At 46.4% G+C, this 141,581-nt stretch overlaps 11 protein-coding genes, 1 long non-coding RNA gene and 1 pseudogene across 18 annotated transcripts in view; 10 read left to right on the forward strand and 3 right to left on the reverse strand.

Annotated features, from left to right (window-relative positions):
• Window positions 1-2,742, forward strand: part of LOC111258181 — a 12,530-nt gene extending 9,788 nt beyond the window's left edge. The window contains exons 3-5 of the mRNA XM_022829028.1: window positions 1-742; window positions 843-1,448; window positions 1,614-2,742. The exon at window positions 1-742 is cut by the window's left edge and continues 176 nt beyond it. Of these exons, the coding sequence (XP_022684763.1) occupies window positions 1-742; window positions 843-1,448; window positions 1,614-2,441 (2,176 nt within the window). The 3' untranslated portion in view covers window positions 2,442-2,742. The remainder of the gene's footprint in view (window positions 743-842; window positions 1,449-1,613) is intronic.
• Window positions 2,743-22,787: 20,045 nt separating this feature from the next.
• On the forward strand, window positions 22,788-23,958 carry LOC111258238 (annotated as a pseudogene).
• Window positions 23,959-43,903: 19,945 nt separating this feature from the next.
• On the reverse strand, window positions 43,904-46,171 carry LOC111258138. The gene is made up of 2 exons (XR_002678708.1): window positions 45,687-46,171; window positions 43,904-44,252 (listed from the first exon to the last, which is right to left on the reverse strand). It is a non-coding gene; the product is annotated as an uncharacterized LOC111258138 (long non-coding RNA).
• Window positions 46,172-47,784: 1,613 nt separating this feature from the next.
• LOC101764564 lies at window positions 47,785-58,756 on the forward strand. The gene is made up of 9 exons (XM_004980130.2): window positions 47,785-47,913; window positions 50,453-50,552; window positions 50,859-51,020; window positions 53,402-54,856; window positions 54,948-55,556; window positions 55,691-55,765; window positions 55,859-56,779; window positions 56,858-57,454; window positions 57,561-58,756. The coding sequence occupies exons 2-9, from the start codon at window positions 50,463-50,465 to the stop codon at window positions 58,398-58,400; spliced, it is 4,749 nt and encodes a 1,582-aa protein (XP_004980187.2). The 5' UTR covers window positions 47,785-47,913; window positions 50,453-50,462; the 3' UTR covers window positions 58,401-58,756.
• A 9,116-nt stretch (window positions 58,757-67,872) lies between these two features.
• Window positions 67,873-69,085, forward strand: LOC101765372 (vegetative cell wall protein gp1-like). Its single transcript, XM_004980132.3, has one exon. The coding sequence runs from the start codon at window positions 67,882-67,884 to the stop codon at window positions 68,851-68,853; it is 972 nt and encodes a 323-aa protein (XP_004980189.1). The 5' UTR covers window positions 67,873-67,881; the 3' UTR covers window positions 68,854-69,085.
• Window positions 69,086-71,524: 2,439 nt separating this feature from the next.
• On the forward strand, window positions 71,525-75,371 carry LOC101777244 (transcription factor VIP1). Its single transcript, XM_004978695.4, has 4 exons — window positions 71,525-72,230; window positions 72,429-72,561; window positions 74,576-74,660; window positions 74,836-75,371. Exons 1-4 carry the CDS (start codon window positions 71,686-71,688, stop codon window positions 75,081-75,083), a joined length of 1,011 nt encoding a protein of 336 aa, XP_004978752.1. The 5' UTR covers window positions 71,525-71,685; the 3' UTR covers window positions 75,084-75,371.
• A 1,013-nt stretch (window positions 75,372-76,384) lies between these two features.
• On the reverse strand, window positions 76,385-80,072 carry LOC101777664. The gene is made up of 4 exons (XM_004978696.2): window positions 79,942-80,072; window positions 78,361-78,822; window positions 76,976-78,226; window positions 76,385-76,870 (listed from the first exon to the last, which is right to left on the reverse strand). The coding sequence occupies exons 2-4, from the start codon at window positions 78,814-78,816 to the stop codon at window positions 76,790-76,792; spliced, it is 1,788 nt and encodes a 595-aa protein (XP_004978753.1). The 5' UTR covers window positions 78,817-78,822; window positions 79,942-80,072; the 3' UTR covers window positions 76,385-76,789.
• Window positions 80,073-87,680: 7,608 nt separating this feature from the next.
• On the forward strand, window positions 87,681-92,935 carry LOC101766196. Its single transcript, XM_022829197.1, has 2 exons — window positions 87,681-89,072; window positions 91,034-92,935. The coding sequence occupies exons 1-2, from the start codon at window positions 87,684-87,686 to the stop codon at window positions 92,579-92,581; spliced, it is 2,937 nt and encodes a 978-aa protein (XP_022684932.1). The 5' UTR covers window positions 87,681-87,683; the 3' UTR covers window positions 92,582-92,935.
• A 3,182-nt stretch (window positions 92,936-96,117) lies between these two features.
• On the forward strand, window positions 96,118-102,704 carry LOC101778086 (serine/threonine-protein kinase STY46). 2 transcript variants are annotated; one of them, XM_004978697.3, is made up of 15 exons: window positions 96,118-96,567; window positions 97,373-97,487; window positions 97,794-97,876; window positions 98,674-98,743; window positions 99,088-99,198; window positions 99,630-99,680; window positions 99,821-99,954; window positions 100,045-100,152; window positions 100,341-100,414; window positions 100,708-100,883; window positions 101,077-101,172; window positions 101,436-101,516; window positions 101,622-101,672; window positions 101,846-101,986; window positions 102,105-102,704. In XM_004978697.3, the coding sequence occupies exons 1-15, from the start codon at window positions 96,278-96,280 to the stop codon at window positions 102,156-102,158; spliced, it is 1,635 nt and encodes a 544-aa protein (XP_004978754.1). In that variant the 5' UTR covers window positions 96,118-96,277; the 3' UTR covers window positions 102,159-102,704. The 2 variants fall into 2 exon arrangements, with proteins under 2 accessions (XP_004978754.1, XP_022685045.1); XM_022829310.1 differs by lacking the exons at window positions 97,794-97,876; window positions 98,674-98,743.
• Window positions 102,705-103,503: 799 nt separating this feature from the next.
• Window positions 103,504-104,284, forward strand: LOC101767018 (vacuolar iron transporter homolog 4). Its single transcript, XM_004980135.2, has one exon. It carries the CDS (start codon window positions 103,504-103,506, stop codon window positions 104,215-104,217), a length of 714 nt encoding a protein of 237 aa, XP_004980192.1. The 3' UTR covers window positions 104,218-104,284.
• Window positions 104,285-104,511: 227 nt separating this feature from the next.
• LOC101778749 (autophagy-related protein 13b) lies at window positions 104,512-109,875 on the reverse strand. 2 transcript variants are annotated; one of them, XM_022829135.1, is made up of 4 exons: window positions 109,852-109,875; window positions 108,033-109,390; window positions 107,742-107,893; window positions 104,512-105,199 (listed from the first exon to the last, which is right to left on the reverse strand). In XM_022829135.1, exons 2-4 carry the CDS (start codon window positions 109,254-109,256, stop codon window positions 104,815-104,817), a joined length of 1,761 nt encoding a protein of 586 aa, XP_022684870.1. In that variant the 5' UTR covers window positions 109,257-109,390; window positions 109,852-109,875; the 3' UTR covers window positions 104,512-104,814. The 2 variants fall into 2 exon arrangements, with proteins under 2 accessions (XP_022684870.1, XP_004978757.1); XM_004978700.4 differs by lacking the exon at window positions 109,852-109,875 and adding an exon at window positions 109,607-109,817.
• Window positions 109,876-116,801: 6,926 nt separating this feature from the next.
• On the forward strand, window positions 116,802-119,370 carry LOC101779822 (actin-7). Its single transcript, XM_004978702.4, has 5 exons — window positions 116,802-116,951; window positions 117,626-117,697; window positions 117,782-118,175; window positions 118,254-118,867; window positions 118,977-119,370. Exons 2-5 carry the CDS (start codon window positions 117,638-117,640, stop codon window positions 119,040-119,042), a joined length of 1,134 nt encoding a protein of 377 aa, XP_004978759.1. The 5' UTR covers window positions 116,802-116,951; window positions 117,626-117,637; the 3' UTR covers window positions 119,043-119,370.
• A 1,965-nt stretch (window positions 119,371-121,335) lies between these two features.
• LOC101780231 lies at window positions 121,336-127,806 on the forward strand. Of its 5 annotated transcripts, XM_022828901.1 has the most exons (5): window positions 121,336-121,364; window positions 121,475-121,544; window positions 123,640-123,767; window positions 125,740-127,155; window positions 127,442-127,806. In XM_022828901.1, the coding sequence occupies exon 4, from the start codon at window positions 125,820-125,822 to the stop codon at window positions 127,122-127,124; it is 1,305 nt and encodes a 434-aa protein (XP_022684636.1). In that variant the 5' UTR covers window positions 121,336-121,364; window positions 121,475-121,544; window positions 123,640-123,767; window positions 125,740-125,819; the 3' UTR covers window positions 127,125-127,155; window positions 127,442-127,806. The 5 variants fall into 5 exon arrangements, with proteins under 5 accessions (XP_022684636.1, XP_022684637.1, XP_004978761.1 ...); XM_022828902.1 differs by lacking the exon at window positions 121,336-121,364 and having other exon boundaries at window positions 121,453-121,544; XM_004978704.2 differs by lacking the exons at window positions 121,336-121,364; window positions 121,475-121,544 and adding an exon at window positions 121,996-122,172 and having other exon boundaries at window positions 127,433-127,806.
• The last annotated feature ends 13,775 nt before the right edge of the window (window positions 127,807-141,581 follow it).

Genomic DNA, 141,581 nt, shown 5'->3' on the forward strand with positions numbered 1-141,581 from the left:
ACCGTGGTCGTGGCTTCACGTCAAGTTGCAAGTGAAAACGAGGTGGACTACAACCCTAATCATGCGGGTTGACAGCTTATACGTATGTGGCTTCATGGACCAAAATGGAAAATTGTACAGGCTTATCGACAGCAAAACTGCAAGCGAAGCCATTATCCCGCGACGACACCATAATGATATCGAAGACCTAGATTGGACCGTCAGTTACAAATCCATGCTGGGAGCCACCGACGATGAAATTGTGCACAAACTGACCAACGCGGGTCTGGGTCGTGACTTCGCTATGAAGGCCGTGCGCAGGCTGTCAGGCCCCAGGCACCCAAATGATGAGGTGACTGGTATGACAAACGGCAAGCTGGCACTGGGGGGCCTGATCGTCCTGGTCTGCGAGTCCGCAAGGTTGAATCCTCTCCACGACTCCTTTGCACGTGGGTGGAGCACCGGCGACGGATTCAGTGAGGAACTGATGCGTAAATACGTGTGGGGCTATTATGGGAAGACGTCAGGCAAGCTACGGAAGTGGAAGAGTGAAAACTATGCCAACTTGAATCCCATTCCGCAGCTACAAGCCATGCACCTCGTGCTCAACGCACCTCCATTCCAGTCATGCACCGGCCATGGCCGACCCCTGGTGGAGCTGTTGGCCGTGCATGCCAATCTTAGTGTCGTTGACACGAAAATCATCGTCTTCGACGGGAAACGTGGCCAGATCATCTACAAGCACGCGAAGCAAGGAGAAGAGGTATATATATCATGCCTAATGTCTGGTATCCATCCATATAAATCTTTTCACATCCAAGCATGCATATATATTATATTAATCGATCAGTGCTTGCATGCAGGGACGAATGGTGGATTTGGTGCTGACTGGACCCTACAGAGGCATCTCAGCGTACGCGAGCTTCACCATCAAAGTTGACATCCCAAAAGCCAATCCCGCCAGATTCGAATGGGATTGCTATGACCAAAGTAACGCCGACAAAGTGGATGCCGTGAACCCCTCCTACGGCGAGATCAAAGATAAGGACGGCAAGCTACTAGCAGAGGTCACCTACGCGGTGATGTCCGACGCCCTGGAGGCCACTGTGCAGCAGGTCATGCTGAGGCTCAAGGATGGGCACACTCTCAATGACGTCCATGGTGAAATCAAAGCGCGCATCGATGGTTTCAAAGTCGGTAGCATCCTATTCAAACCGACACAAGGGGCAGGTCAGTGTTTCTCCCCCGCCGGCGACTCGTGGTTCCTTCTTCAGCTGGCGAGGAATGTGGTTGCGGTGCCATGTGGTAAGGTGCTCCACATAGAGGTGGACCTGAAGACGGAAGCTTCCAACGACCAGGGGCCCATGCCTTTGGAAGTTAATCTCAAATTTGACAATGGAACTTTGAGTCAAAGTAGCCTAGACGACAACGGCAACGAAGTTAAAGTTGACATCGCCTGGTACCCGGAGGTAAACATTGAATAGACTAGCGAGCAGAGCACTAGCTGCTGCACCGGACATGCATGGAAGACCATTTCCACTTTCTCCTTTTTTTAAACGAATAGTCATATCCTCCATTTGATCTATTATTATATTATACTACAGATCCATTTTAACTAAATTCACATACTGCAGGTCAAAGAGATGTCTAGGAATGTAGCGACATTCCCCATCGAAGATGTAGCGACATTCGAGAGATCCATAACGACACTACGTCGCACTCTAGCCAACAACCCAGACAGCGGGGATATCTTGGATAGCCTCCCCTCCACGCTGCAAGAACACCCACTGCTCGCCAGGAATTGTCGTGCGAGGTGGCTTCGCATCAAGCTTCAAGTGGCGGGTGAGGAAGGAATGTCGTCGGCAACCCTATTTGTTCAGGACAACAATTTGTACTGCCTGGGCTTCATGAACCAGAACGAAGTTTGTTACGAGCTTAGCAACCCAAGAGACTGGAAGCTCCCATCACAATACAACGCAGTACCTCTAGACTGGGGCCTCACGTACGAGAGCATACTGAACGTCAGAGATGAGGAAGTCGAGGGAAGACTGGATTCAATGAGGCTGGGCAAGACTTTCGCGGCCGACGCCGTGCGCGTGCTGTCGCGCTTCTCTCCAGATGAGGCGGATGGTGACGACGCCAGTGCCAGGCGGGCACTGGCAGGCCTGATCGTCATGGTATGCGAGTCCGCAAGGATGAATCCTCTCCACAAGACGATTGCAGATGGCTGGAACACCGGCGCGCGATTCACCAAGCAACTGATGGCCTACATAGAGCATTGGGAGCTCATATCAATAGCTCTGCTGGACTGGAAGGATGAAAGGTACGGCAGATGGACCATGGACCCGAAACTAGCGGACATCACCGGAGTCAAGGGCCCAACGGATGCACTAGACGTCATCCACCTCGTGCGCAACTTTACGGTCGAGGAGAGGGAACTACAGCTTAGCTACGGGAGCTAACCTGCAGGTTGGAACCGTGCAAAATGTCGCCGCGCCACATCAGTATGTTTTTTTTCCCCTTTTCTTTGTAACAGATCATGTCAACGTGCATTGGGTTGATCATTTTCGTGCCCGGCGAACTCTTGTGTGCCGTGTCGCCGTGCCTCCTTGATTTTCGTTCTTTCTCAGCTTTCCTTGTTCCGTTTGTCATTTATATAACTCCAGTGTTATAGCTTGTTAGGGTGTAGAGGGCTCCCTTGTACCATGTTCTCCCTCATGTTTGTAACGTCAACTATGTTATGTTGGTTCCGTTCACTGGTGATGTCCCTTGTTCCATGGTGATGAGCTCTTCTGGTTCCTTCCTCACGTGGAACGTGCGCAGTCTTGGCCAGGATAAGAAGTGCAGCGAGGTCCATACCGAGCTCACACTATGCCAAAAACGATTTGTGATGACACATGGATTTTTGGTTGCTAGCAAGCCTAAGTACCACCCGCCACCACAAAGGAACCTAGGATGCATTTGTGCTGGCGGGTGACATAAGCGCCCATCAGCACGTACAAATGGAGGCAATTTGTGCTAACGGGTGCTTATGTTACCCGCCACCACAAATGCTTTTTTTGATTTACATCAATGAGAAGGGTTAAAACTACTTAACTAGTTAAAAACTTTATCCTACATACCATAAGATATTTGTAATATGCATTACACTAGGTATGTGTACTTGTGTAGGAGTTTCAAAAAATTTAGAAGTAATTTACTATTTTTAAGGTTTAAATTATCTTAAGCAAGTTTATTGAAATTAATTGATATTCAAACTAAATTTTCACAAGTAAGATTAAAAAGTTCAAATTAATTGGTGTTAAAGGCACATGTTCTATTTTAGTTCAAATCATGAAAGTACATGAAAGATTCATAACATTAATTGGCATATTTACCACTTCTATTAAAGCCTTTTGTGAAAAACAATTCTAAATTATCTAAATATGGTCCGAAAGTTCTATAAATTGGTAGGGAGTCATTTTGTGGTCCACAACCCTAGCATCAAAGTTTCAATATGTTAGGAAGAAATTGGACTAAACATTATTCACAAATGTGTACTTCATTTATAACATTTCATATAACTCAAGTCGAACTTTGAGCTTGTCAACTAACTCATAAAAAAATTATCATATATATTTCAATATAATTTTTACATGCACGAGACTATATATATTCTTTCGTAGAAGTTCCAATAATTTTTGAACTTATATACTTACATTAGTAAAATCAAAAGAAAAAAAATATAGATATAGATAGATTTATGCTGGCAGGTCATAATGTCACCCGCCAGTACACCTGCATCCACCCGCCAGTGAAAATATCGAAAAATTTTGGAGACACATGCGTGTAACCGAAAAAATTGGTGCACTCCACCCGATGCCTTTGCTCCATCCCTACCTTATCTCTTTGCATTGCTCAACATTATCACTTTCACTGCACACTTCTCTCCCATCCTCACATCTCTCTCCCTTGTCTCTATCTCCACAGTGAAGCTGTGGACGGCTCGAGCGATGGAGCGGTGGCCGGCACATGCTGCGTCGGCAAGCTACAGATGGTGGAGCCGTCTGCTGGTGGCCCCACGCTGGTGTCCGGTGCGGGCAAGCCCGCGTTGGCCTGAGCTACAGGCAGCTGCGACAAACACGAGCAGAGGCGTTGCGGCTGGCGGACCCATGGGCAGCTCAGGTGCGCAACGGCGAGCTTCTGCCGCTGCTCATGCAGCTCGTCTGAGGTACGTGCCCAATCTCGCAAGAATAGGTGCAGCGGAACTAATTATAGTAGATGAAAAAACATGATCACTGCAACACTTTTGTTTCATTCGGATTCGTTGCTCAGTTTGGCAAGGATGTGGAGGGTGATTGCCGACACGCATCGGGGATGAAGCGAACTGCTGACGAGGTGACCGCACTGCTCATGTCCTTGGCCGTTGTTGCAGCCGGCTATGGCTCCTGTTGGGGAAGGAGGCATCAGAGGTCACCTCTGCCGAGCTCGACGCGGACCTTCGTGCCCCACGGCGACTCCAGTTGGGGAAGAAGGCATCAGAGGCTCGATGCCGCCTCCGAGCTCGATGTGCTCGCACAGAGCTCCGCGGCTGGCGCATGGCGTCGAGGTGTAGGCTGAGTCACCACGCGTACGTGGCAGCGCTCTAGAGTGGGCGCACGGGGTGGAGTCCAGAGCCAAGGAGGCCTGAGGCGGCTCACGACGACATGAGCTGCAGCACGAGGCGGCGGTGTGGCCATGGTGCTGATGGACAAGCGCCTACGGCGGTTTTTTTCCTAAAATTATCTTTGCTGGCGGGCTTCTTAAACATCCGCTAGCGCAGATCGCGTTTGCGTTTGTGGTGACGGGCAAGCACCTGCCAGCACAGATCGCATTTGTGCTGACAGAAAATGTGCAGGCACAAATATGTTTTAGCCACAGGACATATGTTTTTGTGACGTAGTGTCATCTCAGCCCGCCCTAACCAGTTGGTCGCTCTCCAGGAGACCCAACCCTCCTCCATGAATGTCTTTCTCTAAACTAAGGTTATTATTCTTTCCTTCCTTCCCTCCCGGTGTGCGATGTCGCGTGCATTGATGCGGACGGCTTTCGTCACATACGTGTATGTGGCTTCTAATGCTTCTGGAAAACGCACCTTCCTTGACAGCATGCTGCCATCGGCCGCCTGGGTGATTTCGTTCTGACCGAAACGATTTGTACTGGCATAGATACTGCTGGCGGGTGTAATTGGTACCGGTCAGCACAAATATTTCTTGTGCCCATGGGGCAGCACCCGCCATCAGAAAGGCCACTGTGCTGGTGGGCCACATACACGCCCGCCAGCACAGTGCTTTCAAGAAAATTCAAAATTGTTTAAATACTTGGCAAATGATTTCGACACTATTTCAAACTTTTACACATGCACATAAATATTATTTAGTGAATTTAAAAAATATTAATTCATAGATAACATAAATTATAATGAGTAGTTAGTTCTCATTATGGGTTGAAACATCCTATAACTTATGAGTTATTTCAACCTACAGTGACAAGAAGTCACTAACTATTCATTCTTATTTGTGTTATCTATGAAGTAATATTTTTTAAATTAACTAGATAACATTTATGTCCATGTGTAAAAGTTTGAAAAAATTTCAAAATCATTTGGCAAGTATTTAAATCCTTTTCAAACTAATGATATTTTTTATTTCCATCACTAAATTTTTATTTCACTTATTGGATGTCTACCCATTTATTAAAAAACCTAAAGAAATTTGACTTAATTGTTTCCTTCAACTCAAATACTCATTTAATGTTAAGGATTGAAGGATTAAGTTTAAAAGATGTATTTTTCAAAGTTGTAGGTTTAGATTAGATCTAAAATTTTGTAGTTGACAACCTTTTCATTTAAAGTTGTTTAATAGCTCAAAATATCATTGTAAGCTCTCTATTTTGAAATCTTGAATTTTAAAATTTTCAAATGACCTCGGACGCAAACAAGCTCTATATCAAAGTTGTAGTGCTTAACCGGATATAAATTTTATAGTTGACAAATGTTTCATTTAAATGGTTTAGCTACCCAAAACTTCGTTATAAGGTTATGAAAGAAATACGTTCCGCCACGTCAGCGATCCGTGTCTCCAAAATCGAGCTCTCCCATTGGCTCGAACCTCCTCTCCCTGGATCCCTTCCCTCTTATCCCTTCCCTCTCCCTCTCTCCTTCCATTCCTCTCACCATCTTCCAAGGGCCACTAGCGACAGGAGGGCGCAACGGCAGAAGGGCGGTGGGCGGGGCGGCACTCCGGCGATCAGCTCCTCCTCCCTCTCCCCCGGCCGAGGTGGCTATGGCGCGGCCAGGGCAGCGGGGCGGCGCAGGCGGCCGGGGCAGCGGGGCACCTGGATCCGACTCCGGCAGCCGGCTCCTCCTCCCTCTCCCCCTGTCGAGGCAGCTCGAGCGCGACTTGCAGGGTCGGGGTGGCGCGGGCGGCCGGGACCGGGAAGGCGGCTCTGGCGCGGCCAGGGGGGGCGGCCGTGTGGCGGGCGCAATGGGGGACGGGGGCAGCACGAGGCGGATCCAGTGACGGGCGGAACCAGCATTAGGTGTCGCGGCGTGACGTCGGGCGGCGGGCGGCGTCGGGCTTTTTTTTCACAAAAATATTTGTGCTAGCGGGTGATATAACCACCTACCAGCACAGAGAACTATTTGTGTTGGCTCAAAATTGCTGGGGGTGCTCCACCCACCAGCACAGATGCCCGTTACCCGCCATTAGAAATGATGGATTGTGGCGTAGTGCGAATTCCTCAAGACAAAAACAATGATCTTTTTCGCAACTCCTGAAGTCAACTGTTCAATAATGACACGATTTGCACCCTAGGGCTCATCGAGATCCCCCATGACGTTTCAACGCCTACTTCCTTGACCACTTAGGTTCAGTTTGAATCCGGGAAATTAATAAGTTACTATGTCATTTGCTACTCAATTACTGCTGAGCAACTGATGAGAGAAAGATAGTGAGATACACTTTTTTAAGGCTCCTGATCCCACGGTCTTCTTGTACTCCCTCTGTTCCAAATTATAGTTTATTTTAGCATTTCTAAATTTATAACTTTTGCTACGCACCTCTATATATAGGTTAATGTGGACAGCTTGCACATTTTCGTTGCATACGTGTACGTGCATTCTAATGCTTATGGAAAACGCACCTTTCTCGACCAGCATGCTGCCATCGGCCGCATGGGTGATTACAACCTCACCCGAACTCCTCAAGACAAGAACAATGATCTTTTCACAACTCTAGGGCTCATCTACATCCCCAACAGCGAGTCGATGCCTAACTATATGATGGATTGAAGGAAGTTTGCTCGAGGACTCGCCATTTGAAGTTATGTATGTCCATGCAGGTTCAGTTGGAATCCGGGAAATTATTAGGTACTTTGTGCCATTTGCTACTGAATGACTGCTGATGATCAACTGATGAGAGAAAGATCGTGAGACACACCGTCTTGAAGGCCCCCGATCTCCTTGTACTGTTAATTTTTTTTTCAGAAGACGAATTCGCAATGCAGCATATAATCAGGAACAGGGGTTGGGAGCTCTCCGCTCATGGATCAACAGCATCCATCCCAACCCAACACGACGAGACGAGAAAGCACCAGCAGCAAACACGAGGGGCGGCACGGACGGTGGAAAACGTACCCCGATGTAGCGGTCGCCGGCCGGTGGGGTCGAGACCTCGTCGACGCCGGGGTCGTCTTCCTCCTCGTCGGGCGGCTCCGCTTGCCCTTCGCCTGCGGCCTCCGGATCGGGAGCCATCGCGCCAGTCGCTCTCCTTCTCGATCTCTTCCTCCGCAACCGCCGCCGCCTCCTCTCCGCCTGTGAGATCAGGATTCGAGTAGGCAGTGGATGGACATACCCTAGCTGAATCGAGCAGCGCGAGCGAGGAGTCTCGAAACGCTTTCCAAGTTCCGCGGGTGTTTTGGGGCGGGGTCACGTGAGGCTGCTAACCACGGACGAACTAGGCACCCAATTTTTTCCCTTTCAGATAAGGATTGTCATTAAAAAACATATACAGAAAGATAATCAGTAAGGATTTCCTTAAAATATGCAGAAGGAAACCAAATTTCATATAAGAATTCCTCAAATATTCTGATTCGGTGATCACTTTACAGATTTATAGTTAACCCGGGCTGTGTAGATCATAGAACGACGGACATTTGGAACACAAAACTCCCCTTGAAGATACAAATATTTTTTGTGGATGCTATGGCATGACAGACTGCAGACAGCTGTCCAGTTGAAAAGGAGGAATTGGGATGGTCCCAAAGAGTGCAAACAGAGCCTTAGTACCATGATCCTAAAGTTACCATAATACCCATGACCCATAATCTAGATTATATAATCTATCTTCATGAATTATAATATGAAACAAACAGAGCCTTAGTACCATGATAGGAGCAGGAAACGTTAAACCACATCGGTCTTCATTCTTCAAGGCCTCCGGCGAGTCCAACACTCCAACGTCTGCGTTAAGCAACTCACGTCCGCGATGCTAGAGCAGGTGCGCTACGGGAGACCGAACTTTTGCCGAGTGCCTGAGGCACTCGGCAAAGGCACGAAAACGAGTCTTATTGAGATTCACTCCCCAACATTGGCGCTCACCGTGTTCTAAAATATTGTGTCGGCAAAGCCTAGTTTGCCGAGTGTCAAAACTCGGACACTCGGCAAACATGTTGCCGACGGCCGAAAAACACTCGGCGAATAGATGGACTCGGCGAACCGCGGACTGACGGCGTCGGGTAACGGCGAGTTTGCCGAGTGCCTAACGGGGGGGAGTGGGCAAGGGCCAGGTCTTTGCCGAGTGTCAACACTCGGCAAAGACCAGGTCTTTGCCGAGTGCCACGCGCCTGGCACTCGGCAAACATGGTCCCTTTGCCGAGTGTCGGCTCCCGGGCACTCGGCAAAGCCGCCCCCTTTGCCGAGTGCCTTGACCATAGCACTCGGCAAAGGACCTTTCCTACACCTGGGAAATGCCCCTTTGCCGAGTGCTATGGTCACGACACTTGGCAAAGGCCCCTCTTTGCCGAGTGTAACACTCGGCAAAGTGACCAGAACCGCCCCATTTTTGATATTTTGCCACGTATAACGGACCCCTCTCAATTCACAATACACATATCACAGGCATTTGTAATAAACAACCACATGAATAATTCACAACCACAGGCATAATTCATAAACACCACAGGCATAGTTCAACATAAGCACGAAATAATCCATAAATCCAAGTGTCGGCTCCCGGGCACTCGGCAAAGCCGCCCCCTTTGCCGAGTGCCTTGACCATAGCACTCGGCAAAGGACCTTTCCTACACCTGGGAAATGCCCCTTTGCCGAGTGCTATGGTCACGACACTCGGCAAAGGCCCCTCTTTGCCGAGTGTAACACTCGGCAAAGTGACCAGAACCGCCCCATTTTCGATATTTTGCCACGTATAACGGACCCCTCTCAATTCACAATACACATATCACAGGCATTTGTAATAAACAACCACATGAATAATTCACAACCACAGGCATAATTCATAAACACCACAGGCATAGTTCAACATAAGCACGAAATAATCCATAAATCCAAGTTCTTCTCACAATTTAGCTTCCACATTGTTCACAATCAAGTCTACTTCCGTGGAGGCCAAGGAGACCACTGCGACAAATCTTGATCTTCATTATTCGAAGCCGCCGATTGATTCTGCACATAGGATAGGACATTCTGAGGTAACATCTAAAGTTGTCAAATTTAAACTATTGAATCTTAAACACAATGTGTCAAGTGACTCACAGGAGTAGTCGTGGGTGGCTGAGGCGGAGGGAACATCATCGGCGGTGGCGGAGGCAAAGTCTGTCCCATGCTCGTAGCAAAGTTCTGCATGTACTGGAACATCTGCTCCATCCTAATCCGGTTTTCCTCCTCCATCCTCCGCCGCATTTCCTCCATCTGTGCCGCCATCTCCTCTTGTTTCTTCCTTGATTCTTCCACTTGGGCCTACAATATTTTATTGCAATGTTATAATGCAAAGCTAAAGTACAACAACAAACGAACGATGAATGGAAGAGAAAGAACCTGTAGAGCCTCCATCTGGAACTGTGCAGCGGTGGGTCGTGGGCGTACCGCCGGGCTCGAGTCCGTGCTCCTAGCTCGGATCTGGGAGAGAGTGGGAGTAGAGGCCGTGTCGAGGACGCCGTCGCCAATCCAATATCGGCCATGCTTCTTGCCTCCTCCCACCCTCATCACGATTTCTCCATCAATGTCCTCGGAGCTCGGATCAAAGTCTGGCCCGTGAACCTCCCTAGCCATCTTTGTATACTCGCTGACGCGACTGTATATGCTAGGGTGGCTGTACGCCTCGGACGGGTCGTCTGGGTTGAAATCTATATCGGCCGTCGCCTTGCCCTTTTTGGAGAGGACCCATGCCTTGAGCTGGGAGCAAGGTCGGCCATCATGTGACGCCGACTGCAGCAAAATACAAAATCATTAAAAATTACGTAGAACTAAACGTTACAATAAAGAATTGAAGTTGCGTACCCATTTTTCTCTATATTCATCAAGGCTTAGGCTGCCTTGATGGTGTGATGCAGTCGGCATCTGCAAACGCCGCTGCCGGCAAGAAAGGTGGGTCTCCAACCACCTGGGCTCCAACCACACGTCGACCATCCTCTCCCAGCACGGCATATGCGCACGACACCACCACGGAGGCACCTACATCATCAAGCGTGTGACGTATGAAAAAGAAAATGAGCCTAATTAATCATAAATAGTAAGCATCAACGTTCTTTACTTACCCTCATGAATTGATCCTTAGTCAGGTTCATTGTTCTTGCCTCCTCTTTTCTAACCTTCGTATGATTGTATTGAGCGTTGAACTCTATGATTGCCTGGATGCGCGCCTCGTAATGCATGTCCCTCACGAGCTTCTTGGCGGCTACATCACAGACGGCCTTCGCCTTGGCCTCGAACCCCTCCTGGCATCTATAGAAGTCCTGCATATACACGCGTAAACAGTTATTATTTCAAGAATGTCGAAAGTAGCTGATGTATTGAGCAATTTAGTACGAGGAGTACTTACCCACAGCTCGGCCTTGACCCGCTCCGCTATGTTGGGGAATCTTCTCTGTTGACGATCAGGGACGTCGGGGGCGGCGACGTAGTGGTCCCACGTGTAGATCCGGGGCACTTGGCAAAGGGGTTTTTTTCCCCGAATTTCGAACTGACACTGGGACGTGGACCCGGGGTAACTTCGCCAAGTGTCCTGTTTCTGACACTCGGCAAACGATCCCTTTGCCGAGTGCCCTACGTAGCACTCGGCAAACACCTACCTATATTGCATGTACAACAACACTTTTAGTAATTAAAAGTACGTAAACTTTGTGTAAACCTAGTCCAATTCACTAAACATTGCGTATTCCATTTTTTAAGTAATATTGTACCATTATTTCATGGATTTATAGCTCATATTTAATTTATATCTATTAAATTCATATACGTCCAATTAATGAATAAAAATTACCAAACGGATCTGAAAATTTCCCAAAATTTAACATGAACCTATCTATGTTCTCTATAGCCTATAAAAAATAATTTGGACTCAATGAGAATTACATTTATCGATTCATCTCTAAATCTTACCGGATCCTTTGAACTTCTCTGAAACCTCTCCGGAGATGCTTCGAATTGTGAACATCATATGTCAAAACTTGTGCGAAACCTTATCAATTTTTTACCACGGCCTCTGCATATGAAATCAAAACATCTTGCAAAATCTCATGATTTTCAAACTTCGTTTGTATTTTTGAGAATTAAACAATCATTTGGCCACACGTTCGTAGTCGTGTTTCCTTAGCAAAATGTTCGAAATTTCTTTTCATTTTATGGGTAAGACCTCAATTTAGACTCACTAACATGAATATGATTTTTTCACTCATATTATTCCATTATTCCAACCACCTGCAGTTCAAATTTGACTTAAATCAAAAAATTACTCTAAATGAAATTAATTGATTAAATATAGCAAACAGGTCAAAAAATAGTCCATCTTCTACCATGCAGTGCCAAATGCCATACATGTGGAGTGTAAAAAGTTTGGAGGGTGGAGGAGGGGAAAAAAAATTATGTTTGCCGAGTGTATGAAAAGACACTCGGCAAACCATATAGTTTGCCGAGTGTACACCCTAGCACTCGGCAAACTGTAGGGTTTGCCGAGTGTCCCATCAAGACACTCGGCAAACTAGTGCCTTTGCCGAGTGCCCTATATTGACACTCGGCAAACACTAACGGCCGTCACGGAGGGGCGCCGCCGTCGGCACGGGGAAGTCACGTGGGCGTCAGTTTGCCGAGTGTCAAAGTTTGCCGAGTGCCGCCTGGGTGTTTGCCGAGTGTTTTTTGGAGGGCACTCGGCAAACCGGTCGTTCGCCGAGTGTTTTATTTTTGCCGAGTGTTTTTGATGTTACACTCGGCAAAACGGTCCTTCGCCGAGTGCCCGAAAAAAAGCACTCGGCGAAGTAATTACACTCGGCGACTTTATGCTTTCCCGAGGTTCGTCAGCAAGCCTCGTTCACATACCAACTCTGAAATTCCCCAAGAGACTATCTCCTTGAGAGACATGCATGGTACTGAAGAAAGAGTATAGCAACATTATTTTTCAACTTGTTTCGTCCTTCGCTCTGCAGTGATGTCCTGAAGCTGAAACACTCAAACACAGATTGTTCGCAAATGCATTTAGACGCTGCAAAGTTGGATCGAGGAAGCGCGTACGCGCTTAATTAACCAAACTTATTATACCCCACAATGGTATGTACAGATGTAAGTATGTCAGAGGCTGTGTAAATTAGCACCCCTGATGTAGTAAACCAGAATAATTTACAGAGAGATCTTGTTGGTGTTGAATGTATCTTATCATTGTTTATAGTTCTTTGTTTTACTCAAGATTTAAGCTGTCATTTTGCTCTCATAGGCTGAGCGTTGTAATGTTCCGGAGAATCAAGTGTATAGGTGTACCGTATATGTTGCCCTGCGCATTGTTTCTCTGAGGAAATCAGATCATTCAATAAGTGAACGGATATTCCCTGGGCAAGGCAAGGTTCCATGATGTCCTGATCCTGCTCTTTCTCAAGTCTCTCAACAGCTACGTTCAAAAAAAAATCTCTCAACTGCTGTCGTTACTGATTGACTGACTCTTGTTGGGGATCGTCCAAAAAGATAATCACCCTCAAGACTAGTCTCGCAAACAAGATAGCCTCGCGAAGTGAACAAACGATGGACAAATTCATTTAACCTCGCAACCTCTCTTCGCCCCTGCGCTCGAAGCTAGGAATAATTACTGACGGTTAAAATGTAACAAAGCTTACCCTCGAGTGCTCGAAGCTAATGTCGAATGACGAGTTTTCTCTATGTTTTACTTAGGGTCGTCGAAATGAGCGCGGATCAAGATACGAGGTTGAGCACCTCTCTTGACGCATGGCTAAGAAGACTACAACAACGAAGCCAAAAGGTTTGCAAGAATGAGGTTGGGAGCAACGGCATGGAAAGCATGACTGCATGGAGGCGTGGAAAACGAGAAGTCCCGGAGGCGTGATCAAGTGACTACCAGCAAGCGTGAGAAGCGTGACCCGACAGAGGAGATCAAGTCACACAAGTTACCCCAAAAGACCTTTGTGTATAGCATATTTTGGGGATGTATTTGTTAAAAAAGGGTATTAATGGAATGTAAAGTGCCCTCCGGGCCACTATAAAAGGGGGAGCCTTACTGCACACCCGATTTTAAGGACAAAATCGAGTGCATTAAATACATGTGCGCCAGGATCAAGTTACACACATGCACGACAATAGTGAATAACAAAGATAGTGCTAAAGCGAATAAAGAAAGTATTAAACATTATTACATGACCGAAAGTCTCAATAAAACATAAGTCTAATTTATTACGCAGCGGAACTCCAAAGACGACGACGACACCACAGGCAGCTGACTTAAGAAACGTACGCCTAGAACTCCTCAAAGTCGTGTAGATACTCCTCCCAATTAGCTTGGTTTGAACAGCGGTTTTGCAAGGGCGACGAACTCGATTGAGCGGTCCACGGCGACCGATGCTCACCGGAGGCGGCGCTTGACGGCGGTGCTGGAGCTCGTGGCGGCTAGGGTTTCGGCGTAGGCGCGGGGTGCTTGAGGCCGGGGAGGGGGCGGCGACTTATATAGGGGCAGCGCGCTTGGAGATACAGGCGACCTCGGATTTGAATCGCGCGAAGAAATCGGAGCGGGGCCGACGAGGTTGCGGAGACGGCGGCGCGGTGGTTGCGGGAGGAGTCCTGGCCGGAGGTGGGAGATGACGGGGGTCCCACCTTTCGGCGGCTGCGGGCGGTAGGCGGGCTGGCGCGACCTCGTGGGCCGGCGCGCGTTCGCGGGTCGCGAGGAAGAGGCGAATCGGTGGGCCGCGCGGGAGGAAGGAGGACGGCCGACGAGCGGGGGAAGCGGAGGCTTCGCGGGCCAGCGGAAAGGTGGAGCGGGCCGAAGGAGCTGCTGCGCAGCTGGGCTGCAAGAGAAAGAGGCGCGGGTGATGCTGGGCCGCAAGAAGAAAAGAAAGGGGAGGAAAGGAAGGATGCGGCCCAGGAGAGTAAAAGGGAAAAGAAAAGAGAGGGAAAAAGGAAAAAGGTTTTGGGAAATTGAATTTAAATTTAGAATTCAAATTTTTGATTCAAACTCAAACAATCAAAATAAATGCACCAGCATGAATGCACAAATAACCCTATGATGAATTAATTAATTAAATTAAAGAAAATGAATTTAAATGCCTAGAATTTAAATGACACCCTAATTTGAGCAAATTTTAATGAATTTGAATTCTTCAAAAATTTGGGTGTTACACTTACCCCATTGTAATGCACGAACATTTTTTGTGAAATTGAACAGCGAGTGCTTCCCTAACTTTGTTGTGTTCGAGTCTTATTGAGATTCACTCCCCAACATTGGCGCTCACCGTGTTCTAAGCCACCATTTAACCCACGATGCCACCCTAAGCCACCAAGTAACCCACGATGCCACCCTAGAAGAAGAAGAGGACCATCGAGGATGAGGTAGCGCAGGAAAGGCAACTTGTCACGATGGAGCAAGAAAACACCGACAAGGTAGAAAAACTGAAAAGAATCGAGGCTAACCTAAGATCAAGAAATGAGAAAAGGAAAGAGGCAGAGACCTCGAGCCAAGCACAACAGCAAGTAAACACAGAAAATGACCCCCTCAGTGAAACAGAAGAAGAGCTAGCCTCAGCGCTTAAGCAACTAGAGGCGCTGAAGAAAGAAAAAGAGAAAATTGACAAAGAGCTCAAGGCACATAGAATAGAAGCCAGCAAAATGGCAAGGCTAAATGAGGCTAAAAGACAGCTAGTGGAGTTGCAGCAAGAATTGAGTGAGTTGCAATATTTGCGCAATACGCCACTACAGCCACCACTTACAACCTTCAACACCAATAAAACACCTATCGCATACCCAAATCCTAGCCTCGTTGGACACAACACTCCAGTGACAATGAGCACATACACTATGGTTGACAAAAGCTCTCCATTATCCTTGGGTTTGCAAACCGCCCCTTGGCCCACAACATACAAAGCGATTGCACTGCCAAAGTTCAATGGGCAAACAGACCCTCACCAATTCCTTATGAGCTACGAAACAGCCATAGACTCGGCAGGAGGGGATGACGTCGTACTTGCGAAGTCATTCATCATAGCTTGCGAGGGTGTAGCATTAAACTGGTACTCTCTACTCCCATCGCAGTCTATATACAGCTGGATAGATCTCAAAACTAAGCTGGTACAAAACTTCCAAGGCTTCCATAGAGCCGTGACTGATGAAGGAGATCTGTTCAGCCACGTGCAAAAAGATAAAGAGCCTCTAGCATGCTATGTGAAAAGATTTGTTCAGCTCAAATTGCAAACTCAGGATGTAAAGGACAGCGTGGCCATAGCAGCCTGCATTAAAGGGCTCAATCTAGGCCCATGTGACACCCGGTCCAATTTGGTTAGCCCAGAGTGGCCCATGAGCGCAGGTGCGTATGTTTAGTACCATATTGCTAGTTGAGCAAGGGTGAAACTAACTTATAAACCTTTGTCCCCCAGCCATAACACCTTTGGGTTAACCCTTTTACACAAAGCGAGGATGAAAGTGTAAGCAGGGTGCTATGTGTACACGTGCCCGCCCCTCGAAAGGGCTGGGCGGTGCGGCTTTGGAGGATGGGGTGTTACAAATGGTATCAGAGCCAACCCTCACGGTTGCATGTACGGGCCAGTGTGCAGGCATATGGCGCATGGCGCGTGTGGGCTCTGGATGGGACACACGGCATGGCATATGGCGTCAGTACTAGACGTACGGTGGTGCGCTAAGAGGGAATGTTCCTAGATATTTGCCCATGTGTGAGTGAGTTTGACCGACGAGGACGTCGGGTTCTTTGAGGTGGGGTGAATGTGACACCCGGCCCAATTTGGTTGGCCCATAGTGGCCCATGAGCGCAGGTGCGCATGTTTAGTACCACATTGCTAGTTGAGCAAGGGTGAAGCTAACTTATAAGCCTTTGTTCACTAGCCATAGCACCTTCGGGTTAACCCTTTTACACGAAGCGAGGATAAAAGTGTAAGCAGGGTGCTATGTGTACGCGTGTCTGCCGCTCAGAAGGGCTGGGCGGTGCGGCTTTGGAAAACGGGGTGTTACAGCTCAACAGCCTCGAAGCTATCAAGGAAAAAGCCGAAAACAATGAAAGCCATGTTCACAGAACTAGACAAATATTATAGGTTAGATGAAGACCACAGAAGAAGAGTGGTGGAGAGAAACCTCCAGAGGCAAAACCCAGAAAGATCAAAACTGGCAAGCCTTGCATTACAACCACCAGCAACAACACTACTCGCACCCAACTCAACAAGTGATGGCGATCGAGGGTTGCCAACCCTCGCATCAAAACCAAAACCAAGGCCCAAACAAGAACCAAACTACCAACACCAGCAAAACTTTAGCAATAGCTAGAGGGGCGGCCATTGCGGAAGAGGAAGTGGTTGAGGCAGATCCTTAAGACCGAATAACCAAAACAACCAACAAAGACCCTTTTACTGCACGTTTCATGGCAAATAGTTTGACCATGCAACTAATTTCTACCCTGAAGCCAAGAAAACCCTCGAACGAATGGCCGAAGAAAAAAAAGCAGCAACGGCACCCAAAAGCATTCACCATACAACCTTTCTCTCACAACAACCATATTACCCAAACCCTAACCTCCCAAACTATGCAAGCCCCAACCTCGGAGTCTTCCAGCCTACCATGATGTGGCAACATTCACCACAGTTCCACCCTCAAACTCAGCAAGTCTCGCAGGCTGCGAACTTCATGCCTTCTCAGCCTCTCCACGAGATACCCCTACCTCTACCAAATCTGCCTAACCAAACTCCAAAAGCCGAGCCTAACAACCCACAGAACAATAATCCTAAAGCATTACCCACCTACGGCATGATAATGCCAATCTCAGGGGGATCCTCCCATTACGAGCATCGTGAGGATAGTTCAAATGCCTTACCAACTTTTGGCACGATAATGCCAATTGCCAGAGGGTCTTCCCTCGAGCTCGAAAATAAAAGGAAAAAGAGAGATTACTTCATACAAGTAAACACAATCATGCTTGATGGACCCCCAGCCAAGCCAGAGTGGGTGCATATGCCCATCTCTTTTACAGAGGAATATTTCAAATTGAAAACAGCCTCGCATAACAACGTGATGGTGATTGAAGCAATCATTGTTGGATGGTGATAGGTCCATAGACCCAGGGTCCCCAATAGGACCGCCTTCCCACAACACTTGGCCCCAAGGGAGGCACGGCGGCGACGCGCACCTGGGCCAGCCCAGCTACACAACGCCAGACCAAGACCGAAATTCGGCCAACGACCGGCTCCTCCGACCAGGAAGCCTGGTCGTCACCCCGACTAGGAGCCCCCTAGTCAGGGCTGGGACCACAGTCCGACTCCGACCAAGTCTCCCCAACCAGGGACACGCTGTACCAACGCATACCGCTCCCCCGACCGGCACAGTCGGGGACCGGGACAACCGACCGGGGACGCCCGCTCAGTGTATGCTCGGGGAGTAGGTGAAACGGATAAGAGGAAGCGTCCGAGTCAACTACCGTACGAGGAACCATACCACACCACGCCCTGCGCACACCCCGCGCACTGCCGCCGCAACCTACCCACTACACAGAGTGGCCTGACAAGATGAACAGGGACCGAGGATGGCAGCCATACCATACCCGACGATGTGGGCCTCGATAAGACTAGGCAGCGCCCGTACACTCTCTCCCTCCCTCTCTCTCTGACTTGTAAGGCCGTCCCCTTTTACTATAAAAGGGGACGGGGCATCCACATTTGATACGTGCTGATACATCTCTTACATTCCCACACGCGTACACACTCTCAAACACATTGTGCACGTTTGAGCCCCCTGTCACTCTCTTCCACTTGGACTAGAGCATGACCGGGACTCGGACACCCTGTCTCATCCCTCACTCGTTTTTACCCCCACTACAAACTTTGAGCACCTGGGCTCAGGAATATAGTGAACCGACTGACCCTGAACTGGACGTAAGGCACGTTGCCTGAACCAGTATAAATCTTGTGTCATTGTGTGCTAGGCCATAACCGATCTAATGCACGGAAAAACTACAATATTTTCTAGTCCGCTAGATTCCGCACCGACAGTTGGTGCCATCCGTGTTGAAGACGCCATTGCGTTTGTGTTTTGCAGGTCATTGGATGGCCCACCTTCCCACCACTTTTGGCATGGCGGGCTCAAGCGATACGATTCGCTTCGGGTTGCTGGAGTTTCCCACACCCACGCTCAATGGGATGTGGGTTCCACCCATCTTCGCGCCATCCTAGACCTTCCGCTTCGGAAGAATGGACTTCGTCGCCGACCAGCTTGGTGTACTCCACCTCCCCGAGGAGGAGATCATCCCGGCGTCCCCGGGAGGAGGAGCTCCCTCCATCAGCCGCAAGCCACTCGACATCAAGGTGCTCGCACTCCATATCGAGTCCATGCTAGGCCCGAACCCCATGGTGAGTGACGTGGACACTATCATGTACTCATTGGTCAACACTTTTCGCCAGCTCTCCGGAGGAACTCCATTGTCTCCGCCGCCCTCGTCGCACAGTTGGTTCCCCTACGGTCTCGCGTCCCCTGTGGACGTGTACACATGGGGGCTCTGGAGGGCCGTGACATCGCCTCCTCACCCATGCGAGTTCGTGGGAATGGCGGACTATGCTCCCGCCTCCTTCCACGACCTTTGCAACGAAGAGATCGAGAGCGACGCCTCCAACATCGGCACCTAGCCATCCTTTGTCCCGGGAGTGCGCCATGGTGGACGCCCCGAGACAGCCACCAGAGGTGGTGGAGTCTCAGCAGACTCACACCCCACCGGACCACTATGCGGAGGCCCTGGCGCAGGCACAGGCGCATGACAATGTGCTGCGATAGTGGTAGTAGGACAGGCAGCCGCCAGCACCGGCATGCCCAGCGCATCACTCCGAGCTGCATGCGCGCAACCCGGCGAGTGGCACTCAAGGCCGCGCCCGCTAGGTCCAGTGCAACATTCTGGCTAGAGGGGATGACCCCCTGCAGTTCGCTCAGGCTGGCAGAACATCGCTACCGCAGCGATGCTTCTGCGCAGTCTTCCCAAGCCAGCTGACCCCCAGGAGCAGGCAATCCACCGAAACCTCCGAGCTCTAGTGCAAACCGCCGCCATCCAATACGCGGAAAGCTCCACATCATGACAGTGACACGCAGCCTCTTGCCCGACCGGGACATTATGGCCGCACCAGCCGAGTTGCTCCGTCCGATCGCCCCTGCAACTGCGTCGTGCAGGGCAGAGCGCCACAGCGGCACTGCAGCCTGACCCAGCATCAGCGCCATGTGTGCGCGAGCTGCTTGGACCGAACCATGACACACGTAGCATCATCCATGTGCGACACCTGGCTCGGCACGACGCCGACATTGACCAAAGGGCGGCAAGCGCGGGCGGCACGGGCCACGATCGGTCCGTCGAAGAGCACAAGGAAGTGCACCCTAGGCGTGGTGACTGACCGAGTGATCGGAACGGCGATCGAAACCTAGCCCAGATGGATCGGGACCACGAGCCTTTGGTCGCCGCATCCAAAAAGCATCGTTCCCACAACGCTTCCTACCGCCCACCAATATCGCCAAGTACACTGGGGATACGAACCCCGATGTATGGCTCGAAGACTTCCAGCTCGCTTGTCGAGCCGGTGGAGCAGATGATGATTACTTCATCATCCAGTACCTCCCCATCTACGCAGGGGAGTTCGTTCAGGCGTGGCTCGAATTCCTCCCATCCAACAGCATTCGCGATTGGATGGAACTCTAGAAGGTCTTCATAGGGAACTTCCAGGGGACATACGTCCGTCCCGGGAACTCCTGGGATCTCAAGAGTTGCAAGTAGGAGCCCAACGAGTCCCTATGGGATTACATCCATAGGTTCTCGAGGCAATGCAACTTCCTCCCTGATGTTATCAACGTGGACGTTGTTAGCGCATTCCTCTCTGGGACAGCTTGCAAGTCCTTGGTCCACAAGCACGGCTGCGTGAAGCTCCGGACCACCCGCGACCTGCTCGACATCGCCATGAACCACGCCTCTGGCGAGGAGGCGGTTGGGGCGGTCTTCAGCGGCAGTTAGGACAAAGGCAAAGCTAAGCACGAGGACCGGGACGAGGGCCCCTCCACACAATGGGGCAAGAAGAATAAGAAGGATCGGCGCCACTCGACCAACCCGATCTTGGTTGCCGCAACTGACTGCCTGGGCATGCAGCCCCAGCAGGGCTAGCACGACCACTTCGACAAGCTCATGGAGAGCCCATGCATCAACCACGCCTACCCCATCAAGCACCTCTACAAGGAATGCGAACTCCTCAAGCGCTTCCTACGGCAAGCCGGTAAGCCTAAGGAGGGGAAAGGCAAGGAGGACGCAGCCAAGAAGGGAGGCGCTCAAGGCAAGGAAGGAGAAGGCTTCCCTGACCCCGAGGGATGCCTCATGATCTTGGGAAGACCTGACACCGACCATTGCAAACTCCAGCACAAGGTGCTCTATCGGGAGGTATGTACCGTCGATTCCGCTGTCCCCACTTTCCTTCGCTGGTCGAACTACCCGATCGCGTTTGATTAGAGGGACCATCCCCCATATGTCCCCCGACCGGGTCGCTACCTACTCGTCATCGACCCCATCGTCAACAAGAAGCACCTCACCCGGGTACTCATGGATGGGGGCAGTGGCCTCAACATCCTGTATGTTGAGACCCTAAAGAATGCCAGTGCCACCTATCAATGGTGCATGCAGCGGTGCTTCGCTGACCAGATTGACTCGCCCGATCAACCGATCAATTCGAGCAGCCGAAACCCACTATTGCCATCTACGTAGATGACATAGTGGTAAAGACGGCTCAAGCATGCGACTTGATCATGAACTTAGCCGCAACATTCGCGAACCTCCAAAGGTTCAACGTCAAATTGAATCCTGAAAAATGCATTTTCAGTGTTCCGAAGGGGAAGCTGCTCGGATACATCATGTCCGAGCAGGGCATCAAAGCCAACCTTGAAAAAATCATGGCCATCGCAAACATGGGCCCCATACGCAACATCAAAGGCGTACAAAGGCTCACTGGTTTCTTGGCCACACTATGTCGATTCATCTCCCAACTGGGAGAGCGGGGAATGCCACTCTACATGCTCCTCATGAAGGCAGATGCATTTGTCTGGATGGAGGAGGCACAATAGGCTCTGGAAAGCCTCAAAGCATTGCTGACTTCAGCCCCGATCCTCATCGCTCCTGAATGGGAAGAACCCCTCCGCCTCTACATTGCGGTGAGCAACCACGTGGTTAGCACCGCCCTCATCGTCGAGAGGGAGGAGCCAGGGCACATGCTGAAGGTCCAGCAACCGGTGTACGTCGTTAGTGAGGTGCTCACGGATGCTAAGGTGCATTACCCCTAGGTCTAGAAGCTTCTGTACACCATGCTGATGGCAACTTGGAAGCTCCTGCACTACTTCACCGACCACGAGGTCATGGTCATCTCTTCGTACCCACTAGGGGAGATCGTCTGCAACCGCGACACCGCGGGTCGGATCTCCAAGTAGGCACTCGAGCTCATGGGCCATGACATCAAGTACGCCCCCGCGCCGCAATCAAGTCTCAGGCCCTGGCTGATTTCATCGCCAAATGGACGGAGATCCAGACCCTGACCCCGAATGTCACCCACATGTACTGGACGATGTACTTTGACACGTCGGTCATGGGACCTGGCTCGGGGGCTGGAGTGGTCCTAATCTCCCCAGAAGGGAACAGGCTCCACTACGCGATCTGTCTCCATTTCTCAGCCTCGAACAATGTCGCGGAGTATGAAACCCTCATCAACGAGCTGCGAATCGCCATCGAGCTTGGCACAATGCGGCTTTATGTCCATGGTGACTCGGACCTAGTGGTCAACCAAGTCATGAAGGAGTCCTCGTGCAGGAGCCCTCTCATGGCAGCATACTGCCAAGAGGTCCGCAAGCTCGAGGACAAGTTCCGGAGGATCAAGCTGCACCACATCCCGTGAAAGCACAACGACGCCGCCGACTTCCTCGTGAAATTGTCGGCCAGATGGGGTCCACCTCCCAAAGGAGTCTTCGTGAACGACCTCTACGAACCGTCTGCCCACGTCCAAGAGGATCTGACCCGGACGCAGCCCGACCTCGACCAGGCACTCAGGGGCTCCGACCCTGACACGCCGTGATGGCGCTTGACCTGACTGACTGGAGAGCGTTGCTGCTCGCCTACATCCTCGAGGAGGTCCTCCCACCAGAGAGTATAGAAGCGTGACAAATCGCTCGATGTGCCAAGATATTTGTCACCATCGGTGATGAGCTTTGCAAGCGATGTCTGTCAGGAATACTCATGAAATGCATCCCGACTAACCAAGGGAAGCAACTTCTTCTCGAAGTCCACGCTGGGATCTATGGAGACCACGCGGCCCCAAGGTCACTGGTCAGGAAAGCCTTCCGCCAAGGTTTCAACTGACCCACCGTGCTGCAATACACGGAGGAGGTGGTCCACAAATGTGAAGGATGTCAGTTCTACGCTCGGCAAACTCACCTGCCGGCGCAGGAGCTCCAGACCATCCCCATCACCTGGTCATTCGCAGTTTGGGGCCTCGACATGGTCGGGTCCCTCAAAAAAGGCCCCAAGTGGTTTCACTCACCTGCTCATGGCGGTGGACAAGTTCACCAAATGGATCGAAGCGAAGCCCATCACCAACATGCGCTCGCAAGAGGTGATCAAGTTCTTCCTCGACATCGTCTACTGATTTGGCGTCCCTAATTGTATCATCATAGATAACAGAACAAACTTCACTAGCAAGAATTTCCTAGACTTCTATGATGGTTATGGCATTAGGGTCGACTGGGCCTCGGTTGGGCACCCGCGGACCAATGGACAAGTCGAGCGGGCCAATGGCATGGTCCTATAAGGGCTTAAGCCTCGCTTTTTCAACTGGCTCAAAAAGCATGCTGGATGATGGGTTGCAGAGCTTCCAGCTGTCCTCTACAGCTTGAGAACGACCCCAAATCGATCCACAGGGTTCACCCCTTTCTTCCTAGTATACGGACCTGAGGCGTTGTTACCATTCAATCTCGATTACGACGCTCCAAGGGTAAAGGCATTCGACCAAGACCGAGCCGCGGAGGCTCAGCAGGACGCGGTCGATCTGCTCGAGGAGGCACGAGAGACGGCCCTCATTCACTCTGCGTGTTACAAGCAAACCCTACGCAGGTACCACGAGAGAAAGATCCGAGGAAGAACCCTCGAGGTCGGCGACCTCGTACTGCAGAGGACCCAGTCAACCAAGGACAAGCACAAGCTCTCTCTGCCATGGGAAGGACCTTACACGGTGGTCGAGGTGATCTGACCAGGTGCCTATAAACTGAAGGATAAGGACGGCAACATCCTCACCAACACCTTGAACATTGAGTAGTTACATCATTTCTTTCCCTAACTCGATCTTACCGGTCATTTTCCATTCAACACTTGCTCTTACAACACTCTCGGCCTGGGTCGCTCGGGGGCTCCACGGGGGTGCGGTACCACCCCCTCCTTACTTTCGTGCAACCACGCACTTCGCCCAAACAAAAGGGCATCCCGTTTCTCTAACTACCCTAAGTAACTTACGCTCTAGCCTCTCCACCGATCAAACCCTGCCACGACTACGGTTACGAGTAGCTGAGCCTCGCGGGCCACGCCTGAGCTCTTAAGGTTGCAACCTATGATCAATGGGCAGGTTTGAAAGGAAAAGAGCGAAAAGCAGAAACTACTTAAGGGAAAAAAGAGAATAGGTGGGACAAGTTCCTTATCATGTTTGCAAAAGAACTTAAAATTTGTTCACTCGGGGGCTCCCCCGCAAAATTCATTTATATACAAAGAACTAACTACTCCTATGAAAATTCTACCGCTAACCCCCGTTCGGGTCGATTGGCGGTGCGGTTGGCAAGGTCAAAGGCTCCTCAGTCACGGTCGGGTTGATGCTCGGCTTAGTTGCAGTTGGGACGGCGTCCAGCTCCGACCCGGTCTCCACCACTTCACTAGGATTGGAGACGTCCTCCTGACCCGCGTCTACGGCTGCCAACAAGCGGCAAGCCTCCATCACCCACTGCGCGGTGACATGCTCGGCGACCGCCTGAGCGTGTGGGACCAAGCTCTCACCCAGCGCCTGGATCCCCTCCGTGCTCCATCCATCGGCGTACCCTCCGCAGATGGCCTTGAAGTCCAGGGTGGGGTGGTGAGTCGCCACCGACGTCAACACCCCCGACACCCCGTGAAACATGCCATCTTAGATGAGCGTCCAAACCATGTCTGGAATCTTGGTGAGCTAGATGGCGGGCGCGCTAGTGCTTGGACCCGACCTGAGCACCTCAGGGATCACCACTTGGGCCACGTTGTGAAGCTGGTCAAGCTCTCCCTCGATGGTGGCCTGCTCTTCCAGGGACTTGGCCAATGCTTCCGTGCTCCAACCGATCACCGCTTTTGTCATCCTCAACTCCGCCTCCAGAACTGCACAAGAAGCCAAGTCAGTAAAAGGTAAAAATAGGTACGACCCCAACTGAAACTCCCAAGATAACGAAACTTACCCTCCTTTGCGGCGATGACTACGGCGTGACCCTCCTCCGACTGCTACAGCTCTTGCCACAGAAGTGCAACCTTCTTACCCAGCTCTAAGTATGGGCGATCAAGTTAGGAGCCAGGAAAAAAAAGAGAGTCAAGAACGACGACCAAGGGCAAAACAATACTTACCAAGACGGTGAAGGCGAGGTTCGACCGCACCAACAGACCGCTCGGCTCGAGAAGGTCCTAAAGCTCCTGCTCCCTCCTATCGCGAAGCACGAACTGGGCCTTTCCTAGCTCGTTTGGATGGGGCCACACCAACTCGCGGGCCGTTCCCGATCTGCTTGAAGACCCGGCCCCCGCATCGTCGAGCGACGCCGGGATCACCGCCTGCTCCTGGGATGGCTGGACAACCGGCAGCACCACCCTGACTTTTTCCTCGACGTCGGAAAGAATCTCCACCACCGGGGTGTTACGGTCCGCAAGCAGCTGCCCTTCCTCCATCCCGGTAGCCTCCGACGTGCCATCCCTAGGCGGGCTGGGGAGGTTGACCACCCAAGTCTGGGCCAGCTCGGGGGACAGGCTAACTTCCACCGCCTCGTCGGGAGGCCCGACCATGGCTCCTTCGGTCCGCTCTAACCCCGACCAGGAAGGCAAGTCGAGCGCCCCTTTGTCGGGCAAGACAGGGAGCATAGCGTCCCTCCTCACCTCCTCTGTGACCAGTAGGGAAGGGAACGCTAGAGTTATTGCTGATGCAGGGTCCATCGTCACTGCTGGGATCACCGTCATTACGGCCATCGCCGTGCTCGCGATTGACGGAGGAGAAGCAAGCCCCATTAAGGTGGGTTGGGCCAACAACAGCCTACTACCCCCTTCGCTCATCACGACCTACTGCAGGCTGGGCCTCCACTCCGTGTGCGGGGGACGAAGAATGATCCCTGTCGGAGCTGACGGCCAGCCGCTGCAAAAGAAGGTATGGAAGCGAGTTAGTCATGCCTAAAAAAACTCAATCATATGGGCAAAGGAAGGTACGACCACATACCCGACCGGAGGAGATCGGAAGCCGAACGGATGAGGACCGCTCGGGGGCTGCAACCCACACCCCCCCATGGGACGACCAAGGGCGACGGCGACCCGGTTGGCCCCGGGTCGGCCTGCGAGCGACCGCGACCTCTAGCTCATGGCAAAACCACCAGAGCAACCAGCGGGGTGTCCCTCTGCTATGAACTGGGCGCGCGCACCTGCTCCAAAGGCATTGGCTCACGGTCGCATCCCTCTGACCAACCGCCGCGCACTGTCACACTAGGTGCCGGGGCTTGCGACGCCGATGGCACCTCCAAAGGGAGTGGTGGTGACCACGCCTGCTTCGCTTCCTGATCATGGGTGACGTCCTCACCCACGGCGTGCTTCCTTGACTCAGGGGTGATGGAGGGTGCCCCCATACCAAGCACAGCCGCAGGCTCGTGGTGCCCCATCAAAGTCGCGGCGGCGCCCCCATCCACCTCATCCTCCGAAGAGTCCGAATCATCATCCGACTCCGTGGGGTTGCTCGGCCTATCGAGCCGTGCCTTCTGGCCCCTGTGGGAGGTGCAGTTGGGACTTGTAGTGCTCAAGCCCCTGCGAGGCAAACAACTCAGAATCGGTCGGAAGATCTGGATAAAGAAGAAATGGGGCACGGGAAGAGACATACCAAGTCACCCGACATGGAAAGGTTGGGGCATGCTGAGGGTCGAATCCCTCCCCAACTACAGCACCCGGTCGATACGCGGCATGACCTTGCACCCTGACAGCTCGTTCGGCCACACGTGGTTGGGATCCAACGGGCCGGAATACTTCTACATCGGCTGCCCCTCTCCCTCAGCGCCTCCTCGATGATCTCCACCCGCTTCACCTATTTGGCGGCAGGACCCCACGTCCAGCTGTCCTTCTTCACCGTGCCATCCTCGTTTAGAATTGTTGGGGGGTGTACGGCGGGTAGGCAACCTTGGACCTCTTCTGCAAGGCGAATCTGTTGATCGGAGCTGCCCCAGTCGCCTTCCCCTCGGACAAAGCTCACCCGCTGAAGACCCGCTAGAAGAGATCATCATGCGGCTCCATCCCGAGGAATGCCTCGCAGATGGTGATGAAGCCGATGATGTGCAGCACCCCATTTGGATTGAGGTGCTGCAACTCCAGACCCCAATCATTGAGAAGCCCGCGCAGGAACCAATGGTGGGGTACCCGAGCCCACGCTTGTGGAAGGCGAGGAAGGAGACTACCTCGTCGAGCTTGGGTTGCGGAACAACGACCCCTGGCTCCAAAGCTCTCCAGCCGGCCACCTCCTTCAGCGGAAGCAGTCCCCTCACCGTGAAATCGTCCAAGAGGTCCTCCCTCATGGTGGATGGCCTCCAATTGGACATTGCGCGACGGGAGCAATGAACGGATCTATAAGGCTTCCTTCTCCCTCTCTCTCCACCCCCTCTCTCCCAGGACTTGCCTTGGCACGCAAGGAAGCTTGGCGAATAGGACAAAGAGGAAGTGGCAGCGATTGAGCAGAGGTGAAAGGACGGGCAACAACCCTTTGCCTCCCCCCTATTTAATGGGGAAGGCGGTGTGGAGTCCTAGCTGACGGGACGTAACTGACGAGACGTGGCCTGGGCAACGGAACATGGCCTGGGTGGGGCCCACCCACTACCGCAGTAAGGGCGCAAAAAACGGGGCATGACCGAACGCAAGCAACCCTCCACCTTCCGAGGCGAGGTTTGGAAGGGCCCACCATCAGAACCTCCGTCGAGGAGAAGCCAGCAGGCCCCTCGAGCCGATCAGGCGACTCGGGCACCAGACGAGAGACAGGTAAGAAATAGTGGAATGCCACATGAAAGCCATGCCGACCGCGTCACGAATGATGGATCCGGATTCCACTCGGGCATGCCTATCATGGGTCCCCCGAGCCTGTCACTCGAGCCGTCAAGGTAAGCGGCGTCAGCTTAGCCTCTCTAGTTGCAGAAACCGTGGATGGGGTGATGCCTGAAAGCCCGACCGAGGTAATTTTACCAACCCTCCGTTTTTCCTTCTCAGCACGTGAGCATTCATTCATTCATCTATCTCACGCATGCATGCATTCATACATACATACATTCATCCCATACATACCATCATTGCATTACAATTGCTTTGCGTCGCGTCACAAAGCAATAGCAACTTGTTCGAAATGAGCCACGATCGATCGAGGTTCGAAGGCCGGCCTGCGAAGGGCTCGAGGCTGCCTCACGTCAAACGGAGCTAGGGGAAAAGCAGATGAGCCCCAGTGGCCTTCGCCCGACCCGCTTAGAAGCGGAAAGGGTCATCTCAACTTCTCGTTCGATCTTGACCTCAAGGCATGCCCACAGAATCTCCATCGAGGGGACTGCCTTCCTGCAACACTTGGCCCCATGGGAGGGACGACGAGATCACGCGCACCTGGGCTAGCCCACGTCTAAGCCCCCTGTCACTCTTCCACTTGGACTAGAGCACGACCGGGACTCGGACACCCCCTATCATCCCTTAGTCGTTTGTACCCCCACTGCATACTTTGAGCACCTGGGCTCGGAATATAGTCAACCGACCGACCCCGAATTGGACGTAGGGAACGTTGCCTGAACTAGTATAAATCCTGTGTCATTGTGTGCTAGGCTATATCCAATCTAACGCATAGCAAAACTACAATATTTACTAGTCGGCCAGATTCCGCACTGACAGATGGAAAATAGGAAAGGTCCTGATTGACAATAGAAGCTCTGCGGACATTATCTTCGCAAACACCTTCAGAGAAATGAAGATTGACCCTCATTAGCTGGAGCCGGCAGAGGTTCCGCTGCTTGGCTTCAGGGGAAGGCCAGTTAAGGACCTAGGAAAAATTGCACTTCCTATCTCATTTGGAAGTCTCGACAAGGCAAGAACAGAGCGTATTACATTTGATGTTGTCGAAATGTACTACCCCTACTTTGCCATCCTCGGGAGAGGATTCATCAACAAGTTTGACGCAACAATCATGCAGCTATTTTTATGTATGAAAATTCCAGCCTTGAAAGGAGTCCTCACGGTCCATGGCGACCAGTAAACCGCTAGGAACATAGAAAAAGGCGCAACTCCTGGGCAAAAGAATGTCCACCACCTAACAACTCCCAACGAGGTTGAGGAGCAAGAAAAGAAAAAACCATATGTTGAGCCCAAGAGGGACAGAGAGAAGATAAAGATAAGTGCGGACAGCAAAAAAAAAAAGAGTTCTCTTAGATGACCACATCATAGATAGATATGTCACAATAGGGCTAACCTCGAGCCCGAGGAAGAGGAGTTAATCGATTTCCTAAATAGATATGTCACAATAGGGGCTAACCTCGAGCACGAGGAAGAGGAGTTAAACGATTTCCTAAACAAAAATAAAGATGTTTTCGCCTGGTCCGCAGGCGACCTCCAAGGGGTCGATAGAGAAATAATCGAGCACAGCCTCGACATAAAGCCTGGTGTGAAACCAAAAAAGCAAAAGCTTAGAAAAATGTCAGATGAAAAAGCACAGCGGTGAAGGCTGAGGTTGAAAGACTCCTTGAGGCTAATGTCATACGACTGATCATCTACCCAGAATGGCTGGCCAACACCGTTCTAGTCAAAAAGACGAATGGTAGGTGGAGAATGTGCATAGACTTCATTAATCTAAACAAGGCTTGCCCGAAAGATGACTACCCACTGGAAAGGGTAGACAAGGTGGTGGATGACGCTGCCAACAGCGAAATGTTGTTGTTGTTGGACTTATTCTTGGAGTACGACCAGATTAGAATAAAAAAAGAAGATGAGAGAAAAATAGGATTTGTAAGACCTTTTGGAACCTTTTGCTTCGTTAGAATGCCCGAGGGGTTAAAAAATGCAGGGCAAACCTTCTCAAGAATGATAGCAACTATCTTATCCAAACAGCTTCGCAGAAATATCCTAGCTTACGTCGACGATATAGTCATGAAGAGTGATAGGAGGAAAGATCACATTCTTGACCTCATGGAGACATTCGCCAACTTGAGAGTAACAAACCTGAAGCTCAACACAAAGAAATGTGTGTTTGGGGTTCAACGAGGCAAGGTCCTAGGATGTCTAGTTTCAACGAAGGGCATCCAAGCTAACCTGGACAAAATCCAAGCACTCGCTGATATGAGGGAGCCTGCCTCAGCAAAAGACGTGCAAAGGCTAACGGGAAGAATTGCAGCTCTCACCAGGTTCATTCCAAGAGCCGCGGAGTGAAGCTTACCATTCTTCCAGGTATTGAGAAGCTCTAAAAAGTTTGAGTGGGGGGAACAGCAGAAGGAAGCCTTTCAAAAGCTTAAAGACTACTTGACAAACATGACCAAGCTGTGCCCACCTGAACCAAAATCACCTCTCTTTCTCTATGTGTTAGCTTCAAACTCAGCTATCAGCGCTGCTCTGATTCAAGAGAAAAAATTGATGGAAAATTGAAGCAAATTCCAGCCTACTTCGCATCGGAAGCACTTTCAGGCTCAAAATTGTTCTACTTGGAGCTAGAAAAAATTGCATATGCAGTGGTTATGGCAGCGCATAAACTGCGACACCATTTCGAGGGCCACAAAATCATAGCAGTCACAAGTCAACCACTGCAAGACTTCTTTACAAACAGAGAAGCTTCAGGGCGAATTACTAAATGGGCATCAGAGTTGTCAGAATACGTTATGGACTTCAAGACAAGAAGTGCCATAAAATCACAGGTACTGGCAGACTTCATTGTAGACTGGACCTCTCCATGCACAAGCCAAGACGAGGTTGAGACCCCAGGGGTCATACACTGTGATGGTGCCTAGTGTGACAGGGGAGCTGGAATCTCGGCTATCATTACACGCCATTAGGCGTAAAAATGAGATATGCTGCAGGACTTAGCCTCGCAAGTAATGCGGGGTCTACAAGCAACACCACAGAATACGAGGCACTGCTCATGGGGCTAAGGAAAATGAAGGCCCTGGGTCAACAAGTGTTCATCATAAAAAGCACATAGAAAAGGATAGCGAGGCTAGGGAGCCAGAACTAATCAAGTATCTCACCGCAGTGAGAGAAACAAAAAATCATTTCAAGGACTTCACTGTGCAGCGCATCCCAAGAGTGGAAAATGATGAGGCAGACGCATTGGTGAAAGTGGCAGCACAGAATCAGCTTATGCCCCCTAATGTATTCTATGAAGTCATTTGCACACCATAGACAAAAGAACCAGCCTCGAAGATGGTAAAGGCAATTCAAAGCTTTGATTGGAGAGCCCAAATCATGGCTTACATGAGAGGTTACTTTGAGTCTCACGACAAGGTCGAGCTAAGTAGGCTAAAACAAAAGGCCAGGGGATACACAATAATTGATGGAGAATTATACAAGTCAGGGATATATATCAACCCCTTTGCTTCGGTGGATAAACACAGAAAGTGGAAAAGAGCTACTAGCTGAGATACACAATGGTTTTTGTGGGTCGCACATTGGATCCAAAGACTTGGTAAATAAAGCACGGAGGCAAGGATTCTATTGGCCCACCGCAATTCGTGATGCGCAAAGCCTCGTAAGAAGCTGCGAAGCCTACCAAAAGATGACAAACCAACACAGTGCACCATCACTGCCAATACAGCTCATCCTACCAACGTGGCCTTTACAAAGATGGGGCACGAACATGGTAGGACCGGCAATTGCAAGTTCACTGTAGTAGCATTCGACTACTTCACAAAATGGATCAAAGCTAAACCACTAGCAAACGTAACCTTGGGCTCAATTCGAAAATTCTTTTGGTAGAACATCATCTACAGATTCAGAGTACCCAGGGAACTAACTGTGGTCAATGGTAAACAATTTGATTGTTATGACTTCATGGAGTTTTGTGCCAGCATTAGTACAAAGGTGAAATTTGCCTCAGTATATCACCCTCAGTCAAACGAGGCTGTGGAAAGAGCAAATGGCTTGATCTTCTCAGCCATCAAGAAATGTCTCTTCGATCAAAAGATAGGAAAGTGGGTCGATGAGCTCTCGAGGGTAATCTTGTCCCACAACACCAGAGCATCTAGAGCAGCAGGTTTCACACCTTTCCAAATTATGTTTGGCTCCGAGGCAGTCACACCAAAAGAAATCAAAAACAAGTGCTTGAGAGTATTGCAGGATGAGGCTAACCCAGATAACATAAAAATTAAAAAAGATATGATAAAGCTTGAGATATTACAAGAAGAAGAAAGCATTGATAACTACCCGTAAGAAACAAGGAGGTCGAGAAACAAAAAGTTGTTCATAAGGTCATCAAAGTGGGTGACCTCATTATTAAGAGGAAGAAAAATTGGAACAACCTTGGGAAATTGCAGGAAGCCTAGGAAGGGCCTTACATTGTCACACGGAGTAATAGGACAGGATCCATCCATCTTGTGGACCAACTCGACATGGAGCTACCACACGCATGGAACATCGATAGCTTGCATAAATACTATCCTTAACATCCTATACAACATTACCCTCAGCTTGTGAAGTTACTTTATCGCATTTACCTTTTCGTATTTGGACTGCACTCTTTTCCTTGCTGGGGGGCTCCTTTCTGGAGGCAAGCAAAGTTTTTAATGAGGCAGATCCTTGTAAAATTTTTATTGTTCAAGGAAATGAAGTTCCGTCAATGATTCTCAAAGTGCAACAACAAGTTACCAAACCTTGTGTTTCTGCGTGATAAAAACTTGCGCTTCTACGCAAGAGCAAAGTGCAACAACAAGTTGCCTAACCTCGCATTTCTGCACGATAAAAACATGCATTTCTGCGCAAGAGCATTGAAGCAACAACAAGTTGCCTAACCTCACGTTTCTGCATGATGAAAACTTGTGTTTCTACGCAAGAGCATTGAAGCAACAACAAATTGCCTAACCTCGCGTTTCTGCGCGATGAAAACTTGCGTTTCTATGCAACTTGTTCCTCCGAAGTATTCTCCTCTAAAGGAACAATATATGTTTAAGCAGCAATAAGCTAAATAACCTAGCATCAAATGCGCATTATACGTGCATAAACTTATATTCTCACCCAAGGGCAACAGCAATAGGCCCAATCTAGAGATTAAAAAGGTGACTCAACAAAGACATTTTAAGGTTACTTCAACAACCAGCTTAAAACTATGCCTAGCCTAGATCTCCCCCACACAAAAGAATGAGGGGGGGGTTGACGTTTTTCAAAAGAAAATCCATTTCATCCTTTCACGCGAAGACCCCAACCTCGGCTCCTAAGGTTCAGCAATTTAATTCCAGCTTTCCAAAACAAACAATAAGCCATGACTACACCCCATAGCATAAGCTACGAAGTCAGCAAGGCCGACCCAAATCTATAACCTCGAAAAGTTTCATGGTTGAAGCAACTAAGGGTCGCGATATCATCTAAACTACCGTTCTATTTTTAAGTCAACAAAACTCGAGAACAAGTTTTTTTTCCGACTTATCTTACAAGATCCATAAGCTATGTCTAAATCTGAGAGACCAAGTTGAGAAGTGCCTTGGTCTATTTGTGATGAGTGATTGACTAGATGATTTGAGACTTTATCGGTTGAGTCCATATTCCATATATGCTTGATTATGCTAACGGCCAACCGGATGTGTTGTGTTGTGGTGTTTGTACAAAACATATCTTGTGCGTTGTGTCTCTTGGTTTGTAATGTGCAGGTGTAGGATGTGATATGGCGGTCGACGGCATGAGGTGAAGGTCAAGCGCGAAAGGTCCATGCTGATGTACTAGGGCTGTGAAGGGTGGACATGAGTAGGCTTGGATCGAGGGATCCGAGGAGTTTGGGCGGAGTCATGGGCGATCCACATGGTGTACGGAAGAGCAAGAGTACACGGACGGTGATGGAGACTGCGTCGGTCGAGTCAAGTGCGACGGAGGCAAGTTGAGTAGGCAGCCCAGGAGCTGGGAGCGAAAGACTTGGAGGCATCGAAGACTTGGCGGAGGCTGGACACGCGTCGACATCGGTGAGTCACGCCTTGCGGGGCGTGCAAGAGGGTTTGACCAGTTTGACCTCAAAACTGGGGGTGAGTCACGCCAGGAGGGTGCGCAGAGGGTTTGACCGGTTTGACCTCAAAACTGGGGGTGAGTCACGCCAGGAGGGTGTGTAAAGGGTTTGGGTGATTTGGGCCTCAAAAACTACCGCGCAGGCAGGTTTGTCGGTTTGGGCCTCAAAACCGGGGGTGAGTTCGGTGTGGCCGAACGATGTCGAGTTGGAGGATGCGTGGCACCATCGCGAAGCTTGCGTCGAGGCGAAGCTAAGTCATGAAGGCGTCGGGTCCGTCCAATGAACGAAGAAAAAGTTGGATGGTTTTACCCCTAGGGGGTATTTGGGTTGTGTGCTTAATGTAAGGGCATTTTGGATATTTGCCAAATGCCTACATATGCATAGGAGGGCTGTTTGGGGCAGCTATCCCTTGGGCTAGTTGGTGGTAGGCTACTCATTTGTTTTGTGAGAGTCTTTGGTAGACGGAGAGAGGGAGAGAAGAGTGGATCTTCGTGTTGATCTTTTTGCCATCCAAACTTTGTTTGTGCTTAGGTTTGGCTTGTAACCGGACATGGTGAAGTAATCTAAAGATCTATTTTGTATCATCTTGTTCCATCCCATTTGGATTTGCAATTTCTATTTGTGTTCTTGGCGTTCTTGTTTTCTCCCTTTTCTTCCCTCTCACATTTTTGGTCGATTCGTATTTTGGAGTTTTAAGTCAATCCGGTTGTTTGGAAATGAACTAGGACGTGAGTTGAACCTTTCCACTGAAGAGATTTGATTGAAACCTCACGAGTTATGTCGATTCAAGTTTTGGCATTGAGAAAATAGAGTTCTTCACAAGATTTGAAATTTCTTTTGATTCACAAATCTTTTAGGTATTGTTTCTTAGGAGAAGCTTCTTTACTATGTTGTGAAGTTATGGTTCAAATTTCGTGATTTTTGGAGGTCGTTTGACCCTGTTTCGGATTTTTCTACCATCTTCGCGCAGGCTGTTTTGGAATTCCGGAAATCTCCGGACCTCTGGAAATTTCCGAAGGTTTCTCCGAAAAGTTCCGCACGCCCGAAATTTTTCGAAGGTTCCTCCGGATTCTTCCGCACAGAGGTGTTGGTTTTCAAAGTTTGTCTTCCGGAGCTTGTTTGAAGTCTTTCTTGCTTCCGCTATTCTCAAATTAGGTTCCTAGCATCATTCCTAGGTTCATTAGCTTGTGCATAGCTAAGTGGACTTAATTTTGCTAGAAGAGAGGCTTGTGGGTTTTAACCGAAGTTCTTGGAGAAAATTTGAATCGGCTTCCATTCACCCCCTCTGGTCGCCTTTCCGGTCCTTCAAAATCGAATTCTTTTTCACGTCAAACGAATAAAGGGGGTGACGTTTTTTCAAAAAAGAAAGACGATATTTATTACTTTCCTCCATAGGTAATGCTGCAAATCCCAAAAGCAATCAAAAGTGGCGTTCTTTACTAAGTAAAACACTGATTCCTTTATACTATATGTTACCCGAGAAAGGTCATCAAACAAATCAACCTCGAGCCAAAAGGATTCACAAATTAAAAGAACATAAACAGCACTTGTATATTACAGACTAATGGTTAAGTTCGAATAGCCATCAACATAAGTGTACATTACAGAAAGTGTTTTTGTCGCTCAAAGCCTAAAAATCAATAGCAAATCTCCTTCAACTTCAAGCATTACTCCTCTTGCCGCCCAGAACTATCATCTTCTCCGTCGCCAGTCCTTGACTCTTCTCCCTTAACCTGCTCAGCAACCGAAGTAGAATCAAATAAAGTACAGCCCAGAAAAAACACAATAAAAAATAATAAAAATAATAATAGTAAGAGATAAGGTAAAAATCATCCACCTTTGCGAGACGTTCTTGAGCAACCAGCTTCACGTAGTCACGCCCAGACGCACCCCAAAGTTGTTTTAAGAAATTCATCTTAACAATTAATATTCTTGGACGTTTCTTGTTCAAAAAGTTCAGAAGCCGCGGGAAATTGATAGCTACGTGCTCCAAATTTCAAAAAGTCAGAACAATTTTCTTTCTCCAGTAGCTTGAGCACACCGTCGCAGCAGAAAGCAGCAGCGTAATCATTAGCTCCGGTGATAACTCCAGGCAAGTACTCAAATTCTTGGTCCATCCAATCAAATATTTCCTTGGCACCTTTGTCACAAGGGAAGGGAAGAGGCTCAGAACCAAACTCAGGTAAAGCAGCCTTATATCTTTCATAAATCTGCGTGAATCTATCCTTCAATGCCTGCTCTGCTCCATCAATAAAAAGTTTTTGATCCTCGAGGCTTTTGCCAAGCGTGTGAATCACAGTATCCTTTCCGGAACTTTCTTTCCTCAAGGAAGCAATAGTCACCGAATCTCTCTCGATGGTACTACACAATTTCTCCAGAACGACAAGATTATCTTGAGAAGTTTTCTCCAAGCTCTCCACCTTCTGAATGAGATCGTTGCATGTCTTCACAAGTAGATCCTTATTCCTTTTCAAATCAGCAATTTCATCAGAAAGCAAAGAGCGAAGATTGCTCAAAACACCATTCTCTTTCTTTAACATCGCAAGCTCAGTACGGCTGAGTGTATCTTTCTCTATTTCCTTAAGCCTTTCAATAGCCACTTTACCAGCAATTACAGCCTGAAAAATAAACAACAAGCACGGTTATCATCTTGAAACAAGCAGAAAAATTTTAGCAAGAAACCTTAGCCTCAGGTCGCAAAAAATACCTTGTATCCGAGGGTAGCCGTTATCCTGACCAGGTGGTTGGGGTCAAAACCACGCAAAGGTTTCTCATATTCTGCCAAAATAAAAGACGAATAAGAAAAATAAAATAACAAGAAGTTCAACAAAGGTATAAAGTAAAATAACACTAACCTTTGGGATCAAACGCGCTACCTCGAGCATCATCCTCAACTGAGAGACTAGTCATTGGTTTTGGGTCAATTTCATCTTTTTTAGCAGCCTCGTCTTTCTTACTAGCCTAACCTTTTTCAACAGCCTCACTTTTCTTGCTTCCCTCATCACCTAGAACCACCCTCGCAGTAGCATCCACAGGGCCAAGCCAGTCATTGGCTACGAGCAGACCCTCATCCAAGAACCCTTGATCTTCCTCATCTTCTAGAGCGCTAACAATCCTAATAGACACCTTTTTAGCAGATTTTCAACCTCATGTCCGCATGGGCACCGGCAGCTTCGAACTCTGGCTTTGAAGGTTCTGAGGTAGAGCTCTTCCCAACCTCGGGCTTATGATCAGCAGAAGAACCCTAAATAGTCAAGCTTTTCTGTGTAAGGGCTTCAAGCTCAGAAGTCTTAGGTCTCTTGCTGACCTCGGCCACAGGCTCAACCTCAATCCCCATCTCGATGAAAATACGGTTCAATCGAACACCGAGTGCTCATTCTCATGACAAGGTCCAATAAGGTCAACAGCTCGCCTTTCAACCTCGTCAACAAAGATACCAGCATTAACTCCCTCGGGCAAGCTTAATCCAAAGATAAGGTAAGGAACGGGCCTAGGATACCATTGCATAGTTATCATCTGAATTTCCCTTGGTGCCCATCTGCTAGAAAGGGGCCAGACATTTGCAGCCAAGAACTCCTCAACCAAATCTCGCCCGGTAATCGATGAAGCAGCAATCGAAAATGCACTCTCATACTCTCAAAAAGCCTTAGACCTCGTGAACAAAGGGGTAGTGGTGATGTCCAATGGAGACATCGAAGTAAAAAAAGGGTAGAATGGCTGACAATAGCCAAAAGCCTGAGACATGTCCACCGTAACATAAAACCAATAGCGAAGCCAATCATCATCCCATCTGTTCCTTTGAGCCGAAGAAAGCTCAACTCTCGTAATCTTCCGGCTCTCATTCTTCCTTCGAGTGGTGAATGGTGAATGTACAGCAACCAAATTGAGTTTTAAAAATGCCATCCTGGTCATCAAACTGGACTCTTTTCCTCTAAACATGAAGTTCAAACAGCCTCGCAAAGCCATCAACATCAATGATACCGCCGAAAGTACGCTCAACCCAATAAAACTTGGAAAGAGCAATGAAGAATTAGGAGTAATTGTATCTTTCCAAAATAGCAGGCAACGTCTTATCACAGGAAAATCGCAACCCGGCAGTAAAGAAGTCCCTGAACACCATAGAGTCGCCAACCTGAGGCTTAGGCTCAACTTCATCACCAGAAATCAATAGTATTTTCGAGACTAAGGATTTTCCAAATCGAAGAGTAGGAGGATATTCTTCTTTCCCGGCCATCAGACCCGATAGGTCAGCCTTGATGTTTGCAAGAGCTTCTCCGCTACCAATCTCAGAAGATGCAGAAACGCCACTAGCCTCGTCCGAGCCTCGTCCCTCAGCTTCATGGCGTAGCCTCGACTCTTCAGCCACCTCCTTAGCAGTCATTAACCTCACCGTTTGCATAATCCGAGTCAACTAAAGCAAACAAAAAAGAAAAGTCAAAACAAATATGATACAAAGCAAAGCTCGACAATGCAGCTAAAATACCTTCGAAGTCTCTAAAGTCAGCTGAAAAGTCAAACCCTCAACCACTTAGCAGCGCGATGTGTCAAGACAGCAGCTAAAGCCACAAGAGTAATCTAAAACAAGGCACTGTGCGTCAGTCCAGCAGCAAAAGCCACGAGGGTAGTTTGAAAGCGACCTGCACCCCCCCTTTTATAGGCGCGGTAGCGGGCGCAAAATGATGCCTCGAATCTCGAAACGAATTCAAAGAGGCAGCCAATAAAAAAAGGACACGAAGCATAAAGAATAATTGTTGGCTCATTTCTCCTCCGACGCCCGAGGATGACGTTTTTTGGCAGAATGATCCTTTGTCGTAGGTTCGACCCGTCGGAGTTGACCCTCGCCCTCAAGGGGCTACTGTTGGGGATCTCCCAAAAAGATAGTCACCCTCAAGACTAGCCTCGCAAACAAGATAGCCTCACGAAGTGAACAAACGATGGACAAATTCATTTAACCTTGCAACCTCTCTTCGCCCCTGCACTCGAAGCTAGGGATAATTACTGACGGTTAAAATGTAACAAAGCTTACCCTTGAGCGCTCGAAGCTAATGTCAAACGATGATTTTTCTCTATGTTTTACTCAGGGTCGTCGAAATGAGCGCGGATCAAGATATGAGGTTGAGCACCTCTCTTGACGCGAGGCTAAGAAGACTACAACCACGAAGCCAAGAGGTTTGCAAGAATGAGGTTGGGAGCAAAGGCATGGAAAGCATGACTGCATGGAGGCGTGGAAAACGTGAACCCCTGAAGACGTGATCAATATGATTACTAGCAAGCGTGACCCGATGGAGGAGACCAAATCACACAAGTTACCTCCAAAAGACATTTGTGTATAGCATATTCTGGGGATGTAGTGATTGAGAAAGGGTATTAATGGAATGTAAAGTGTCCTCCGGGTCACTATAATCCGGGTCACTATAAAAGGGGAGCCTTACCCCATTGTAACGCGCGAACATTTTTTTTGCGAAATTGAACCACGAGTGCTTCCCTAACTTTGTTGTGTTCGAGTCTTATTGAGATTCACTCCCCAACAACTCTTAACAGGCAAAACTTTGGCATAATCTTGGAGAATGGAGATGTGTTGCTAGACGCAGACATAAAACGTCGTAATCTTGGGTTTGTTTGCTCTTTAGTATTTCCATCATCGGTTAATTGACTTGACTTGGTATGGACGACCTGGTCACCTGGTGACCACTTGTAATGAATGTCCACTTATGCACTAGTTAACTTGTAGTGTCATTCTTGATTAGGTGGTACTATAGTTGGCTGCTTCCACAGACAAGTTGATTCTTCGGAAAAATTGGCAAGTGCTACCTGTTGCAATATATATAAGCACTGGCGGAGCTTCGTTATTATCAGAGTGGGCCATGGCCCCCCTGCCAAGCGTAATTTGCACTGAGTAAACAGTAATATTAACTGTTCATTGGGTTTTTTTGCTGATTCTCATCGTCTGGCCCCTCCTGCTCCCTTGATCAAGCTCCGCCACTGTATATAAGGAAAGGCGTGGTTTCTCGGCGTGATCTAGGCTCTGGCTTATGCATCTTATTACTCGATGAAGTATATTGGAGATGTTTTGTATGAATTTCATTTTTCACATACTTCTCCTAGCTAGTATAATCCCATACTAACGCTACGGTGCCACTTGGTAATGGAAATAGATTTATGATTCACAAACGAAAAAGTCCACTTTACCATACCTTTTTGGGCTTCGGGTACATAGTAGAACAAATTTATCCAGCAATAGTTACCTCTACAAATGTAGGGTTGATTATAATTTCCGAAAAAAGTACAGTAAAAAAATCTTGCATTGATAACTTGACAAAAGCACAAGATTCAGAGCTTAGAACATGTTAAACAAGCATTCATGGTGGTAAGAGATTTTTTTCTTGCGAAATACGGTACAGAAGCAGACGCTCGTATAAATGTAGCCACATTCAATCCTATAAAACACACATGCAACCTTACCCTTATGCGCACATCCAAGAGACTGAACCGGCAGATCTTCGAGATTAAAAAAATCACCACTAGCAACTCATTGTCAATAGGCACGTCGCCTACCACTGAACAAATAGCACCAATTAAGTCCTAGAATAAATTCATGAAAACACGAGCATCTGTGCCGAGTCGAGAACTTGAACACCGGTTGGCAGATTTCACCACAAAGGACCTTACAAACTGAGCTATGGCCAATTCACGGTGGTTATTAGAGAAATTGAAGTGAATCGATTGGCGCTTACTGTACTAGACACACGTGAAGAGCTGCATGCCTCGCGGGTTCCTCACCCCCTCAGAAGACATCATCAACAAGACAGACCATGAGATAATCGATCGTGAAGAGTATCTTCCAAATCGAAGAGGGCATGAAAGATCGAACAGAAGCAGCGCAGGAAACAATCAATTGATGAAGAAACCAAGAAGACTAAGGGTGTGTTTGGTTTGCCTGTATCATTTGGTTCCTGTATGAAATGGTTCAAAATAATAATAATTTTTTTTTGTTGGTTGGGTGAATTGTACTAACTCAATGAAGTCATCTACTTAATATATTATTCTATTAATAGCAGTGAATCATATAGTATAAGTAAATTGGTTGAACCACGCCATCCAAAATTTTCATACATGCATCGTGTAGTGCATGCAATCAAAGTATCAAACACACCCTAATTAAACAAGCAAACACTGTTAATCCTTTAGAGCTGAACAAGCAAAACAGGCTGGAACGCCATCAACGCAATCCGATCCAAGAGCACGGAACAGAAAACTTCAACTTTTCACACCTCATGCTACTCCACGTCGAGTATAGATTACTAATATCTTTTTTTTTACCTGATCGTTGTTCCGGGCTTCGCAGACGTGTGGAGCTATGAGAGGGAACCTTCGGCCCTGGTGGCGTTTTGAATTTCATCGGTTTGGTTTTCCCTTAATTTATTGTGAAGACTAAATGAGTGGAGTCGTCGGATGTCCCACTCCCATCCGACCAAATATGTCTAAACAGACGTAAGATATTGTATCTCCGGCCGCAAGCCAATTCAAACCCACCCTGCAACTTGCGTACTATATCACTATATGAAACACTCTTCACCCCAGTGGGCGCTATGAAATTGGGCAAGTTGGACACTTTCAGTTATATTGGTACTTGAGTTAAATTCATTGACATTCCTTAATTAACTTGTCACAACGTGTCATCTAGATCCATGAATATACAGATTGTATAAGAGCATCTTTAAACTTATTGCGGGGTGCCTGAACTCGCAGATCATATAAGTGCATCCCTAAACTTGCTGGAAGGTACCATCTAGGTACATAAACTTGCAAGAGGGACTTAGTGTGAGTTTGGTCTCCAGAACCGATTGCTCCAATTCAAGAGGTCGAGGTGCACGCAATATGGGAATTCGCGTATGAGCCGTTAGTTCTTAAGATCGGACTCCTACATATGTTCTTGCAAGCTTATGGACCTAGATAGCATCCCAAAACAAGTTTAGGGACATGTTTACGCAATCTGCAGGTTCATAGACCTAATGGCACCCTGCGACGAGTTTGTGGATGTGGTTCTGTAACCTCGTGACAAGTTTGAGATCCACCAGTAGATTTTACTCTTGGCGCTTTTTTAAGTCACCGTACCTGCATGTGTATACCAGTAGAAACATTATTTGTGGCCGGAAGCAACCTGCAACTTGCATAAAAAGGTAGACCACGTCCATGCAACGCTTGGCACCTACTGTCAACGGAGAATTTTGGTTAGGAACCCTAAAAAATTCGTAAATAACGTCTGTCCCCTCAAGTCCTTACCAGCGATGCATATATAGCACTTCCACGCACTATGTGGCAACAGCACCCCTTGTAGTCTAGTAGTTCAGAATTCAGAAGGCAGTCTATACCAGGAGGATCAGCCGCATCGCGGGTTCGCCCACAGGCAAATTCGTATAAGGTAAACGGGACCATGGACCATATATGCGGGTTCGGGTGCATATATGGACCATGGACCTCTACGCACCTCTCATCTGTGGCAACGGGACTACTAGTCTAGTCTCAAGTTGAGAGGCAGTCTATAGTACCACGAGGAGCAGCCGCATCGCGGATTCGCGGTCACCGCCGCTTCCACTCCAAGTGCCAATTCAATTCATACAAGGTAATTAACGTTCCTTCTTTTCGCTCCTGATCTTCTTTGCTTCCAGTATGTACTATATAGCTTTCTTGAGTAATAAAACTTAATAGCAGGATGTCCGTGTGCTGTTACGATAAAATATTAAGAATGTTATTTTTTAAAAAAACTTAAGAAGTTCTTCTAACTTATTCCAATATATTTTTCACTGCACTCAACAATAGATACTCGTGTTCGTGTTACTTGCCTTCGCACTCTAGTTTGTGGTACTAATAATCTTCAGTCTTGTCCTCCTCCACAATCACAATAATCACTCCATCAGCTACGGTGCAACAGCGCAATTGGCAAACAAACACAAACAAGCACAATGCTAAATAAAATAATCTCAAATTAAGATGGAACCAGGATGACTGGATGGCTTGTGATTTTGGATGAATTTAGGCCAAACATAGTTCACATGGGTGATATCATTGATTTGCTTAAAATGAGGAAAAAGGAGAGACAAAAAAAGCTTCGGGTTTATTTGACCGGAGGGACTTTTGGTCATGGGCCTCGATCGTACGTGATTGGCCTGAGCTTTTTGGGCTTGTGTGCTCTGTATTTTGGACTTCAATTGGGTCCGGGGAAATTCTATATAACTTTCCTAAGTTTTTTCTTTATGAAACGTCTTAATCTTTGAGATCCATGCTATAGTACATAGATGGTTAAAATATCTGGAAAAAAGATAGATGGTTAAAATAAGGTGGAGGAGCATGTCAATCATGACTATTATCTGGTCTTTGTAAAATATTTAATTAGACTATCTAAAATGTTAAGTCAGGTTCGCTAATTGTTGAATTAGTTATAAGAAAGGTTGAAGTATACGTGTGAGCAAGCATACATACATACCATCTAACCCCATGAAATGTTAAATATTCGTAAGTGTAATGGCTAAGCTAGATGGGTCTATTGGATCTTAAACCTAAAACCCCTATGGCCTCGTTTGTTTCGGTCGGATTGGATTCCGGCCAGGATTACTTCCAGACCCGATTTGAGTAATTTCACCCGTGTCACTCAATCCGGTCAGGATTTAATCCTACTGATCCACTCAAAATGAATAAGTCAATCCATCTGGCAGAGATGGAATCAATCCATCTGGCCAGCAACAAATTTGTTCTTGATCATTTGTATTCAACAGAGCCATTTCACCAAAACAATACATCAAATTTGTCCAGTGAGCTAGCAGTAGGCCGGTGTCTGACATTTGGATATGGAGCAAGCACCTTTTTATAAAATAAGAAAAAAATCGAAATTAGCTACACAATGACAACTGAGTCACCACAGATCCACGCTAACAAAATGGAAGCATAAAGGTATGCAGTCTGCTAACTTCTTTAGCTCATTCCAAATAGAACTGTGCGCACATGTCACTTCATTAGGACTGCACATGTCCTCAACAGCATAGCATCCTCAGCAGCCAAGTGAAATCTCCTGGCCAAAAAGTTGCACATCCCAGAAACTGAAATTGTAGCTCAGAAACATTGTCAGTACATTTTTTTCTGTCAAAATTGGATCCCAAAAGGTCCAACAGGATCATTGCTAACTGAAAGTATACTGTAGATCAAGTATACTAACAAAAAAGAACAAAAGCTTCTATCCAAGAACAGATACAATGTAATAGTTAAAGCAAATACTAGCATTAGCATCTTTGAATGCTAATGTAACATTAGCATCTTAATTAAGCAAACAAATAACTTGACATGGACGAATTTTGCTGTAGGACCACACATGACAGTATGATCAATTTGCATCAAGAAACCACTACAGTGAAAACTTGGAGATCCTTTTGTGAATTAGCATGAGCAGCAATAGATCTAGCATCTGTGAGTCTGTGATATGATTGGGGCAATAGAATTTGCTTAAACTAGTACGATTGGGGCAGCATCATCTTAAGTGCATCCAGCTCTCGATCAACACAAACAGCATCATCAGCTCGTGGTTCAGAACCATTTCAGAATTCAGCTCATGGGTAAAAATGGTCCTGAAATTTAGAATGACCATCCAACTTCCTGAAAAGAGTTTTCTATGCTTGGGGTCTCTTGATTTCCAAGACATACAAAGTAGTTTGTAAATTTTGCTAACAGAAACAGTAGTAGGAGTGCTTATTAACTTATTATCTTTTATACAAAAAGAGCTTATTAAATTACTAACTCATTATCTTTTATGCAAGGAGCGCTTATTAACTCAAAGCTACCCAGGCCATTACTGCAGCTCTGCTCTCTTCTATCTCTAGGCTGTAGGCTGGTGAAAGCAAAAGGAGACAGCATCACAGCAGCAGCAGCTTCCTTTCTTCTGCCCTCACTCCTCTCACCAACACTCTTTTCTACTCCACCGACGGTTTTGTTTCAGCCAACTAACGCCCTCTCCTCTCCGTTTCATTTCCATGGCTGCCTTTGTTTAATTAGGCTGTTGTCTCGCCGCTCTTATTACGACTAGTTAGTTAACGCTGCTACTCGTTGCCTTCTTTTCTTGGCCACATCAAGCAGAGAGCACGCCAGGCCATTGCTGCAGCTCTTGCAAGCTGTAGCAGCAGCACCAGGCAAATCAGAAATTAGGCAAGATGCCGCACAACAAGACGGACTCGGAGGTGACGAGCCTGGCGCCGTCCTCGTCACCGCGCGCCCCGCCGCGCACGCGCCCCATCTACTACGTGCAAAGCCCCTCCAGGAACTCGCACGACCGCGAGAAGACAGCCACCTTCGTCCACTCCATGCCGGCGCTCAGCCCCATGGCGTCGCCGCGCCACTCCCACTCCTCCGTAGGTAGGGACTGAGCCAATTCTCAGCCCACCCAAGCACGGCCATCAAGAAGTCGCTACGGATCTCAACTCGGCAACATCAAGAACAAGAATACGAGGACGGGAGAGGAGAAGGAAGATAGGGCGGCACCTTACCGGTGAGAAGATGGCGGAGAGGGTTGCCGTCCGGGCTGTGCTGCGCCGCCACGCCGCCACCTCGCGCCGCCGCCTCGTCGCCTCACGCGTCGCTAGCTCGCACTGCCGCCCGTCGTTTCGCGTGAGGATTCGTTTCAGAGGGTTGGAGGTGGGGATTGAAGGAGTAAAACCGAGCCGGCCCAGATTTGGTTCGGGACGAGATCAACCGAACAACAATTTTTATTGAGGTCTGACTCCATTCCAAGCCATTCCAATCCGTCCGAATTGGGACGCATTCCAGGTCATTCCGACCGAAACAAATGGGCCCTAAGGGCCGTTCGGTTCCTAGGGAACCGTTGCCTGGAACGATTCCTAGCCAGCTTTGATCAGCTGGAACGATTCCTGGATGGATTTCAGGCTAACCGAATGGGCCCTAAACTAGCTATAGGAAGCCATATTGGAGCCCCGGGTAGATCTGTTGGTGTTTTGGACCATTTTGCAGCAGGGGTCATACAGCAAGCGCAATCGGTTCTGTCCTCAAGTCCGCTCGCAACTCATAGCAGAAGGATGCCGGGGTTAAATAGTCTGACCGGCCTTCTTAGGATTGAATCCTAAGGTCGTCGACCGATTGATTAGACACCCATACAACAGTGCGATACATAGTATAACTTTCTTCGACGAATTGCGCTCTGGGTGCAAAATTATCTAATTAACCTGCTGTGAGAAAATCATTTTTGTTGTGCAAAATTATATACAAAATTAAAGTGCCTAAATTACACACCGAATTAAATATTAGCGCAAACTTTGGTCTCTTAGCCCAATCCAAAAACACAAGCCGCATCTGGCTCAGCCCTTGTTTAGTTCACCCCCAACTTCCAACTTTATCACTATGAAAAAGAAGATTCCCCATCACATCAAACTTGCGGTACATGCATGGAGTACTAAATGTAGACGAAATTAAAAACTAATTGCACAGTTTTGTTGTACTTTGCGAGACGAATCTTTTGAGCCTAATTAGTCAATGTTTGAATAATAATTTACAAATACAAACGAAACGCTACAGTATGCTACAGTGCTGTAACAGTAATTTGGCACCTCCAAACTTTGACAACTAAACAAGGCCTCAGTCTGATTTGCCTCCCAGCCACACACACGGGCTTCATTTGGGCCTGCATCCTCTGCCCACGGCTAACACCGAAAGATCTCAACCGTACGGTGGCTAGGGGCTCTGCCGCGCTGCGTTGGCGGGGCGATCGCATCTCAGGCACGGCGATGGACACTGGCAGCGACCAACAACAACGACGGCGAGCCACCTTTCACGGGTTGCTTCTCCTCCAGCTGTGGAAGTTCTGAAGCCAGACGCCGGCACAACGCGCGACGGTCTGTTTGATTCGAGGTGATTGTGACGAGCTGACTGCAACTTAAGTCGGTCGAGAAGATTAGAAGAATAAGGACGTCCACAAGCAGCAGCACTCACCACACACGCACAATGCATTCCCGTCAACCAGGTAAGTCCTTGGAGCATCTCCAACAGTTTGGTAAACTCGAGGATCAAAAATTTGTTTTAAGATTTTTATATAACTCTTATACACTTCTCCAACAACTTTGGTAAACTAGATATCTATAATTCTTCCATGGACTAATCCGCAAGTGGAATATTTTTTAAGAGACTAATATGCAAATGCAACCATTTCCTCCCTTCTTATCCTCCTCCTTCCCCCGTCGTCTCCACAAATCCCCCACCGTCGTTTGCTCCTCCCCCGCCGCCTTCTGTTCCTGGCCCTCCGCCGCACTCTGCTCCCGACCCTGCCGCACTCTACTCCCCACCTCACCAGTTCAGCTCGAACCGCCACCGCATCCCTCCCGCGGCACCTCGTCCTCCACCGACTAGGCTCCCCGCTGCCAGCCCCTACACCTCCGCGCGAATCGACGAGCTGCGTCGCTCTGAATCACCGTTGGCCATGCTCCTCCGCCACGTTCCACTCGAATCAGCGTCGGCCCTTGTTCTGCCTCTACAAGAGTGGCCGCTAGAGCTTGGGAAGGAGGGGAGCGAGGCAGCGGCACACCGGAGGCGGCCGCGGCTAGCGGCTCGCGGCGCTACGTGGGGCCGCGGCTGGAGGCGCTGCGCGTGGTGGCAGCGAGCGGCACTGCTAGGCCGGCGGGGCTTGCCGCACAACGGCGCTCCCCCTCGAGATCCTCCGGCGGCCAAATCGACGAGCCACTGCCTACAAATCATCGCCGATTCAAGGTCAGTAGGGCATGGGATGGGTGATGAAGGGGCTGCGGGAAGGGGCTCGTCCCCTTCCATGGTGGTGTCGGTGATCCGAGGTAGGAAGGACGGCGGCGGCGTAGGGGGGTGGCGATGGAGGCGGCGCTGAAGCTTCAACCTATAGAGCGGTTGGCTCTCCCGCTAGTGGAAGGAGGAATTAGCAAATTGGTATATTTGCATATAGGAGAGGGAAATTTAGATCATAGTCTAAAAATTTTACGGATAACAATTCATATAGCAATATTGTTGGAGCAGTTTTCTAGGCGTTTGGTAGGTTTAAGGATAGCAATATAATATAGCAAATCTATTGGAGATGCTATGTGCTACGGTTCTGATTTTGGTATTTACTCGAACGTGGGGTTTCCCTTTTTATGAATGTGAGATTATTTTGATTTCTCTCCTTCAACTTGCTGATGTGCATTTAATCTCACGATTTGCTAGCCACTTGCGCATAATTTGGGCGAATTTGGTTCTAATTGGTACACTTGAGCACTAACTAACCATAGTTAAGATCTAATCTGATCAATTAAGCAGTAACACATCCTAATTGTGAACAAAGAGTTGTAACCGATGCTAATCTTGATTGATTAACAACAATTAGTCCTTAATGGCATGTAATCAAACACAACAGAGCTCTCGGTTTTTTACCTTCGTTGACGCACGCGTGATAAAGGTTCTTGGAGTGGACTTTGTCGTCGTCCTGCGCCATCCCTGTTGGCACCGTGGGCTCTGCGAAGGACGGCAGCTTCGCTGTCGCCTAATGGATGGACCACAAGTTTGTTTGCCCTTTATTTTGAAACTGCCGGACAGGAAACGGGTGCATGATGTTGGGAATTTGGGGCGCGTCTAGATACCGCTAACCTATATTTAAATTAGTCACATCATAAAAAATAATCTAAACTAATCTATGATCTCCATCTAGCTTACCCATAAATATCATTTAAAAAGTAATTTAAAAAACTTTTCTAAATTTGTATCTATATTACTAACTTACGCGGTTATTAAAAATAACCCGTTATTAAAAATAACCTTAAGTAAATACCTAAATCTTAATCTAATTATCCTCATCTTCATATACAGAAATATCCAAAAGTAAATCAATACATGATTCTAAATTACATATTTATACCATTACTAATATGAAAATAATAAGTTAAGGTATATATGCATGATAAGTGTTACCATGTAGACCATGGAAGAAAGCGATGAAAAATACTAATTTTTATGGGAAACACAATGTATGGAGGTGCGATAAAAGGTTAAAAAAGTATGACGGCGAAAAAAAGTGTATAAGATAATTACTAACTAAAGTCAATCACAAGTGAATAAAGATAAGTGCACATGTATATGAGTATTATGTTAGAATATTAAATAAATGAGAGAGATGAGTATTATGTTAGAATATTAAATAAATGAGAGAGATGTAGGTAAATATTTTTTATTAATAGCTATGGGGTCTAATTTTTAAATAATTTCTAATATAGTGACTCTTAAAATTATTAGCATGTGCTGGAGCACAGGTTGATAGACTAGTAAACCAAACACTAGTAAAATCGGCATACGATGGTTCCGCTCCGTTCCATCCCAAAAACCAAACACTGCCTACACAGTTCCCAAGCAGTGATTTAGTTCAAGCTATTGTTTCTAGCTTTATGCCAAAATATTATAAACTCATTATTTATCCAAACCCTTATGTAACTAGTACAATGCACGTGCTAACGCTACGGCAATAGCCAAGACACTATATATTATTTTGATAATAAAGCACATAATGAGATTAAATAAAATTCTTGCCAAAAGTATATTATGTCGTTTAAGAATAACATCTTTAGGAATGTACCTCCTGAAACCATCTTTCATTCTTATTGTATTTCAACAAACTTGGTTGCCTGATCCGGCCTGGGATCGGGACAGGCTCGCTACGTGCAAAGGCACTCCCGTGGCCAGGCTCTGGAGAAACGTGGGAATCGGGCGTTTCCACTAGCCCTGGCTCGCGCAGTGCTAGAATGAGTCGCTTCGGCGAGCGTGCGGAGGAGAAAAGGTTGCGGCACGTTAGCCGGACAGCGAACCAATCAAAATCTCCGCTGAACCTGGCTGCCTGGATACGTGAAGCAAACAAAGCGGTGTTGCACCTGGCAAGCCTGGCCAGCATCGCTACTTGGTGGGGTGGACATAGGAAACAAAGATTTGGTGGAATTATTGGGGTAGAGAGGCACTGGCTACTTGAGTGAGCTTAAACTAATAATTAGCTGGGTGTGGGCAGTTAGCTGGATAGTTGTTAGCTAGCTAGCTGGGAGGGATCAGTTAGAGCTAATATTAGCTGGATGGATCTAGCTAGGTGGATCCAAGCTCGCTAGGTGGATTCAAGCTCCGGATTAAGGTACATATGATGAGCAAATTACTAAACGCACATTGGGATTTGTCAAGAGGGTGTGGTAAAGGGAAGTACGCCGTACTAAAAAAAATTCTATTCTACGCTAGCCCCATGTCACTAAGAAATTAAATTCGTGTACTGCAGTGGAACAGCCATGGGAGATGTGGAAACTACTGAGCTGAGGATTCCAGAGGCGACCGAAGATGAGGTAAACATTGAAGAGAGAGGAAATGTCAAAGATGAGGTAAACATTGAAGAGAGAGGAAATTTCTTATTTGACACTGAAAGATGACTCAATTCCTTGATCCTAAAAACTTTTTCTTTCCTAATTGTCACTAAGAAATTAAATTCGTGTACTAATTGCAACACCCCGACGATGTTCGAGGCCAAAGTGCGGGTCCGTTTCATTAAAAAGGAGAATGGGCAGCTCAGCTATGTGGACACGCATACAATCAACACGCAGATCGGTGACATACACGAGCACCACGAGGTGAATGGCGGGCTTGAGTATACGGTTGCGGTGCAACATAACGAAGTGTTTCACATGCAGGTGGGGAATACTTCCATCAATCGGCGATTTGAGCATGGAAATACTCAGAGTACAACTCACGAAGTCGACAAACAAAATGTTGTTGAAGTGACCATCGGTATGGGAAACATTGAAGGGACGACTCCTAAGGGGAAAATTGTAGACCTCCATCGCCACGTTGAGGTAAACATTGAAGAGAGAGGAAATTTCTTATTTGACACTCAAAGATGACTCAATTCTTTGATCCAGAAAAGTTTTTCTTTCCTAAATGTCACCAACTTCTAACTTTCACTTCTTATTTGACATTTCCAACAATTATGTTAGTTAAGTCAAGTGAAACAATCTTCAAATCACCTTCAAAAATCATCAAACTTTTTGTAGTGATGAAATGAATAAATATGAACCCATTTTTATTTCGGATACATTTACCTGTATGATTTCAAATAAAATTGACCAATTTAGGCTACTTTTATAAATTATCTAAAATTTTATGGCACCAAAAAACTTGTAAAAATTATAATAAAATAACTAATATTTCTCACATCATATGTAGTAACTAATTAAGTTATTTTCTAGCAAAACTTACATAGAGAATTATGAGGAACTGTGAACTTGGGAAATTTTAGAAGAACCTTGTAATTCTCTATGTAACTTATGATGGAAAATATTTTTATAAATGACTACATCTCCATAATTTTTTGAAAGTATTTTCATACAAAAAAAATCAATTATGCTTCAAAAGTTGTTAGATTTGGTGAGTTTTAATTTGAAAACAGAAAAGGTACATGTATGTTTTTAAGCAAAATGGATTAATCTTCACTTGTTCTATTGTCAAAAAAAAACTTTTCATGAGTTGTGGAGGTGATTTGATGGTTGTTTAAGGAATAAAAGATAGAACAAGGTGTAATACACGGGGTAGAAAATTTTTCAGTGTCAAGAAAAGAATTGAGTCATCGTCAAATAAGGAATTTTCTCTTGAAGAGATTAGCGACCACTAGTTGCTACCCCCAAAATAAATATATCAGCGGAATAGCCAATTTTGTCCCTGATCTTTCAGCTTAGACTCAGAATTCTTTATTAATTATTAAAATGATTGTTTCAGTCTTTCAACTTCTCCACACATATCAATTTAGTCTTTCATCATACATGTTTTGACATGTGGGTACACCTCATCACCAACTTAACATCCAATCAGTTATGGTTCGTAAAATAAAGTTATTATTTTTTCTATAAATCTATTCAAAGTTGGAGGAATTTAACTTAGGGTTTGAATTTTTAAAGGAGGGAGTGCTTGAGTAAACTGAATCAAAATTCCGTTTTTAGGACTGAGTTAATCCAATTTAAATTGAGAAACTAGTCCATCTAGCTCGATAGGAATTATAATATTGTGCGAAAAAATACTATCATTTGGAGAGCCTCAGATTTATCATACATGCGTAATAATCTCTTTTTTTGAAAAAATTTTGTAGATAGAAGCTATGCTTATGTTTTGTCATCTTTGTGTGTGTGAACCAATATATATTACTAGAAAATACGCTAAAAATAGGGACATCTATATTAGGCTGAAAAAGCATGTTGATAGAAGTGACATGGAATAATCCATTGAAGAAAAAATGCCAACGATTTTCCATAATAGGTATTTACATTTAATAAATATTGAATTTCACAAGTTTTGGCATTGTGGTTCCCTGTAGTAGCGGACAGGTCTTTTGTTGAGTTGGATAGATGGCCTCAGTAGCACTCCTCAAGTCCTAGGTCGACTTCCCGTGGAACTAACTTTCAGGCTGGGGTTAAAACAATTCCTCGTCTATCACTATAATCAAAGCACAAAGCACAGGTCAAGGCCTAGGCTTAAAAAAAATCCGGAGGCTGTCTTATCCCGTAGGTCGAGTGGTTCCCTGTAGTATAAAGTGGATGTTCTTGTGTAGCCGCTTGTACCTTGCATTCAGAGGGTAGAAAAATTATTTTACCAACCATAGCTCATGGACGAAACACTTAGGAGGAAATACTAATTAAACTGAGCCGTGTGGAGAAGTTTGAATGCTGAAACGGTCGTTTTTTAGCTGATGGATAAAACTGAGCCTTGTCGATAAGGACAAAACAGCTATTTTTCCGAACAATAAGGCTAATCCCAGTGGGAGTTTCATAGAGGTTTCATGCACATTAAATACGGTGACACATCAGCATGTGTGATGGCATGGCATGGTAGTTATGAAGTGAGAGAGGGAAAGAGTTTCATCAGGATGAAACTGTGTATACACTGTTTCCAAGACTATGAAACCTATTGAAACTTGCATTGGGGGCTATAGAGTTTCATTTCATCTAACCATATCCAATCACATTCCTCACAATTAAATGTCATGGGCATCCTATGAAATCGTGAAATGAAACTGTGTACTGGGACTCCCTGTTTTATTCATGAGAATACACCTCATGGGATGATGTGGCATCCTTGGAAACAGTGCAATGAGACCTTGCACTGGGACTAGCCTAAAAACAGCTATTCTGTCAAAGATATTTACTATCACCTTCCTTCTTGTTTTAACTGAATTCCCGTTATGCAGGTCACAACGGTGTCTGGCAATCTAACTGTAGTGTACACCATCGGAGATGGAATGTCGTTCACTGAGTTTATAATGGTTCTACGTCGCATCCTCGCTGAGCACAACAAAGACCGCGAGGACATCTTGGACAAATTCTCAACAAATCTCTCATCCAGCCGACAACACCCAGTGCTCACTAAGCAGTATGGTGAAGAACCGCCGTGGCTTCACGTCAAGCTGCAAGTGGTGGAGGAGGGCAAGGAACCGTCGTGGACAACCCTAATCATGCGGGTTGACAGCTTATACGTATGTGGCTTCATGGACCGAAATGGAAATTTGTACAGGCTTATCGACGACAAAACCAAAAGCGAAGCCATTATCCCGAAGGGTCATAACGGTGCTAACATCCAAGACCTACAGTGGAAGGTCAGTTACCCATCCTTGCTGGGAGACAAAAAAACGATCTTACATCAAAAGACAAAAAAAGACGATCTTACATCAAAAGACAAAAAAACGATCTTACATCAAAAGACAAAAAAAGACGATCTTACATCAAAAGACAAAACAACGAAAGTTAGAAATGAAGTTGTGCACGAACTGGGCCGCGCGCATCTGGGTCGTGACTTCGCTATGGAGGCCGTGCGCAGGCTGTCAGAGCACAACCCAGATACCGAGGTGGCTGGTATGATAAGCGGCAGGCTGGCACTGGGGGGCTTGATCGTCCTGGTCTGCGAGTCCGCAAGGATGAATCCTTTCTACGACTCCTTTGCACGTGGGTGGAGCACCGGCGAGGGATTCAAGGAGGAACTGATGCGTAAATACGTGTGGGACTGTTATTATAGTAACACGTCACGCGAGCTACGGCAGTGGAAGAGTGAAAACTATATCAACTTGAAGACGTGGGTAACGGATCCCATTCCGCAGCTACAAACCATGCACCTCGTGCTCAACGCACCTCTACCTAAAAATGAAGGTAATAATGACGATGGCAACCCTGATCCTTCCACATCTGGCGATGCTGGCGCTAACGCCGGCAACCAAAACAACAACGGCAACAATAACGGTAAGGCCGAAGAAGGTAATGACGATGGCAACTCTGATCCCTCCACATCTTCCAAGGAGGATGGCAACGGTGATCCTTCCCCATCTAACGATGCTGGTGAAGGATCGAAAGGGCGACCTGACGGTAACACCGGCAACCAAAACAACAATAACACCAGCAACCTACAAGAAAATTCTGGAAAGTCCAAGGAGGATGGCGATGCTGACGGGAACAACGACCCAACCAGAGGGGAAGGCGGTGGCCGCACCAACAAGCAAAACACCGGCAAGGCTGACGACACCCTGGGCCATGGCCGACCCCTGGTGGAGCTGTTGGCCGTGCATGCCCACCTTGGGGTCGTTGACACGAAAATCATCGTCTTCGACGGGAAACGTGGCCAGATCATCTACAAGCACGCGAAGCAAGGAGAAGAGGTATATATATCATGCCTAATGTCTGGTATCCATCCATATAAATCTTTTCACATCCGAGCATATATATTAATCAATCAGTGCTTGCATGCAGGTCGGACGAATGGAGGATTTGGTGCTGACTGGACCCTACAGAGGCATCTCAGCGTACGCGAGCTTCACCATCAAAGTTGACATCCCAAAAGCCAATCCCGCCAGATTCGAATGGGATTGCTATGACCAAAGTAACGCCGACAAAGTGGATGCCGTGAACCCCTCCTACGGCGAGATCAAAGATAAGGACGGCAAGCTACTAGCAGAGGTCACCTACGCGGTGATGTCCGACGCCCTGGAGGCCACTGTGCAGCAGGTCATGCTGAGGCTCAAGGATGGGCACACTCTCAATGACGTCCATGGTGAAATCAAAGCGCGCATCGATGGTTTCGAAGTCGGTAGCATCCTATTCAACCCGACACAAGGTGCAGGTAAGTGTTTCTCCCCCGCCGGCGACTCGTGGTTCCTTCTTCAGCTGGCGAGGAATGTGGTTGCGGTGCCATGTGGTAAGGTGCTCCACATAGAGGTGGACCTGAAGACGGAAACTTCCAACGACCAGGGGCCCAAGCCTTTGAAAGTTGCTCTCAAATTTGACAATAGAACTTTGAGTCAAAGTAGCCCAGACGGCAACGGCAACGAAGTTGAAGTGGACATCGACTGGTACCCGGAGGTAAACATTGAATAGACTAGCGAGCAGAGCACTAGCTGCTGCACCGGACATGCATGGAAGACCATTTCCACTTTCCCCTTTTTTAAACGAATAGTCATGTCCTCTATTTGATCTATAATTATATTATACTACAGATCTCACGACCAAGTCATCCACCGGAGCAAACCATTGGAGAGGTTCGCGAGCAGGAACCAAGTCACCTAGTGGAGGTAATGGTGACCACTATAATAGTTTCTTGCACCGAACTTTGATGAGATTTACGATCTCTTTCCTTCTCTTTTAACTAAATTTCCGTACTGCAGGCCAAAATGATATCTGTGCGTGAACCTGATTTGGGGTACACCATCGGAGATGCAGTGTCGTTCACTCGATTCATAACGCATCTACGTCACTTTGTCGCCGAACACCCAGACAAAGAGGATATCCTGTACCACCAAGTGCTCGCCAAGCAGCGTGCTGAACAACCGGCGAGATGGCTTCACATCAAGCTAGAAGTGGTGGAGGACAAGAAAACATTGTCGACAACCCTACTCATACGGGATGACGACTTGTACGTCCATGGCTTCATGAACCAGGAAGGAGTTTGCTACGAGCTTCTCGAAACCAAGGACAGTACTGTCAATATGATCCCAGAAGATGAATACAATCCCCACCCCCTATACTGGGGCCTCACATACAACACCATACTGAACGTCCAAGATGGCAGCGAAGCCACGGCTAAACTGGTAACTGAGGGGCTAGGCATGTCCTTCGCGATTGAAGCTGTGCGACGGCTGTCGAGCTCCACCCACCCAGATGTTGAGGTGGATGGTGAGAAGAGCGCTAGGGTGGCACTTGCGGGCCTGATCGTCATGGTCTGCGAGTCCGCAAGGATGAATCCTCTCCGCGACGCTATTGCAGGTGGGTGGAGCAACGGCACGGGATTCACCGAGCAACTGATGGATCGTTATGTGCGGAAATATGGGGAGATGTCACGCAACCTGCAGAAGTGGAAGAGTAGTAACTCTGATAATTGGCCGCACCCCATTTCGGAGCTACAAGCCACTTGCCTCGTGCTTAACACCCAGCTGCTACCGGATGAAACTGTTGACCGCCCTGTTGGCCGCCCCCGAGTGGAACTATTATCCATACATGCCGACCTTGGGGGCGTCGGCACGAAAATCATTGTCTTCGACGGGAAACGAGGCCAGATCATCTACAGGCACAACAAGCAAAGAGAACAGGTACTGTGTGTGTGTGTTACATCAACATTTTCACATCGTTCAAGCGACGATATTTAATCAATCAGTACATGAATGCAGGGAACAACGGAGAATTTGGTTCTGACTGGACCCTACACCGGAATCTCGGCGTACTTGTGCTTCGCCATCAAAATTGACATCCCCGACGCCGGTCCTATGGTATTTAAATGGGATTGCTATAACCCCCAGCACGCTGCCCAAGTTGACAAACCACCCATGAGCCACGATATGGGCAACATAGCGAAAGTGACCTACGCAGTGATGTCCAACGCCCTAAAGGCCACTGTGCAGGTCAAGCTGCGCCTCAACGATGAGCACAGCGCTGTTGGCATCGGAGGTGAAATCACCGCGCTCATCGATGGCTTCGAAGACGAAGAAGACAACAGGAGCATCCTCTTCAGGCCTGAAAAGAGGACGTGTCAGTCTTTCTCCTCTACCGACAACGACTCGATGATCCTTCTTCAGCTGGCTAGGAATGTCCTTGCTGTGCCATATGGTAAGGATCTTCGCATAAAGGTGGACCTGGAGATTGAAACTTCCAACAACCAAGGGATCAAGAATTTGAGAGCCGACCTCTGCATAGCCAATGGAATTCTGAGCCAATGTCACGTAGTCGATGGTGGCGAAGTTGAAGTGAATGTCACATGGTACCCACAGGTAAACATCGAGGAGATTAGACCGCACTTGTTAGTCGCTTGCATCAAACATTCAAGATCTTTATTATCACTATCCTTCTTCCCTTAACTAAGTTCCCGTACTGCAGGAAGAAATTACGTACGAGCATCAACATGAAGTAGTGTATACCATCGGAGATGCAAGGTCGTATCGTGGGTTCATAATGGCTCTCTGTCGCATTCTCACCAACCACCCAGACCATGAGGGTATCTTGGATGGTCCCGAACACCCCAAACTCTCCACCCGACAACACCCACTACTGCTCAGCGACCGAATGGACAGGTGGCTTCACATCAAGCTTCAAGTGGCGGGCGAGGGAACTTCAGTAACCCTAGCCATCGGGATGGACGACTTGCGCGTCCATGGCTTCACAAACGAGAACGAAGATCGTCTTTGGTACCGCCCTGAAGACTACAAAAAGTGGTTGTCGTTGTCATCTCAAGTAAATCTACACTGGGGCTACGGGTACGACAGTATATTGGGTGTGAATTCCCATGAGGGAATCGTGGGTAAACTGGCCTCCGAGACCCAGGGGCTGGGCAAAACCACCGCGGTTAACGCCGTGCGCGTTCTTTCACGCTTCCGCCCACATGTCCTCCTAGGAGAATTAGTGGCGGGTGGTGATAAATACTACGATGCCAGGGTGGCACTGGTGTGCCTGAGCGTCATGGTCTGCGATTCCGCGAAGTTGAATCCCGTCCTCAAACACATCGAAAGTGGCTGGGAGAACGGGACGGGACACACCAAGGAACTGGAGGGTTACATTAAGAATTGGAACCGCATATCAAGCGCCCTGCTGGACTGGAAGGAAGACAGCTACCGTACATGGATGAAAGATGAGCGACTAGAGAGGATCGGAATCAAGAGCCCAGAAGATGCACTGGACGTCGTTCACCTCTGCTCCGCTGAACGGATGCATCGGTTTTGATGGATCCAGCAGCCTATCTAACCTGGGCGGAACCGTGCGTGTCGCTCCGCCAAATCAGGTTACCTGTATCCCCCTTTTTTTTTTGACATCATCGTGCTTGGCCCCTGAATGTTTCTCAAATCAGTTACCCCTTGTGTTTACTCTTCTTTTACAATATGATATGAATCATGACCTCCAGTCCAGTCTGTGTGTGATCATTTAAGCTAGTGTTTGCTTTGATCGATACTGTAAACCGACAATATAAGAAACAGATGCAAATGTAAACGGTGTTTTGGTTCAGCATGTAACGAACGGTATTTGGTTCACAATAATACTTGTCATCTCTTTGTTCCAGCTGTTGCAATCTGCTGGGTCTATGTCCTCATATCATTCTTTTGTTCCGAGCTATCAGTTGAAGTTTGCAATCAACTTTCTCTTCCCAGCTATGCTTCGATACTTTTTTTCCACTTGTAGTAACTGGATTCCGGTTTTCATTTTCAAGTGCACAAGAAGACCACTGTAGTTCATTTCCCCTTGTAGTTAACTGTTTGGCAATTAGTAGTAAAAGTTCATCAACCCGTGCTCCCGCATGGGCTAATAATTTTAAAACGAGACTCACTAACTAATAATCAAAATTATTTATGTATGACTCTCTTATTTATTTAATATTCTAACACAATACCCCGTTGTGATTGACTTTTGATTAATAATTATTATATATACATTTGCATCCATATTCATACTTTTTTTAGCTTTACAATGTACCTCCGTACATTGTGTTTAACATAAAAATTATTATTTTTCATCGCTTCCTCCCATACATGCATAAAAGGTCTACACAGTAACACACATCATGCATAAATACCTTAACTTAGTTTTTCTATATATATCAAAAATAGCAGAATTATCATATATTTTTTACTTTTAAATATTTCTATATAATAAATATGAAGATAATTATATTAGTATTTAGATGTTTATTTTGGTTATTTTTAATAATGAAATACGTTGGTTATTTAGATAAAAATTAGAAAGACATTTTAAGTTATTTTTATAATGATAAGTATGGATAATTTAGATGAAGATTATAGGGTTACTTTAAATTATTTTTGATAACGGCAGTGGTGGGTAATTAAAGATATCATTTAGGGATTTACTTTACAATATTTTTATAATGGCAGTGATGGATATTTTTTTGAAAATATAATAGACCATTGGCTATAAATATGATTCTTAGATCTATAGGATTGATACTTGGATGTTTCTTATTTTTGTAAGAATTTCTAGTACTTATCTTTTTTCCTAGCATGTCTTGTGAAAATTAATGCGAAGTCTCCAGTTGAAAAAAATGAGGGTACATAGTTAACGATCAAAATTGTCACCTTGATATCTCTCTCTCTCTCTCATTTGTTAAATATTCTAACACAATACTTATATGGATATATAATTATTGTCTTCAACCGATTGTGATACACAGTAATTAGTAATTACTTAATAATGTTTGCATCCATATTTATAATTTTTCTTTTTTCACTGTGCATTGCATATATGTGCTTGAATTTTTTAATAAACCCTAAGTTTGAGATATAATTTAATACATAAATATATATATTCCAATCACATCCACAATATACTTATAAATGGTGATACATATCATGTCGTATATATCTTAATTATTATTTTCTATACCAATAATGTCAAAAAATAGAAAATTTAGAATCATATCTTGGTGTACCACTCGATCTATTTTTAATGATGAAGGTGATTTGGATCCAAAATTTTAATAATGGCATGTGTGGGTAATTTAGATGCAAATTTAAGGGGTTAATTTAAGCTATTTTTAAAATATTAGTGGTGGGAAATTTAGATGCAAATTTAGGGGGTTATTTTAAATTATTTTGAATAATGGCATTAGTGGGTAGTTTAGATGAAGATTAGGGGTTATTTTTGTTTATTTTATATAATGGTAGAGGTGGGTAATTTAGATATAGATTTAGGGGGTTAATTTAGACTATTTTCATAATGGCATAAGTGGCAATTTTTTATAAACATAATAGATATGATGTCTATGATGATTTAAGTCTACCGAATAGATGGCTAGATGTTTCGCTTCTTTGACAATTTTAAAAATAATTCTAGAGCGTCGACCTAAGATCCTGGTGGCTTCATGTGAAGGCATCAAAAGGAATCTCCAATTAGTAATAGTAAGATTTGTCACCGGTTGTTGTTGATTCACCATTCTCTTGGGAATCGCTTGTGTTGTACTCTAATGGCAAAATAGACATTTTCATTCTCAAGGGCCAAGTTCGTCCCTCAAAGGATGTGGCATACCGACATGGATAGCCATCTAGGACGAAGGTTGAGATTGAACCCAAAAATTGAAGTTGGAGGACTGGATTGACCTAACTGAAAGTTGAGGGATGAACTTGATCGTCGGCCAATAGTTTAGGGATCAAATCGCCTATTTTGCCTACTCTAATACGTACGGTTGGATTCTCACTCACCATGCGGATCGCGAGGACATCTTGGACAGCCACAACTTGTTAAATGTCTACTCCACCCGAGAACACCCATTGCTCCCCAAGCATCATACTCAACCAGCAAGGTGGCTTCACATCAAGCTGCAAGTGAAGCAGGGCGAGGGACGACCAACATTGTCAACAACCCTAGTCATGCAGGATGACAACGTGTACATCCATGGCTTCTTTACTAACCAAGATGTTCTGCACAAGCTTCTTGACGATGACGAGAAGAGCATATTTGTCATCTCCGAAGGGTACCATCATCGCACCGAGATCCAAAAGTAGGGCTTCAGTTACAAGTGATAATATCGTGAAAAAACTAATGGATGTGAAGCTGGACAATGGCTTCGCAATGAATGCCATGCGTTCTGTCGAGCCACTCAGATCAGGTGGCTGGCATCAATATGAGTGCCAGGGTGGCACTGGCGGGCCTACTCATCATAGTCTACAAGTCCGCAAGGAGAACCCTCTCCATAGCTCCATTGCACTCGGGTGGAGCAACAATGGCATGAAAGTAACCAAGAAAATGGTGGAAGATTACCTATAGGGATGGAGGAAGATGTCATACAAGTTGTAGAAGTGGAAGAGTGGAGGATACCTTGAGACACCCCCCATTTCTCAGTTACAAGCCATTTGCCTCATGCTCCGTAAACCCCTGCCCAAAAATTAGCATCCACCCCCACCCTCGGCCAATGACACCGACGACGGATCTGGGGAGACCGGCGGCAGCAGCACTGCAAGCAGATCCTCAAGGGTCAGTGGCAGTGGTGGTAGTGGTGGTGGTGGTGGACATGCTTCTTCTACCCGATCTAGGGAGGCCAGCGGCAGTGGTGGTGGTGGACATGCTTCTTCTAGCTAGCCGATCTGGGGAGGCCGGCGGCACCGGTAGTGGTGGTGCACATGGCACTACTAGCCAACACCGGGAGACCAGTGGCGCCGGCTGGCATACCCAACCCCCGAATGCCCCAAGCAGGTAGCAACCGAGGGAGGCTGACGATGCCCAGGGCCATGGTCGATCCCTAGTGGAGCTATTGGCCATGCGTGCCAACCTTGAGATCATCAGCACGACCATCATCATCTTCGATGGGAAACGAGACCAGATCATCTACAAGGAGGAGCGAGGAGAATAGGTATATATATCATGTCCATGTATTGTTATGGTATTATTGATCCATATGAATTATTCACATATACGAGCAATATTAATAAAACTATATATGCATGAGTGTAGGGAATGGTCAATTTGGTGCTGACTGGACCCTACACAAGCATCACGGCATATGGGTGCTTCTCCCTCAAAATTGACATCCCAGTCATCACTCCCATCATATGGGAATGGGATTGCTATGACCCGGCGTACGCCTCCAAAGTTGATGAACCATCCGTGATCCAAAAAATCGGCGACATAGCTGAGTTGACCTACACGGTGATGTCCAATGCCATGGAGGCCACTATGCAGGTCATGCTGCGTCTCAAAGATGGGTGCATCCCTATGGACATCCATGGTAAAATCATCGTGCGCATCGACAGCTTGGAAGTCCCAAGCGTCCTCTTCAACCATACACACCAGGAAAGGCGGACCTCAATATTGAAACTTCCAGAAACCAAGAGGCCAAGCATTTGGATGTTGATCTCCACTTGACCAATAGACTTCCTAGTAAAAGTTTTAAAGTTGACGGCGACAAAGTTGAAGTGAATGTCACCTGGTACCCAAAGGTAAAAATTGTTCCCTCCGTTCCAAATTGTAGGTCATTTTAACTTTTCTAAGCTATGAATCTAGAAAAAAACAAAACGACCTACAATTTGGAACAGAGGGAGTATTTAAGAGATTGGTGAGAACACTAGTAGCTTGCGCCAACACTCATGACATTCATCATCACTTTCCTTGTTCCTAATTTTTTCCCACTAAATTCTCTCATCCGGCACTGCAAGTCGAAACGTCCAATTAGTGTACACCAGAATCATAACCGATCTGTGTCGCCTTCTCGCCGACCACCCGGACCCCAAGGATATATCTTGGATGGCCTCCATGGCTCAACCCCCCTTCTTCCACCCGAGAACACCCACTGCTCGCCAAGATGCTGCACGGTGAAAGACAGCCGTCGGCGAGGTGGCTTCACGTCAAGCTGCAAGCCACCGACGACGAGACAACCCTAGCTGTCCGTGGTGACAACGTCCGCGTCCTGGGCTTCAGGAACCAGAACGGAGTCTGGTTCAAGCTCGGCGACCCACAGATCAGAAGCGACACCATGATTCTCCCACCGAAGTACAACTCGGTGCTCCTGAACATCAGGAACAAGGAGAGGGTTGTCAGTGCACTGAACTCCGGGAAGTTGGGCAAGAGCTTCACGACGTCCACCGTGCGCGTGCTCTCACGCTTCCCAGAGCATGTGGCGAATGGTGTGGACACCCGGATGGCGCCACTAGTGGGGCTCAGCATCATTGTTTGCTAGTCCGCGAGGTGGGACGCCTTCCCAGCTGGCTGGAGCAACGGCACAGGATTCACCAAGAAACTGATGGATTACATGGAGAATTGGGGGTGCATGTCAGGGGCGCTGCTGGAGTGGATGGATCGCAGCTACCAAGGGTGGATCAGAGATCGAGAACTGAAGAGGATCGGAATCAAGAAACCAAGAGATGCGTTACGTGTGGTTCACCTCGTGCCAATGAAGGTCCGATCCAGAGGAGACAGAGGACTATTCCACATTTTTGTTTAACGTTATAATGTGCTAAAATATCAATTTTTCATTATGTTTGTGGAAAATGCGTGAAGGCATTTAAACGGGTCAACCCAAGTCAAAATTTCCTCCAATTCGAAACTGGAAAAATAATTTATGCATTAAATACAAAGGGCACGTGCCATGCGTGCGATGAATTTTATTTCGAATTTTCATTGAAGTTTTCCAACTGTTTATAACATAATAAAAATAGAAAAGCTATTTTACAAGATCCTAGTAGGGCTAAAACGTAGCCGCCGCCCAGTCTGCCAACAACCACCACACAACACCAACGTGAACTAATTGGGCCTTAGCCCAACATGGCCCGGCGCCACCCCGTGTTGCTACCCTGCCTCAATCCCTCATCTCCTCCAAAGCTGACAAGCAGGGGCCACCCCAGTACCCCACCAGATCCCTCTCCCACCGCCAACGCCTAGCATCGGCTCCACTGACCGCCCATGCGCCGCGCTGTGAGGGCCACCCGCAATGGTAAACGCGGGCTCTCTCTATAATGTCTAGGTGGCACTGCCAGCTCAGTTTGCAGATAGCCCAAACGGCAATAGCTCCAACAGTTCATCTTTAAGCAAACTGCCCCAAACAAGTGTGGGTCCCGCGTGGTAAATTGTTTTACTCGTTTAACTCATCTTCTCCGTCTCATCTTGGCACAGATTGCCGCCGGTTCAGCCCGTGGCGAGGTGCTGGGAGTGGTGGCGGACCAACAACTCGTCGCACCGGCTCGTCAGCAGCTCTTTAGGAGCATCTTCTACGGGCTGTTTGCCAGGCATGCATGGCTGGTCGCAGAAGCTGCTCTCCAGGGAGCTGGCAGCAGATCGATTCTTACAAGTTGCAAGCAGATTCTTCTGTTGATTTCGATGCATAGCTCCAAATTTGCAGTCGTCGTCTTCCACGGGGTGAAGGATGTGGTGTCTACCGCAATGCCAGGGGCGCAGGCGGCCGTGCTCCACCTCGCGTCGGTGGCTGCGCCACGCCTCCACCGCGCCGCCTGCCACCCCCCGCTTTCATCCGCACCGACGGCAGTGCTGCGTCTCGCCCCCGCCGGCAGCTGCGCATCTCCTCCTTGGCTCCTCGCGCTTTGACGGACGCGCTCTCGTAGCCGCGCCCCTCCACGCACGGCGACCGAGCCCTCCCACGTCGCCCGTTCCCGGCGGCGCCGCGTTCACATCCACCACTGCAAGGCGCGGCCCTGGGGTCCGCAACGGCGGCCATGCGCGCCGCCTTCGCTCGCGCTAGTGGCCGCACGCCCGCGCCGAAGTCTGCAGCAAGCCAGCAAGATCCCGCGAGACCATGCGGGTGGGGCCCGCGGCGTGGAATCGCGTGCCTAACGAGTAACGAGTGTCGCTGGGTCTGTCCACGTTTTTCGGCCTCTTCGCTTCAGCTTATTCAGTCGGCTTATCAGCCACCAAACAGTGTTTTCCTCTCACAACAAATCAGCCGTTTCAGTTTTTCAGCCGGCTTACAAGCTGAAGCGAACAGGCCCTTTTTCTCTCTCCGACGTGGCCACGCTATCGCATGCTCCTATCGGCCCGTTGGCCATGCCCTGTGGTGGCGTTTGGTTCACTTTGCTTATTTTTAGCACGTGTCACATCGAATATTTAGATACTAATTATGAGTATTAAACGTAGACTATTTACAAAACTCATTACATAAGTGGAGGCTAAACGGCGAGATGAATCTATTAAGTCTAATTAATCCATCATTAGCAAATGTTTACTGTAGCAACACATTGTCAAATCATGGACTAATTAGGCTTAATAGATTCGTCTCGCCGTTTAGCCTCCACTTGTGTAATGGGTTTTGTAAATAGTCTACGATTAATACTCCTAATTAGTATCTAAACATTCGATGTGACGGGTGCTAAAAATAAGCAACCGAAACCAAACCAGGCCTGTGATAGTTACATATGGGCCCGGTGGCCATGCCCTGACTGTGATAGTTTAGCGTGAGGATGCTGGTGGGCCCGGAGACCAAATGGCAATTGTCTACGGATTCGATAGCCATCCACCTCGGATTGCGAACCTAATTTTCATCATAAGGATTTGTAAAAATACATTCAGGTTTATGGAATACGCATCAATCTTCGTGTAAGGATTTTCTAAAAGTTTGAAGATAAGGATTCCGTAAATGTTCAGATACAGATACTAGGAGAACCGGATGGATAAAATCGGGCAGAGGATCAGGAGGAGCGATTACCAAATTTCCTATAGTTTTCATTCACCTAGTGCATGTTAGGGTTCATTTGATGGACTAAAATTAAAATTTAGAACTTTAGCTGGCTAGAATTAGACATCTAAAGGATAAAATTTTAGTGGGAGGATATTTTAATCTTTTACCATTCTTGTCTGAAATTAGCCCCCGTTAGCTGGGTTTGGAGGACTAATGAACTAAAATTTAGTTTGGGGTTGGTAATTTTTAACCCTCCTATTTGTATCATCATGGGTTAACTCTCTTAGGGTGCTTTTGGCAGAGCTCCCAAAGCTGATTCTTTGCTGAATCCAGCAGGACCTCTGCTAAACAGTTTTTCAGAGAGAAGTGATTCTCTGCTGATTCTGTGAAGTGATTCTCTGAAATGAACTAAAAGGCTGGGAGCTTAAAAAAGTAGCTTCTCCTAATTCTGTGAAGTGATTCTCCATTTGTCGGTGTTTTATACCCGTCAACCTACTGAGGGTATCCCGAGGTAGTAGATTGGTTGGTGGGGGATCGTCGGACCTGGAACTTGACGGTAAAAGCGAGGACACGAGACACGGATTTATAGATGTTCGGGCCACCAATGTAGCATAATACCATACGTCCTGTTTGGGATGTTGTATATCGCACCCTGCGCTTGGGTGTTGTTTTGCCTTGGTTTAGGCTTGAGGATTTGGTCCTCTGTTGTGGTTCTATGAGGTCTTCGCCTACCGATCTAGGGACTCCTACCCTCCTTTATATACTCAGGGGGCATGATTATTAGTCGGTTACAAGGTAGGAGTCCTAGTAGGATTACATGGTATGAGTCATAGTAGGATTACAGAGAAGTCCTAGTAGGAGTCCATTTTTTTCCTTCCTTGCGGGTACCGGGGAACTATCCCTGACACCATCCTGATTTTAAGAGTTTATGTTAGACAATTATTTTCAGCTACAAAATTATTTCTCTCAGAGGATCAGCTCTCAGAGAGAATCAGAATCAGATGGAACACTAAATTTTAGCACCGGATCCAAACATGATCTTAATTTGGTCATCAAACAGTACTCCAAAGCAGTGACCACATATTTGCTGAAGAAACAGTGGTCGTCGGTCTCCTTCCCGCTTGACTTTGCAGTTGACACGAGTACACATGTGCTCTGAATTTGCGTTTTGTAATAAATTCATACTCTTTGGAATCTCTGATCAGTTTTTTCCTTGGTGCAATCTTCCCCAACCTTTTCTAGCTCATTTCTCCTTTCCCTTGAAATATTTATCGAAATTGCTGGCTTGTAAAATATAGCCAGCAGAATTGAATATTACTCCTCTTCGTCAATGTGTTTGAAGTTTTGGCCAATCTCTAATCTTTCTTTTAGAGAAAAGAAAACACTGTTTGTTAGGACCATAAGAAAAAATCATGGATGCTGTCCAGTAGAAATAGCGGCAAAGGTAAATATTAGAGATATGTTGTGCTCTACATACGAAGATTGAACAGCACTAGACTATGATAGTGAGCATGGACTGCCTCGCAAATAAAATCCTACGGGTTGAATATGCAGATGGACCATATGAAAAAGTTAAAATGGACTAAGATTTTTGTGAGATGGTGAATGTTTTATTGGAACCTAGCGAAGGAAAACCACACGAGAAAATCAAGGGCACTTAGTGTTTTCTATGACTATCATGGGCACAATATGTGGCCACGCTAAACAAAAGAACATTTCTTTCTTGGACACAAGATGGCAGCATTGGCAAAGTGATATCATGGAGATCCACCACTATGAGCAGTGAAAACTGAAAACAAGACTCCCTGCCTAAACTTTCAGATAATGCATGTCACCTTCATGGAATCATGGGCACCAACAACCCATTACCAATGTAAAACATTTGAATCCAGCACTGAGCAGGTAAAAAGGAAGATCACTACAAAATGTTCTAATACCAAACCCAGTTGAATCTCAAAATTCCACAAGTGAATAGTTTCATTTTCCCTACCAACACAAGAACATTGCTCACAAATTGTAGCTTATATAAGCACATGACCACACGCCATGCACGATGCAAAACCCAAGTGATCTGCCAACATGGCGCCAAGAACAGCCTCCACGCATGCGGAAGCACTCAGGGTATCATACGTGGTGGCGCTCACCATCGCGTTGCTCGCGCCGTGCTGCGTGGCATCGTCGAGGTCGCTGCTGCTCTCCTCCTCCTTTGCCGATGCGCCGGAAGGCAGCCAAGCTGCCGCCCCGGCGCCGGCGGTGCTGGAGTCGCCGCCGGTGGATGATATAATCCCACCGATGCCATCGCCGGAGTCTGCCCCTTTAATGCCCGAATCCCCGGCGCCGGCGGTGCTAGAGCCGCCGGCTGCGGATACAGCCCCGCCGCTGCAACCGCCGGAGCCGGCCCCCGTCGCCGCCGCGCCGCCGCCGTTGAAGGGCTCCCACGGCCAGCACGGGAAGAAGAGCAAGCACGGCGACCACGACAAGGCGCCGTCGCCCAAGGCGAAGAAGCACCACCCGAAGGCGCCGCCCAAGCACCACGGGCGCCACCACGCTCCTCCGCCGGAGCCGGACATCTCGCCACCCGCGCCGCCGGCGGAGTCGCCGGACGACGGGCAGCCACCGGCCGCGCCGGGGCCGGATGGACCGCACGCCCAGAGCCCGCCGTGGCCTTTCCCGTGGCCGCACCCGGGGCCAGGGGGCAAGTGGCCCCCGCTGCCTCCATTCCCGTTCCACCCGCCGCCGGCCCCCGCGTGGCCGTGGCCGCACAACCCGTGGCCGCCGCTTCCCCCGTTCCACCCGCCGCCGTTCCCCGGGCCGGGCGGCAAGTGGCCGCCGCTGCCCCCGTTCCCGTTCCACCCGCCGCCAACTCCGGCGTGGCCGCACCCGGGGACAGGGGGCAAGTGGCCGCCGTTGCCACCGTTCCCGTTCCACCCGCCGCCTCTCCCGGCGTGGCCGTGGCCGCACCCGGGCAAGCCGTGGACGCCTGCCCCGCCGTCCTTGCACGGCAATGATGGCGTCCCATCGACGACGGCGCAGCAGAAACCCGAGAACTGACGCGCATGCGCGTGCTCTCGGCCTCCAAGCTTGGATGATTGCTAGCTGCAACTACTCCAGGTAACAGTACAGGAGTGATAACAATAAATTTGTGTTTCAGTAGGACGAGAGATTTGTGAGTCATTCATGATGGTTTGGTAATTTGTAACCGCTCAAGAGCCATTCATGAATAACCGCTCAAGAGCCATTAATGAATATTGACATGAATAAAATCACGCGACAGATTCAACGTTTCCGTGGCGAATTTAAAGTTGTTTATCACTTGTGTTTTGCCATGGTTACCAATTTGAACAGAACTGCTCAGGTGATCATGAACTCAGGGCGTTCTGTACTTGTCTGTAGCAATAGCATGCGGGAGCGAGTGGTGTGGAGTGGCATGCATGGCACAAGCATTTCCACAATGGGCCGAGTTTCAGGACTTGGGCCGGACTGTACTCTAATGCGTTCTTCAATTTCTACCTGGGCTTGGAGCGTCGATTGAGAGAGAAGGCCCAGGCATGGCTGGTTCTGCACGTGCTGTTGCACTTGGGAAGAACGTGTCGGTGCACGTACTGCATTGTGCATTTGACTCGTTGGCAGACTGACAGTAATTCGTCGTAGACAAGACAGCTATACCGTGTATCGCACTGCTACGTGACCGTGTCTAATTAACTGGCTGACGACCAGGTCAATCTGAGGGTCAGAGTATTTAATTTGACCGGTCAATAACCCCAGCTGCACGTCAAGCTTACATAAACCTGGCGGTTATTTCGCCACAGATGGCACTGTCACCGCAAAAGTTACAGTGCTCTTTACGGATTATACTGTATTCAAATCAACCTTCTGACCGGTATGTGTGGATAAAGGCATCCAAATCACTGTTACCGAACGCTGTCTTCCAGTATCCACAGGATGTTGACTCTGTAGTATGCATGTATGGATGGATGGATGGAGTGCGAGCATCTTTTTGAGGCCGAGGAATCACTAGCACCTTGTCTTGTTACAAAAAAAGGTTTCACTCTTTTCTCCTCTAAGATCCAAACGAACAGACTCAAGAGTCAAGAGCTCCTGACGCGACCCGTGGAAAAAGGTTGCCATATGATTTCTCATGGAAATGCAAGACCTGATTTTTTTTTTTGCTTGATAGATGGACAGGGCGATTAGCGTCACTAGCACCTTTTGTATCGGGTGGCGTGTCAAACCTGAAGTTAAGTGCACAGCAGGCAGTGAGGCAGATAATAAAGATTCCTGTATCGACAAAATTCTACTCGCAGCTGATGATATGTTAATAATGACATGATGCTGGGATGACGAAACATGATGTTACGGCACGAAAAAGATGCTCACCTTACCTGCGGCAGAGCAAGCAAATAAGTTGCTACAAGTCATCTCATGCTATGGCAGGTATAATTTTTGATGATATGGAACAACCTCCTCATGAGCTAAATTTTAATACTATGAGTTATTGTACTGTTATAATATTTTTTTCATATACGCAAATTAAAAAATTATATAGATTTACCAGATAACTTATAAGACAATTCATTGTACAGGTTATTTGTTGAGTCGTCTCAAAATTATGTGTCAATATATGAGGCCACGTATTAGATGATACCAATATACTCCTCCTGAGAGGAGGATATACGCCAGGTTTGTTAGGATGAAACATGTGATGCAAGCATAAACTGTCGTCAAAATCTTAAGGAGTGTTTGGATCCTTGAGCTAAAGTCTAATCCGTGTCACATCGAATATTCGGAGGCTAATTAGGAGGACTAAACATGAGCTAATTATAAAACTAATTACACACATGGAGGCTAATTCACGAGACAAATCTATTAAGGCTAATTAATCCATCATAGCACATGTTGACTATAGCATCACATTATCCAATCATGGACTAATTAGGAGATTTGTCTCGTAAATTAACCTCCATCTGTACAATTAATTTTATAATTAATCTATATTTAATACTCGTAATTAATCCGGACTAAAAACAAACACCATAATCTCTCAAAGGCATAAAAGTTGGTACGATTTTAAAGGATCGAGATCATCCGTAGTCCGTATGATGTGTACTCTATCTCGTAAAATCGTAACGAACTCGATCGGGTCCTCAGTGTCACAGACGCGGTCGTCTCGGGCTCTCGAGTCCCAGCTGACACGTGCGCGTGCTGCCTGTGGCTTTCGGCGCCGTGCGACACCTGCTGCGGGCGCCCGTGGGCCCCACCGGCTCCCACAGCAACCGGCAAAAGCCAGCCGCAGCCGCAAGACGCACCCTCGTAACGCAAAGCGGATCCTCCAACAGTCACCGACTACCGGGTCCTGCTCGTCCGACCCCACCCGTCATTCGGAGAGAAGGCCCACCGCCGAGCACCGGCGACCCGGACCCGGCGCGGCCCACAGCGAGCAGCTTCTTCCACGCGCGGGAAGTTACCGTTTCACCCCTCCCCGGGGAGTGATCGCCCCATTTCCACCGCCGCGTGCTCCACCGCTCTCCCTGCACCCTCCGCATACACCCGCAACAACCACCCACCGCTGAACCTCGCCCCGTGATTCGTGCGCGCTGGTCGGGCTCGTGCGCCCGGTCCACGCGGCGGTGAGCCGCGCCGCCCCCGCCGCTTCCGAGTCTGCCCCTGCAGGCCTGCACTACACCCTCCTCCCACCGCGCGACCGCGACGGCTCGACGCGCACCTACCCAACCCATCCCTCCCGGCATCCCCCCTCCTGCTCCGAGCAACACGCCCCCGCCTGACCTCCCCACTCCCCACTCCCCACGCCGCGCGCCACCGCAACCGCCTCCCCCGCGCCGGCGTTGACCGCCGCTGACCGACAGACCGACCGGCCGACCGACCATGGACGCGCGCCTCCCCCCTCCGGCGCCGTCCTCCTCCTCCGTCTTCGGCGGCGGGGGCGGCGGCGGCCTCCCCGCGCGGGGGCACCACCGGCGGGCGCACTCGGAGACGGTCATCCGGCTCCCCGACGCGGACCTCCTGCTGGACCCGGACGCCGACTTCGGCTTCTCCGACATCGACTTCCCCTCGCTCTCCGACGACTCCCCCGCGGCCTCCGACCCTACGCCCCAGCCACAGCCCCCGCCGCCGGCCCAGTCGCTGCAGCAGCAGGCGGCGCAGGCGTCGTCGGCGCAGAGGCCGCCGAGCGGGGCGCACATGCGGAGCCTCTCCCTCGACGCCGCCTTCTTCGACGGCCTCTCGCTGCAGGGCGGAGGGGGAGGAGGCGGCGTCGCGGGGCACAAGAGGAGCGGCTCCATGGACGGGGCCACCTCGCCGTTCGAGGGCGAGTCCGCGCCCCCGGGCGTGCTCCCGGACTACGCCAAGAAGGCCGTCCCCGCCGAGAAGCTCGCCGAGCTCGCGCTCCTCGACCCCAAGCGCGCAAAGAGGTGAGCTGTCTCCGCTGATTTACCGGTGCTCGAGAAGCTCGATCGATTTCTAGGGTGTTATCTTGTCCTGTGCTTCGTTATTAAATAAATCCTGGTTTCGAGATTCGTATACTTGTCGTGCTTTAGAGTTTGCAAGTCTCGAATTGAGGTGTAATTTGTGGTTAAAATTGCGGCTCCGTGGTGTTCCCGTGTGTGTAGGATCCTGGCGAACCGGCAGTCGGCGGCGAGGTCCAAGGAGAGGAAGATCAAGTACACAAGTGAGCTGGAGAGGAAGGTTCAGACGCTGCAGACGGAGGCCACCACGCTCTCAGCACAGCTCACGCTTCTTCAGGTAAGGAATGATGCTCGGCTCCTTTGACCGGTTATGCTACAATAATATCTTCCACTGTCCATCCCAGCTCTGGAATCCGGGTTACCCTCAGAAAAGAAAAATATCAGCTTGTGGTTGGTGCGTACGAAACGTATGATTGCTTCAGCCAGCCCTAATTATTTGACTGGAGCTTGTCTCGTGCTACAAGCACCACAGATAAGCTATTATTTTATACGATCGCTTGGAATTCTTTGTTTTCCTGCTGTGCTGGACAAGTGTGGCAACGGACATAGCTGACTCAAACCCTGTGGCATGATATAATCAACTAGAGAAAACAAACAGTTGCCTTCAATCACATCCTCTCCTCATGATTGGTCACAATAATGGTTCACTATTTCTGGTTTTATCCATTTCACTCAAGTAACATGGCTCATGCCTTCTCATTACTAGAGTTTTTTTTATGTTTTGTGAGGATTTTCTTGAAATCGAACTACATCCTAATTATTAGGATTAATAAGAATTCTCATTGCTGGTTCATGGATAAAATTTTCCTATGCCACATGAACTTTAGACATTCTGTTATTTATGCATTTGTAAACTATAAGGTATCAATCAAACTAGGCATTCTATGGATATTTGAACTTGGGGATTTTGAAAGTTCTTTCCAAGTTTCGAGTTGCTATTAGTGCATTTTGGTATCACTGATTGTCGTGTCATTCGTTTGAATTTAGTTTTCTTTTTAGTTACTTGTTATTTTTTTAGACGTAAATTTAATTTCTTCAAAACTCAATATTTATAGCCTTGCATTTGTCTGTCTTACCTTTCTAGTTTAGATGAACAATTTTTAGGATACATCCACCCAAGTTATGTTCTGTCTTTGCTGAAACCATCATGATTGGCTATTAGCAGAAAATATTACCCTCCAAGTTGTCTTCGTTTGCAAATTTCTTGCACATAATGAATTAGATTATGTAAGCTAGTACTCTTCAAGATTGATAACTCAGTACACTATTTTGTGATAGTCTACTGAAAAAAATTATGGATTGAAGTATTTCTCCAGAGGTATATATTGTACTAGGTATACTAGTAAGTGATGATTGAGTATATCTGGCTTCAGATATCCTCTATTACATTATGGATACTAGTTTTCCTTTCATCTTGTATGGTCCTCATGGATGCAGATACCTTGTCCAGGGCTCTAGGCTGTATAATCATTGGTGCTTGCAAATTATGTTGCATGAAGGCTGGAGTGAATATTTGAGAGTTGAGACCAAAAGGTCATTGAGTTGAGAGGAAACTTCTATTTTTTGCTGCATGATCTGGAGCAGAAGCTGATCCATGCAAGTGCAGTTGCATCTTGAATTCCTATATGGATTGTGAATGACATGCTAGTGGACATGTGAATTAATTGCCATGTTATCTGCAGCCAAGCGACAATGGCAGTAGATGCGTTGCAATAATTTTTGAACTTTCTATTTAATAATCTCTGCAAGGATTGTTTAGTTGATGTGACTACTGAAGGATTTATTGCACCTAAAAGTAGGGTTATAATGGAGATGCCTTTGTACTTGATAGGGGGTCATGTCACAAACAGATGCTCTGTCTGAAAGCTGAATTGATTGGAGATGTGGAATCAAATGGGGTTGGTGTTAGGCCGAAGCTTTGGTTTTGGTGGTCATGGATAGTAATCCTACATTTGTCTTTCTCCAAAAAAATTGGCCAGTTCTGGAAAGTTTATTTTAGCAGGAAAAAGATTGAAACAAAACGATGTTCTGAAAAGTTAAACCAGATCTAAAATTTGTTGGCCACTAAGACTATCTTTTTATGCTATTTTGGTATTTTCTGATTGGGCGCGATTTTAAATTATCGCTCCATTGGTGATCATGCAGAGAACAGTGTGTGGCTGATCTCCAGGCCTGTAGCTAGTGCGTTTCTTTGTTTTACTTTGGCGTTTCCTTATCCAATTTTTTTTGTGCCCTTAGTGTATGTGGTTCAGAACATTCTAATATTGTTTTCTTTATTCTGCTGAATGCAGAGGGATACCTCTGGTTTAACCACTGAGAACAGGGAGCTCAAACTCCGGTTGCAGGCCATGGAAGAACAAGCTAAACTTCGAGATGGTATGTCCTACTCTTCTTTGTGAAGCTCTTAAGCTACTGTCATAGAGGCCCAGAGGGAGACCGACTTTTTCCTGTTTCAAGAACATTACAAGACAACTGATATCAACCAATCAGTGATATCAGTTGACCTTGACTATCAAACAACCTGTTGAAACCCCTATTGTGTTTGGCACAGCTCTGAATGACGCCCTGAGAGAAGAAGTGCAGCGGCTTAAGATAGCCGCAGGGCAAGTCCCTAACATGAACGGAAACCCCTTCAACGGAGGACTACCACAGCAGCAGCAGCAGCAGCAGATGGCATCCTATTTCTCACAACCGCAGCAGATGCAATACTTCGGTGGTCACCAGGGCCAGCATCACCACCACCGAAACTCTTCAAACGGTGGTGGCCAGTCCCTGAGTGACTCCATGGATTTCATGTGAGGGGACTGGACTCAGGCTCCTGAGGCCGCATAACACCAACTGCAACTAAAGTACTGTAAAGGTAGCTGATGTATACCATATTCGTATGATATGTACCATTCTTATGCTAGCTAACTGTTCTTTGTACCATTAATCGAAAAGTCATATCCATGCATGACAACCCTATATCATCTCTTTGGTTTTGGGGGTTCAGATGCCTTGACTTCTTGACATGTTTGTTGCCTGTCGATGCTGCCCTGTAAAGATTGCTCCTATATAGTAGTGAATGGAATGGTTTTCCGGTTGAAACGCGTGTTGTTTCGGGTGGGTTGCTGGAAGACTGAACTGCTCAGGCCATTACATTTCCTGCGTACCTGATAACCTGAATGGCAAAGATGTCTCAGTGATGTAATCTGGGGCTGTGGAACTGGAAGGCAGCCAGCTGTGGAGGGGCTACCAGTTGCCGTCGGGATTGGAGTATGTTACCTTGGTGCCGTTGGCTTGACGGCATAAACGCTTGTCGGATGTCGACGTGATGTCTTCTTGTCCTACTCTTTACACATTGTTATATAAAATAAGAAGTCCATTTTGCTCTCCAGTTTTTCGCTTACAAGCTGAACCTGTTTTTTTTAGCAGAACTTATAGCTGTTTACAAATCAGTATTTGTTATTTTAGAAAAAAAAAATCAGTATTTATTTGCTTAGCACATCTCTGTGCATGCAACTTAGCATCCGGTGCTCTTTAGATTTTTCTACTGCTGAGTCGAGCTTCCGGTGCTAAGATCAAGCATCCGATGGAAGCCACGTAAGCACAGTGAGCTCGTTTTCTTTCACTTCTTTGTAGTCTCTGTTCCACTTTGCTTTCGTGCTTTTCTGAGGTCAAAGACCTACCGTGCTATATGATCTTGGTGATGCACTCATCCAGTCTTAATCTTTATTCACAATTCCAGTTTTTTTTTAAAGATCCAGAACATTTTAGGTGTCTAGCGTGTATTAATAAGAAGAGGAGAATTTACCCAATTTATAAGGGAAGCTGGGCCCAAAAATCATTGACATACCTACAACTACGCTACCTACAACTTTACCAATGATCAACACCGCAGCACCACTCAACTCAACAACAACATCTGACCGGTTAGATTGGGACATTAACACGGTCGTACAATTCCAATCCTTCACGATGGTTCTTTGATGTTTGGCACTTGTTGTTACTTCCACTGTGTGGAGTGTGGCATTAATAATTCATAACGCATCGTACAACATAGAGTTCATAACATATCACACCATACAAGACAGTTCACCGACACATACATATGGTTTTTATTAAATGGGATGCCGTGCAGCTTATATTCTATTATAAAACAGCAATCACCTACTTCCTCTATTTCAAAAACATAGTAAGATATATTTTGTTTCATTAGTACAAGACCTTGACCAACAATTACTCTATTAGTTGACGCCTGCGGAAAATTGTTGCTCAAACTTTTTGTATAACAAACCAAAAATACGCCATAGAAGAAAGAAATGGAGGGGGGTAACACACGGGAAATCAAATGAGAAGTGGCGATGAGGAGGAGGACGACGGTGCTCACAGGATCGGAGGGAGTGAGAGGCACCGGTGTCAGGGCCTCTCGCTCATTTATTCATGGTGTGTCGGCTGTACATCAACACAACGGCACTCACTGCATTCTTGTGCTTCTGGTGGCTGCCCGTTGGTGCATCATGCGCCTACTTGTCCGTCCCACGGCCATGCGTCTTCTCCATGGATTCAAGGAAGCTCCGCCATTGCTTGATCGCGTGATCCGCAGCCTGCATCCAAGACCAACAGAATGGGACCTTAATAACGAATTCGAATTCCACAAAAAAAGGGAAAAAAACGAATTCCTAGATCCATGCTGGACAGCAACCACGTACCAGGTATATGTGATGCTGCCTCGCCCGGTTGATGTCCCCCCGCATGCCGCCGGCGGCGAGGTCGCCTTCTTCCTGGCCCGACGACGGCAGGTCGTGGTCGAGCTTGCACCAGAGCTCGAACCGCTTGTTGATCCCGTCCAGGAGCTCGACGGCGCGCTTGCCGACGACCACCGACGTCCCGGCGTCCTGGGCAGAGGCTTCCTCGGCCATCTGCCTGTGGGCTTCCCGCACCATGGCGGCCATCGCCGGCGTGCGGAACCGGCCGGCTGCCGGCAAGCCTGTCGCCGCCGTCGCGCGCTGCATCTGGGAGCTCGACAGCCACGAGTAGACGCATCCAACACCCGATCCCTGCTTCAGGACGCCCACCATCGAGTCGACGTCCCTGTCGACGCCTCCCAAGTCAAGGAAGTTCCTCGGGGCTTCTTTCCACGACTCGTCGGACTTCTTGAACTCCTCCCACTTCCTCTGCAGCGAGCTCGCCGCGACGGCCTGCAAGACAGGGTCGTCGCCGCCCTTCCCGTGGACGGCGCCGCCGGCCTCCTCCTTCAGGACCTGGAACTCCTTGAGGACGCCCGTGAGCAGGTCCGCCACCTTGGACCGGACCATCTGCTGCAGGGCCACCGGGTGGGGAGGGCATGGGTTCGCCGGCGGCGTTTGGCTGTCGGCGGCGTGGACTGGGAGCGACGCCGAGCAAGTGTCGGTAATGGAGGTCGACGGCCTGCCGGTGCCGCCAGGCACATCCTTGTACGTGACACCGGCAGTGATCCCGTTCAACGTCGTGTAGTAGCCTCGCGGCCAACTGCCGGTACGGTAGGAGAAGTGGACGACGAGGTCCTTCACCTCGCCGGCGTAGAGCGTGCCGATCAAGACGCCTCCGGATGGGCCCCGGAGCGTGTGGCCTCCGGCGTCGATCCTCGTTATCTGCAAGCTGCTTGACCTGATGTCGACGCAGGCGTCGACGGCGACGGCGGTCTTGAACCCGGCTAAGCAGACGGCCAACGCCTCCATGATCTCGCCGTAGTCGGCGATGGAGGAGTAGGTCCCGTAGGAAATCTTGGCGATGTAGTGCAGCGCCTTTGGGTCGTGAGCGTGGCACAAACCCAAGGTGTGGACTGGGTACTTCCGGAGGACGGCTCGGACGGGGTCGGTGGGGGCGATGCTCTCGTCGCTCCACTTGACTTGCTTGTCTACACCATCGGAGATGAGCACGATGAACCCTACACGCTTCTTATCCGCTCGGTCATCCAGGAGCTGTAATAACAGTACATGAGCTACTATTTCAATATTTGGTAAATACACATATAATAAGTTAAAACAGTAAAGGATCTGAAATTCAAATTGAAGTATTTTTAAAAGAAGTGATTATTAGTTCGTTCGCCACAAACCTTCACAGCATACTCCAAGCTTGGTTTGAAAGCAGTACCGTCGTCACCCTTAGCCACGAGCCCATCCACCTTTCTTTCCATGGCCATCCGACCACCGCCGGACATTTCCAGAATGCCGGTGGTATGGTCTTTGACGACCTGATCGTTGAATGCTACGACGGCAAGGCGGTCATCGTCGTCGAGCTGCCTCATCACGAATTTCATGGCATTTTTCAGCAGATCCAGCCTGCTTGTTGATGGCGTCTCATCTGTTGGAGATGATGCCGCCGGCCAGCTCATGCTGTGGCTAATGTTGATGAGCGTGACCAGGTCGATGGGGGCTTGGCTCTTCGTTGATGAGGGTGCTTCGACGCGCACCACTGCCGTCCCATTTAGTGTCAATTCGCGTGAGTAGTCTACCAGAAGGATAGGAGGGTTCATGGCAACGTTCACTCTGACTTTCTCGGCCGGAGTCATCTTGACCTGCATTCGCATTTTAGAATTGGAAGCAGGATATGAATTTCTACTTTCGCTGCTACTATACTCGGTAAAGTAAACAAGTAAGTGGTGTGTGCAACCAAATCTTTTAAACTTAGGATACATGTAAAATTGTTGAGCAATAACTATATATTTGGGAGGGTCAGAGGACAACATATTAAATAAATAAATATGTTTAAAGAACAGGCGTTTATATGCTAGCACAAAGGAAAGAATGGGAGAAAGTTTACAACAAATTTCATCCATGTGGGAAGTATCCATTTATGGCGTGTTTGGCAGCACTCCACTCCAAATTTTTTACTCCACTTCACCAACTCCACTCCACCTCAGCTCCACTCTACCAACTTTAGAAAAATATTGGAGTCATCCATATGTTTGGCAAGAAGCACAGATCCAGCTCCAAAAACAGAATGTCTTGTTGTGAAAAGTCTATTATTCCCTTGAAAAGGGACCCGCGTGTCAGTCTCCTTTTATTTCTATCCTCTCTTCTCTCTCGTGAGTAGGACCCACATGTCAGTCCCTTCTTTTCCCTCCTCTTCCTCCTTTGCTCGCCCTCGCCAGCAACTCTGCACATGATTCCAGCACTCCATTTGCCTATTCTCAGGGGCTGCGCGGCCTTGGCAAGCGGCCCCGCAGCAGCACGAAGGCCATGCATGGCCGGAGGCGCAGGGGGTATTTGTGTAACGAGTGGCAAAGGTATCTGTGTAACGAGTGATAAAGGTAAGTAAAGCTGTTTTTTCTGGAGTGGAGTGCTGCCAAACACCCTCTATATTTGCCGAGATTCTAGTCAGTTGTGTAAACGCTAGGCCATGGCATTAATGTGAATGGGTTTATATGCCCCCCTACCTCATATGAATAATTAAATAAGCACATATTACAAAGTCATATTTTAAACACTTCCTCCGTCCTAAGTTGCAGGTAATTTTGATTTTCTAACTTTGTTGATTTTGCTATGTATATATCTAGAAATATGTTATGTCTATATGCATAGCAAAAACTACAAATCTAGAAAAATCAAAACGATCTATAATTTGGAACAGAGCTAGTAGCTATTATCCATATAGCATGAAGTAAGAGTTAAAGAAATTCATAAATCGACAATACCTGCTTTCGAGTATGCCAGTTAACGGCGGCAGAAGGATCGGAGATGATCCGATCGCCTGTGTCCGGTAGTCAGGACGAGGCAAGAAGCACTGACAATTAGATCGATTTAGTGAACCAAGTACGAGTTTGGCAGTGAAGGCATTCTGCCCCTTGCGTCAGTCTTATATGGGACCGGAAGCACTAGAACGACATGTAGAGAAACAAAAGGAATCATTAGATCGAGCAAGCTAGATGCTTGAGTGAGTCACTCGGGCAAGCAAAGGTGACAAAGTACAAATCAGTTGAGACTTGAGACTCGATGAAAGAAAGGAATAGCTTCAAAGCATCAGCAGTAAATAATGCTAGATTCCCTAGTGTTCAGTTGTGCGTGAAGGAAAAGCACATATATTGTTTTTGCAATTGGCCATAATCCACCATGTTTACCCTCATCGCTTGATATAAAGTACCACAGTAATCAGACAAAAAGAAAGGAAAGCAAAAGAATGTCCATTATTGTCACTAAAAGATTAGCCCAAAATACATCTATATATGCTTTATATTACCGTTGTTGCCATTATAAAAAAATAATCTAAAATATTCCAATCTCTGCTTCAGTATTACGCTGAAAGGCATCGCTGCTTGTATCACACTATCACCTAGAGGAGGGAGGGGGCAGGAGTGATCTAAAAACCTTAGCCTGTTAAGGGAGTGTTTAGATCCCCGAGCTAAACTTTAGTACATGTCACATCGAATATTTAAATACCAATTAGGAGTATTAAACATAGTCTATTTACAAAATCTATTGCACAGATAGAGGCTAAACGGCGAGACGAATCTATTAAGCCTAATTAGTCCATGATTTGACAATGTGTTGCTACAATAACCATTTGCTAATGATGGATTAATTAGGCTTAATCGATTCATCTTGTCATTTAGTCTGCATCTGTGTAATTAGTTTTATAACTAACTCATATTTAATCCTTCTAATTAGCCTCCGAATATTCGATGCGCCACGAATTGAAGTATCAAACACCTCTAGAAGAAAAAAGAAACAAGAAGCCTAATTAAACAAGCCCATAGACAATTAGAACAGTGAGCCCAATTATATAAGCCCAGACATAACGCGCCATCACTTGGAAAATATATTTATACAGTCAGCCAGCGCAAACCCAATGCAGGCCACCTACGACGGAAATAAGCCCAACTATTTTGAGCCCATGATCGTTGCACCGAAGACGTCGACACGTGTCCTCCTCGGCCCATCCACCCGTCACCCGCTCAGCCGTGCCCCTCCCCGTCTCCGGCGCGCGCCGAGGCGGCGCTGGAGGCCGGAGCAGATCGCTGGCCGCCGCGTCCCACCTCCGATCTGATCCCCTCTCCGCCAACCACCATCACCCGATCCGACGCAGCGCCGAGTCAGCCGCCGGCCATCGACAGGGGCAATTGGCATCTCGCCTTCTCCGACCTCCGACGCAGGTAGCCCGTCCGCCAATGCTTTCCACATGGAGATTCTCTCGTTTCGCGCCGCGTTCTCTCGTCTCGCGCTGGGTTCGTTGTCGCGGTACGGCGCGCACCGCGTGGCTCACGCGGTTGGTGGTCCGGCCGCTGGCCGCACGTGAGAAGACAGGAGTGGGGAGGGTGCTCCGCGCTCCCTGCTGCCGCCCGTCGATTGCCGTGCGGTTGCAGTTGCAGGTGCGAATCGAGCCGAATCGCACGCACAATCATGGAATTGTCGTTGCACTTCCTCATACGTAAGGGCTCACTACGTAAGCGAATCGCGCGGCACGATCATGGCATCTGTTCAAACCACGTGATTTATTTGTGACTGAATTCTTTGATCAAATCATGGGTAGATGCGTTACTACCTGGAATGGTCTTTTGATTTGTTTTGGGCGGAGGGATGGGGAAGGGTTTCGATTGATGAGCTGTTTTGATTTTTTGAAGCTGCAGAGAAAACATGCCACTCTGGCACTCTGTTTTTCTAATCTTCAGCGAAACCAAGCTAAAGTTTTCCCAGAACATGGTCCACATGATGTTTCTTCTCTAATCTTATAATCCGATCCTATTCTAGTCTTGAGTCACGAGTCATGGCCATAGCAACCGGAGGTAATCAGATAATCTGATTTCAACTTTGGAGTACGACTGACTTGGACCTTAGCTTGCTAATGCTTAGCAACTTGCTAGTCCTTTTGTTTTCAGTAGTTAGGCAGCTAGGTTATGCAAGTGATTGTGACAATGTTCCTTTTCTTACCACCCCTTTCCAAACTTCAATATGTTTCTGCTTCTTCGTAGCCGTTGAAATTTTTTCCATCATCTTGCTAGGATCATCTTTCAATAATAGCCTAGCCTGCTGAAAGAGAAATCAAGCTGACTATGCATTGCCGTCCTTGGATCGTCGTGCTGCTCAAGCCTGATATTTCTTGGCGCTCAGTGTGCTAGGATGAAAAGTTAAGACAACCTATGCCTCATCTACATAAATGTTGACAAGCACAATTGCACAAATTGCTATTTACCTAGACGAGAAATAGGTTGTCTCCTACTCCTACTGCTGCTGCTTAATCCGTTTTACTTCTTGGAACTGATGTTGGAATCTTCACCAGGCTTTCGCTGAAGTTTCAGATTGGGATTATTTTATCCACCATTAGCTCATTTATCCTGCACCCTGTCACTCGTGGGGCCATGTGGAATCTTTTGTCCTCCCCTAGAAAATTTGTGTCCACAGAACAAACTAAGGGTAGCTGATGTAATTGTTGGAGACTAGATGAACTAACCAATGAAACAGCAATATAGAAATAGCATAGCCTTTAACATGTGCCAATCTGAAAGTGCCTTTTATTTTACATTTTTACGTAGAGGAAGATTGGCTTCTTGACTAAGAACTATGTTTTATCTTTGATGAAGGCACTACCAAGCAATGTAAACTACATTATTTTAACCTAGTTGCCTAACTGCTGGCATTGTGACATTCTACTTGCACCTGTTTCATATAAACCAAAAGGTACTGTGCAGTCTGTACTTGACTTGCCACTTGTTGATACATTTTTCAGTTGTTCATCATGTAACTTGTTCTGTATTAAGAATGATGATACTTTAAGGTACCTTCAGCCTTGCTGGTGATAAGGAGACCATACTGAGTTGATGCTGCCGAACACAAGCCAACAGGATGTTATGGTGCTGTTGTCTTCTGCTATTCGTTGACCCAAATTGATCTTTTCCATTCAACACTCCCACAAAAGGGTCTTTGGGGTACATATAGGCCAACCATGAGTAGGTAGCTTAGAAGCTAAGCGAAGCATCTAAAGAGCATCTAAGTAGATAAAGTGCACACAGGCACATAGATAGATAAATAGCACACCCGACACATACATGACTTAATCTATCAATCTCCCCCTAAGTATTGTGTGTCTTGAGCGGCAACTGGACCATCCCAATCCTAGAGCAGAGGTCCTGGAACTTGATCCTTCCAAGGGACTTAGTAAGAAAGTCGGTGAGTTGATCCGTGGTGTTGATGTAGTTCGTCCTGACACTCCCTTCCTCCAAGCAACCTCGAATGAAGTGGTACTTCACTCTGATGTGCTTGCTTCGCTCGTGGAAGATGGGATTATTCGCCAGAGCCAGAGCAGACTTGCTGCCCACCTTGAGCTCCACTGCTTCAGCGTTCTTGCCAAGAAGATCACCGAGCAGCCGAGCGAGCCAAAGAGCCTAAGTCAAAGCAGGAGAAGCAGCGATGTACTCGGCCTCACAGCTGGACAGAGCCACCACCTGCTGCTTGATCGATTGCCAGCTGACGAGGCACTTGCCAAGGAAGAAGAACATCCCGCTCGTGCTCTTGCTGGTGTCGATGTCGCCAGCGTGGTCGCTGTCACTGTAGTCGATGAAGTGTGCCGCCCTGGGACACCTCGGGTAGTGGAGGCCGTAGTCGAGAGTCCCCGCGATGTAGCGGAGGATCCTCTTGACGGCCTGCTGGTGCTCCATCGTTGGTCGCTGCATGAACCGACTGATGTAGCCGACGGAGAACGCCAAGTCCAGCCATGTGTGGGCGAGGTAGCGAAGGCTCCCCACAAGGCGCCGGTACTATGTAGCATCTACCTCCTCAGCCGTGCTGTCACGGCTCAGCTTCAGCCTCTCCTCCATCAGAGTAAGAGCCAGGTTGCATTCGGTGAGCCCACCCAGCTCAACGACCCGCTTGGCGTGGGCGGTCTATCGGAGTGTGATGCCGGAGTCATCCTGGTGCACCTCAATCCCCAGGTAGAAGGAGAGAGGCCCCAAGTCACTCATTTGGAACGCGACCTTCATCTCCTCCTTGAACGCTTCCACCTCCTCGTCCTTGGTGCCCGTGATCACCAGATCGTCGACGTAGATGCCCACTAGCAGGGCATTGCCTCCGTTGCCCCACCGGTAGATGGGCGCCTCGTGCGGGCTCTGCATGAAGCCCAGTCTTCAGGGTGGAATCCAGCTTGGCATCCCAAACTCGCGGTGCCTGCTGCAAGCCACAGAGGGTCTTGCGCAGGTGCAACACCTTGTCCTCCTTGCCGAGGATGACGAATCCCGGTGGCTGGTGGACGTAAACCTCCTCCTTCAAGTCGTCGTTGAGGAACGCCGACTTGACTTCCATGTGGTGGACGTGCTAGCGCCCCCTGGGCTGCCAGCGCGAGGAGCATACGCACGGACTTCATCCATGCAATAGGAGCAAAGGCATCATCGAAATCGACCCCCTCTTGCTGCACAAACCCGCGTGCCACCAAGCGAGTCTTGTGCTTGACAATAGCACTAGCTTCATCCTTCTTCAGCTTGTACACCCACTTAAGGGTGATCGCGCGGTGACCGGGAGGAAGATCAGCTAGCTCCCAAGCTCGGTTTTCTCAACAGCTTCCATCTCCAGCTTCATCGTGGCGCACTATGCCGCGTGTCTCTCAGCCTCAGCGAAGGAGCGAGGCTCGTCGTCATCGTATGCGAGGCGCAGCTCCACCTCCAAGTCATGAGGCACCAGTCCCGGCACCGGCTGGTCGCCGAGGATGTCCTCCACGGTGTGATACCTCGTCGTAGTACGCGTCGACATGGTCCTCGTTGTGAGAGAGCGGAGTGGCGAACTCCATCGGGCTATGCTCGTCGTGAGTTGGTGCTGGTGCAAGCATGCCCCCAAGAAGTAGCTGCCGGTGCAAGGGAGTGTGGCATGGCCGGCTGTGGTGGTGGCGGTGGAGAGCTTGTCGTAGCCAGAGTAGTACTCGCCGGAGTTAGTGGAGACCCGGGAACTGGGGTAGGCACGCTCGATGAAGAAGAGCTGCCCACTCCCCTAGCTCCCTTGAAGTGGATGTAGTCGACGGTGAAGTCTCCGTACGTCGGAGTCGAGCCGTCATCCACCATCTTGCCCCACGCCCAACCTCGCCCTTCGTCGAACACAATGTCGCGCGCCGTGCGCACACGTTGTGTCTCTGCGTCGAGGATGCGGTAGGCCTTCACCGCCTCAGCGTAATCGATGAACACCCCTGGGGTGCTCCTGTCGTCGAGCTTGCCGTCGAGCTTGCCGACGTGGCTCAGCTCCTTAACGTACGCGAGGCAGCCGAAGACACGGAGGTTTGCGACCGCCGGCTTGCGCCCATGCCAAGCCTCGTATGGTGTCATACCGTTGAGGGCCTTGGTGGGCGAGCGGTTGAGGATGTGGATGGCCGTCAGCACCGCCTCTCCCCAGAAGATGGCCGGCATCCTCCTCTACTTGAGGAGGGCTCGGGCCATAGCCACCACCGTCTGGTTGCGCGCTCGACGACGCCATTCTGCTGCGGGGTGTACGGCGTGGAGTAGTGGTGCTAGATCCCCTTGTCGGCGCAGTACGACGTGAACTCAGCCGCCGTGAACTCGCCGCCGTTGTCGGTTGACTAAATAGACCATGAAGTCATTTCAATCTGTTTTAGGGAATTAATTATAATCCTTTATGACGAAACCTTGGTCCCTATGAAATTAAATGCACTATAAATATATACTACATATGGCACCAGATTAATAAAAAAAACTCGACCTGCGGGGTAAGACAGCCCCCGGGTATTTTGCTAAGAAAAAGATCTTCTCATGTAGGTCGAGAAAAACCCTGAACCCCTGCGCCACCCTTACGTAGCGGCACCGTAGCTCGTGTGAGATGACCAACGACCTGGGCCAGACCTTAGACCTATGCTTTGGCATGGGACAGATGAGGGGATTTTTTTAATCCCAGCTTGAAATTCGCTCCCATAGGGAGTCGAATAGAGGAGTGCTGCTAGAGCCACTTAACCGAGGCCAGTTCCCTTTCGCAGCACCAGATTAATGATTTTTCCTTTCTTTCCGGCAAAACCTGTAGACTATTATGCTTTATATGTTTGATTTTGTCCTGTTATTATCCTAAACTGCATAGCATTTCAGAATTTATTTTCTTTCCTTTTTTTATAACAATTTTTCCTTTTCACTGCCTAGGATTGTTCAATTATATTCTGAAATCCTTTTTTTGTTGAACATGACAAGAAGAGTACTATCAAATTCAAAATGCAGAGTTAATCTTTTTGATGTGCAGGTGGCACCAGCTTAACCTGTCATTTTGTACCAAACACATTTTGGAGCAATGCGTGGCCAATTCTTTACTTACTTCGTTCTGGGAGGGAAAAAAAAATTAGAATCATTAATGCCAGTCAGCCTAAAGCCATGCATCGTTGTACTCCATCCAGAAGCTGCTGCCACTGCCGCATGTCTGGAACCGATCATATTCCTTGCCATGTTAAAGTCCAGGACATGACTTCAGAAGTTCGGATTAATATCAAGGGTCAGCTTGGAGCCAAGAAGCCTATTTGGCCCGCACTTATTTTTTGGTGTAAGTTCCCCTTCACAACAACTCTACTCCTTGAGACAGTCATCATTGTCCTCATTCAGTTCCACTGTAGTGGAGACATCTGATAACCATTTATATGGTGTGAGAAAATGACTACATTGACTACGTTCAGAGTATGCCAGCAGGTAGCTAGTGAAGGATCATCCTATACAATAACGGTGCTATATGATTGCCTAATAGGCATAAAATAAATGAGTCTGGAAGCAAGTTGGTGTCGTGAGCTCATTGGACACGGGTAATAATTAAACGCACAATATGGGGTATGATAACTGTGTTTCCCCTGGCCATATCAAATATAAAATTTTAGGTCATATACATTTTTAGGCTATCAGAACTGTCATATATAAATTTTAAATTTTATACCTTTTTTTCTGGATTAGATTAAATGAACTGTAGATACACTGTCGGAACTCATTAGAGTCGGAGCTATTTCTTGTGCTCAAAGTTGAGATCGAAACATAAACTTTGCATATAGGGTTGCATTTTGGGTTTGCTTTTATAATTGTAATTGCCACATGAGCTTATCCATATATATTGTTGAGTCCAGACAAGGATTTATGACTTGATGCTGACACGTGGCAAGAAGCACTACAGGAATATGCTTCAGCGCGCTCTGAGTTCCATCTGCTTCGCTGTGACATGCCAACAAAATGACACTGCACAGTGTCCTTTGTTTTAGTATGTACACTGAAGTTGGTAGAGAGCCACACAAAGCGACAAACACCTTTGGTTAGATCCATGTTGCACCAGGGCTCCAAGTTCAAGACAGTTTAGCTTGCATTAGCATGAAGGTCCACAACCTATTCTCTCTTTTCTCCTCCAATGTTCTCTCTGCCCTTTGTCTCCTCGCTCTCTATATAAGTGACACTAGAGCATATGGACCAAAGCAACTCTTAAGGTAGGCAGTGAGCCAATGGAAACCATGTCATATCCTTGTTCTCCTCTTCTCTCTTTTCCTATACACGAAGAGAGTTGCTATCCGCTATGGTCTCCTGAAGTAGCCTGCCATGAGAATTCCCCTGTTGATCCTTCCCCTTATCATCATGAAGATTGTGAGCTCTTTGACACCATAGCCACAGATTCTAGCGATACACATGGCCAAAATGCTTTTGGTGTTGATGCGCTCACCCATCGTCATGAGAAGCTTCTGCGCCAAGAGAATGGTAACTTGGCGGCTATCCAAGAGGAGCTCATGGAGGAGAACAGTCTAAGTGATCTCCTTCTCACTGGAGCAGAGGCGGTCGAGGCTGGGGATTCAAGCCTTGCCTCAGTAGTGTTCTCAAAACTTGATGACCTCCTTCATGTCACCTGTGAAAATGCAGCAACCAGCTGTTTTGATCGCTTGGCCTACCACTTTGCCCAAGGCCTGCAGTCCCGGATGTCTGGTGCCTGCTCTCCATGCTACCCGCCAGAACCAGTTCAGTCTGGTACCATGTCGGTACACCAGATGATACAAGAGCTGTCACCATTTGTCAAGTTCACGCACTTCACCGCCAATCAGGCCATTCTAGATGCCACCACAGGCAACATGGATGTCCATGTCATCGACTTCAACCTTGGCGAGGGCGTCCAGTGGCCGTCACTCATGTCAGACCTTGCTCGCCAAGGTGGCAAGTCGTTCCACCTTACGGCAATCATAACAGATGCTGATTACAATAACAACACTCATCACACAGCTGCACGGTGTCTTGCAGAGTTTGCCGAGTCCTTAAACCTCCCCTTCCAGTACAGCTCTGTTTGTATACACAATAAGGAGAACCTGGAGGACTTTTCCAGGAACCTTGAAGGCTCAGTGGTTGTCTCATGTGACACAACGAATTTGTGTTACAAGTTGCGGAACAAGTTACAGATGCTACTACTTGGATGTGTCAAGAAGTTGCAGCCTACATTAGTGGTCATCATAGAAGAAGAGCTGGTCGGATTTGGAAAAGAGGCTTCTCTATCTCAAGGTTCCTTTGTAGAGTTCTTCTTTGAGGCATTGCACCATTTCACAACGGTGTTTGAGTCCCTGTCGAGTTGTTTCAGAAGTAGTAGCAATAGGATCTTCCTGAGGCTTGTGGAGAGGGACATGGTGGGGCCGAAGATACAGGACTTTGTGGCGCAGTACGGGTCTGTGACACTTGAGGCTCCTCCTAGGAATTTGGAAGGGTTTATGTCTTGTGAGCTGAGTGCTCGTAATATTGCCCAGGCCAGGATGCTGGCTGGGTTGTTCAATAGGAGCTTTGGGATTGCACATGAGAAGGGCAGGCTTCAGTTGTGCTGGAAGTCCAGGCCTTTGATCTCTGTGTCAGTTTGGACTCCTGTGTGATAGAAAATGAGTTTGTGATGGTCTTAGGGCTAAGAGTTTGCACTGGAGATTTTTTTTGGTTGGAAGATATCTTGTAGAATGCAATTATGAAAATGCCAGTATTCTGCTAGAAGTTTAGGGCTCTCCGGTCTGTGGTTGCATAATCTTTTTAGGCCCTTGCAATGCTAAGCAGGGACTTGCATCGACGAAGCAGTCGTGGAAGTGCATCCTAAGCAGCAGTTCCCGGATGGGGAGGCGGCGGCGGAGGGCCATGGGAGGGGCGGCGGAGGGGCGCGGGAGGAGCCGGCGAAGGGCGCGGGGAGGCAGCGGAGGGGCGCGAGCGCGCGACCGTGCCGGAGGAGGCGGAGGGGCTGGGAAGCGGAGGAGGGAGGTGGCTGGGAAGGGGTAGCCGGGTAGGGTTTCAGGAGGAGGAGCTCCAGAAGTCCAGGTTATATATGGCTTCTTAGCCGGGCCGAAACAGGTGTAAAGTTTAGGCCGTGCCGCCCGTTGGTGGTCCATGGGCCAAATGGGCCAGGCCGTGCCGGGCTAGCCCACGAGCTGAGGCAGCGGCCCAAGGATGGCCCGTGGTGTAGGCTGGGTCGGGCTGGCCCATGGGCTGCGGGTCATATGGATAACTATACTCTGGTCTGTGGTTGCATAATCTTTTTAGGCCCTTTGCAATGCAACTTCTACGCATGATAAGTCACAGTATATTTTATCCTTCTCCAATCGGGCGTTTCTTCTTCTGAATTTTGAGCTTGTTGCCATTCCTTACCTGCCTTTGAGTTTTGGAGGCTGCTAGCAGCCTAGCACAGCAAGCACCGACATATAGTTGATGGAATGGTGGGCCCTTACTTCTTCTTTCTTTTTTTTTGGTTTTCCACAGTGATTTCAATCGCGCGCGAGCTATACCACAGTGAGTCAGTGATTTAGCAGCGTCTCCATTTAGCGGATTTTACTAATGAACTAATTATAGGCAAATTTAAGAGGCCCATTGGCAAACTCAAGAACAAACGCATGGTCCTCTAGCCCAGCCCATCACCACCACGCAACGCACACATAAACCAGCCCATCATCCACACCTCTCACCCTCTGTCCTCTCCCCCTCTCGCCGGCGGCATAAGAAGGCGAGGAGCCCACCACCAAGGTCGCCACCTTTCCCACCTCTCCCTCTCCTTTCACCCCCTCCCACCTTACTAATTTCAGGGAGCAAGCTGATTCATGGCTCCCTTGACCTTCAGCTCGCAGGCGCCAGCATTCATCTTTGGGCGGACCTCCACAGCCTAGAAAATAATGTTGAACATTCAGTTAAATTGACAGATTGGAATCGCCTGGACAGAGAAACAGAGGTAGAGAGAGCGTTGCCGACAGCGAGAGGAAGATTAAAAATGACGCGGCTCTACTGACGCACAGGTCGACATGGACGCCAGCGTGGAACCAAACCAGGGTGGACTGTGGCACTGGGCTCCGGGGGGTCATGTAACTGGTTTTTACGGTTAGGGGGGGGTTCATTTAGACGGTTTCATAGGTCAGGGTTGAGTTTTAGACTTTGGTTAGAGATCAGGAGGGTAATGTGTACTTTTTCCTCAAAAAGATCCTGCATACTTGATGTAGACTCGCTACATCGATCATACTCCCTCTGTCCCTTATTATTCGTCGCTCGGGAAGTGGGTTTGTGAGGGAAACATGATTTTCTAGAGACAAATAAAAAAAGACAGAGGGAGTTGACTGTTGTTTCCTTTGCAGACTTCCTAGAGCTTACTGACCATACGTTGGAACAGACAGGTCAATTTACCATGTGAACTGCTTTCTGTCACTTTCAAAAACTCGACCATCGAGGTGCCGTGCTTGGAATTCGGGTCGGGACGGGACTTTCGACGTGTCTGGTGTTTATTCGCTTTCATTAACTATTTCTAAAAGGACTTTCTACATGTTGACGCCATTAGTCATTTGGTCACCTGAGAAGTCCTGGCTAGCTGTCTCTGTTTGCAGACTTCAATTCGATCACTTCGTCCCAGCGAGTTCTCATCATGGAGGCACTGATATCTGCAGTTGCAGGTGATCTTATGAGCCGGTTCATCTCTTTTGTAGCACAGAATTTTTGCAATCATACAGAGAGTGAGGATAATTACAGGAGGTTGGAGCATGTCTTGCTAAGGGTTCATACTATTGTCGAGGAAGCAGAGGGGCGGCACATCAGAAATCAAGGAATGCTCCTACAGCTGAAGATGCTCATCAAGGACATGTATGTTGGGCACTACATGCTTGATAGGCTCAAGATTCAGTCTATTAAAGAAGAAAAAGTTGAAGGTGAGGTGAGTCATCAGAATCAGCCATTTTCTATGTCTGCTCTTAGTGCTGCCAAGCGCTTTCGTTTTGCTTATACTACCAGAATGAACACACCAGTAGCGTCTGGTACCAGACCAAGTGCAGCAAAGCTTAAGTGTATGCTTGAAAGTTTAGAAACAAAGATTCAAGATATGAGGGAGTTCGTCATACTACTTGCCAGCTGCCCTCGACTGCCTCATCAGCCTTATAGTACATATCTGTTCATGGATAGGTGCATGTTTGGTCGCTACTCTGAGAAACAGCAAGTCATCAGTTTCTTGGTATGCAATGATACTCATGGCTGCCCAAATCTAGACATCCTTCCGGTCTTGGGTCCGCATAGAGTTGGAAAGAAAACACTTGTGCAACATGCTTGCAAGGATGAGAGGGTACGCAATTGTTTCACGGATATATTGTTCTTCAAAGGACATGATCTAGAGAATGGAGAATTTGCAGCGAACTTAAAGGTTAACTCACGGAAGTGCTTGTTTGTTATTGAGTTCAGTTGGGGTGTGGATGAGGTAGCATGGATGAACTTTAAATCCTATTTGCAGAACGTGGTAGGTGCTGGAAGTAAAATTGTTCTGATAGGAAGAACTCAGGAGGTTGCTAAGTTTGGGACGGCTCATCCTATCTGGATGAAGAGTTTGTCTGAAGAAGAGTACTGGTACTACTTCAAGGCTCTAGCTTTCGGAAGCATGGATCCTGATGAGCATCCAAGACTTGCATCTCTGGGCATGCAGCTGGCTACTGAACTAAAAGGCTCATTCCTGGGTGCAAATATTCTTGGTGAGATGTTAAGATCTAATCCTAACCCTCAATTCTGGCACGCCATCTTGTCAAGTGTCAGAGCGCTAGTACAGGAACACCTGTTTTCCTCTGGCGTACACCCGGAAGACCTTCTCGAGAGAAATGCTCCTGTTGATTTTCCAATGGCCTTTGTGGGTGCTCATGGTCAGCGATGTCTGGTGTATGATCTTAGGGAGGCTGACCCTGGACAAGATGAGCTGCCGTTACCGACTTCTCAAGAAGTGCTAGTGGGTGGCAAGGTTCCTGCTGAGGAGAAGTTTGATGTGCTGGTTTGGAAGTCTCGCATCCCACCATACTGCAGCTTCATAGCTACTTACAAGAAACAGAAGCCGCAGCGCATGGTTGGCAAGAGGAATCGTCTGGCACTGAGAGAAGCATCAGTGTAGTTGTTTGCTGGAAAAGTTCTCAGCAAGGTATTGCATGCATCCTCGGACATCTTTGCTCGAGGTTGTCTGCTGATGCATATGATCTCAAGGCAAGGGATCGAAGCCAACCGTGCCCACTGACGTATGGTTAGAAATTTTCTGGTGATGGGAAGTTTGATGTGCCAGTATGGAATTCTGGTCCTGCCTTTCAGCGAATGTCGCCACCTCTGTGAAGCCAAAGCCCATGTACATATTGGCATGATCTTGTTTGAAAGAACATATTGTTGCCACTTCCATTGCGAACTGTATGTAGCCCATTGTAGCCTTGTAGGCTTCTGGTCCAATGCTTTGTATGAAGAACATGTTGCTGTAACAGTGTAATCCCCTCCTTAGCTTGCTGCCGTCCATATGTTGCCCGTCACTATTCCTTGCTCCGGTTTCCATCTGTTGGATGCTGTTTATTCTTCTGAGAGTTTAACTGAAACAGGAGTCCGATTCATGTGATCTTTGAAGCTCAATCTTGTGTCTGATACTCCTATCAGTGCACAAAGATTGCAAAACCGGCCCGGCTGCAACTTGGGCCATTGTTTTCTCAAAAAAAACAAAGAAAGATGAACATCATTGTCGATTTGGTGTCAAATGGGTCTGTCTACTGGCTCGTGGAGTGCATTGCTGGACACGTCACGCTTACGACGGAAAGCACTAAACCTGCTGTCAATAAACATATGAACATCTTGACTCATGTGAAGTCACGGCCTAATCATGCATGCCAATCAAGTAGAAGGCATTTCAGAAGCTTCAAAGCAAAGTGTTGACGCTACATGAGATTGTAGTGCCTGATCATGACGCACATTATTGGGAGCAGAAAGTTGCCATGCATCATTGACCAAGCAAGAGAAGCTTCAAACGACGAATATAGCTGGGAGTAACCAGTGGATGAATTTCGCATATATAATATATATCACCCAATTTCAGGGTGCCCTTCAAATATTTTCTCGTATTTCAAGTATTTTTATAAAGTAATGCAAAATCTTTTTCATGGTGCCTTGATAGTGGCCAATCGAAGTGCTCTTTTTCTTGAGAATCTTATAGCTTATCAACATCCAAAAGATTTCCCTTTTTGCGGGCAGGTCTTGGTGACGTTGATCCTAAGCCTGATCCAGTGGAGCCAAGCCAACACACATCAGCCAGTTTCTTTCACCTTTTTGCACAAATAGTGCTTTGCACTGTTTATATGTCGTGCAAGTTGATGACATGGATAGACTCTTTATAAGGTGAAGGGATGAGCAATGAATTACATGTAAATCGATCTAGAGTACTGCTGTTATATGAAATTGTATTCCGATCCCTTCTTTACTAAACCCAACTCTTTATTTGGATTGATAAACAAGGTGGTTTGTTTTCACTACCAATTCAAAAAGATTTGCCTAATCCAGTAATCCCTGTTCGTCTAAACAATTTTCATAAGAGGCATCACAGTATCACATTCACAAGTGTGCATACCTTCTGTTAGGGAAAAAAAAAGTTCAACTACACATGAAAAAGGAGGAATTATCACGCATGTGGCATGTAGTAGCCATTAGTAACAACTCTAGCTTTTTATAAAAACAGCCCTTAGGAAAGGAATCACAAAAAAGAAAAGGGTCCCCTGGAAGTTTAAAATTAGGGCTAAATTTGAATAATAGAAAGAAGGACCATCCTATGTAGAATCCATTATTAGGATTCTTAGTTTGGCCAATGGGAGATATGATAAGTGACGTGCCGATTGGGGAGCAATGGTTCACTTGGAGTTGTTGTAGACCCAGGCAGAGAGATTCATTATCCAGGTTGCCTCACTCACATCATCCTTTTTCCAACTTGCACTTGTATGGCTTGGCTCCAATCCGCATTTTGGATAGAGCGGCGGAAGGTCAGTGAAGTCCACATCAAGGGCATCTTGGTCTTTCCTGTTCACCCGGAACCTGCCGCCCATTATTGCTGTACAATACACTATTGCCAGCGCAAACTGGATACTGAAAACAGCGTTCTTGTTTAATAGGAACTGTGCACAGATTAATGTCTGCAATTCATTTTCAAGGACGACTTTGATGCTTTTCTATAAATCCAACAAGATGGCTTTCAAAATATGTGAGAAACTCTAGCTATCTTCCTAGTAATAATGTAATTTCATTGCCACTTTCAAAAGTCTGTCGAGTAGTTGAGTGTGTGTGTGTGTGTGTGTGTGTGTGTGTGTGTGTGTGTGTGTGTGTAAAATGTGGCTGGATTCGACGAAATCTCTTCTGGTCATTGGTAGCGGCTGTCATGATTAACTTGGACATGATTGAATGCTTAAATCGTTAGTTTCACTAGTGTTTGAATTGGTTGCTAAGAACAAGCTAGTTATGATGTTAAGAACAAGCTAGTTATGAACTAATTTAAGAAGGAAGTATTCGAATTGGTTGTAAATTTCCTTATAGCTGGCATGCATATATTTTTTGAGCAAGTCATTGGCAAGCATATTCCATGACATATCCTGAATCCCTATTCCTGACCCATTTTTAAGGGAACTTTTTGCACACATGCAAGCCAAATGGTTATCACAGAAAGATAAGTTATTGGATCTGCAAATAATTTTTCACAATATATTACAATTTGCTTGGCAAAAGGCTACGGCCTTATAACATGAAGTTTCCAGGAACTTCATTGCCATGCATGTGTCGCTTTTGTGACTAACTTTAACTATAATACTAGGTGCCGTGAAAGCAACTTCGTACCTAAATGCTACACTTCAGGCAATGAACTATGAACTTCTCTGCTGTTTTCTTCACACATGGTGCTCATTGGATTAATGAACACGCATTAGCTATTGCTACAATCCTATAGTAAACAAACATGCATAAAACACATTTGCCGCAATAAGGGAAAGTATAGACTAAAATACAGCCTTTGAATTTGAATATGAAATTCAAGCCAATACTATTGCTCCCCAAACAAATTCTAAATGACACCGGTCTTACTGCAAGTTGGACATGTAGTTTGCAGATTGAAATAAAATAATTTAAATGTTTATATTCAGTACCAGCTCCAAGTGATCTAATTTTTTTTTTCTTCTAAAAGTGGAGCTCTGCCGGACACGATAGGTACCTCATTTACCCCCACAACAATTTTGAACCCCATTAATAATTAATAAAAATATACAAAACCATTTTAATTAATATAATAGGCAGATATCCTGTCCATTCATTTCAAAAATAAAAAGGAAACCGTTGTTTATGCCTCGTTTGCTCGAAGCAGCAGCGAGGAACAGGATCGTTCCAAATCACGAGACACAAACGCCATGCTTCCCATTTGTGACTTGTGCAGTTGTGCGTGTGACCCTATCCACTTCCCCACCTCCATCCTCCTCCCTACACCGCGTCCACGGGCACCACCCACCGACTCGCCGGTCCCACCAGAACCGGTCCCGAGGACGGAGCCCACCCGGAAACGCATTCGCAGGACCCGCGACGATCTTACCATTTTGCCCCCGAAACTGCGTCGTATTTCCAACCCGAGTGCCTGCCCCCCAGCGCCCGCACGGCACGATCCTTAAAGCTTCCATTGCTCCCTCGCCTCGCCTCGCCTCGCCTCCTTCGACTTCCAGCAGCACACTACCACGCCCGCAAACCCCCCACCTCGCGACGAACCCTCCCGGAGCGCACGGCGCGGCGGGAGAAGCCCTAGCCCCGGTCCCCGGCGATGGCGGTGGAGGGAGGTGAGGCTGGCGGTGGCGGGCCAGGCGGCGCGGAGGAGGGCGTCGGCGAGAGCTCGTCCCCGCCTCGCGCGCCCGCGCCCGCGCCCGCGCCAGCTGCATCAGGCGGGAGCGGTGGCCGCGGCGGCGGCGGCGGAGGAGGAGGGGTGGGAGCCCGCGACATCTGCCGCGAGGTGTTCGAGCGCCTCGTCGCCGACGGCCACGTGGAGGCGGTGGGGGCGTCCGGCCCGGAGCTCCGCGCCCGGCTCGAGGCCCACTTCGCCCGGCTCCCCACCAGGTGACTCGCTCGCTCCGCTCGTCCCCGCCTCTCCCTCTCTCCCTCCCCTCGCTTCTACACCCAGCCCGGGGGGTCGGTTTCGTTTGGGTGGGTCGGGAAGGTTTGCCAAATGGTTGGGGAATCCCACGAGTTCAGGGGGGCGGGAATCGCGGAATTCGCGTCGGTTCGTGCGCGGATTCCGCCTGAAATGTTCGTTCGTTTGTGGATTTGTGGGCACTGCAATGACCGTACTAGCCGTCAATCCGCCATACCGTGCGTGACTGAATTTTTGTTGACCTGTGTGCTTCAGGATTCATCAAGTCAGTTTACTTCACTCGATTATGTCAATGGAACAGTACTTGGTCCAGAGACCCTGCTTGTTTAGCTGTGCTTGTTGGGCTTTGAAAGGGTGGTTTCCGGATTAAATTAAGTGCGTGTGTTTGTTTATTTGACTTTGGTTGGTGCGCTCTGCTACTTCTTTGTGGTTGTGGGACGTGGTTCTGAATTGTCGACAACATTTCTGTTATTCCTGCTGTGTCTGTAGCCTTGTTGTTTGATCTTAGATTTGGACTAACTCAGAGACTAGAATATTTTCGTTAGAACTGTGGGATCAGGGGTCGCAAGGGTGTGACACTGATGGGTGTTTCGCACTTCCACTTTCGTAAAGAATATTTTGTTCTGGTTCTGATTTATTACACTTTCTTGTTACCTCTGTAGTAGTCTTGTAGGGTGTTTAAAATTCGATTCCATACTGTCACATATTGTTTCGTTGCTGCCTCCAATGTTTGCTTTAATGCTATTCTTCTACTCTTCCATCGCTATGTAGCTATCAGCTGGATGTGAATGTTGACAAAGCAGAGCAAGTGTTAATCCATCAGAAGGTTTTGGCAGAAGCAAAGGATCCTGATAGGCGCCCAGCATTTGCTGTCCGTTTCCTCAGGGTAATGATTTTTCTTGCTGTTTTTATGTCCTATGTGTTGGGTTTTAGTTACACTCAACAAGCAATTAAGAGTTCTGTAGAATTCTGTGTATTATTAACAAACTGTCATAAGAAGTCACAGGGACATGCTAGTACCACCGCATAACATTTTGCCTTCATAGCAACTTAAACCAGTGTATCTTCTAAATTAAATTAGTCTTGTCATAAGAAACAGTTCTTGATTGTTCTTTTTTAATTGATGCCTGTTTATATCAATATCACCAGTAAAAGTTAGAGTAAACTATTGACACTAAAACTTTGATCAAAGCTTGATGAGGTAAATGTGGACGAGACAACTAACTCTGATGCACATGAAGAAGGGGCTGATATTGGTGAAGCTCTTTCTACCAGGTACTCATGCACTGTGCTAGTGTGGTGCTTTTGTAGTTTGAGTGACCTTGACGAACAAGTTATGTGCTGTTTCCAACCCAACCTTTACTTCCAGACTGTTTGAAGATACTACCTATTGTTAGATTATGACAGATTATGATGCGGAGATAATACTGTAACAGCAGGACATGCATAAGAACAAAGGGAGAACACACAAAATGTACATATTAAACAAATGGGAACTGCTGCTGTAGTTTCAATGCATATTCCATTTTTCATATTTTCCTTGGATTTGATAAGTTATGTACTTGATGTTTAGGCTAATGGTAGAAATATGCTATTAATCTCATTATTTTGCTGGTGAGTTGAGGTTGGAAGTCTTCTTAGTCAATGACAACATGAACCAACACAGCACCTAACCATAGTTACCTTATGCAGTTCAGGATTAACGTAGTGGCTATTTTATTTTACCACATAACTGCATGTTCTTTGTTTGTCTCCACATGAGAAACCAATTAATTTATATTTAGCTTGTTTTACTGTACCTTAATTGAACTAACCAAAGAGGCTTAACATATTAACAGATTGAGGTTTTATACATTAATACACAATTTTCATATAATTGTTTCAGAGGTGGTATGGAATAATAAACATGGTAAAAAATTTTAGGCATGTCACCGCACGATGCTTCTTATCAAATTTAAAACTATTTTTACTTTTAGTAGCCCAGCATTGGCACCTGTGCACACAGAACTACCCCTTTTAGTGGTCCCAGTGCTCGAGCCTCTCATGATTGTGGTTCTCTGTATATTCCATAGGTCAAAGGCATATACATACATTCATGAGATTCTATTCTCCACTACGGACAAACCCAAGCTCCTGAGTCAGGTCAGCAATACTACAGTTATAAAGCAGAAAATACTGGAAACCTAAAGCATCTACATTCTTTACTAGTTTCTATTTAAAAGAGCTTGGCCTTTTAGCCTTTATGCTTATTGATATAGGAATCTAATGTTGCAGTTCTTGTTTTCAATCTTGTATGCTCTCAGATATTTTCATACTAACACTGGCTGATCTCTGAACTCACTTGTGTATATTGTAATAAAATTAGCTGGTCTTTTAATTAACTCATGTGTCAGTGCTAATAAAGTACTAACTGTCACTATATGTGCCTTTTTAATTTCCTGGGCACTACAGGGCTTCTAACTAAGTATTTCTTTTTGTTCTGACAGCTGTCTGCTTTGCTTTCTGACATTGGACTGAACATTAGGGAGGCACATGTGTTCTCAACAACAGATGGTTATTCTCTTGATGTGTTTGTTGTCGATGGTTGGCCCATTGAGGTAAGTTTGGTTTGTTATCGTGTGATGTGTTGAATTGCCTAAACAACAAAGTTGTGGATCTGATGTGCACTGATATCTTGTTACCACTTGATGTTCTCTGTTGGATTCGATTTATATGGATTATTTAATAAACTTCAAGATTCCGACGGATTTAGTTTTTGGATAAGTATGCTACTTTCAGTTATAAGGTTACCTTTGCTGTGTGACAATTGCTTTCCTCTCTTGGCATGGCAAATGAATTCTAGATTTGTTTTAAATGAGAATGATATCTTTATTGGATGCATAGATAAAAGAAAATTGATCGCATTTCTATATGAACAGCAATGATATATCATACAATGTTCATCGACGCAAAAGGAGCATGGTTGTCCTATATATGATCAGTTCTTTTTTCACTGCTCAAGTTTGACAAGTCTGCATCATGTGATCAGGATACTGAGGGTTTGCATAAGGCACTTGAAGCATCAATTTTGCGAAATGAGGTATGTTGCATTGTCCATACACGACTTTACAACGTTTTGAGCCTGCTTAAGTATGATAACTCAAATTATATTCAATATGTACCAGTCCAATATCCACAAGCTAACATCATATTTTTGTCTCCTTTGCAAAATATAAAAAGGGTTCATGGTCTGGCTCTGATTCCTCAGCTTCAGGAAAGTCACTTCCATTCCTAGCACAAGATTGTGAATCAGATATTGACACAAGACTTCTGAAGATTGTAAAGAAGGTTGCTTCTGGATCTTGTGGGGCTATGTGAGTCACTGTTATACTTCTGAGTTTAGTTGCTGATTTGTCATATAAAGTAGTGCTTTCTTTATATAATGCATGTATGCTTATGTGAAGGTTTCTTGGGACTTATGGTGGTGAGGAGGTTGCTGTTAAAATCCTTAATCCTGAGAATTTGGACCAAAATGCATGGAGTGAATTTAAGCAAGAAATCTACATATTAAGGTATTCCACATTTCTATGATAAGACTTGTTCGGTTATGATTGTTATGTGCACTTCTTGAAGTTATACATCCTGACTATACTATGGTCAGAAAACAATAGCATAATTGGGCATGCGATTACCTCAACCAGCTTGTCTGTTGCAAGCACCATATATATACCTAGCCTTCACCTTCCACACTTCTTTTCAGGGAAGTTGATCATCCCAATATTGTCCGATTCATTGGCTCATGCACAAAGCCACCTCAGTTTTACATAGTTACAGGTGAGGTTTCATGCAAGCAAGGACCAAATCTTTAAAAGGGAAACAGCATAATTTTACTCATTTTCATTTGTCATACTCATACCGATAATTAGACTTCCATAGAATTTGGTACCATGTCCTATAATTTGGTAGCATTGACTTAAGTGAGAAGAAGCTACTGTTCAGCCTTGCCATGTGGGAAATAGTGTTTTCCCTCTGATAAATATCTGTTATTGCTTGCTTCATAGGAGTATACATCTTATAGAAGTTCATTTCAGGTAGTGTAGCATTAATATCTGTATTTTATCTTGCAGAATGCATGTCTAGAGGAAGTCTGTTTGATTTCTTGCACAATGAGCACAATGTCTTGGACCTCCCAGCAGTTCTGAAGTATGCATTAGATGTATGCAGAGGGATGTCCTACTTGCACCAGAAGGGCATCATCCACAGAGATTTAAAGTCTGCCAACCTTTTACTGGGCAAAGATCATGTATGTACCCAATGTCTATTAAGTTTGTTGATAGGAACTGTGTGTAATTTGCAACTAGTGGATGTTTAAGATACTTAATGGCACAGATTATATGGTCTATTTTGTTGCCTTGCCCATGTTAGGGCCATGGTTATGGATTTAAAAGTACATAAGATGTCAGTTTATAAGTCATTTTTTTTGCTCATTTTTCTAGGTTGTGAAAGTGGCAGATTTTGGTCTAGCCCGTTTCCAGGATGAAGGAGGTTCTATGACAGCTGAAACTGGGACCTACCGATGGATGGCGCCTGAGGTAGTATTATTAGCTACTGCAACATTTGTCTGTTCAAGCTAACACAATTTCTATATTTTCCTTTGTTCGAAATTGACTTGGGCTCATAATATATTTGAAAGTGTATGTGCATTCACAGCAGCATTAGGACAATCAATAGTTGTATGCATAAGCATCTGAATCGGTGGTTTACAACATGTCATTCATATAGAAGTACTTTGTAATTGTTATCAAAGATGACAAAAGAAAACCCTGAACCTCTGATCACTTTTATTTTTGGGCAGGTTATCAATCATCAGCCTTATGATAACAAAGCAGATGTGTACAGTTTTGCTATTGTACTTTGGGAGCTCATGACATCCAAGGTGTTTATGTTATTTATATGAGCTTGCAGCTCCCTACAAACAATGAGATTATCAGTTATCAGAGCCAATGCTTATCTTTGAAACTGTTGCTTCTGATTCTTCCAGATTCCGTATACTACCATGAGCCCCCTCCAGGCAGCTGTCGGTGTGAGGCAGGTTAGTTCTTACGATCATACACAGTGCTAAATAAAGCTATTCGTATGCTTTTCCACTTCAGAAGTTATTCTTTGTTGAAACATAGGGTGTCGTTTGAGCAACATCTATTTGTTAGAAACCTAAAGTGATTCATTGAAACATCGCATTTATGCTAACATTCTAATGACTACCAGGGATTGCGACCACAACTTCCAGAAAATGCACATCCCAGGCTATTAAACTTGATGCAAAGATGTTGGGAAGTCCTTCCATCTGACCGGCCTTCATTCACAGATATCATTGCTGAACTAGAAGATATTCAGGCGCAAGCTCAGGTGCGACCACAAACCCTCATAGTTGCTTTCAAACGAATCCTACGCATTGCTAAAAAAAAACTAAAAACCCTAATCTGGCTGGTTCTGAGAATGTGACGCTCTCCAGCTGCTGTTGCAGGGAACATCAGGGGAGTCGAGCCAGAAACAAAAGGATGGTGACAGTGCCCACTAAAGATTGACACTCAGCACGTACTTGACGGCAGTTTGGTGCATCTAATCTGATTAACTTGAGTTAGGATCCAGGCCACTAACATTGGAGAAAATATACGTAACCCAGTTTTGTCTGCGCTTCTTGGGGCCAATTTCTCGGTCCTGTTCTCGTCTTACGCGGTCCTAGTCCCATTTTTCTTGCACAGAGAGGAGGAAACCAGGACCTTCTGAGTTCTGACTGAGTTTTGGGGTTGCGGCTTGATATGTGAATATTCGAATGAGAGGAAATCTTTGCTGCCTGGCATGTAAAATTGCATGCTTCTTGTATCTGCTTCACCCGTGTTATTGAGGCGCAATGGTTGATGAATAACTTCAGGAATGCGAAATGCTCAGATCAATGCTGATTGAGGTTTTCATGATTATGTCAGGTGTTGCGGATGCCTGTAGGTGACTGGTTCTTGCTCTCAGCTTTCATATCCTGCTGCAACCATGCTGGTTGGCTCATCTCCTGTTTTTTTCTTCCCTGTTACATCTTCCATGCAAGGAAAAAAAAAATATGGCGCTATCACATCGGTGTTCACAGCAGCCGTCTTTTGGCATTGTCCTTCGATTTGAGTTGCCTCTACCTTACCGCAGTTCCGTTACACTTGCTGACTTGCACCTTCTAAAACAATGATATCTGTGAATGAAGGCTCCTAGGGTCCGTCAGTCACACGCTTGTACTAAGAAAAAAAGACAAAAAGAGCACCTGAGTCGTAATTGCTGTTTCAGATTGTTGGATCGGAAATTACTCCGGCCCGGCCAGTGTGGGTCACAGGAGCTTTTAGAGTGGTCGACAGCGTAGGTTTGCAGCTGTAGCTTCTTCCTAATAGCGTAAACATCCAACAGGTGCTAAAATTGAGATGATATACGAAAAGGCAAAAGGGTACCGGGATTGGAATCGGCGATTACTCCGTTCACAGATACTAATGTTCTGTTTCTTTTTTGGACAAGATCGGATCTAGTCAAACGTGCAAAATTTCGATTATCAGTGTGTCGAAAATGTGCTACGGAAATATGAGAATGCAGTTGAAGGAATCGAGGACGTACTACTGTGATTGTCATTGGAAAATTTTGAACATTTTTTTTATACACGTGGCAACTGGTTAGCGTGCAACAGTATGCTGCTGTCACTTGTACGTTGTAACATCAAAGTAGCCATCGGCATGAGCGCATGCGAAGACGTGTAAGCTCTCCCCCTCATCGATATAAGTAGAGCAGGTGCTCCACCTCTCGCTCTCAGTCTTGTGTTCTCCACGCTCCTGCGCGCGTCGGCGGCGTGTGCCAGTCACAAGCGTTTTTCTGCGTCCCATTTCTCCCCGGCGGCCATGGCCGCCACTGCTGACGACGACACCAAGCTCACCATCATCATCGGCCCGCCCACCGCCGCGCCGGGATCCAAGGAAACCTGCGCCGCCTGTGGCGCGCTGCCCACCGACGGCGACGCCGCCATTGCCACAACCATGCCATCGCCGCCGCCGCCGCCGTCGGCGCAGCGTCACGTCCAGTGGCTGCGCGCCGCGGTTCTGGGCGCGAGCGACGGGCTGGTCTCCACGGCCGCGCTCATGCTCGGCGTCGGCGCCGCGCACGGCGGCGACGGCGACCTGCGCGCCGTCCTCCTCGCGGGCCTGGCGGGCCTCGTCGCGGGCGCCTGCAGCATGGCCATCGGCGAGTACGTGTCCGTGCACGCGCAGCTGGACGTCGAGCTGGCCGAGCTCAAGCGCGGCGGCGGAGGTCCGCCGGAGCCGGAACGAGCTGCAGGGCTGCCGAGCCCCGGCCAGGCCGCGGCGGCCTCCGCGCTGGCGTTCGCGTCCGGTGGGAGCGTCCCGCTGCTCGCGGCGTGGTTCGTCACCGGCTACGAGGCGCGGGTGGCGGTGGTCGTGGCGACGGCGACCGTCGCGCTGGCGGTGTTCGGCTCGCTAGGAGCCGTGCTGGGCCGCGCACCTGGTGGACGGGCCGGGCTGAGAGCCGTGGTGGGTGGGCTGGTGGCCATGGGGATCACGTATGGGCTCATGAAGCTGTCCAGAATCCATGGAGTTTGATGGGCTCTAGAATTGTATACAATGTGTGTTGTTGTTGCTGTCCATGATCCTGAGTTGTTGTTGACTTATTTATTGTCCTGTTAAAACAGTAATACAGTAAATATTGGTTGCAAGAAAACCTCTCGATTTTAAACTTGTATCAGTAAAACTTCTAGTTTTTTTTTCAGGCAAACTGCATTTGCACGAGGCTTCAGATTTGTGGCTTATGAGCCTGCCCAATTTTGGCTCCAGTTCCTTGCATCAGGTATCATATCATCCACCCAAAATTCAAACTTAACCAGAACAAAAAGGAACTTCATGGATGGACTGAACGTCCAAGACATTCATTGCACTTCCACGTGTTCAATGCGTGCACTTCAGTTAAACATTTCAGCTTTACACAACCCAGCATCTGGGTCATCATCTCAGGGCACCTGGATGGATGGATATATGTCGTAGCTTATACATATATAGCATATATAGAGAGAGTTGGTCACGTCCTAGCAGCTACTTTGTTTCCAAAAACATCTCAGCAGCCACCAGCTACTTAAGGAAAGTCAGGTAGCTTCTACTAGACTACTACTTATATACAGCGAGCTTTCGTCGTCATACTGTATGCTAAGGATCTCCATCTGCGGGTTTCTCCTCTAGCTCGGCGTCGTCGCGGGGATGCCCTTTGCCGCGATTCAGTATCGATTCCCTAATCTCCTTGTATCTGTTCAGCTCCTCCAGTGCGTCCGCTGCTGTCCTTGACTTCAACAGAGCGCTAGGCATCCCTGCGGAGCTTGATGCGCCGCTGCAATGTTCCTCGGTCACGACCCTCTGGAGAGAAGAAGGTTCTTGAGGAACTGGGGCGGCAGGGGCCGTCAGTAGCCTTTCCCTGAGTCCTGGTGCATTTTTCAGGATGCGCATGAGAATACCTATTGCTGCATCTGGAGACCTTGTTAACGAGCCCCCAGCTTCCTGACTCGAATCATGGTTCTCCCTGTCAGAGAGATCAATTCTGGAAAATAGATGAAGACCTACATTAGCTTACGTGATGAAATATTGAAATCAAGAAGCAAATGCAAATACAAGAACATCTAAAAAAATATATGTCTAGAACAGGTAACAAAACTATTAAAAATTGTTTGAGACTGATCCCACTGTAACCTCATTGAAGAACATAATCGGTAAGTCCTGCACAGTCCCGATATTTATCTTTACTAGGGAACAAACTTACTAGTAATATGTATTTAACAGTATTAGGTTAATATGAGGTTCTCAAATTATCTCCACAATTTTGAACGTAAGCCCATGCGATTCGTTTAACCTGTGAAAGTAGAATTAAGTTTTACGTTCAACAACTCTTGCTTAACAAAGCATCTTCCACAAAGGGATGTAGCAGCAAACTATAGAGGATGTTTATCTTGCACAGAATAAGCTCTAAGACTTAATACTAGAAGATTTTTTTAACCGGTATGTTTCCATATATTGATTTAGGAGAACTAAGACTGTAGTCTATAGTTTGAAAATAACACAGGGATACTAAGATTTTTCATGTGCAGTTTGTAAATAACAGAGGTAATAAGACTGTCCGGAGCATGCAAATAATACAGGAGGACTAAGACTTCAGTAATCAGTATGTAGTTCAACAATAACAGGGGTACCACGACTGCGTCTGTAGTTTGTACTTTGTATAAATAACACATGGTATATAAGCAGTAGAAGACCTTTTGGCCAACTGATATTTGCTTTATCCACTAATTCCCATATTCCTTGCTCTATCAATCACTGTTCTTGAAGGCAACCAACACCCACTTGGCCAGCCTAAGTACCCTAGATGCTAGGCAACACCCTCAAGCATAGTTGGATGGTAGATTCTAGTGAACACCCACCAATTTCTTCCTAAAACTGTACTCGTTCAACTCAATGTCACAACCCACTGGTACAACTGGTATATAAACCACACAAAATTTAAGCAAAGAAAAGCCCTATCCAAAACAAGCCGATCCAGAGATCAGTAGAATACTGAACCTAGTCTAGGACAGGGTTAAGGCTTGTTTTACCCCTGACCTGATGATGTCTGACCCATATCCACTTTTGTGTTTAGAACCAAACTAAGGACATCCAAAAGTACATTGGTTTTTCCCAGAAACTATACCAAAGCTACTAACAAATGGTTTTGTCTACCACATGCCCTCTCGAATGTGAAGGTAGTTTGGCTCCTCCAATGTAAAGTTGCTCATACACCACCCAAGCATCTCCATGGCTTTAGAAATATGTTTCTCAGCACATTAAAAGATATGGTACATTCCATGCTTCTACTATGTTTGCAAGGTCATGCTTAATCTAAATCATAAGTATCAACAAAAAAAAAACAGATGTGACATATAGTGTGGCCCATCAGAGAACAGAGACATAACTGAGCATTGAGCAAGCACAGAAAATTAGGCATCAAAGCAAGTAACAGAACCAGGAGAGAAAAGATGCCATTATGTCTCAAATAGGTGGTTTCATTTGAAGAACTAAACAATAACATTCTTTGTTTATCCTCCAGATGTATATCAATATAGACATGTCTGACTATAAAATTGCAGGCAACCAACAAACATATCTTGATAACAGAGAGAACAAGAGGTTATCGAAAGCAGATCACTCAAAAAAAGAACGACTGAAAAATGAAATGCACATCAAAATGTAATCAGAAATAGTTACAAGTCCTCTAATGTATTATCAACTAGTACAATGAACAAAACTATTCCGACTCATAACATATATAGATGCACCTCCATAGCTACCCGAGCTCAACTAGTTTAAAAAAAACAATAGTGCCTTTTTAAAAAAGAAAATACCTATAGAAATGAACAAATCAACAACTTGATTGACTACAAAGGCAAGAGCAAGTTAGATCTGAATCCCTTATAAAAAAAAAAGTTAGATCTGAATGAGCACTGAAAATCTGAAATTACTGTATCATCTAGGTAAAAGGCTATGGAAGGTCAATCAGGCCACCTGAACTAATTAAGATACTTCTCTCCCATATGGATCCCTTTGACATTTATTATCCTCAAACAAAACCAATACACAAAAAATGCCATTGCTCTATATCTGCTAGGTGTAAAGTTCCCCTAAAGAATTGTGTGAAATTCTAGAACATGCAGTTTAAATACAAAGACTTGTGCTAACATTGTTGCTCCAAAGGCCTTCTGAAAGATGAGATGGTTCATGAAAAAATTGCCTAAGATATGTATATCAGTGGGCAGTGGCCACCTTGTGAGCATAATAACCATTGACACGGCATTCCCAAAGTAAAAATAGTGTTATTACTACTAAAACAAAATAAAGGAGCATTCAATCTTTATCAGACAGCTAGAACATCTGTTTACACAGAGAAACCACATGCATTCATGAGGATACACATGTAAGGGGGATCAAACATAAACCACAAGAAACAGCAGACAAAAGGATTGAAATTGTGACAGATGGGTAGGTGAGTCCTCTCAACGAAGATATCATGGCATAATGTCATAAACTATAAATATTTTCATGAGTCAGAAAGAAACCTGCTAAGCTGATCAATGATGGTGTCTTTATCTTCCCATGCAAAAACCAACTCTCGCTCATCCAGTTCATCCATGATGAAAAGCTTACTGGAGGTCCGAGTCAACTTTAGTCCACGAAAATATACCAAATCATCTTTGCCAAAAGATAAAACCTGCAGCAAGAAGCCGAACCAGGAATTGATAAGTCAGAAATGAGATCCAATCATTCAAGAGAAGAATGGCACAATATAATAACAGTGTTCCTTGAGCTTCACATTTCGCTTGAGAAGATCAACAACAAAATGCAATTACCTTTTGCAAGGACTTTTCATTCTGAACCTCACCCAGCCTGACCAAATTATTTGTTACTATTGATTTATCATAGGGAGAATGTGTCGGATTCTCATTTTGAAAGGGGCATTGTTGCTTATCCTTCCTATGTGGAGAAGGAGGCAGCCTGCTGGATGGAGCACTGTCATATCGGAGGAAAGGATTTCTCGGGTAGCTAGAAGGTGAATGGGATGGTGATGGTGACAGAGGTGGCGATGGATAGCACTCTTCATTTACTGTATTTCTCTTTCTCCCAGATGATGATGTGTCATGTGGATGTGAGTATGCTGTTGGAGAATTATCGGTGGGCATACGTGATGGTGATGCTGATGGCCCAGCTCCATGCTCAGTGCTCCAACTGTGCCGCCTGGTCATTGTAAAAGATGCAGGTGCGATGCCATCTGAAGGTAATGAATTAAACTTCCGCAGGAAATCTGTTGTGGGGCTTCCAACATAATCCATTATAAGCTCTGTTGCCACCGGTGTGGTTGGCTCTGGTGCTGCTGCCACCTCCAGCACTGGCACATATGACACTGACAAGCTCAAGCGACCAGACAGAGTTTCAATAGGAGCAAATGCATAGTGTTTCATCTCTGCATCCTCTGCACGGGTGAATGGCTCAACAAATGATGAAATCTTGTGTGAGAGGCTGAGAGGACGGATTCTTCCAGATGAATTGAGCTCCTGGAAGAGATGGTATGCTGGCAAGAGCCTGACAACCAGATATAGTGAACGGAACAGCACTGTCGAGCCATTGTACGCCCTCCTGTACAAGCTATGATCCTGAGCAGAGCTGCTCCTAGATTTCTTTCCACTGTTCTTGCTACCATTACCACTACCACTGCCAGAGCAAGTTTCATACTTTATTACCCACCTCTCAATGATCCTGCCGGCCCCAGCACTGGTGGTTTTGGTATTGTCACGCTGCAGGAGGACAATGTCAATGACCAGAGGCTCAAGGTTGCTCTGTCGCCACAGGTCAAAGTTCTCAAGCGCGGCAGGGCAGTCCCTGAGAGCAAGGTTGAACCACCGGTCACGCGGCTGGCTGCCGGACAGCGGCGATGACGGCGGGGAAGGCCTCGTGAAGTTGCGCGACGAATCATAGGGCGACCTCGACTCAAGGATGATGTGGAGGCTCTTGGCGAAGAACTCGGTGATAACTTGCTCCACCATCGGCGACTCCGAGGCGCCTGTAGCCGCAGCCATGGCCGTGTGGCTGTGTATTGCAGCGGCAGACTTAACTCACAGGTTCAGTTGAACCCCACAAAATTCTGAAAAACAAACTGCACCGGCACCATGGCCAGATCGATCGATCTTGCACCACGAAGAAATTAACCGAGCTGCCAATGGAAGGGTGGATCGAATCGAAGTTAGTGGGTATATATAATACATGCAGATTGTGTCAGATCCGAATACAATAACTGTTGCAAAAAGATGGAATTTAGTAGGTAAAATCATGGTCAGATCCGAATACAAATACCATACGTTAGGGGTTTTGGGTGTTTGATTTCGCGCAGCAGGATGGGAAGGGAGGGGAGGGGAATAGGCAGGCGTACCCCTGTCGGATGTCCGTCGCCGCTAGGAAAGGAAGACCGAGGCCGAGAGAGGGAAGCAGGATGGGAAGGGGAGGGAGGGTGCTGCCGCACCAGCCGGACTCGAGCTGCAGCTGGGCAGGGGAGCGTGGAGGGCGGCGCGCGGGGGCCGAGCGCGTGGAGAGCGGCGGGCGCTGGGGGGAGGAAATGGGTCGCGGTCGCCGGGAGGAAGAAAACGGGAGCGGGACCTGGATCGTGTGCAGTTATACCTGTTACCGCAAGTTCAGCAGTAGGGCCAACATCTACCGTCCAAGAGCCGACCAACGCTCCAGATTGATAGCTGGCCCACCCATCCATCTTCCCCCTCGCAAAGTCTTCCTCCTCCTCCGTCCACTGCATCAAAAGGAAACCAATCCAAATTTGGGCTATATATGTTGACCCTGTGTAAGTGTAATAGAGAGGATGGATGAGCAGCTTGGGCATAGACGCGTAGTCGAGAAGAAGCTCCTCCCATTCGTTGTTGGCAGCAGCCATTCCACTTCACAAATTTGCACTGCATACTCATCATCCGCAAGTGCAGGCTCCAACCTCACGCCTGGCCACCATGAACATAGAGGAGATTCTTCTTCGCGACCTAATGACTCAGTTTTATTACACAGAGTGTTGGTCATTGTGACTTTTATTTTCAATTTACTAGTGCAAGGGCAACACAAGTTAGATGGTGTTTGGTTCGGCGGGCGGTAACGTAAATGGAAATGGAATCGGATTACAATGGAATCAGCACAGGGATCACATGTTACATGTTTTGTTTGGTTCCTTGCTATAACGGTATCAGATAGCTGATGCTTTAGCGAAAAAATTGAAGATAGAAGAAACCTGTGTCCGACAAAAGCTGGCCTAGGGTGCGAGAAGGGTGCTGCCGGCGGCACTGGACTCACTAGAGCACGAGGTGGCCGCCGGTGCTGGATCGGACTTGCCTCACCTGGTTCAGAAAGCAAGTCAGCTTTCGTTCGTCTTCTCTTTCATCCCCTTCTTCTCCCAAATCGTGAACCATGAGAACCCAATCCAGAAGAGAAGAGCATATGATTCGATCAAGTAGGACCTCGATTCGAGGAGTGCGAGGTTGATTTGGATGGGTGTAGATCGATTCGGTGCTCTTTTGAGATGTCTTTACAGGTGCGGCAATGGCGGAGTAGCATCATGCAACTCGCTTTGGGCTGTGTAAAATCGATTTTGGGGCATCTGAGCTTGAACCTGATTGCACGTGGGTTCGATTCACCATGTGAGAGCTAAATTTTGATGTGAAAAGCTTGATTTGGAGATATGCTGGTTCAATTTTGCAACATTCGAGGAAGCAAGAAATCTTTCATACGCCTATTCAAGAGATACCATCCTTAACGTGTTGTTGGGTGATACGTATAACCGGGTACGACTTACAACACTTAATGAATCACGCGTTTTTCAAAGCATTGCTCTTCCTGCGTGCGGGTTCGGTGATTCATGCCATGTCGGATGAGCAAGATATGCGGAAGATGGGGATAGATGAAATTGGAGAACCGAGTGCCACACAACTGCTTGCTCAGGGAAGTCAAAGGGGAGCAGCTCGCGCGCAGGAGAAGAAGCAGATGGCGGAAGCAGAACCAGAGAGCCGGAGGGACGATTCCTTGGCAGTGCGCAGACAGTTAGCATAGCTCATCCGCATGGAACGACGAGAGGGCGGAGCTGCTCATCACAGGAGGAAGACGGTGGAACATGAGTAGGTGTTAGACTTCATCGAGTCTGCTAGCAGCATCAGCACCGTGAAACGATGGACCGGCGGGATCGAACTTGTACAGGCCGGTATCTGATTACATGGTAATTGTTTACTGACTACACCTCTGATTACATGGTAATTGATTACTGACTACACCAAACCAAACGCATTTAACAGTATCGGTCGGTGGTCGGTATCGGTTATCCTCCGTAATCCAATTACGTTACAAAATGCTGAACCAATCTTAGATTCTATGAGAACCACAGCCAGCTCAATCAAGCATCACACACGATGCAACCAAACCTTTTGAGTGAAAGTCAATGTCCAGTCCTTCCATGACTGGAGATTCTCTACCTGGTGACGAGGGACCAAACAATGATCCGGGCACACGCACACGGACAATTTGATTTTCCTCGCATAAAAGCTAACTCATAATATTATTTTCCTCGCAAAAAAAACACATGGAGCAAGAATGACACCAGATTCACCACGCACCAAATTATCGATGCGCAGTCCAACGCAGCAAACACGCTTGCAAGGAAAAATTAGTTGTTTCACAATAAGTCACGGAATTGAGGCACAGACGCAACAGTTTACGAGCCCAGCTAGTTTCCAGAGCGGGCAAGGTTAATGCAAATGGATAATGCCACTTGTCCAAGTAGCATCATGTCATCATTTGGGGCACTCGTCGAAAGTAGCATCACATACATCATTTGAGCTTCTTAAGGAGCTTTGGTGCCACCTGCAGATGCATGTTTAATAGAAAATTGGTCATTCTCTAGCTCAGCAAATGCTTTTCAACAACTAAATTTAACAAATACGCTGGGAGCAAGTACTTACACATTTGTCAATGCATGCCCAGTAATCAAAATATTGCCCAGTGCAGTGTTTGTGTCCAGTATCATCATTCTCGACTCTCTTGACACATTTCTGAAAACAAACAGACACCCTTCATTGGTTGAACAGTTGAAATATTATCATCCGTAAAATAACACTCTATGAAGGCCAAAATTGAAATTCATTTTTTTTTAAAAAACAAATAGTATGGTTCTGCAGCACCATACCCAAGGAACTCCAATGAAGATCTATATGATTCTCAAACAGACAATCTTACAGCTTAAATTCTCATTTGTGAAGTTAAACCTTAAGAGATTGAAAACAGGACAACATAAGAATTCTATTATGATACAATCAAACTACCGCCTCAACATAACAATGGTTGAGCAGGATTCAGAAATTGATATTTAAGCAGCCCATTGGTTCATCACTTTTGACTTTATCAGAAAATAACTAGTTGACATGACTGAAAATTAATAGATTGGGAGCACAGCTCTCAGAATGTCATAATGGTGTTGTCAGAACAGGATAAGGGGACATGTGAATATAAGAATATACATGTTATCATAACACAATACCACTTGGCGGACAGTATTAGCTCCTGGCACTTGCTGCCAAGAATAAGTCTTATATAAGCCAAAGCAATGTGCAGCATGCCAATATTCTGGGAAAATAGGTTGGCTAAAACTCATATGTTCACACAGGTGAATAATGCAAATTAAGTTGCCCATGATTGCACCAAAAAAATGTACCATCGACACTACCAGCAAGAAGCCATGGCTAATCTGGTTAGACATCCAAAGTGTGTTGTTTGTGGAGAAAAGCTTCGTGTGAAATTCTTCTAGTGTTATATTCAATCTCGATGAGCTAATTTTGAACTTCCATGCAGGAAAAGAAACACTGCAGTTCCTGACCCCTTTTACCAAGTGAAGGAACAATAATACATAAATGTGCAAATTTTGTGCTTCCATGATCCATAGAAGAAACTAAAATAGAGCGCAGACCTCATACTCATAAAGAGATTTTACACACTGTGGCTTGCATCGTTCCTCAAGATACTTCTTCTGATCAACAAGTTCCTCATCCTCCCTGAGAAGTAACAACATTAGGAAACCATCAAACTTGAGACAAAAAGGGAGTGATTCACAACATTTTAGTACCAGCCAAATAAATGGCCCTTGTGATGCGAACAGCACTTGAGCATTTGCAATGTGGCAACATACTAAGTTGATTAACATTGTGATTCTTGAAACAAAGTATATCTGCAGAGTAATGCTGCCAGCAAACAGGATGCCTACAGTAATCTTAGAAATTAAGCTACAATGCAAACAAACTTCAGTTCTCAACTAACAGCGAGATAATGCAAATAAGGAGCATGACATTGGGACATGGTAGCATTATAGAGTCAGGAAAACCATACTAATTACTATTTACCCTGCTGGTCATCAGAAAATCATGAATCCCCTAGGTGTCACCGTACAAGATCTAGCAACCTCCGAGGAGGAAACAGCCAACAAGAATTCGGTGTTGTGTTGAACTATTGATTAGAAGAAAAAGGAGCCAAGAACCCCTGAGGATCAGGTGGCAAAGCTAATCTGCAATAATCTTCCAACTATGATCAAACAAGACCTTCTTCTTAAATGAGTTTGCATAAGGTTATGCACTGCTGTAGTCTGTAGATGCTGCTTGTAGGCAAGATAAGCTACATTGGCTCCCGAGGCCCGAGCACAACCCCGGCTCACAAAGTCAATGCTACAATCCAGCTGCCACAGCCCACAGTTACGAGAAAAAGAACGAAAATTTAGCATCTAGCACGCATCAATCTAACTCTACTCCACCATGGAGGAAGCTTTGTTCTTGCCCTCTCGAGACTGAAGCCGCAACTAATCAAACCGCACACTCCTCTCGCGGAATCCCTAGGCGCAAGATGCGGAGGTGCATCCGCAGCTATCTCGACCCAGCTCCAATCGAAAGAAACAGTAACGCATACACCGGACGCGCGCGCGCAGAAGCAGGGAAACAAGATTCCGAAGCTACCGACGAACAGGCTGGCAAGAATCAAGAGGGCGCAGAACAGAGAACACTCACATGGTGACTGATGGAGAGATCCGGACGACCTGGCCTTGCTCCGACAGGAAGGGGAAGAGGGGATCTGATCCGAGAGAGTGCTTGGGAGGATTAGGGTTGGGGGTGGCAAATTTGGGGGAAGCCGGTGGACTCTGGAAGAGTAGACCACGAGGTTGACGACGCCGTTTCTCATTGGGCTCCGTATTGGGCCGTGGACCTAGATTAAGCCCTCGTTCGTTTGTTCAGGCAGTCTTGCTACTACTAGATTGAGCCTAGCCACCACGGGAACAGCCCAACTGTGGAACCCGTTAGCCCTGAGCCCGGCTTTGGGACATTTCTTTGAAAAAAATTTTGGACTTTTGCAAACACTTTGGAAATAGAATTCAAAAATCTTTTTAAAAATCTATTGAACAGCCATGGCCAAGAGCATGGCTCAGTTTGTGTGTTGTCCTGAAAATTTGATGGGTACATGCCCACATGGCACTACCCTGCGCTGTTGATAGCAAAACGAGGACCTGTCATCTTCATACCCTCGAAGAGCTGCAACAGGCGCCAGGAAACGAATTCCCTGTTCCTCCAGCATCATTGCCGGCGCCCATCACCTTCGCTCACCATCACCATCAGCAAACAGCATCAGCTGCAAGCTTCCCGCATCTAATGAATGACTAGCTCTGATCTGTGATTCCATGCATCCATGCCAATAATCCCCTTTTCAGGTTCGCACTGCACTGCTCTCACATGGTATCATCATTGCCACAGTTGGGGAGGAGGGAGGGAGAGAGAGATCAGATCAGGACTAGACCAGATCAGATCAATGAATGGAAGCCGGCCGGCGATCAGAGACGATCGAGAGGTCGAGGGGAGGAAGAACGCGGCCCACCTTTCCGACGCCACACGGGTACGCTGCTGGAAAATTACCAGCTAGCCCAAGATCGCTCAGAACTCTAGCAGCTGTTCTTCGCTGGTGCCGTGTGCCGCCGCCGCCGCCCCTGATGGATGAGTGATTGGGCGGCGTCCTGGTGACCACTTGATTAGCGCACAGATCGACCGATTAAACAGTGCCGTCCCCGTACGCCATTGATGGCCCCCCCAGCAGGTCCTGCTTGGAGCTTTTAAACTGGGCTATCTTTAGAGCATGGGCTCATTAATCTGTGTCATCACGTACACTATCTATACATCAATGGTAAGTGTAATGTGCTAACAAAATGATGGTCCACCTTATATAATATGCATTCTGAATTTAAATCGCATTGAAACTTGCTGCAGCTGCAAGTTGTTGTTTTTTTTAAAAAAAAAAGGAAAAAGGAAGGAAGAAAGCGAGAAGGATCTGGTGCTATTTCACCTGTTAAAAGGCGGCCCAGGCGCGAAGAGGATCCAGCGAGGAAGGGGTTGGGCTGATGGGCGCACCGCGCACGCGTCCCACGCCCACTGGACAGCCGCACAGATGGGCCCTCCGCCATCTGGATCGACCGGACGAGTCCCAGTTTTCTCCAAGTGGGCCATCGGAAGGTCCACGCTGGCCCTTGCCTTTTCCCGTGTTGCCCCTTGCCAGGTATTCTTATTCCCTTGCATCCAATCTTTTTGCTTCTTTTTTTATTGTTTCTCTATTTTTGCTATGGACCACTACTAGTTTGCTTTAGTTGAAGGCATCAACCGAGATCGATCAGCTGTGGATGTGTCATTTGTGGGTTACGTATGAGTAATGAGTTGCTTGTTGTTGTAATGTCTTAAAAACCAAAAACGAAAAGGAAATAAGAGAATTGCTCCAGCACATTTTATCATAACACAATTTGCGCGTGTGTATTCTTTATGCAAATCGATTTGGGTAAAGGGCTATCCTACAAGATTCCTCGTAAAAAAAAAGCTACTTCCTCCAATTTGTGTAAATGTGTATGTTGTTTTAGCCTTCTTAACTCTTTATGTGAATTTATGTCATTGTTGAAGCTTATATACATCTTTTACTCTTTTCTCCCTTCCTTGTATTTACATGAAAAATGCTATCGCGAATGAATGTATCATTATTCCTGAGGATCAAGTTCACTTGATACAATTTCTTAATTCTTTATGCACAAGTTGGAACGCAACCTGCATAGGCAATAGTAAAATAGTAACATATAATAAGTCATCTAGGGGTAACTTGTTTTGGCAAAAAAAAAAACGAGTTCTAGCATATATAGAAGGAGTAAACCAAACCCCCTCCATCCATCAATACAAAGTACTCCAAAAGATTAGATCATGTGTAATCACATATGGGGTCAGTAATGTAGAAGTATCTAATCAGCTCACACCATGTGTAACCTAAGTAATTGTTCTGGATATTTTATTACCGTTTATTGAAAAAGTACATTTGAAACGTCTATGGAAAAAGAGTGAACTTCTTTTTACAAGGAAAAAAAAAAACTTGCATCTGCACTAAACAAATAAGCAAAGACGATAGGGGCTTCATTGCCATTTTTGCTATCAGACTGGACTTGGGAGAATTTCCTTTTCTTTTATTTTCCATTTTTTTCGAAAGACCAATTCTCTTTTCTATTTTCTCCCACGCCCAACCCAGTGCGCGTATAAAAGCCGGTGCAAGGCGAACCCGAACCATTGGCTCTCCTCAGTTGGCCACCACAGACACTTCTCCTCTCCTTCCGCTCCGCTCGTGTCTTCTCCGTGGGAGGAAGGACACGAGACCGGGAGCAGCGGCGGTTCCTCGTAGATCTCCGGGTAAGAGAAGGAAAGATGAGAAGGGATTGGAGAAATGAGTTCCGAATCTTTTCTCTATTGCGATTTTGGTTGTGTTGAATTTGGTCTTGTTAGTCTGACAACAGCCGCTCATCCCATTCTTGGGAACAGTAGATCCGATTTGTTCCTGCGACATTGCGATTGATTGGCCCGGTTGCCGGATAACTATCTGCATAAACTGCGGCCAAAAAGTTCTTGCGGAGGGATGAGAAAGACGATTAACAATTTGGCCATCTTGGTTCGGAGAGATAACTGGCCTCTAGGCTCTAGCCATTACTTGATTGCTGAATAATGCATTTTATTTTTTTGATTCCTGAATAATAGATTGTTGTTACTCGATTCCTGAATAGTAATGGTTTGTCATTATTTGGTCCCTGCATAATGGTATCTAATGCATATACCGTACTGCTTCTGTATATTAAGCTAAATCGCCGTGTCCCAAAGATTAGATCTTTTTGTTAAATTAGAAAACAGGGAGACAAGATCCAAGATCCTGCATCTCTCAATGTCAATGGAGGGTCATAGAGAATTTGCTTATCCTGTTTTCTTTGCTGAAAATACAGTAACTTGTTAATAGCAAAACTTTCCGATATTTTCTGTCGAGTTAGTTATGCTGTTGCTGATTTTTGGCCTTTGTCTCTTCCTTTTTTTTTTAGAATCTGTAGCAAATGGCTGACGGCGAAGACATCCAGCCCCTTGTATGTGATAATGGAACCGGCATGGTCAAGGTTTGTTGAACTCATTTATATTTCTTCATAAGCAGCAGTCTTGTTTTTGTGATCTAACTATACATCCTTGCAAATTGTTGGCAGGCTGGTTTTGCCGGTGACGATGCACCAAGGGCTGTTTTTCCAAGTATTGTTGGGCGTCCCCGTCACACTGGTGTGATGGTTGGCATGGGGCAGAAGGATGCTTATGTTGGTGATGAGGCCCAGTCCAAGAGGGGTATCCTGACCTTGAAGTATCCGATCGAGCATGGTATTGTTAGCAACTGGGATGATATGGAGAAGATCTGGCACCACACCTTCTATAATGAACTCCGTGTTGCGCCCGAGGAGCACCCTGTTTTGCTGACCGAAGCCCCACTCAACCCCAAGGCTAACAGGGAGAAGATGACCCAAATCATGTTTGAGACCTTCAATGTTCCTGCCATGTATGTTGCCATCCAGGCTGTGCTTTCCCTGTACGCCAGTGGACGTACAACTGGTAATAATCTATTAACATGATGGTCCAATTTCATTTAGGGCACTTTTCCATCTTGGTTATGAATTTCTGTCCTTTCAGGTATTGTGCTGGACTCTGGTGATGGTGTCAGCCACACTGTGCCAATCTATGAAGGTTATGCCCTTCCTCATGCCATCCTCCGTCTTGACCTTGCTGGGCGTGACCTGACTGACAGCCTGATGAAGATCCTCACTGAGAGAGGGTACTCCTTCACCACCACTGCCGAACGGGAAATTGTAAGGGACATCAAGGAAAAGCTCGCATATGTGGCTCTTGACTATGAGCAGGAGCTGGAGAACGCCAAGAGCAGCTCATCTGTGGAGAAGAGTTATGAGCTGCCTGACGGGCAGGTGATCACTATTGGGGCAGAGAGATTTAGGTGCCCCGAGGTCCTCTTCCAACCTTCCTTCATTGGTATGGAAGCTCCTGGCATCCATGAGACCACCTACAACTCTATCATGAAGTGCGATGTGGATATCAGGAAGGACTTGTATGGTAACATTGTGCTCAGTGGTGGCACGACCATGTTCCCTGGTATTGCGGACCGTATGAGCAAGGAGATCACTGCGCTTGCACCAAGCAGCATGAAAATTAAGGTGGTGGCACCACCTGAGAGGAAATATAGTGTCTGGATAGGAGGTTCCATCCTTGCCTCCCTTAGCACCTTCCAACAGGTTGAACTTACACCTTTCATAATCCACTTGCTATGGCAAATATTGCTACTTTTTAGTATATTCTGTATGTTCTTCCTATTAAGTATATGCTCCGGTGTTTATGCTACAGATGTGGATCTCAAAGGCGGAGTACGATGAGTCTGGGCCAGCAATTGTTCACCGGAAGTGCTTCTAAGCTCAAGGGCTCACTTCGTCTTCATTCTCTGTATCCGTTCCTTTCCTTGATTCTGTTTCATGTAAGGTACTATGTTTGAGACTGCCAGCCTTTGAGCAGGCAGTGTTGTTGGATTTATTATTTTGTGGCTCGCTACAATGCATGCATTGCTCCAGCTCCTTTCCATGCCAAGTTTGTTGCTAGTGGTGAAAACAACAAAAAGAGGTTGGAAGTTATCAGAGTACCTAGGATCATTTATTTTGGCTGTATGCGAGACACATTATTGGTTTTCTTTGTACATCCATCTCTGAGATATGCAATTCCTTTGATCGATTGCTATTCGTGCCAATGATTTCTTGGTGCTGGTTGCGCCATTGTCATCTTACAAGTTGATGTCTGGTAACTAACATGGGGTTACCTTTGGCTGCTAGTCAGTCCCCTGCGTTGCAGAGCGGTGGATGGTTCTTGTGCTGATGACTGAATGCCCTGATTACTAGCATAGCAATTCTGTTGTTGGTTATACCGTCCTGTCACTCTTTGGGGGGTATTGTATTTGTTGCCGTGACCAATGCAAGGTTGCTGATGAATTTCCTGTGCTGATGGAGTTCTCCCCATGGTACTGAAAAAGGTACCATTTGTGAGTGCATGAATTCAGGAACATGGGTTGTCCTCTGTCAGTCTGTCTGTCTGCGTGTGCCTAACATGGGCTGCTGCCGTGCTTGAGGTTTAGGGGCCAGGCCAGCGTACGAGACCACTGCTTCATTGCTGCTTCCAACTTTCTTTCAGTACCCACAAAGTGATTGGTTATGCTCCAAATGATGCCTTTTAATTGCAGACCATGGTAGCAGGTAGCTATGTTCTTAGTGTTCTTGTTCTTGCTGCCGCTACTCTTCCAGTTCCAGCTGCTTTGCAGCCGTAGCTTATGGAGTGGTTATGCACTGATAGGAATAGGTTTTGCACTGGTAAAATGAAACGCCCATCATTTGCCCATTCTTTTAGGTTTATTTACCTGATGAAATAATGTAGATACCGAAGTACTATGTTATAAACTCGTGGTGGCACCCTAGACCTAGAAAAATCGAAGGGTGTTGAACACCCTGTTTTTTGTTCCATAGACAACCTGAACCTGGCCCATTTTTCTCGCAAGAGAAAGAGTAAAGTGCGCTAACAGCCCCAAAACTTGTTCCAATTTGTCACTTAGGTCCATTAATTTTCATACCTATGCCTTTAAACAAGCTAAATGGTTCCTCTAGGCTATAGTTAGTGTTGATTGGTCAACTTGACAGCAATGTGGGGTCAATTTCACCCAAAAATTCCAGTTCAACACTCATAACATCATGCTTATTCTCATTCTGTCTCTGTGTGTCTCTCTCTCTATTTTTGTATGTGTGTATCAAATGGCCATTGTACTATGCCACGCTAGCAATTATATGCTGATTAGTGATATTTGGACTCCCGGTAGCACAGTTAATAAGTTAAGGGCTCCATATTTACAAATTAATAGTACATAAATCTATATTACTCCCATAAACAATTGCTAGTACACTTTCTTAAGAGAAAAGCCCATTCGGATGAACTTTCATCTTCCATAATAGAAGGTGGATGTCAAGCTCCAGAAGATGCAGTAGTGGGCCTACAATTTCATCCACCAAGCCTAGTGTGTTATTGGGTCAAAAACTGAGCCCACTAGGCTTGCTCAAGCTCAACAGTAGAGAGGGGAGGGGGAGGAGGATTTAGGGCATGATTGGTTCCTTGGATTCAGCCCAGCCAAGTCCCCAAGAGGCAACCTTAGCTTGATTGTCAGTCTACCATTTGGACTCGGCGGTCGAGCAAAAATCGGTGGGCGTATGCAAGTTGGAAGATTAGGGCTACTGCCCCGGTTTAGGATTATCGCCCCCGGTTTAGAGGGTGGGCGCATGCAAGCTAGAAGATTAGGATTCCTGCCCCGGTTTAAGATTACCACTCCAGGTTTAGAGGTTGTCGCCCCCGGTTTAGAGGTTACCGCCCTCGGTTTCGTGCCACTCGCTACCCATATATCCTCACCACCATCGCTCCCACTTGCTCACACTCGATTTTCGCTATCACTCAAGTGAACCTCTCCTCTCTTCTCCCTTTTCCTCCCTGATAATCTTATCATCAAATCCCCGTGGGCCCTAACCTCTCCTCCCCCTCCCCATTCTTTTTTTTGCAGCGGAGATTTCTCAAGAACTTCATGCGCAGGCAAGTGATTTCGCCCTTCCCCTTTGTTTTCTCTCCCCCCCTAACCCTAGAATGCTTGAAAAGTCATGGTTCTCATCTCAAATGTGCAGCTCCCATAGGATATGAGTTGTTTGGTTATTTGAGGTAAAAAAGCAAGTTTATGTTTGCCATAGATTTTAAGTTATGCTGCTTTCTTGTCAATTTTTCCAAGATCCCGATTGCTAAAATCAGTTCTTCCTCGTGCACGGTTGCAGATCTGCCGGCCTCTTCTCCATCCCTTCCCCTTTGTTCTGTCCGTTGACGCTTCCTACTACTCATATTGCGGTAAAAACTCTACAAATCTTTGGATTGCGCTTGCATAAGGTTGTGTGCTCTTGATGCTATTTGCATGACGAAAATTATGTTAGTTTCCTTTTATTCGTGGATGTACGTTATTGATGGCAATGCTCATTTATGTGATAATCGGGCATACATGCTAATAATTTGTGTAAATCTTAGCATACTTGTTTATACTAGTGATGTATTTTCGGTTAATATGATCATCTGTCTATGCCATGCTTTGTGTGGGAAGAGTTGTATGCAATTTACTGCGGGACCCACAGTAAAATATATAACCCACGCCACGAGCGCCACGCCACACCGCACCTACCCCAACGCCCTGACACTCCGTCCCCACGCCCCTGGCCCCACATGTCATCGAAAGCGGTCGCAAGGCACGCGGGTGCGCAGCACAGCGCGTCGCTTTCAGTTCGTGCTCCAGCCTTTCGGTTAGTAGTTTAATCGTTTTCCACTTTTCCTCCTCGTCTTCTGGGCTCTGGCTGCCAACTCCAAGAGCGGCCTGCCAATCCGAGGAGTGAGGGAGAGGGAGACGCGCAACTGGTGCGCAAATGTCAATCCGATGGTACCGCCGCGGTTCTTCTCCTCGTCGGCCGGTCGCGCTGGAGCTCCGCCGGTGAGCCATATCCCTTGCTTCCTCTCCTGGCCTGTGGTGTTGTGTTTATGTAGCTGTCGTCTCTGCCGGCGCGTTTAGGCCAATGTGCTGTTCCTGGCGGGAGGAATCATGGATGGATTAGGCCTAGTGGGCGGTTCTTGCTCCGTTGGCAGTCTGTTTGATTGCAGGACTAGCGCCGGTGGAGATTAGTTGTTGCCCTGTCTAGACTCTAGATGGGAAATCGATCGATAGGTGATGTAAGTTCGTTCTGCACCAAGCTCGTGAATGTTAGCTTTGTGAATATGATGCTTGCTGTCTCAGTAATATCCTGCAATCATTAGATACAGATAGCCTTTTGCGAAATAATGGTCTGGGTTGAGGGGAACAGCAGTTTGACTTGCATGTTCTCCTTTGGATGGCTACCTGTTTAGGCATCCATTTCCAGTTTGTTGTCAATAAACCCATTGCTGAATGAAAAGACTATGCTACCACTAGCTACTAATTAGTTACCGCCACACTAATTTATGGAGATTTCCGAATGGTGAAATCACTTCTTTAGGCCTGAGTATGATATCAAAATGACATTTTTCAGGGCTAGGCGAACAAATGATTTCTTGTATTAACTTAATAGAAAGGATTTGTCATCGAATCATATTTTGCCTGTGTATTATCATGGAAGTGCCATCTTATCCCAGTCCTGGCTGAATTGTTGTATGTACATTCAATGCTTGATGTCTTGGGTGAGGAGAATAGTAGTACCCCTTCATATTCTTCTTTAGAAGACTACCCACCTTTTTCAGTGAGTTTCAGTTTGCTGCCAGTAAACCTACCAGTGAAACATGTCAAAGCTGCAGAACTTGCTACCTCTGGCTACTGATTGGTTGCAGCCACACCCACACTAATTTATGAAAAAGTTCAGCTACGTAGGCCGATAAAATGGCTCTCTGGAAGTTTAGTTGCAACTATGGTTGCTTTCATCTTGCGTATTGGTTAATTATGTTAAACACAGTGTGGTTTAAACTCTGAGTGTGCTTGTAATAATCACGGACTGATGCCTCTTTCTGAGGGGTTTGAAGCCGGAACCTTTTCCATTATCTAAAAAAAACTACGGTTGCTTTACTCATTGCAGTCACTGCAATATTTCCTTTTCATGGTGTTGCACCTTTTTAGGTATTTACGCAACTAGTACCACACCATAATTCAGTGGCTACAGATTTTTTATATCATCAATCTTCACTGCCATCAGAAAGACTGGCGGGCTGAGTTGTCTAATTTGTACACTGATGTATAGAATATATCTAGAAATATATAGTAGTTGATTGTGTCCTCAAATTTCACATTTTCCTTTGATCTTACATGATCCTGATAAAAATTGAACTCTGGCTGTGCTGTGAGGTCACACCTAAAAAGTATGAAATGTGCATGAAATGGATTTTAACACTTTATCCCAAATTGCATTTTAATACTTTATTCCTAATTACATTCCAGGTCCTCCTTGTCCATTGGCTGCCAACCCCAAGAGTAACCACCAATCCAAGGAGTGAGCAAGGGGGTGCACGAGTGGCAAAGCATCAATCCGACGGCACCACTGCTCTTCTCCTCGCTAACCCCCAATGGTGAGTTCATCTCGTTGTAGCCTTTAGTCCTTTCCTGACCTTGAGTGTTTTTGTTTAGCTGTCGTCCTTTTCTGCCGTGGCGTTTAGGCCAATCCGCCAATGCGCTGTTCCTGGTGGGGAAATCATGGATGGATTAGGCTTCTGTTTGATTGTTGGACCTGCGTCAGCAGAGATTCTTCCTTGTTTCTTCTTGGGGAAAATCGATAGGTCATGAAATTTGTTCTGCACCTTTGATTGAAACTAAAATCTCAATTATTTTGGGCTTAGTATGAGATCTCTTGGGGATATGCAAAGAAATGGGATTCTGGTATGAGCTGTACAATTTTGCTCTGTTTATTGGTGCGGAGATATCCTCTTATCCCAATCATGTTTGAATGTTAGCTATGTGAATATGATGCTTGTTGTCTCTGTGATATGCTACTATCATTAGATACATATAGTTCTTTGTGAAAGAATCCATGTCTGGGGTGATGGAAAGAGCAGTTATCTTGTATGTTCTTCTTTGGATGGCTACCCATTTAGGAATCCAGTTCCAGTTTGTTATTAATAAACCCATTACTGAAGCATGAAAAGGCTATACTACCACTAGCTACCAATTAGTTACCACCACACTAATTTATGCAATTTTTCGAATGAAGTAAGTGATTTCTTTATGGCTCAGTAAGATATCAAAATGGCATCTTTTGAGGAATAGGTGAACAAATGGTTTTCTTGTATTAAATCAACATAAGTGATTTGGCATTAAATCTCTTTTGCCCTGTGTATTTTTTAGTATGGAAGTGTCCACTTATACCAGTTCGGGCTGAATTTGTTCCATGTAAATTCGATGCTTGATGCCTAAGGTGATGAACAGAGCAGTACCCCTGCATATTCTTCTTTAGACAACAATCCACTTGCCACTTTAGTAGTGAGTTCCAGTTTGCTGCCAGTAAACCTACTGCTGAAGCATGATAAAGGTGGCATTTCCTAGCTCTGGCTACTAATTAGCTGTCGACACACTAGTGTCTCTAGAAGTTTGATTATAGATCTGATTACCTTCCTCAATGTATTCCCTGCAATGTTTCCTTTTCATGTTGCCGCACTTGTTTGGTTCATTTGGCAACTAGTATCAGTGGCGGACGCAGGATTTCAATATTGGGTGTACGGAGATTATAAACGACATACTACCTCCGCATAAGCAATCATATCCTCGAGATCGACTCGGTCCTAATGCAATATATCTCATCTTGCATCAGCTTGCTCATTGACATCATATCATAAACCAATATGGCATTCGTCTCCCTTGATCATTTGAAAGCCCGCCAACATCATAATTGTCCTTCCATCTTCATGAATTACCAACACCACATGTTGTCCTATCAACCTGATGCTCTGGCCTGCAATTTTAGTTTCGCTACTTCATGAAATTTGAACGAAGGCATCAAGACATGGCCATCACAAAGACACAGCCATTCTGTAGATGAGATGGGACTTAATTCGTTGAGCGGAAGACAGACCTCGGCACCTCTTAATGGTCAAAGCAACGAGGCAGCTGCTGCTGACATTGGGGAAAGCAAGATGGCCCATCATGCCATGGGAGAGAGGGAAACTGGATTGGCTGCGCTATTTGGAGTGTTTGGCTTAAATATACATACTCTGACGGGATTATAAACATGCATATACATACTAGTTGCTGGTGTTTTGCAAAAAATATTGGGTGTACATATGTACACCCATGTCCCTATACTAGGTCCGCCCCTGACTAGTACCACCCCATTAAGTGGCTACAAATTTATGATATCATCAATGACATCAGGAAGATTGTTGGGCCGAATGGTTTCATTTGTATACCATTGTACAATACAGAAAAATATGGTAGTTAATTGTGTCATCAAGTTCCACATTTTCCTTTGATCTTAGGTAATCTTGATTAAAATTTGAACTCTGGCTGTGCTGTGTGGATTTTAATACTTCATCTCAAATTGCTTTCCAGGTGATAACATGATATCGATGTGAAGTTTTGTGGCACTTGTATCCCTTACAAGTAAGTGTTCGGGTGATCCTTTTGAGCAAATGGAAGGCACTAACCAACCCCCTGGAAGCAGGATGCAAGGGGCTCCCTTTGGCAGTTTAGACTTACATGGCAACTCTATGGAAACACATGCTCCAAACTTAGGAAAGCAGATCTTTATCAACTCTCAAATACCTGGGACCCTCACAATGAACAGGGCTTCAGAGCCTGATGACTTTCCTGGGTTTCAGTTCAAAGAAGATGGAAGGAGTGATAAGAACCACCATCAGCACAGTCATCACTCAAAGAACGGCTTGATTGATGACGAGGGACATTATATGACTGAAGATGCTACCAATACCCCCAGTGTCAAAGGCAAGAAGGCCTCTATGTGGCATCGCATGAAGTGGACAGATTCAATGGTAAAGCTTTTGATTACAGCAGTGTCTTACACTGGAGATGATCATGGTGCTGATTTAGGTGGTGGCAGGAGGAACTCTACAATAATGCAGAAGAAGGGCAAATGGAAGGCGATATCGAAGGTCATGGGGGAGAGAGATTGCCATGTGTCACCACAACAGTGCGAGGATAAGTTCAATGACCTTAACAAGAGGTACAAAAGGCTGATAGACATCCTTGGTAGGGGTACTGCTTGCGATGTTGTGGAAAAGCCAGAACTTCTTGATAGCATGAATCATCTTTCTGATAAGATGAAAGATGATGTGAAGAAGCTACTTAACTCAAAACAACTGTTCTTTGAAGAGATGTGTTCCTACCATAACAACAACCGTAGGAAATTGCCTGAAGATCATGCACTTCAGCATTCACTACTGCTTGCTCTCAGATGTAAAGAGGACCATGATCCTCTGAGGGATGCAAGTGGAGATGCTGATGAAGATGATCAAAGTGCGGATTCTGATCATGAGGAGAATGATGATGAAGAGCAACATCCTGTGCATACAAACATGAGGGAGCCCTCCATGGACAAAAGGGCTCGCCACGGCGATGCAGCTTTGCTCACCTCAAGCTCTCATGAAGGTATTAAGAGGTCTGATCCCCATGGCATAACAGTGGACATCAACAAGGCTTTCCCAGATGGAACCAACTGGGCTTTGTTGCAACAGGACTTGGCTTCACAATCACTAGAGGTCCGGAAACGTCTCTTGCAGATTGAAGAAAAGAACCTGGAACTCAAAAAGCAGTGTGTTAAGTGGGAGCGATTCAGGAAGAAGAAGGATAGGGAGATAGAAAGGATGGCGATGGAGAATGAGCATATGATGATTGAGAATAAGCAATTGGAACTTGAGCTAAGACAGAAGGAGCTAGAGTTAGAGCTTAAGCTAAAAGGCCAGGCCAATCATGCATGACCTTTGGTTGATCAAAGCTTCTATTCTGAAGGTGTTAAACTAGTAAATGACATCTCAAACTATCTTAGCTCTAAGACCCTAGGTTGTTGATGCTTGTTCTAGTACTGGAAGCCCAAAATTTGATCTAGTTGTAAGTGTAACACTATAATTGACATGGTTAGTGATTAATTAGTTCCAATATTATTACCAAAGGTACCTTTGTCTGGAAATAACTGATTTGCTGCTTGCTTATATATTGTCGAGTTTAGCATGCCCTGGTTGTCATGTGCTTTGAGATGATGAGAATATGTTTGCTCATTCTGTTTCAGTTGTTTCAGGTCGCAGATGGCTTCTGATTCAGAACGGAGTTGCGCTTCTGGAAGAGTTAAAGGTGGCGGGTTATCAGAGTACTCGGATAACCATTTCTGTGCATATTACTTAGTTCTGTGTGGTGTACTGGTTGGGCCTCCTGCTTGTAACATTCCCCTCTTGGGCAGTAGCAGTATCAGGCTTGATGTGCTGTGTCTGTAAGGCCGTAACTTGAACTATGTCGTGGTACCTTTTCCTCTTCAGCTTTTAATCTTTTATGTCAGGGTGTTAAAAGAACCTGAAGAGTAACAGTTTTAGCTGAAGGAAGAAATCTGGGGTTCAAGAATGGAGTAAAAAGGAGGAATAATAATAATTAATCATGTGCCATTGCAAACGGGTTTTCCTCATTTGACGTCGCAAAATTTCTTTGAGACCAAAACGGGGAGGAATAATTCCTTCTATGTGAATTTGGTGCCTGCTGTCTCATAGTCATAGATGTTCGGCCGTTCTCGCTGATTAGTGTCGCTCTCACCGTCGTGCTCCGCCATGGTGCCACCAGGCGAGGTCATGTCGTCTCGGTGGAGCGTGACGGTTCGAACACCGGAGCCAAGCACCTGGGAGGTGGTGCTCGGCGGAGCGAACCCGGCGCGCGGCGATGCGACCGGCGGAGGTGCAGTCCGGCGAGGCAGCAACACACGTCGTCACCGCGAGGGGGAGCGCTGCTGTCGCGAGGCAGCACCGATTTTTTTTTTTGTTTTTTTTTCCGGCAGGAGGACGACCTCCCCGTGGTGGAGCTCAGGCTCATCGACGGCCGCGGAGCTGGAGCTGAAGGTGAGCACGCATGCTCGCGAGCCAAACGAGTTGGCTGACGAGTTGCTAATGAGCCGAGCCGGGAAGCGTTTTCTGCTCGTTTCATTAACTTGCCGAGCTGAGCTAGCTCGAGCCAGCTCGACATCCACCGTAGCTCTGGCTAATAATTAGCTGCCGCCACACTAGTTAATGGAAATTTTCAACGATCTAGGTAAAATGCTGCTGCACTCCGTTTGGTTATTTTCCCAACTAGTGTCACCCTATTAATTCAGTAGCTGCAAATTTACGATATCATCAATATTAACAGGAACATTGCTGGGTTGAATGGCTATACAAAATCACACTCCATCTCGTGTTTGGTTGGAGGGATGGGTTCGTTCCAGTTTTTTAAGGGGTAGAGAGGGTTATAATGGATACTATTTTAATACAATCATCCATTGGATCCCACGTGTCATTCTCTTCTCCCTTGCATTTTCTTCTTTTTTCTTTTACTCTACGCATTTTCTTCTTTTTTCTTTTACTCTACCTTATCTTCTCGGAGCTGCCTCCACTGCAAGCTTCCTTGCCGTGCCGGCCAGGTCCTCGTCGCCCGCCCCGAGCCACGCGCCCCTCCCTTTCCCCGGCCTCCACCCCTCCCTCTCCTCGGCGGCAGAGCTCCCCGGCACCGCGCTGGCGTCGTGCCGAAGCCAACACTCGTGCCCACGCGAAATGGAGAAATGACAGCGTCCAACTGGGTTGGGATGGTCTGCTCGTTTTGGTGGAATCCATCTAACCCGGATCTAGAGGGTATATTCCCTCCTAAATCCAACCCAACCCATACAACTGTCTATCCAAACACGAAATTATCTGGGTTGAACCCATCCCAACCCACTTTAACCCTCGAATCAAACACACCTAAGTTATGTTGGAAGGCCAAGGGAATCATGAACATGATGCAAGGGACTTCCTTAGACTTGGCTCGGAGAAACGGATCTACGGCAACTTTCAGATGACCGGGGCTACAGAGCCAAATGATTTTAGGGCAGCCATGCATATCAGTGCGTGGCGGGGATCGAAGCCCATTTAGGTTTAGATGACACTTGAAGCCAACTCGGGGGGCCATGTATATCCCTTTTAATTTGATACATAGATCTAGACGATACCTAAATGACAAGTTGAGTGGCAGAGTTGCATTTTAAGAGTGTATATGTACCTAAGTGACACAATACATCAAGTTTAAAGACGACCATTATAATACTACACCAACAATTCTTCTCATGACATACATTCTCCAGGTTATTTTGTCTCATTAAAATGTCATCATCCTCGGGACTGAGCTGATAATTTTCTTTCCGGTGGGTCATGGACTTGGCATTTTCCCACAGACAACAAAATAAAAAGATTATTCAAGAGAACTTGATATTTTTCTATATAAGACCTTCACAAGTAGGTTGGTCATAGGAACTGTCATTACTAGGGAAAACGCCTTTACTACCGGTTAGGAACCCCCTTTAGTACTGGTTGTGCAACCGGTACTGGTAATTCGGTATTAAAGGGGGGCCTTTAGTACCGGTTGGGGAGATTAACCGGTACTAAAGGGCCTGCCACGCCGCGCGCAGGGACGTCCTAAATAGTACCGGTTGGGTTTTTTTCTTTTCTTTTCTCATTTTCTTTTCTATTTTTTTATTCTATATTCGTATTTCATATTTGTTTCCCTTACGTATACTAATTCTAATACGCTAATATATATAAAGTTCTATTTATCTTTAATATTGCATTTGAGATACTATTATATATAGACATATTGTGCATACACATATATGAATAATATTACATTGCCTTAAGTTTCCAAGTTCAGCATTATTCTGAACCCGAGTCCTGACGGTAATGTAGATTTGATTTATCATTATGAAACTCCCCCGCTGGATTCATCACCACGTCCAGAAGAAATCCACATAGTTGTTCCTGAACTGTCGTGATGCAGTCCGTGTCGAGGACTCCTTCCTGTACATCATCTGCGTCATTGACAAAAGTTATTATATATATATATATTAGATCAATGGGTTTGCACAATTGAAACTTACTTGGTAATTTCTAAAAGTATCAAAGTAATTTTCATGTATGTTTATACATTTTTAAGAATTAACAGGATTTCTATAATTTCTAGCTACTTCAAGAATTTTTCTATATTTTCTAGCTAATTAAATAATTTTCTAATACTGTAGAAATAAAAAAATGAAATACTTAATCTAGTTGAAATATAAGCAAATAAATTGAAATACTTAATCTAATTTTTCTAAGTATATACACATGAATTGATTTTTGAAATATAAGCAAATAAATTGAAATACTTAATCTAATTTTTCTAAGTATATACACATGAATTGATTTTTGAAGTATATACATATGAATTGATTTTTGAAGTATATACACATGAATTGATTTTCTAAGTAGAACTAATTTATTGTTAAGAATTTTGTATACGTACGGTTAAGTCGTGGTCGGTCATACGCTGTGGACCTACAAAGCTGTGGATGAACTCACATACGTAGTATCCGTATAAATTGTTACTCGGCTCCTATCTCCAACACTATATATATGGAAAAAAGTTATAAAATATTTGTTGTGTTAAAAGAAATGTCGCGAGATGTGAAAATTCAACACATACTGGGAAATCAGCCTTCCAATGAAGTTCTTCCTTGAATTCACCCACGTGATTTTGATGGAATCGAGCCCATACTTTATTCATAGCATCTATGATGTCATTGTATTCTTGTTTTGGTTTCCTCAAAGAGTCGAAGACATATACGAAGCTCATATCTAGCATGACAACAATGAGTATCCAATGAAATCTGTACAGTCAAATTAAAGCTAGTTAGTTTTATATTTAACTGCTAGTTCAAAAAAGAAAGAAATGGGAAACATGCTCACTTGAAGTTGTGCGGTAGTAGTATGTACTTCTGGTAATGTTGCTCGTTGAGGAACTTATATATATTCCTCAAGGTCCGATTTGGTTTATCTCTTAGAGTTGACTTGTTTACAACATCGGGGTCCATGAAGCCTGCGTGATAGTATGCTTTCCTCCGACAAGTTTGAATCTCCATCCTACATGATACAAAATCGAATAGGATTTAAGACATCGCATAATGACTAGAGCAGGTGATGTAGCACTGGCCCGATCTTCCGATAGGTATAGATAAACTCGATTTGGTGGAGACTCGATGTTGACGATACGACTTCAAATCAAACACGATTCAAACCTTGCAACCGCTACACCACTACTTCATTGGTTATCAACCAAGCACAACTTGATTGACCTCTACAAAAAGGCTTTCCCTGCAAGCGAATCGAAGAACACAAGCAAGAGAACGGTAAACACACAATCTGAAATTGCAAATATGGATGAAGCAAAGATCAATATGGGGTTCAAGCTCTTGATTCGAACGAACTAATCGTCACAGGTAAGGAGAACAAGAACAAGAGCCTTGGATCACTGTAAACGGATTTGTCATCACAGTTACAATGAATCAATATCAGTTTCTCGATGGAAAACTAGAACTAAACAAAACCCAAGTTCTATAGGTGGCAGCTACTGAGTTTTATACCCAAAGGGGCATCCTAGGGTTAGGGGCGACCAGGGGGGAGGCGTCCACAACATGGGCTCAAGGCCCGACATGATACAAGGCCAAGTTGGCCCAAACAGGTGACACAACATCTTGTTGTGGTCACACAGAATGATTCACAAACCTTCTGGTGCTAGTACCAGAACCAAAAGAACAGTGTCGTCATCCCCTTTCCAACGTATCAATGAACGCCTTGTTTCGATGTCGTATGAGGGAGATATGGCCGAAACTGTGCAGGGGTGTCAGCTGAATCCGAACCGAACGCGACGACCGAGTTGGTGACGACTTGTGACTTGGGGAAGACCATGACTCGTGTGTGTCCAGTAGGACGATGTCCTTATCATCCTTCCCTTCTTGAATTGGAGTTATCCTCGACTCCATCCCATCATCAATCTCTTGCAAAAGGTTAGGGATAGCAGGATGCAAAGTACGAGACATAGGATTATCGGTGACACAAACATCTCGACAAAGCATAGCATAGCAAGGTGCATCATGATTATCACATAAAATAGAAGTTACTGGAGTGGTGGAAATATAAACACCCTCTTTTAACTCAATCCCATTATGTTCAGCGTGAGATGGATCTAATGCAGGATCATTCTTAACAATTTCAGTAAGCTCGTTATGATGTTTCCTAATATCCGCAGGAGATAAATGAAGCAAAGTAAGCTTCTTGTTCTGATGCATGAAAGTATATTTATTAGTTCTACCATGGTGTAAAGCATCAATATCAAATTCCCATGGGCGACCTAACAAAAGAGAGCATGCTTGCATAGATACAACATCAAAATCAGCATAGTCATTATATGATCTAATAGAAAAATGCACGCGCGCTGATCTAGTGTCTTACCACTGTTGTTGAACCATTGTAGTAGGTCTGGTTTAGAATGTGCACGTGTGGTCAAGCTAAGTTTCTTGATGAAATCGGAACTCACTAAGTTGTTGCAACTCCCACTATCAATTATTGTGAGGACACGGCGATCCTTGACGATGAGAAACATGTGGAACAAATTGCGATGTTGGAGCTTCTCTTTCTCATGTCCCAATTATGAAGTCAATACCTGCTGCACAAGAAGGCTCTCATAACCTGCCGAGGCAGCCAGAGAATCAATGGCAACATCCTCCTCTTCTTCTCCTCATCTGCAACAATGTTAGCAGCAAGAGCCAATTCATCTTCAACATCACTAGCACTTACATATCTAGTGCCATCAGCGGAAACCAAGTAAGCACGACGACTTGGGCAATCCTTCATGACATGTCCCATGCCCTTGCAGTGATGGCAAACAATGTTGGTGGCGTTGCTCGTAGAAGCACCTGGGGACATAGCCTTCTTTTGCGGTTGGGACTGCACAGAAGACAAATTGCTCACCTCGGAAGCATGTGTAGAAGCAGGTGGTGTCGCTGGTGGCTTAGCAACAGAAGCCTTGGGCTTGTTGATGTCGAAACACTGCTGCTAAAAAGATCTTCCAGGGTTGGACCTGAAAGTGTGTTGTTGACGACGTCCCTGTACTTCTCTTTTAGCTTTAAGAGGAAGATGATATAATTGGTTGAACCTGTTCCAATCTTTGTAATCAAGAATATCCTGTATATCACGAAAGAATCTAGCACAAGTATCTTCTGTTGGGATACGAGGTAGGCTACACTAGCGCAAATCAAAAATTCTACCGCGTAAACCAGGAAGAACTGCCGTATAAGGATCACGGGATTACCACTCGACGCACTACTGGTGCGGAAGATGTGGATTTGCGTCGATGCAGCGAAGACGATCAACGTAGTCGTACGTAGTCGATCAACGTAGTTGTACGTAGTCGATCAACGTAGTCGTACGTAGTTGATCACGCCAACGTCCAGCAACTCCTCAACAGCTCGTCCATGTGCAACAAGATCGCCCTCGTGCCGCGGCTCGTCGTGGCTCGTCGGCGGCTCGTCCAAGTGCTGCAGGCGCAACACCTCCAGGTATCCACACGTGTAGGGAGGAAGCGTCGCAGCTGGACTGCTAGATCCGCGAGTTGCAACAGCGAGGGCGTGGGAGACGCGGCATATGTGTTTCGCCAAAAGTGTCAACCCTAGGGCGCCCCACCCCTCTATTTATAGAGGTCCTGACGAGCCTCTGGGTCCGAGGCCCATTAGTACTTCTAAACCTAATCCAACTTGGATCAGATCCGAATTGGGCTTCCAGCCCCTTAAGTGTGTGACCCTATGGGTTCGAATACGTATAGACATGGCCCGAGTACTCCTACTCGGCCCAATAGTCGGTAGCGGCCTCTAGCAAGACGTGCCAACTCCTATACGCACACGAAGATCATATCAGACGAACCATCACAACATAATATACATGCTATTCCCTTTGCCTCATGATATTTGGTCTAGCTTCAAGCCGACCGCTCTTTCTTGATCCTGTGATTCGGAATCCCTTTGTAGGTTAACTCTTAACCGTACGTAGCATGGCCATGCATTTTCGGATCCGATCACTCGAGGGGCCCAGAGATATCACTCTCAATCAGAGAGGGGCAAATCCCATCTTGATTGACCATGTCTCATAGCATGCTTCTTGACAAACCCGAAAGCTACCTTTATAACTACCCTGTTACGGCGTAGCGTTTGATAGCTCCTAAGTAGGTCGATCCACATCTTGAATACATGCGACAATCTCAGGTCTAAGGACAAAGCGTATATGTTGTTTAAAGAGAGAACTACTTCTCGTGTTGGGTCAGTCCTAGCACATGTCTCCACATGTGTCCACATTATTAGTTCAACATCTCCATGTCCATGACTTGTGAAACATAGTCATCAACTAATACATGTGCTAGTCTAATATTCATGTGTGTCCTCACATGAACTCCGACTAGGGACAACTTTAGAATAACCATACAAGTAAAGAGTTTCACATACAATTCACATAATTGCAAATCGATTCAAGTAGCCTTTAATGGATATTCAAGGAACACAATATAAATTATGGATACAAATGGAATATCATCATCTCTATGATTGCCTCTAGGGCATACCTCCAACATCTTCATCATCCTCATGTATATCACAACGTGCTAAACCAATAAGCAATTCCTGATAATATTCTTCTACTCCTTTTTCACCTTGTCTTAAAGTTTGTAGTTTCATATGCAAATCACGTTGGTAATAAGGAGGAACAAAACAAGATTTCATACATCGTTTTAATGCATTCTAAGTCTGAGGTGTAGGATTAGCGTTATTAGCAGTAGTTCAAAGATCATTCCACCAAAAGAGACCAAAACTAGTAAACTCACTAGTAGCAAGTCTAACTCTATGCTCATTAGGAATTAAATGAGAATTAAACTTTTGTTCAACAACAAATTCCCAATCTAAATATACCTCAGGATCAGCATTACCAGCAAAAGAAATCATGGTAAATTTAGCTTTAGCAAAAGGATCATTGTTACCACGATTACGATTACCTCCCATACCATAACGATTACGCCGAAGAAGGTCCGCGTCGCGATCACCACCATCAAAATCAACATCATCATTAGCATCATCTTCATGCGCCTCACCATCAACACGAGGACGGGGTCGGCGGCGTGGCTTCTCAGGGGGAGGTCGTTGCTCAACAAGTTCAATCCGAGTGACCAAATTGGTGACATTGCGCGTCAGATCATCAAACTTCTCGGTAATATATGTGTGCTGTTCATCAAGAAGCCTCTGAAGCTCGTCATTGGATACACACTCGTTGAAGTTCGAGGGGGACTCCAATCATTTCCCTGCCATAGTTAGAAGATAGCAAAAAACAACACCAAAGTATTATCCCTATCAACTAGGAACTACTAGGCGGTGGAGAAAGTGGAATGCAATATCTCAAGCAGCTTACCACCGTCTTGCAAGTATTCTTACCAAAGCCAACAGGGTAGCACAATCTGTTATCAAGCTTGGGTGTAACAGTTGCAAGGTAAATCTGTGCTGATAGAAGTATATGTGGGGCTATGGGCAAGCACAATACGACAGCAAGGATTAGCAATAGCTGAAGCAGATTAGTAAAGTTCAATAACTATCCAAAGTACAAGCCAAAATTGCTGGCTAAGGCATGTTCTAGGTACAGCACAACAAGTTGAAACAAAGGACGATGGATAGAACTTACAGAACAAGCAAAGAGCAACTCAGGCAATTGTTTTTATTCTTTTCCCTGATTTTCCCTCCAGAACTAGTAGGAAACCACTTTTTTTATTTTTTCTAAATATTTTTGTTACATTTTTCTCCGAATAGGGATCACACAATATGGAACCACAAAAAATTTTCACCTTAAACAGAGATGTGATGTTGTCTACAGAAAAATAGGCACGTTTGCTGAAAACCGTGCAACAACTTAGGAGCTTGAAAAATCCCACTTCCTGATGTTTTTTTGGAGTTCTGAGAATCGCAAAAATGTCCAAGGCATTGAATCATATGTGTAAAATTTCGTTCTAAAAATTGAAAAAAAAATCACCTCAATCGAAATTCCGAGCGAAAAGTTATGCCTGTTTTAAGGAAGGTTGCCCGAAGCAGGGTTTTCGGAAGGCACAACTCGGCTGGTAAGACGACGGCAGCTAGGGCAAAGCTTCCCTATCCTTGCAACACCGATTATGCCTGAGCAAAGCTTCTCAGCAACAAATCCAAGGGCAAAACTTCCCTAGTATGCAGCAATAGGTATTCGCCAGATGAAACAAGAAGGGCTGCGATGCAAAGGCGACACAATGCGGCTTGCAACCTATCTAGGGTTTACACGGCGAGAGTTCACACAAGGTGGCTAGCGGGGCAAGTCAAGTAATGTGGTGGTTTGACTTGTTGTTTGGGTAATGGTGGATGGGATATCGGTGGAAATAAACAAACAACAACGACACGATTGAACTACGACCACGAATCACAACCTAAACTAGCAACAAGACTTGACCACGAATACGAACTCAACAAAGCGAATCTGAAACAAAAATTGCAAAGGCTAAAAAGGTGATAGGAGAGCGGAAAGTGTAGATATTTTTGGGCTTTTTTGTGTGAACTATAGGTGATGAACATGAACTGAATCTAAAGGGGAAACACGATAGTACACCTCATGGCCAACCTAGAATCCTGATACCACTTGATGTAGCACTGGCCCGATCTTCCGGTAGGTATAGATAAACTTGATTTGGTGGAGACTCGATGTTGACGATACGGCTTCAAATCAAACACGATTCGAACCCTGCAACCGCTACACCACTGCTCCATTGGTTATCAACCAAGCACAACTTGATTGACCTCTACAAAAATGCTTTTCCCGCAAGCGAATCGAAGAACACAAGCAAGAGAACGGTAAACACACAATCTGAAATTGCAAATATGGATGAAGAAAAGATCAATATGGGGTTCAAGCTCTCGATTCAAACGGACTAATCGTCACAGGCGAGGAGAACAAGAACAGGGGCCCTGGATCACGGTAAACAGATTTGTCATCACAGTTACAATGAATCAGTCTCAGTTTCTCGATGGAAAACTAGAACTAAACAAAACCAAAGTTCTATAGGTGGCGACTACTGAGTTTTATACCCAAAGGAGTGTCCTAGGGTTGGGGGAGACTATGGGGGAGGCGCCCAAAACATGGGCTTAAGGCCCGACACGATACAAGGCCAAGTTGGCCCAAACAGGTGATACAACACCTTGTCATGGTCACATAGAATGATCCACGAACCTTCTGGAGCTAGGACCAGGACCAAAAGAATGGTGTCATCATCCCCTTTCCAACGCATCAAAGAACGCCTCGTTTCAACGTCGTATGAGGGAGATATGGTCGAAACCGTGCAAGGGTGTCGACTGAATCTGAACTGAACGCGACGATCGAGTTGGTGACAACTTGTGACTTAGGGAAGACCTTGACTCATGTGTGTCCAGTAGGGCGATGTCCTCATCAGCAGGGATCTTGAATTTAGAAGATATTAAAGACTTACAGAACCCAGCAACTGATGAGTGACTTGTCAAGTGCGTCTTGATTGAACAGGAAATACAGTTCCTCCAGCAGTTATTTATGATGTCTTTCCCATGAAAAAAATGTTAGTCACCAATTCGAACTTCGAGAACGGCAAAACCCTCAGCTGAAGCCTGCATGTACCTTTGGTGCAACTTGTACATCTTCATTGGGAGACGGTCCACCAACTGCGGCCACACAAGCGGTTTCCCATACTCATATTTCCATTTAGCAGCCCCAAGGTGTTTTGGGATGTGATCCTCCCCTCGAAGTTAGAGCTGCGGTCAGATTTGTATCTTTTGTGAATTGGAACATGTTCTTATCAAACTCAGAAAGCACCTGAAGCGGGGCAACTAATTGGTTGGATTGGGCTCCGAGTTGAGGAATAGTTGACCCACTTTTCTTCCTTTTCTTAAAAGCCTTTGTTATTTGTCTATCGTAATCAGAAAGAGGTGGTTTCTCTAGATGTTTCCTTCACTCCGCCTCCATGCTTCTGATGAAAGCCTGAATTTTACCCTTATCAACTGGTGGATCCTCTGGCTATTTCCTTCTCTCTGCAAAAATTGCGAAGAAAGCTTTTTTCTTAGCATCCATTGCTGCCCGAAGTTCTTCATCTTTCATATCACATGGGTTCTTGGGCGTGGTTGCTTCTCCTTCTGCTTTTTTCTGCTTCTTCATAGCCGCAGTAGGTGGAACTGAAGGCGTCTATCGCCGTATAGCCATGCTCATAGGAGGTGGAGGTGGACTTATACTTGGATCTCTGTCTGGTAGTGGACTCATGATAGAATCCTTGTCTAGTAGTGGAGAGGGTGCCCTGGCTGATGACGTAGGTGATATTGCCCTTGAGCCTTGAGGAGATGATCCCAAGGTCAGGGTATTTGGTTGCATAATCCTTATGTAGCGCTTGGGCCATAGAATCCAACCATGGATGGCTTCTCCTATATTCTTTTCCCCATCACCTCCAGGGATCTCCAGTTTCAGATCATCCCAACCATCGACCACTCGGTCCCACCCAACTTTGGCGTAATCATGAGCAGGAATCTCTATGCCATGAAGTGTTTGGCCTTGCGTCGGTTGCTCAGCCACACCATAAGCCACCATGATGAGCTTGTTTTTCACAGGAGTAACAAGCTCACAAGGGGCTCTCCTAGTGATGTCGTCCACGGGGTGGCGTTGGTTATCCTCAAGTATATTGGAAGATCCTCCAGCTGGGGCTTCCGTGGAAGCAACACTGCTTCAACGCTGAGTGGGGCTTATGTCAACATGTGCCCCTGATGCTGCAGCAACTGCTTGTTCACTGGCTTGTTTGCTAAGAGCTAGCGCCACACACCGGTCGATTACTTCCTCCATTCTTGCCTCTGATGCTGCTACTTGTTCTTGCAACTCTCGCAACTGTCGTGCGTGGTCAGCCTTACTTCTTTGGCAACTTCTGTATGAATCAATGTGCTCATGAAAGGCTAACTTTCATGGAATTACTCCTTTGCCTCGGCATTATTCAGGGTGTTTGAGATTTCCATGTGCTATAGTCAACTTGTCTTTCTCTCGATCAAGCACGAAAGATCCATCGGCCGTTTTCTTTATTAAGTCAACAAGTCTTGTAGCCGGTTCTCTTAATTCATGGCCGAACATAAATGATCTATCTTTGGGATTGAGCGTGCTTCCATGAGCATAATACCAATTCTTTGCTCGCTCCAGCCATTCGAGAGTTTGCGGTACTATTCCCCTGGCAATTATGTCATCTTCCATCCTCTGCCATTTCATGATCCCTGACTTGTAACCTCGTGTCCCAAGATGATGAAAGTATTGTTTCTTGTGAACATTGTCGATGTTGGTCTGAGTTATCTTAGCGTTCTTTTCCGACTGCTTGAACTGTACAAAGGAATCCAAGTGATCCCTTAACTTTGGGTGCTTATTGAAATCAGGTGTAAGCCTCTTCTTTATGTACTCTTTGTTCAAGTTTTTCTTATACGTTTGAAAAGCAATTGCAGCTTATCTCTAACAAGAAATCCAATCTGATTCACCAATTTTGTCTTAGCATTGGCAGGAGCAATCGGTTCACCATCTTCAGCAATTTCTGTGATGATGATACGGCCCTCTAACATCTTCTTCTTGCCTCATTTCTTTTGAGGCCTGCTGCTCAATCCAGATGGCTGAAAAATGACAAGCACTATTAATTCCTAGTAATCTTGATAAGTAGAGAATTCAAGTAATGTTTACGTATAATAATTGCTATACCTCGCCTTGTTGCCCATCATTGCCTCCCGTGGCAATTTGTTGCTCCTCATTGCCTTCCTCGGCAATTGGTTGCTCCTCGTTGCCATCACCAGACATGTTGAGGTAGATGTTAGTTTGGCTGTGATCGATATCTTCATTTGCTTGATCATTTGCTTCCTAGAGATCTTTTTTTCTAATTAGCATGATTTCCAACACTTATACATGTTTTTTTTTCTAAGTTAACATGATTCCCAGCACTTACACAATTTTCCTACAATTTCTATTTAATTTTCTACAGTTTCTAGATAATTTCCTACAAATTTTCTACAATTTCTACTGCAGTAGAAATTAAAAAAATAATATGACGTCAACCGGCCGTGAGCTTACGTCAGCGGCAAGAAGCCGAGCCTGTGGCAGGCCGCGCGTCTAGTCGCGTGCGTGGAGGGGCTAGGGCGGCGAAGGGGCCAGAGGCGGTGAGGGAGGGAGGAAGCGCGACGGGAGGCCAGGGATGGAGCGCGGAGACGATTGGGGGGGGGCATCAGGACGAGGGGGCGGAGCGGCGACGGGGGCGACGAGGGGCTCGAGCGGCGATGTTAGGTGCCGCGGCGGCGGACTTGGTGAGGAGCACCGAGGTGGCGGCGGCGGATCGGGTGGGGATGATGAGGATGTGAAAATCCGCTAAGTGTTTGGGGAGAAGAAGCGCCTGCCAGAACCCCCTAGTACCGGGCAACAAGAGGACCTGGTACTAAAGCCCCTTTAGTACCGGGTGATAAAAACACCTGATACTAAAGGCCCCCCCTTTAGTGCCGGGTGTTCCCACCACCTGGTACTAAAGGGTGCTCCACGCGCGTGAAATGAAAAGTACCCCTTTAGTACCAGGTGTTCCCACCACCCGGTACTAAAGGGGTTGCATACTACTATTTCATTTTCCCACCCAAACATCTTTTTATTTTTCTTTCTTTTACAATTGCTATTGTATTAATTTATTGCATAAAAAATCAAATAACATTCATAAAAATTGGAAACACAATTTGGTAGCTTCATGTTTATTAGATATACACTATAAAACTGTCAGATGCGGTTAAATATCAAACATGGTAAAATTATGAATTTTAACTTAGTAATAGGTTATAATGGTCATAATACTTATGTTAACTTTAAAATTCGAAAAAATAGATATTTTGACCATGCAAAAATTTAGAAGAATAGTACCTGTAGTGTTATTAACATGTTTACCATGACTTAATCATGTACTTGTTTAATTGTACGTAAATTTATTGTTTAATATTTAATGGTGCTACAAAAAATTGAAATATTTAATATTTTAACCATGCAAAAATCAGTTCTTGTTTAATAGGGTGAGATTTTTGCAAATAGTATTGTTCGATCAACTTATTCGAATCGGAGGTACTACTGAATTGAAGAGACTGCTAACTCCAATCAACTACTCGAAGATGAATGCATTTTCTGCCATTCGTTTAGAACGGATGAGGAGGTAATATGGTTTACATTATTAAACATTGCAGAAAGAGTTTTCACGTTCCATGTGCAGTTCAGATAATTGATTGCCACTGGGATGTTGTAAGCTCTTTTGTC

The sequence above is a fragment of the Setaria italica genome, chromosome VIII (genome assembly GCF_000263155.2).
Source record: "Setaria italica strain Yugu1 chromosome VIII, Setaria_italica_v2.0, whole genome shotgun sequence".
Classification (NCBI taxonomy): Eukaryota; Viridiplantae; Streptophyta; class Magnoliopsida; order Poales; family Poaceae; genus Setaria; species Setaria italica.

Bases quoted from the DNA above. Each gene is read 5' to 3' on its own strand.
- LOC101764564 (XM_004980130.2), top strand. From the start codon at position 50,463: ATGGGAGATGTGGAAACTACTGAGCTGAGGATTCCAGAGGCGACCGAA. The intron at 50,553-50,858 runs GTAAACATTGAA...TTTCACATGCAG, and splicing joins GAGGAAATGTCAAAGATGAG to GTGGGGAATACTTCCATCAA. The intron at 54,857-54,947 runs GTATATATATCA...GCTTGCATGCAG, and splicing joins ACGCGAAGCAAGGAGAAGAG to GTCGGACGAATGGAGGATTT.
- LOC101780231 (XM_022828901.1), top strand. From the start codon at position 125,820: ATGGAAGGCACTAACCAACCCCCTGGAAGCAGGATGCAAGGGGCTCCC.
- LOC101778086 (XM_004978697.3), top strand. From the start codon at position 96,278: ATGGCGGTGGAGGGAGGTGAGGCTGGCGGTGGCGGGCCAGGCGGCGCG. The intron at 99,199-99,629 runs GTAAGTTTGGTT...TCATGTGATCAG, and splicing joins TCGATGGTTGGCCCATTGAG to GATACTGAGGGTTTGCATAA. The intron at 101,987-102,104 runs GTGCGACCACAA...CTGCTGTTGCAG, and splicing joins ATATTCAGGCGCAAGCTCAG to GGAACATCAGGGGAGTCGAG.
- LOC101778749 (XM_022829135.1), bottom strand. From the start codon at position 109,256: ATGGCTGCGGCTACAGGCGCCTCGGAGTCGCCGATGGTGGAGCAAGTT. The intron at 107,894-108,032 runs GTAATTGCATTT...TTCTTGCTGCAG, and splicing joins ATGAAAAGTCCTTGCAAAAG to GTTTTATCTTTTGGCAAAGA. The intron at 105,200-107,741 runs GTTTCTTTCTGA...TCTATTTTCCAG, and splicing joins ATCATTGATCAGCTTAGCAG to AATTGATCTCTCTGACAGGG.
- LOC101777244 (XM_004978695.4), top strand. From the start codon at position 71,686: ATGGACGCGCGCCTCCCCCCTCCGGCGCCGTCCTCCTCCTCCGTCTTC. The intron at 72,231-72,428 runs GTGAGCTGTCTC...CCGTGTGTGTAG, and splicing joins GACCCCAAGCGCGCAAAGAG to GATCCTGGCGAACCGGCAGT. The intron at 74,661-74,835 runs GTATGTCCTACT...TGTTTGGCACAG, and splicing joins ACAAGCTAAACTTCGAGATG to CTCTGAATGACGCCCTGAGA.
- LOC101779822 (XM_004978702.4), top strand. From the start codon at position 117,638: ATGGCTGACGGCGAAGACATCCAGCCCCTTGTATGTGATAATGGAACC. The intron at 117,698-117,781 runs GTTTGTTGAACT...AATTGTTGGCAG, and splicing joins ATGGAACCGGCATGGTCAAG to GCTGGTTTTGCCGGTGACGA. The intron at 118,176-118,253 runs GTAATAATCTAT...CTGTCCTTTCAG, and splicing joins CGCCAGTGGACGTACAACTG to GTATTGTGCTGGACTCTGGT.
- LOC101765372 (XM_004980132.3), top strand. From the start codon at position 67,882: ATGGCGCCAAGAACAGCCTCCACGCATGCGGAAGCACTCAGGGTATCA.
- LOC101767018 (XM_004980135.2), top strand. From the start codon at position 103,504: ATGGCCGCCACTGCTGACGACGACACCAAGCTCACCATCATCATCGGC.
- LOC101766196 (XM_022829197.1), top strand. From the start codon at position 87,684: ATGGAAACCATGTCATATCCTTGTTCTCCTCTTCTCTCTTTTCCTATA. The intron at 89,073-91,033 runs GTGTGATAGAAA...AGTCCTGGCTAG, and splicing joins CTGTGTCAGTTTGGACTCCT to CTGTCTCTGTTTGCAGACTT.
- LOC101777664 (XM_004978696.2), bottom strand. From the start codon at position 78,816: ATGACTCCGGCCGAGAAAGTCAGAGTGAACGTTGCCATGAACCCTCCT. The intron at 78,227-78,360 runs GTTTGTGGCGAA...CTGTTATTACAG, and splicing joins GCTTGGAGTATGCTGTGAAG to CTCCTGGATGACCGAGCGGA. The intron at 76,871-76,975 runs GTACGTGGTTGC...TCTTGGATGCAG, and splicing joins GGCAGCATCACATATACCTG to GCTGCGGATCACGCGATCAA.